We start from the raw sequence: 144,179 nt of genomic DNA on the forward strand, positions 1-144,179 counted from the left end.
AGGAGCTGGATGGCCTGTGCCCCCTGCAAAGGAGAGGGGTCACCTGCTGCTGGTGCAGGAGCTGGATGGCCTGTGCCCCCTGCGAAGGAGAGGGGTCACCTGCTGCTGGTGCAGGAGCTGGATGGCCTGTGCCCCCTGCAAAGGAGAGGGGTCACCTGCTGCTGGTGCAGGAGCTGGATGGCCTTTGCCCCCTGCAAAGGAGAGGGGTCACCTGCTGCTGGTGCAGGAGCTGAATGGCCTGTGCCCCCTGCAAAGGAGAGGGGTCACCTGCTGCTGGTGCAGGAGCTGAATGGACTGTGCCCCCTGCAAAGGAGAGGGGTCACCTGCTGCTGGTACAGGAGCTGGATGGCCTGTGCCCCCTGCATAGGAGAGGGGTCACCTGCTGCTGGTGCAGGAGCTGGAAGGCCTGTGCCCCCTGCATAGGAGAGGGGTCACCTGCTGCTGGTGCAGGAGCTGGATGGCCTGTGCCCCCTGCAAAGGAGAGGGGTCACCTGCTGCTGGTGCAGGAGCTGGATGGCCTGTGCCCCCTGCGAAGGAGAGGGGTCACCTGCTGATGGTGCAGGAGCTGGATGGCCTGTGCCCCCTGCAAAGGAGAGGGGTCACCTGCTGCTGGTGCAGGAGCTGGATGGCCTGTGCCCCCTGCAAAGGAGAGGGGTCACCTGCTGCTGGTGCAGGAGCTGGATGGCCTGTGCCCCCTGCAAAGGAGAGGGGTCACCTGCTGCTGGTGCAGGAGCTGGATGGCCTGTGCCCCCTGCAAAGGAGAGGGGTCACCTGCTGCTGGTGCAGGAGCTGGATGGCCTGTGCCCCCTGCGAAGGAGAGGGGTCACCTGCTGCTGGTGCAGGAGCTGGATGGCCTGTGCCCCCTGCAAAGGAGAGGGGTCACCTGCTGCTGGTGCAGGAGCTGGATGGCCTGTGCCCCCTGCAAAGGAGAGGGGTCACCTGCTGCTGGTGCAGGAGCTGAATGGCCTGTGCCCCCTGCAAAGGAGAGGGGTCACCTGCTGCTGGTGCAGGAGCTGAATGGACTGTGCCCCCTGCAAAGGAGAGGGGTCACCTGCTGCTGGTACAGGAGCTGGATGGCCTGTGCCCCCTGCATAGGAGAGGGGTCACCTGCTGCTGGTGCAGGAGCTGGAAGGCCTGTGCCCCCTGCATAGGAGAGGGGTCACCTGCTGCTGGTGCAGGAGCTGGATGGCCTGTGCCCCCTGCAAAGGAGAGGGGTCACCTGCTGCTGGTGCAGGAGCTGGATGGCCTGTGCCCCCTGCGAAGGAGAGGGGTCACCTGCTGCTGGTGCAGGAGCTGGATGGCCTGTGCTCCCTGCAAAGGAGAGGGGTCACCTGCTGCTGGTGCAGGAGCTGGATGGCCTGTGCCCCCTGCAAAGGAGAGGGGTCACCTGCTGCTGGTGCAGGAGCTGGATGGCCTGTGCCCCCTGCAAAGGAGAGGGGTCACCTGCTGCTGGTGCAGGAGCTGGATGGCCTGTGCCCCCTGCAAAGGAGAGGGGTCACCTGCTGCTGGTGCAGGAGCTGGATGGCCTGTGCCCCCTGCGAAGGAGAGGGGTCACCTGCTGCTGGTGCAGGAGCTGGATGGCCTGTGTCCCCTGCAAAGGAGAGGGGTCACCTGCTGCTGGTGCAGGAGCTGGATGGCCTGTGCCCCCTGCAAAGGAGAGGGGTCACCTGCTGCTGGTGCAGGAGCTGAATGGCCTGTGCCCCCTGCAAAGGAGAGGGGTCACCTGCTGCTGGTGCAGGAGCTGAATGGACTGTGCCCCCTGCAAAGGAGAGGGGTCACCTGCTGCTGGTACAGGAGCTGGATGGCCTGTGCCCCCTGCATAGGAGAGGGGTCACCTGCTGCTGGTGCAGGAGCTGGATGGCCTGTGCCCCCTGCGAAGGAGAGGGGTCACCTGCTGCTGGTGCAGGAGCTGGATGGCCTGTGCCCCCTGCAAAGGAGAGGGGTCACCTGCTGCTGGTGCAGGAGCTGGATGGCCTGTGCCCCCTGCGAAGGAGAGGGGTCACCTGCTGCTGGTGCAGGAGCTGGATGGCCTGTGCCCCCTGCATAGGAGAGGGGTCACCTGTTTCTGGTGCAGGAGCTGGATGGCCTGTGCCCCCTGCGAAGGAGAGGGGTCACCTGCTGCTGGTACAGGAGCTGGATGGCCTGTGCCCCCTGCAAAGGAGAGGGGTCACCTGCTGCTGGTGCGGGAGCTGGATGGCCCGTGCCCCCTGCAAAGGAGAGGGGTCACCTGCTGCTGGTGCAGGGGCTGGATGGCCCGTGCCCAGTGCAAAGGAGAGGGGTCACCTGCTGCTGGTGCAGGAGTTGGATGGCATGTGCCCCCTGCAAAGGAGAGGGGTCACCTGCTGCTGGTGCAGGAGCTGGATGGCCTGTGCCCCGTGCAAAGGAGAGGGGTCACCTGATGCTGGTGCAGGAGCTGGATGGCCTGTGCCCCGTGCAAAGGAGAGGGGTCACCTGCTGCTGGTGCAGGAGCTGGATGGCCTGTGCCCCCTGCAAAGGAGAGGGGTCACCTGCTGCTGGTGCAGGAGCTGGATGGCCTGTGCCCCGGTACTCCTCCTGCTCTGCTCTTGAGGTAAGTCTCACCCCCTCCCTGATGGTTTCCAGACTTAGGAATGCGTGTGTGTAAACGGCCTCTTGCTCTGTGTTTACAGAAATGTCTACAGGTGAAGGCAGATTGCACTTTCACTGGGTAGCTAGCTGCTTTCCTGATGAGCTTTCAATCACGTGATTCTGGGGGAAGAAGGGATTCTCCCCCTATTGAATTTTCTGCCACACACACCACAACTGTGAGGTGCAAACCTAGCTGACCCGAGTTCTTGGGCCAAAATCAACATAGGGCTGGTAATTCATCTGTAAACAGTGTCAAGTACCAATATCAGATAATGACACAACATTGTGGCTGCTTTTGTCCGCTGACAGACCTGTGACATAACAGGATTTCCTGGCAGGACTTATTGCAGCAGAATTTTGCACAGGACCTACTGGAGCAAATTGATAAGCAGCATAATACAAGTAGAACAAAGACTGATTGCTGCTCGCATATTCAATGAAATGGGAGAATAGTGCTAAATCTAGACAAACCTATCGGAAAGTGAACTTGTGGCATGTAAGCAGCAAAACGTTTCTATGTGAGGACCGGAGGCTCCGATTATGCTTATCTTTTCTTTACTAGGAAAAACTCAGCAGCTAATCAGATTACAGTAAGAGAAAATGAACACTACAATACCCATGAATACACTGGGTATCGCCTGACAACCATAGAGAGTCCCCCTATAAAAGGACTATTAGAGAATACCACATCCTCTTTCTTTGCTGCAGGAGCAAGAGTTGGTCGAGGCACTTGATGTAGGTGTCCAACAGTCTGTTAATAAAGCGCTGGTCCGCGCTATTCAGCCTTTGAAGCACCATTTATGTTCTTATGCTCTGCAACAGGGCTGGCTGCCCGGTTCTTCTGGTCGTTCTTCCACGACCGCTGCGAATCCTCATAAATCTGATTTTGCAAAGTTGGCCAAGGCTCTCTCCAATGACCATTCTTATGTTCATTCTTCCAAAGATACGGCGGGTTCTCATTCTTGCCAGGCGGATAATGGGGATACTTCTTCTGGCACGTCTTCGGACCATGACGATTCTCCTCCTCCTGCTAAGAAGGCTCGTAAGGAGCATTTTGTTGTTCCACCACGCATCCTCAACTTCTGACTTTTGATCCTAAAGACATTGTGCATCCTAATTCTTCTGCTTGGCTCCCGTCCGCAGAGGTGGCGGAGTATATTCAAGCTCATATTCTCCAACCTTTTGACAAGGATGTAAGGACGCGTCTGCGTTCTGAATGTCTGCGTCCTGATCTCGACGATAAATTGGCAAACACGCCAGAGGTAGATCCATCCATGATGACCTATCTGAAAAAGTATGCTAAGGATCCCAAGAAGGGAATTGATAGAGCTTGGCGTTATTGCCAGGACAAGTTATTAGACTTGCTGGGCCCCCTTACAAAAATTTTGGAATTGGGGTCTCGGGCTAAGGAATCTTCTTTTGCCATCTACCCTGATGAATTGATTGAGTGGGCTCAGAGAGCCGTCTGTATTTTGGGTAACGCCAACTGTGCTATGTCTTCTGAACGTAGACGTTCTATTCTTTTAAAGTTGGACCCAAAATTGGCGGACTTGTCGTCTTCTGAATCTGGCCCGTTGGCTCAGGGTTTATTGTTTGGTCAACATTTTCTTAAAGAACTGACCAAATTTGTTGCCACTTTCAGTAGTCTGGATAAGGCTCAGTCTTCCCTTCGGTGAGCTTTCCGTCCCGTTTTTGGATGGGCCGGACGATATAGAGGACGATCGTTCGGCCGCGGAAATAATCAGGGTGCCCAGCGTGGTTCTCAGTCCCATCGTGGAGGTTATCAAGACTCCGGATATAATAACACCTCCAACTTCTATCCCACTCGCAGAGCCCGCAACAAGTTCAGGAAGGGACGTTATGATGGCAATCAAGGAGGACCTCACGATTCCTCAGCTTTAGGTGAGCTTAATAGCAGCTTTGGAGGTTGTGTTGGGGGGCAGGATTCAAGGTTTTCTTCCCAGTTGGCAACAGATCTCGAACGATGCATGGGTGTTGGACACCGTGATGGGTTACAAGATACAGTTCTTCAGTTCTCCCAGTCAGACTCATCCTCCATCGCCCCTAGTTTTTTCCCTTCAAGATCTAGCTGTCATTTCCGTGGAAATAGATTCTCTTCTGAACAAAGGGGCCATTGTTCGGACCACCCGTCATCCTCAAGGTTTCTCAAGCAACGTCTTTCTGGTTCAGAAGAAGGGGGGTGGATCCAGACTGGTTCTCAACCTCAAAGACTTCAATGGCTGGGTCGTTTATCGACACTTCAAGATGGAGGGCATCCATCTTCTTCGGGATCTTCTTCAGGAAGGGGACTGGATGGTCCGTCTAGATCTGAAGGATGCATATCTGTCAATCCCCATTTACGGTCCTCATTGTCGGTTTCTGCAGTTCCAATGGCAGGGAGTCTGGTTTGAGTATACGGTTCTCCCTTTTCGGCCTCTCGTCAGCACCTTGATGCTTCACGAAACTTCTGAGGCCTGTTGTGGAGTCTCTGAGAGCCCGTGGTGTTCGTCTGATAATTTATTTGGATGACATTCTCATCATGGCTCGTTGCCCTCGTCTACTAATGACTCATTTGGAGTGGTTGATACATCTTTTACAGTCGCTATGATTTCTAGTGAATCCACAGAAGTCAGTTTTCATCCCGTCTCAGTCAATAGAGTTCCTGGGTTTTCTGGTCAATTCCCTCAGTTGCCAGCTCCTCTTACCCAATCAAAAGATCAGATCTATCAGGAGGGAATTGAGATTGATTTTACACAAACAGATGGTGCATTGAGATCGGTAGCCCGGATAGTTGGCATACTAGCTTCCTCAATTCAAGCAATGTTCCCGGGTCCTCTCCATTACCGAGCACTACAGCGACTCAAAATCCGCCATCTCCAGAAAGGCCTCAAGTATTCAGATTAAATTCCTCTTTTGGAGGAGGTGAGGTGGGAGATGTTGTGGTGGTTAGAACACATGGAGTCTTGGAATGGTCGAGCCCTATTCGGAGCCACTCCGGAAGTGGTGATAGAGTCCGACGTCAGTCGGTGGGGATGGGGAGCCCGTTGCGGTCTGGTGACCATGGGGGGCCGGTGGTCCCTAGGACTAATTATCTCTCCATATAAATTGTCTGGAACTTCTGGCAGGATCATTTGCGATTCGTTGTCTTTCACCGCGCATTACGAATTGTTGCATTCTTCTCCGCATGGACAATGTGTCAGCAGTTCGGTATGTCAACAAATTAGGGGGCACGAGGTCCAAGATCCTAGCAGAGATCGCCAAGAATTTCTGGCACTTTTGTCTTCAGAGACAAATCACAGTGATTGCGGAATATCTTCCGGGGTGCAACAATCTGATTGCAGATTGGAACTCTCGTCATCTCAGAGATTTCAGCGATTGGAGACTTCATCCTCGTGTATTCAGGTCTCTCACTCGGGTTTGGGGTCAGTGTCAGATCGATCTCTTTGCCTCTCGACTCAACAGGCAACTTCCAATGTTTTTCAGTTGGTGCCCGGATCCGGAAGCTCTGGCCACAGATGCATTTCTGCAGGACTGGCCGTCTCATCTGTGTTATCACTTTCCCCCGTTTGTGATGATCCCCTGGGTCTTGGCTCGCACGAAACATTATCAGTCGGAATTGATTCTGATCACTCCTCTTTGGAGGGCTCAGGCTTGGTTCCCGGTTCTTCTGGGGATGATTTGTGCGGTGCCGCTCCTTCTTCCCTAGCGTTGGAATCTGTTGCTAGACCCTCTCAACAACCCGCATCCACTGATAGAATCGGGTCAACTCCTTCTTGTGGCCTGGCCGGTTTCGGGGATCGCTGGAAAATCCCAGGCCTTTCGCGAGACGCTACCAAATTTATCAGCGAGGCTTGGTCTCCCCACACACACACAAACGTTATTCCACAGCCTGGAAACGATGGTGTAGTTGGTACGATCAACGGGAGGTGGATCCCGCTTCAGGAGATATCTCTTTGATTGTGAATTTTCTTGCATCAATTGCTTCTTCCGGTCTTGCTTATAGAACGGTTAATAATTTTCAATCCGCCATTTCGGCTGGCCATGTTACAATCAATGACAAACCTGCGGGTGAGCATCCCTTAGTTTGCAAACTACTCAGGGGTATTAGGTTGGTAAAACCGCCTTGCCCTAAATATGTTGATTTATGGGATGTTTCTACCGTTTTACTATTCTTGGAAGCCTGGCCCTCCAATAATAATCTATCCCGCAAACAGCTTTCGGCAAAATTGACTATGTTGTTATGTTTGGTTTCTTGTAAACGCGTTTCGGATATCCTGGCTCTGGATCTTGCAGGTCGTAGATTTTCACCAGAAGGTGTTACTTTTGCCATTTCCAGACGCACTAAGTGTAATACTGCCTCTATTACGTACCCAAGTTTTCCTAATAATCCTAAACTTTGTGTAGTTCAATGTATTTAGGATTATGAGGTAAGTACTGCTGAATTTTGACAAGATATGCATGGTCAATTGTTGATTGCTTTGCAAAAACCTTTTTGCTCGGTGACCCCGGCTACATTGGCAAGATGGGTGAGATGGCTCAAGGGTGAGGCAGGAATTGATGTTACAAAATTTGGTGCACACTCCGCTCGTGGAGCTATGGCTTCCAAGGCTTTTTCTATGGGAGTTAGGTTAATGGAGATTATGAAAGCAGCTGATTGGTCAACTGATTCTGTGTTTAAGACTTTTTATTATAAACCAATTGTGGATATTGCATCTGTGGTGGTGGCACAGCTTTGAACAAGCATAATCGGAGCCTCCGGTCCTGACATGGAATTCAAAATTTGCGAACATACGTGACAAGAATTTTCAATTCTATTAAGGACACGGAGGCGAGGATTATCCCACCCAGTACTGTTTCATATGGTTGTTTATATTGTCTGCTTTTATTGCATATGTATATTTGTATTATGGATACATTCCTTCTTTTTCCCTCCCCTTTACTGTAATTTTCTACCATGCGGGAATGGTGTATTATGACTCTATATTTCCTTTCAGGTTCGGATCCTAAGTAAGGCGTGTTAATCTGTCTCCAAGGCCTGTCTTTTGGATACCTGCAGGTTCAGTTTTTTTCTGACGATGCACGCATCAAGCCTTCTTTTTCCAGCCCGTTGGTCTGCTGTTTCAAGGATCGGGCTGCTTTAATTTCCAAGTTCTTCACAAATGTTGGACTGTTCTTCACTTTACCTGTTCTGCTTACCAAAGAAATAGGATGTGGTATTCTCTAATGGTCCTTTTATAGAGGGTCTCTCTATGGTTGTCAGGTGATACCCAGTGTATTCATGGGTATTGTAGTGTTTATTTTCTCTTACTGTAATATGATTGGCTGCTGAGTTTTTCCTAGTAAAGAAAAGAGAAGCATAATCCTCGCCTCTGTGTCCTTAATAGAATTGAAAATTCTTGTTCTGTATGTTCGCAAAGTTTGAATTCTCCAGCAAATGCACAACACATAGAACTACCTTGACTATACGTCTAAAATTCTGAAACCTCTGGGAATGAGGCCTTGTGTCTTCACTTTACACTCAGAGCATGGTGTACTTTAGAAGCAAAGGTACGTTTACTGTAAGTTCTGTACCTACCTCACAAGATTAATCAGATTGCGGGGAACAACCAGCTTAGAAAAGTAATATTATTATGTTGAGAAGTAAAGTCATCTGATCACTATGCATGGCTGACATTAAAGACACACAACATTTAATATAAAAAGTAATAGTATAGTTAAACTATAAAGTTTCAAAATGTCAATTGTTTTTAGCTATTCCTACATTCCCAAAATGCTCCTCGGCTACATGAAGAGAGCTGTGCTTGCCCTCCTTCGAGTATTCATCGACCCCCTTTCGCCAGCCCTTTTCCTTTGTGAGCCTCGATTGGCTTGAATCGGAACAAGGTAAAAAGGGCGAAACAGAAGCCACCTTCTTGGAAGAAAGTACAACTTCGAAGCGTGGCTGGGTTAACTTTGCGCACAATCAATAATTGTATTGAAAAGGCAGAAAAGTTGCTCAAGGGAACAAAATGGGAAACGGCCACCCTCGTCCCAATATTCCTCCGGAACCAAGGCACACAGAGAATGAACAGAAAACAATATATTATTCCCGAGCAATAACAAATGAACGTAGAATGAATAATCTTAATATTCCAAACCACAATCAGTTCATATATTCAGAGAACATGTTTCTTCTTTTATTTTCTTATCCATTCCTTAGGATCTCTCTATATGATCATAACACAATAGTTCATGAAAGCAGGAAAACATAGATGTTGCAGCCAACACGTGTTTCGTCTTGGGTAAATGGCCCAACGACTTCCTCAGGGCAAAAACAATCTTTATAGAAAAAAGAGTAACAGACCACACTTTAGGTAAAACCTAAATGTGGTCCCAGAAAGTATGGATTTAAATAAGGAGTGTATCCATCATGAACCAATATGCAAGCATCTTAAGCAATATTTAGTCCCATCAACGCCTCTCGCAAGAGAAAGAATATATATCAGAAACGGAGAGCACTCCGAACGTAGCCAACACCAGATATCAGTACTCTTTTTTTCTATAAAGATTGTTTTTGCCCTGAGGAAGTCGTTGGGCCATTTATCAAAGACGAAACACGTGTTGGCTGCAACATCTATGTTTTCCTGCTTTCATGAACTATTGTGTTATGATCATATGGAGAGATCCTAAGGAATGGATAAGAAAATAAAGGAAGAAACATGTTCTCTGAATATATGGACTGATTGTGGTTTGGAATATTGAGACTATTCATTCTACGTTCATTTGTTATTGCTCGGGAATAATATATTCTTTTATTTTCTTGGAAGAAAGAAACGCAACCCCAATCAATGGATCTGGTCCGTCGGCTTAAACTGCCGACTTTGGTGCAGGAAACCAGAGTTCGAGTCTCGGGGTCGCCTCCACATCCATAAATTCTGGGCAAATCACTTGATCTCCCCGTGCCTGAATGTATAATGTAAATACGGTGCTCATGTAAAGCGCTCCAATACCTTCGGGTCGAGTTCGCGCTATATAAATATGCAACAAAAAAAAAATGGAGACTTAACGGAAAACACGCAAAAGCTTGACTTGTGCCATTTTAATGGAAAAACAATGTGAATGTATGAAAAAAGAAAATACATTTGGTGCATTTTGTAAGTTTACATTAAACAAAAGAATTAAAAATTAAAAAACATACATGGACAATAGCAACTCAGTTTGCAATACATGCGCATAGATGTGCTTGCTGTCAGTGTTGTCAGCAGATCTGAGCCCCCGAGCACCAGGCAAGATGCTCGTCTTTGAAACTGATCTTTGCACTGACGGACGCCTTCGCCCTTGTGCGTGACTGAGATGCGGTCAGTCCCTTTTCAGTGTTGCTGACAGCGAGACGCTGCTCTAACCCTTGTTCGCTTCTCAGGCATAGCCCCACTCGTGGCATCTCTCTCTTCACCCTGACGGGGAGTGCATAGGGTGACCAACTGGCATGGGTGCGAATTCAGGACAGTGAGTGTAAAAATTCAGGACAGAGGGTCAAAATTCAGGACAAAAAATGAGGACAGAAGGTCAAAATTCAGGAGAAAACTTCGGGACAAAATGTAAGTTTTACAGACATATCAGAGGAAGTGGCGCAATAGTATAAAAGTAAGTAAATAGACAACCACCTACATACAAGTCAAATAGGTTTTGGATTAGGTTGAGACAATCGTTTTTCGGTATGCGTGCAGCTTTGAGCAACTGCGCAGGTCTTTTTGTGGTATTTCATTTGATAATAATCTATTTATATGGTTACTGCACTGGGTTGTCCAGACTGATGTTTTGTTTACAACTCATGGTCCTGGCAGGCATGTTTGGGGAGAGAAGGGGTCAGGAAGATCTGCTCGGATAGACTTTGTTACTAGCATCTCATATCTGAGTGCCATTGTGAGATGTAAAGCGGCACTCATAGGTGAACTAAATGGAGGATTGCTGTAATGAACCAACTATAGGGAACGCATTATGGGTGTTTCAGCAAGTGGAACTTAAAACATGGAATCTTGCTTTGCCAATGGTGGCTTCGCAGAGAGTTGCACTAGCTGACGGAAGTCACAAAGGTGCTTTTCCCTGCAGCTTTCTTAAAGAATCTACTGTCAATACACTATTACATAGTTTATTTTTGACGCCATGCCTATTGCTACGGTTACTATATACATGTCAAGCACAGCTATTGGCACTATGAGGCTCTCCCTAAAACCTTACACCTAAAACAAAACATGCAAAAATTTACAATTACTAGTGTAACATTCAAGTAGCAGTTGGGTGTCACTCAAAATGCCATATGCATGATGTATAGATCCCACACGTAAGCACACAACAAATACAGATTAGTAACATATAGGCAAGGGAGTAGCCAGAAAATGTAAACACCTCCCACTTTGAACTGCAGCTCTTATGGCACCAAGAAAGCAAAGCAAGTCATCACAACCCCCCCCCGGAAGAGCTCTGTTGTCCAAGGATCCAGCCATTCATCCTTCCATCAAACCTGTGATGTCCACCATTTCAAATTTACATTCTGTCATCCATTAATTCTTTCATCAATCATTCAGTCTTTCACCATTCATTCTGGCCTTCCATCTGTGTGCCCATCTATATCCAAACCTTTTCAATCATATCAAAACATATCCATTGTCTATCCTTCCATCCATCAATTCACTCATCCATCCATTCACTCATCCATCCTACCATTTCACCCAATCATCCTTTCACTCATCTATCCACTCTTCCACCCATCCATCCATTCACTCATCCATCCAACCATTTACCCTTTCACCCATCCAGCCTGTAAAACAATAGGAATGTACATTTGTCAGGTTTCAAGCTCTGTGAAATGTGCATAATGGGTGCGCGTGTGAACTAGGACGACACCAGTACATCATTCACTGAAAAAAACATAAACGACATAAAGTGCACTTGTAATGTGCACATTCATTCCGAAAGGTTAGTTGGCGCAGTATACCCGATATGTTAGACTCCTTACACAAATTCATTATCATAATTTTATCGACCTAGTGAAGATAGAGGGCTGAAACAGCAGCATGAGATTAGGGCACCTAACACTTTTACACGCGTTCCCTGAAAAACGATTGCATCCTGTTATGTTGAATAAACCGAAGTGCACAAACATGCGTAACACTTCTGACACAAATGAAACACATCCGGGGTGTTTGTGGATTCTTGTGCAGGAGCTAGGAATCCCAAAAGTTACAGTGGAGTGGGGCGTCCCTGCATGCTTCTTTACCTTTCCAGGAATGAAGAGGGCGGTTCTAGCCTTTTATGCACAGCCAGTTGCGGAGTGTTTGCCTCTGTGATTTGAGCGAGCAGGCTGGAGAGAAGGGACAGCCTCAGCCCTTCAATGCTAGCGGGAACTCGACTCACTGATAAACAGCCCTTCAGGAGCCTTCCCTGCTCAGCTTTTTTTTATTTTAGACAAAACTGTGTGATAAACAAGCCTTAAAACGATTGAACTTTTATTCGAAACACGTTACAGCCTCTGTTAATTTTCAAATGTTGCACATGTGTTAGCTTTCAACATGTGCCAAAAGAAGAGAGATGGCCTCCGACCCTGTGGCCAGCAACATACTTCTGGCGAGATGTTTTGGGAATCGCTCCTCGCTAGCTGTTATTGTTGTCGCCGCTACTGCGCAGGAGGAGGGCACCACATGCTGTAACACCCCAAACTGCCCATTGTCATTCAGCATGTGGCCATCAGCCGCGTCCAGAATGACAATGGGCGGGTGGGCTGCTGCTGCTGTGCTTCGAGAATGAGCGCCAGCCGCCACCCCTGGAACTGAGGCCCCTCGCAGGGGAACAGCTCTGCTCCTTGCTAGGGCCAGAATTACGGACAAAAGGCGTCCGTAAAAAGGATCCTCACGGACAACGGACGTGAGGTCCAAATTACGGACGGTCCGTGAAATTTACGGACGATTGGTCACCCTGACGGGGAGTGCGCCGTTACCGATGCTTACTATTATGTAGTGCCTCGACTTGTACAGTCATTTTCACGTTTCCAGCATGCTTATTTTCGCTGCTAAAAAAAACAGTGTTTACTTTAATCGTAAAATTGTGTTTACTTTTATTTCAAGCTAATAGTTTCGCCTGCGCTCCAGTGAGTTGGGAGGCAAGAGGCATCTAAATTATTCAGACCACCCGTAGCTCCATCTCAAGCCCAGAGCTTTCATGTGCCCCGGACCCATTCAAAGCCCCTCTGATCTGTTCTACTCCTGTTACACGTCACCTCTGGGTATAAAGGTGGCACCGGTAGTTCTCCGTGCACGTCAAGTGTACAGTTCATAGGTCACGATTCTGCTTCAACTATCCCCTGACACTCTCAGGCTGCATGCTGTTTACAGATGCAGTCTCATAGAAGGAAACACACTCAGGTATGCACACTGTTCTCTCATGAAAAGCGAGGAAACAGATATTTACATCCCACCATAAGAGTTAGAGGTGCAGCATTTCCTAATGGACGTATGGGCCCCTGTCGTAGAGGAAAAATAAAAGAATAGTCCGTTCCGAAATGAGACCTATTGGGGTGCAAGCCCACTCAGGAAGTTTCTCTTCTTCCCCTTCTCTCGTTATCTGTATTTCCTCTGGTTTCCCCGCAGTTTTTGTCCTTCTCTACTCTTGGATCCACCCTTCCCTGGAATGCCTCTCTGGGCCCCTCTTCTACCTCAATCTGTTATACTGCCCATCCTGCTTGTGTTCTCTTGCTCGTTCTCTCCGCTGCGGTCTCTATACCCCAACTTCTCTTTTGTGAGGTGTTTACTCTTCTGTCTTAGTCTTCCAGATATTCATCTCTCTTACCTTCTCCCCAGACTCTCATACTTTCTTCCCTGCAGACTCTCAGTTCCACGTTCTCTTCTGTCTCAGCCTGCTGTCTCACTTTGCCCCCTACATTTTGTTCTGTCTTCATAACCTCTCAATATCTTCCCTGAAGTGTCTCTCTCCAGTCTAAGTTCTCCATGCACCACCCCGTGCATCGCTCACTCTTGCACAGTGCCACACTGGTCCAGTCTCATACCCCCTCTCTTCCCTGAAGTGTCTTTCTCTCTCACCTCAACTTGCCAGATATCTCTCGCTCACTCTCCTCTCTGCTGCGCTACTCAGCCTTTCTGTACCCATCCCTCTCAGAGTTCTCTGATGCATCTGTTGTCCCTCTCTCAGCCTCACTTCACTACCTGTGGTGTCTCTCTTTCTCCCCTGCATTCTATCACTATCTCTGCATACACCCTCTTCCCCTGTCCTTGCTTGCCTGTCCCGCCCGATCCCCCTTTAAATAAATACATTTAAAAAAGAGCTCTGTGACAGCATTTAAAAAAAACAAAAAACTTTTAGGTATAGTTAATTGCCATTGGGATTCGTGCTTGATTTCACAATAATAAACTACAGACCTGTCAGGCTAAATAACTTTATTTACCTCAAAATCAACAATTTCATGTCCGTTTTTAGGTCGAGCCTAGCGCAGGGCGTATGCGCTGCCCTATGGGGGGCTTCTTGTGAGCACTCCAAACTTCCCCTAGACTTCTCTGTGTGGGTCAATTAACTCCCACACATTCCATTGGCCTTTGCGTATGGCTTTCAATAATGAACACACGCCAATGGCCAAAGACGGGTGCATGTCCCGCATTTTCTCTAAACGTTCCCTACCATGGTGTTTGGGTCTCGGGAGCGAGTATCGGCGTGCAGTGTGCCAGCTGCATTCCTGGATCATGTTACTAATTAACACAGCGTGGACGCTTTCACTTTCGTGGCCGCGCTTGTTTTTAGGTCTCACAGACCTAGCGCTGGAGCACGCATGCGCGCTCCTCGCTCTGCGAGGGCTTTTTGTAATCAATACGATTTCCGAAGGGGACTTGAAGCCTTCTTTCCATTGGCTTGCATCATAGCTTATGCTAAACGCTGCCTTTCTATTGCGAAGGAGGCTTTTTAATCCCTCCTTCTTACCGCTCTGTCCACTTTTAGCCCCACCCACCTGGACTGGATGCTTTACTGGCAGCGTTACACTCAAAGCACTTTTTTTTTTTTTTACCCCCCCCTCACGGACATGCGTCAGACCCTGCCAAGAAATGTAAGTGCCAGTCGGGTTGGGGGCGTGGCCCCCTCCGCTCCCTTCTATCCCTAGCTGTTTTGGAACAGCAAAATGTATACAAATAGCCGGGTTTTTAATCTGTAAAAGGTACCAACTCTAATGGCAGACCAGAGACTCTTCCATCGATAACACTTTGTAATCAAAACCGAAGGTCGGCAAGAGAACTTACCGGCCGCATCTCTTGTGCCACAGCCTTGGAAAAATCTCCTTGGCCAATAATATGGAAGATATAATGCTCTGACCTCTGCTCAGCGTTGACATCTTGTGCAGATCTTGCAACACCGCAGCCATATTTGCCTTGGAAATAAACTAGAAGACGTGTTTGAGCCGTAAACTCAGCTGAGCGCTGTAAGAGCAGCCATGTTGGACAGGTCATTGCACATTCACAGAACTCTAGGATACTGGAAACCATTCCCGTAGTGTTAGTCCCTTTTTTACGTCTATTGCCCGGGGTTTGCCATTGGTGGAGATGCTGATTTGTGTCATGTCTGAGTTGTTTGTGAGGTTACGGCGGTGAAGCAATAGCCTTCACTGAAAATGCCTCACGACTGGCGCTAAGCGCGTGCGTAGTGGTCTGTGTGGCGGAAGTAAAAAGCGTTGCCTAGCAACAACCGTGTTCCTTGCTCACAGTTAGACATCTGACAAGCGCGTGCGCAGTGCGGATTTTGCTCTGAAGTGTGGCGGAAACGCTGTGTTGTATCTTACACTGCCCGTTGCCTTGCTCGTCAGTGGCTCTCAAGATGTCTCTGCTTTTTTCATGTGCTCTTCTTGCTTGTCACCCCAGCACTTTGGGCTCGGTACACCCCCGACTGGGATTCCATGGACGCGTACCCGTTGCCTGCCTGGTACGATGAGGCCAAATTCTGGATATTTCTGCACTGGGGAGTCTTCTCAGTACCATCCTTCGGCTCCAAATGGTTTTGGTGGGACTGGGAAGGCGAGCACAAAGCGGATTACGTAAACTTCATGAAAAAATGCTGCCCCCCAGGTGCTACATACGCTGACTTCGCACCCGGCTTCACCGCAGAGTTCTTCGACCCGGATGCGTGGGCTGAGCTCTTCGAGGCTGCGGGGGCCAAGTGAGTGTGGGAAAGTAACGAGGGTGGCGAGACGGGAGGTATATAATTTATGAAAGGGAGCCGTCTGTTTGAGTTGAATTTACTTCAGTTTATTATTCCAGTGTTGGAAAGTGGAGGGTTCCAGCAACTATTGCTTGCTCGGCCGGATGGCCTTCCCATGCTGAATTTGTCCTGTATCATTTTCAGACAACGGAACATAATTCAGCAGCGCCCGCATGCTGTTGGCTTGGATGGCCGTGTCTTTTGAATTTGACCATTATTGTGTGTTTTCGGTGGAGTTGTCTGGCGTTGCTGTGCATGCAGCAGCTCATAGAACTGATCACTTGATGGCGAGATGGGGGCAGCTTGAGAGCAACTCACCCGTGTCTCTTCGTAGCAAAATAACTTGTGTGTGTGTTTTTTTTTTAATTTAAAATTTAGGCGCATTTATGGAAGAGCTGTCTACTTATACCTGGGTTATTGTAGTTATTGTACACTGCTAGTCCTTTCCATAAAAACCTATAGAGACCCGAAAGCCTTTTGCTTATTGCCCCGGACTTGCGTCTTCCACTGGGAAATACAACCCCCTAACCTGGATGGCAGCGACCCCATAATTGTCTTCATTGTTTGGGTGAGATGAGACCTGGTAACATGGAAAACGACATTTGACACCAACCTCGCTACCCCTGGGGGTTTGTTTCACCTCCTGCATTTAAATGAGCAATGCTCTAGGTTGCTATGGACTCAGTGATTGGCAGATAGGGGGGGAATTTTGTGTCGCATTGTTGATGGCAGAGCAGCTTGATGGACTTCTGACACTGATATCATTCCAAGGAATGTCAGCGACACTGACAAGCATCTTAAAACGGAGCGACGCAGTTGAAAATATTGTGACAGAATTTTGTGGTGTGCCACGTTAGAATAGTGAAGTATGCCACTCAGTGACAATTAACATATTCAATATTTTACGTAGGTCAGTGCAAGCGCTCTTCTAGACCTCCTGTGAAGTGCTCTTCATGGTTACTCGTTCTCCCCCGGCTCCATCGTGTTGCGCATTATTTGAGGCTCAACATGTGAGGTGTTTTATTGCGGGTGGAAAGGGCTCGTGCGTGTTTTTGTGTAGAGTGTAAACATTGAGTGGCTGTGTGTTTTAAGCCTCCGTTTGTCAAACAATGGGTGTGGTGTGGTTGTGGGAGGTCCATGCGTGTTATGTATAGACTGTGGATGCCGAGTGGCTCTGTGTATCTGTATTAAGGCCGCTCTGGGGCAGTGAGACAGTAACACACTTTTGTTGGAAGAACCAATAAAAAAACTCTGCAAAAAAACCTATTATTTCAAACACTGCACAGCTCTACAACTAAAGTACAAGCTACTTACCTTTGGTAACGATGTATCTGGTAGAGGCGATTCTAGCCAGATTCCTTAACGTAGAATTATCCCCAGGCATGAGACTGGATCCGGAAAATCTTTTGCCACAGCATCTCTGCGCGCCGGTACCATGCGACCCCGCCCTGACGTCGTCCACGGACGTGACGTCAGCGAGGTCACATAAGTCCCAACCCGGCACGCTGACGTCAGTTTTCTTCGGAGAACGTTTCCGCGCCACAACGCGAAGCCATCACAAACAAAACTGTGAGAGTAATGGAACAGTGTGCGAAAAAAATAAGTGAAACAGAAGGGGAAGGAACAAATGGTGAGGAACAGCACCACTAGGGACAGTGCCAAGCACTGCGTTACTGAAAGTCATGGAAAGGAAGGAGCAGAGCACCGCTCTGAGAAGCAACCCTGCAAAGCAAAGGCGATATCACCCCTGGAGACAGAAAAACATGTGAAAAATGTCGGGGCAGACGACAGAAAGCCAGCAACCACAATCGATAACTGTGAAGGGTAACAAGTCCAGAACAGATGAGGAACGACAAAACACCCCAAGACAACACCAGCAAGGAGTGTTGTATCCCCTGTAAAAAGCTATGGGTTGAGGCACAGCCAAGAGACCCCAACCCAGAGGAGTCAGAAACCCCAAGCAACGAAAGAAGGGAGAAGATTATGAGTGGGCCCCACACTGGAAGAACCAGAGTGCAGGGATGCAAAAGTACACATGATCCAACCGTCCAATTACCAGAAAAGTAGGAGTGGAACAAATAAACAGACAAAGCATCCCGCCAGGGAGAAGAGAAATAGGGCACCCGCAGAAGACAAATGCCACCCGGAGGGAGGCGAGTGCAGAAGACCAAGCTGAAGGGTCCACGCAGAACGGGGAGGAAGGGCGGGCCGTGAAGGAATCTGCGGCTAGAATCGTCTCTGCCAGATACATCATTACCGAAGGTAAGTAACTTGTACATCTGATAGAGACTACCAACCTCAGATTCCTTAACGTAGAATAGATACCCTAGACATACTCAGAGGGGAGGAGGGCTGCGGAGAACCTCACCAGCTTGGATGAACACAGGGCCCCAACAGGGGATGTGTCATGGGGACAGGAAGGACGGCCCAGCCCCCTCCAAGCAGAAGTAAGCAAGAACAAGGAGAACGGAAGGCGAGGATACCACAAGCCTACCCGAGGAGCAAAGGGCGTCCGCCAGAAAACCCGGAGGGACAGACAGCACCCAGCAAGTACCAAAGGAAGAAAAGAACCACCCGCAACTCCAAAGAGAAGAGGAGGAACGGAGGCAGAGCCCGCCCCAGGAGAACACACACACAGCAAAGGGGACAGCTGAACGGGTGTCCGTCCCGAGGCAGGGAACAAGGCAGGAACGGCTCCACAGCTGATAAGCGCAGACGTGAGAAGGAAGACACAGACGCGCAAAGCCCCAACAAAGCAAGGGACAGGAGCACACGCTGACACGTCGAGGCCCTCGGAGGTGAACCAGAACGACCAGATGGGCGCAGCAGACAGCTGGCAAATACTACAAAGTAGCGTGCCCAGAACAAGCCGAGCGCAAGACAAAGACAGAGGCAAGGGAACCCCAGAACAAGCCCTAGAGAAGGGTCATCCATGCAGCACCACCCAGCCCACGAAGAGAAGTGGGACCGGCCAGAAGATAAAGAGACATGTAGTACAGACCGAAAGCCGGCAACCAGAACACAAGAGAGCACCAGAAATAACCTAGCCCCCCTGGAACACAAGCCAGAGGCCCAGGCCGAAACGGCAGATAACAAGGTGGAAACACCAAGACACGATGCCGGAAACAGCATGACAAAGGTCGGCTGGCGATCCAGAGGGAAGGCAAAACGCACCGGAGCAGATATCCCACAGGAACAAAGGGGGAAATGGACGACAGGCAAACCCTGTAAAAGAAGGATAGAAACCCCATTGGATACTGAGTGGGACAGAACCTGGAGCAGCGCAAGCTGTGCAATGGCGGAAGAAAAAGAGAGAGACCACACCAAGCGGTATACATTGACGCCAGGAAACGTGAGGAACCCGAAAAGGATCCACACCCGCCCAGCTTAAGACAGAGCTATACAATAGCCAACAAGTACCCCACCTAGGGTATGACTCGTCCCAAAACAAAACAGGGAAACACCTCTTAGGGAAACCCGCAGCAGAGGTCAAGAACATAAAAGACCTGTGGAAAATACCACAGGCGGCTTACCATTCAGCCAAAAAAAATACACAAAGGGCCCAACCTGAGGACCAATACAGCTGCACTAACATCCAAAAAGCACTCGCCACAAGCTGAAGGGCTGAACAAGCAGCCAAAAGACAAGAGGGGCCAACTTAAGGACCATGAAGGCACACAGCACACGGACGGGTCAACCGAAACACAAGGCCCCAAGGAGAAAGTCGGGATAAACGCCTCCCATTAGACACCTAAGGACCGACAAGCCTAAGTTTATGGAGGGGGAGCGGGACGGAGCCCCGCAAGGAGCCGTTGAATAGTGGAGTCCACGTGGGTGTGAAATAACAGAGTCCCATCAAGAGGCAGGTCAACACGACGCTCCCGAACATTCTCCGGAAAGACGCCATCCCCCAACCAAGCATGGTGGCGGAGGGCCACAGAACTCGCCATAGCGCGGGTGAGAGAATACGAGACGTCCAAGGCCGAACGGAGAAAAAATGTAGTTAACTCCCGACCATCCCGCACATGGTGCCACAGATCAGCATGGGCACCCTCATGGGAGGTGCGAGACAGAAGGAACTCCGTGGAATCCCACAGGTCGGAAGTAGCCCTGGCCAACACACAAAGTGTGTTGAGCGTGCGCAGAGCAGCACTAGTGGAGGTGAAAATGTTACGCCCCCAGGAGTCCAACCACCGGGCATCCTGTGACGGTGGGAGCAGCACAGAAGGCAAGGAAGGAAAAGCAGCCCGCAGGACAGGGCCCTGGGCAGTAGGGTGGGAAAAAAGGAAGACTGGATCGTCTGGGGCAGGACGGTGGCGGTGAAGGAGCGGCTGAGGCACCGGATCCCCCGTGGCAGGACGCCCCCAAGCCCCCAGAAGAGAGTTGTGGAGCGAAGCTTCAAATGGGAGAAGCGGCTCCCCTCCACCAGAGCCCTGGTGCGGAACCTCTAACAAGTGGTCCTTTGGGTGTGGAGCGACCAGGTTGCCCAATTGCAAAATGCCGGAAGCCGTGGAGATGGCCCAGACAAAGAAGACACTCGCCTCCGTGGGGTGTCGTGGGGGGGAAAGCAACTCTTCCATGGGCAAAGGCTGCAGACTAAGCTGCCAGTGCCCTGCTGGAGAAAAGGCCAGCCCCTGTAGGATGGGAGACCCATGGACGAGTGAGGGGCCTGAGAGGTCTCTGGAGAAGCCGGCGGGGCAATCAACTGCAGGGAGCAGAAGAGTGGGTCCGGGGGCTGTGGACGCGGAGACGGCATAGAACCCGCCCTGGAAGCCACCGGAGAAAAAGCAACGATGCGGCGTCCTGTCTCTGAGGAGGAGACAAGGAGACCACAATCCTCCGGAGAGGAATGGACATCTGGAGAAGAGTTGACGACCCGGCGTCGGGACGGCACCGGGGAGTCCACCACAGGCACCGGCAAGTCCTTGATCCACCATGTGCCTCATCGGAGAAGGGGGCGGGGTTAGAGCCGAAGCAGCCAATGAACAGTGCCGAAAAGTCACCGGCTCGACCTCCGAGGCAGCCGCCTGCGCAGAGGACCATGAGGGGCCCGGGGAGGCGTGCCGGGTCCTGGCCTCCACCCGCGGCGCCGTCAGAACCGGGGAGGAAAGTCATTGGCGCTGGACCGGCGTCGGCTTGACCTCCGGTAAGACAGCCGCCTGCCCAGAGGACCGAGGGGGACTCGGGGATGAGCTGAGAGTCCTGGCGACCTCCTGCGACAGCACAGGGAACCCCGCAGGGTTTTGCGGCGAGGCAGGGACTCCGTGTGTCGAAGAGAGGAACCCCTTCGGGCCGCACCTCGACACCACACCTCCAAAACCTGAAGCCAAACTCGTTGGCGCCGGGGTGCGAAGCCACCGGGAAGTCCGTAGAAGGCCCCGCGCATGGCGAGGGATCCACGGATGTCTCAGGAAGAGGAGGGGGGCCCGAAGAAGCCTGCAGAGCCATAGCGTAGGCCTTCATCTGGGCCCGTGTCAACCCAATGCCAGGAAACGGCGGATAGGGTGGCGACGGGCAAGGGTGCACGTCCCGAGAGGAACCCGCGCCCTCTGCCGAAGGAGGACAGAGTCTCGGTGGCAACCTGCAGGACTTACCAGTGGGCGACCGACGCCCATGGGGCAGAATCGCCAGCTTCTGGACCCTTCCGAAGTAGGAGATGGACGCTGCGACGAGACCGATCTGGACAAGCGGGCCAAAAGCAATTTCATCCGGCGCTCCCGCCGGGACTTTGGCTTGAGATGCTGACAAGCTTCGCAGTCCGTAGAATCATGGTGCTCGTCCAAACACCACATACAATTAGGGTGAGGGTCCATCGCCGACATCTGACGCACGCAAGAAGTACATGTCTTGAAACCCGAAGGTATTGCACACTGTTCCCAACTCAAGGCGTTAAAAGAGGCCTGAAAACAGGTCAAGGGAACACACTCCGGATCCGCATTGCATGCGGAAAAGATGGAAACGGACGTCAGCGTGCCGGGGTGGGACTTATGTGACCTCGCTGATGTCACGTCCGCGAAAACGTCAGGGCGGGGTCGCGTGGTACCGCGCACAGAGATGCTGTGGCAAAAGATTTTGTGGATCCAGTCTCACGACTGGGGATAATTGTACGTTAAGGAATCTGTGGCTAGTAGTCTCTATCAGATTCTAAAACCGGGAATTTCACTACACACCACATACACTCCATAACACATGGATAAAAGACATTGTCATTTACAATGCCAATAGCTCTAACTTAAGCAAATGCGAGACCTATGCATTTCCAATGCTTGTTTTTCTATGGTGTCCACTGGTTCTGCTCTGGCAGCAGGAGGCATATTTCTTTCTTCTGTCTCCCTTCTTGGTGGAGGGGGTACGGCTCGGCCCGAAATGTCAGAGGGAGGATTGCAGATGGGAATTGAAGAGGGGCTGCTTAGGGTAAAATGCGTCGGAGCTCACTAAACCACGGATCTTCAAGAGGCCGATGAACATAGCTGGTCTATTATGAAGATGTGAACGCTGGGGGCGATTGTACTTCACGGCTAGTCCAACCGTTGTCACAGCGTTAATGCGTCTACGGTTTATCCCCATCAATCATGTTAGATGTAATCCATAAAGTGCCTAAAGACGTAGGCGGAAGAGGTAATTCTGGACTTGGTGCCTTGAATCCAGTCACTGGGAAATTGAAGCACCAAGCCATTGCAGGATGCCTGCCAACATCTGCAAGAGGGGCATGCAGCCAGCAACGGTGCCAGCGCACGAGGCCAGGCATGGTGTGTGCCTGCTATCAAACAAAAGGAAAACTGCACACCCGGTTCACAAACACGCTCTCGCGCTTACAGGGGGTTACAAGAACTTCAGAACAACACTTTCACCTTTTTAACATTTTTTACTGTAGTTATTTTTGTTCCAATAGTATTCTGTTGCTAAGGCGCCCGATGCTTTCCGAGGCTCTCCCGAAATCCATCAATACTTGTATAGTGAAGCGCTGCTGCTTCACTTCCTTATTTGGTCGCGGGCGTTATTCTCTGTCTTGTTCCAGAGTTCTACTGAAGCTGCCCTCGTGGCCCCGCCCCCTCCACTCTGCCGTCTGCCTCAGCATCCCTCCCCATCCTCCCTCCTCACATCCAGGCGGCAGCATGGGGTCAACCTGACTCGGCCTCCTCTGCAGCCCTTAGCCAATCGCGCCGAGCTCTATGCCCATGTAAGGAGCACCCGTCCTTCTGGATAGGAAACCAGGGCACTGTATAGAAAGCTTCCCTGCTTGTACTGCGGCTGTGTGCACATTAGCTTATCTCCTCCCCACCGTGTCACAGTATGAGGACCAACCAAGGCCAGGCCGAAGGCTCCCCAGGAGTCACTGATCACATTAGGTAAGTAAGTAATGTTTATTGTTAGTTAGTTAAAACCATAACAGTTTAAAACAAGTAGCAAAAGCACAACATTACAGTAAGCAGTTAAAAACAGAAATTTAATTATAAAATCATTTTGTTTCTTAAAAGTTCAATGCAGAAAATTAAACCTCATTTGCCCAGCTTCAGACCCTTTTAGCAATGCTTTTTAAAGGCTTTAAGAAATTTGATTAGTCTGCTATGCAGTGAGGGGTCTGAGGGGCTTAGGCACGCCATTATTGCAGCTCTGCAGGATCTAATACCTCTTTCGTTGAAACTTGTCTTTAGAAAGATTACTCGTTCGATCCGCAGTTTTTTACATGTGCAAATTATATGAATAAAGTCTTCTTTATGATGGTTGCACAGCCGGCACGTTTTAGGGCCTGTATGCTGCCAAGCCGGCTGCTCAGCCAGGGATGGTAATGATCCAAAACGCAGTGCCATAAGTTGTTTTTTTATATTAATCGAGTAAGTTTCACATAGATAAGCCGCCGGAACGAGGGACTTATAGTGGTTTATCACCATTCAGGCGTGCGACCTTGATCTTAGAATATTTTTGTCCAGTAGCAGAGAGTGAGTTTTTGACGCTTTATTTACAACTTGTTTAAACGTTTGGTACGGCAAGTTTTTATTCCATATTTCTGTCGTGCATGTAGCCGAAAGGGATTTACAAAGGTATTGATTAAACGGAGAGGATTTGTCTTGATTTAGTTCAGACCAGATGGCCTCGTTAATTTTTGAGGTAGCAGCATTTAGCTTAAAGCGGTACCAGTTTTTCACCGTCGCATACATTCTGCCAACTTCTTCATTTGTAAGGCCGAATTCCAGCCGAACCTGGGCTGGGGAAGCTGACCTTGGAATCTGGAATACTTTTTTGTATATGGAAGCTATTAGCTGGTTTAGGAGCACTCCATCCTCGCCGTGGAAGGCCGCACTGGCATATGTTAGAGTTGGCAGGATTTTTGCCTTCATTACGGCGAGCAACGGTTTGTAAGAGGGGCCCTTCAGCTTTTTAGCTAATAGGCTAAGAGCAAATGTTAGTGCACTTGATCTCTGGGACATATATTTTTTTGTGTTCCGTAAGATTTCTTGAGTTGTCGATATAGAGGCCTAAATATTTGTATTTTTTTACCTCCTCGAGTTGAATTCCATTAAGCCAGATTGTCTGTTTTCTTAACTGTTTTTTTCCAATCACCATAGTTTTTGTTTTAGATGAATTTATTTCAAGTTTGTTTTCTGAAATGTAAACAGACATTTCATTCAGGCATCTTTCAGGCCGATCTTTGTTTGGCTCATTAATACCACATCATCCGCGTATGAGAGATGCGAAATTCTCAGTTCGCCAAGTTTTGGTGGATGGGAATTGATACAGTCCAGCCTTGGAGAGAGGTCAGATAAAAACAAATTAAAAAGATGGGGGGCCAAAACACACCCTTGTTTCAAGCCTCTAGTGGTTGTCAGCTTCCTTGAGAGTCTGGACCCGTCACCTATCTTAATCCTTATCCAGGTGTTAGAATAGAATAACAGGATGCCTTTTAAAACCCTTTCAGGGATACCCCAGGCTCGCAGCTTTTTCCACAGAAGATCGCGGTCAACGCTGTCAAAGGCGGGTTTTAGGTCTATAAAGCAGAGGTAAAGTTGCAATTTCCTCTGCTTACACTTGTTTGTAATTAGCGAGAGACCTAAAATACTGATCACATTACCTTACGTTATGGTATTCTGTTTTATAGGTCACGAGATGGGCTGATATATTACATTAGGGTCATTTAAGGTAAAGTATGGTGTGTTACGATATTAAATGGCATATGTTGGTACTGTATGTGTTTTGTGTTATAATATGGAGTTGGATCATACTTATAAGGTCCCAAAGGCGCGACCTATTGGCTATGCCAATGCTTGTTTTCTTTTTCAAACACACATTAGCTCAATGTATGGCATTCATGACCGTCCAGTTGCTCGAACTATCTTCGTTCAGCTTCAGACTGGTTTGTGACAGCACTTTATAGCTAGCTATTCAATCCCTGGCGGCACAGCACCCAGGAAAATGTGTTGCATGGCTAAACACTTATAAGGTCCCAAAAGTGAGACTGATTGGCAATGCCAATGCTTGTTTTCCCTCCCACTGATTGATATCGGCTCCTCACCGGGTTATCGTGTGATGGGAGCCAATATTGTGTGTCACTGTGCGAGTTGGCAGGTTTGTGAAAGCAACTGCCTCACATCACCCATTCCACTGGACTAAACAAAGTTTAGCAGGGTAGAAGGCACAACCCCGCCAACGGGTGGTGTGGTACAGCAAAGGAACTACCTGCTTCGGAAGTGAGACACATGCAATCCAATGCTTGTAGGCGACTTGATCAAATTGTGCGATCCTAGGCATGTATGTTTATATCTTTCAAAGGCTTAGAAACAGGCAGGCAACGTTACTAGACCATCTGATAACTAAGGGCCTGATAACGAGTTTGGCAGTCCATCAGACCGCCGAACCCGTGGTGGAGGTGTGGTGGCAGTCGGGGACTGCCGCACCAGTGGTCTGACCGCCACATTACAAGTACAGCTGTCGGACCATATTGAGATCGAAGAAACTGCCAAGGATCCGCGATCCCTGGTGGTGGCATTGCGGTGTGAGGCTGGAATATGCTTGGTGGGGCCGCTGTGGCCCCGTCAAGCATATTATGCGTTTCCTTACTGCCACCGGTCACATGGCAGTGTTCACACCATGAAACTGCTGTTAGTGAGAAAACCAAGGGGTCCCTACAGGGCCAGCTGTTGCCTCTGGCCCTAGGGATGCATGCAGGGGGGCACTGCATGCATGCCCAGTCCATGCCATGCAATGCAGGAACATGCTTCGGCTTTCCCATTGCAGTGCCTTTTTCAAAGGTACTGTCATGGGAACGCGAAATAACTGCCTGCCAGACAATAAGACTACTCGTAATCAGGCAGGCTGGCGCGTTTGATGGTGCAGGAGCGGGTGGTGGCGTGCCACCCCACTCACAAACTCAAAATCAGGCCTCAAGTGTTTCCATTTACTTCCTTCCAGGCAGCTCCTGTTGATCCCACCCACTCGGAGGGTCACTGCATGCATCATTAAATTAAAAAACCGACAACCTATAAGGGAGGACTGGTGCCCCAACCAGGAACTTTCAATGTAGCACTCATCTGAGGGAGTGGTGGTAATTGCCAATGGGTTACTCGTCTTAACTTATCCCTTCAAGAACAGGGCTAGCAGTGTTAAAAGGCAGGCCCAATGAGGAACCTGACAGGAAGAGGACAAGGGTGGCCATCTCTCCTTATACTTCTTTACAAGACCTACTTTGTATCTGAAGATCACCTCATCGAAGGCATTCGGTCGCTAAAGGGTGCATGTATTTGTGTGAAAGGCGGCTGGTCCTTTCAGAAGGAAAGGATATAAGCGGGTGTCGCGCTTAGACACATCAAGCCCTAAAACTGGAATATTTAGGATTGGACGATAAATAGTCACATGATGAGTATCAAACCCTCACTTCTGAGGATTGGGCCACCAAGCACTCTTTACAGTTAAGCTAGTAGAGCGTCTCGTGAGAGGGATGGTATATTTCATTGTCCAGTACTGAGGTCAGTGTTTCAAGTGACACATGAGCCAATCATGGAGTAAAATTAAGTCCTAACGCGACCTCCAGGAGAGGTCTGAGGTGGACGATGGATGCCATTATTGCTGTTGCCCAAGTGACTGATTTCTAAAGTGATAAAACTCACCAACAACAAGGAAAGCCAATGCATGAAAATCTCACAAGGAGGTCTGCTGGCAAGGGAGGTTCAAGTTGCTGCAACACTAAAGTGGGACGGTGGCTACATAACCTCCCCACTAATATTCATGAATTAAAAAAAAAGTAATTATCCAATCAGGAGAGGGGGGAGTTAGAAGAGATAGTCATCCATTCATCTTCCAAGGCATATGTCGTAAATCAAAGGGGAATGGATCACTTGTAACCAAAAAGTGGCGGTTCGTTAATCTGAATATGAAAATATTAACACCTGGATAGGTGTTAATGAGAACCCTCAATAGCGTATTTTTGAGTGGTATGGGCGGTTCTAGGCGGTTTATCTTGATTCTCCGCCTTATAAATACGCATCAGCATTATCATTGGGTCTCTTTTGTCATGCTGCCTCCACCTGGAGGGAACCACTGTTTCTTGGTAGTGATCAGTAATAATTGTGAAAAAAGTGATAATAGTGAGGTTAAAAATGTCGTACCCACACTACCTTGAAGAAATGACGATTTATTCTGGTGGGCGTGTGGGGAGACTATTTAAACAAGCATTTACAATGCAATGGTCTCGGCATTGTTAAAGTTAGAGCTATTGGCATTGCTCATGACATTATTTTTGTTTATGTTTTTAAAACATTTAAAGAAACTGCATTGTTATTTACAATGATGTCAATAGCTTAATCACTCTCAAATGCGAGACCTATTGCATTTGCACCCACACACAGAGCCACACCCACAGAGCCACCCACCCACACAGAGCCACCCACACACACAGAGCCACCCACACACACAGAGCCACTCACCCACACAGAGCCACCCACACAGAGCAACCCACACACAAATAGAGGCACCCACAGAGCCACCTATACACACAGTTACCCACACACAGCCAGAGCCACCACGCATAGAACCACCTACAAAAAAATCCACCCCCACAGAGCCACCCACACACAGAGCCACCCACACACACACACACACACACACACACACACACACACACACAGCCACCCACACACACAGAGCCACCCACCCACACACAAACACACACACACACACACACACACACACACACACACACACACACACACACACACAGACCTAAAAAGGAGGGGTGACTTCAAGGGCCAAGACAGATGTGAGGAGCGGAGCAAAGTCAGGGTGGAGCGGGGCATGTAGGGCCAAAGAATAGCGAAGGGCTGGAAGCCAAGGCGAGAACTTGGGACAAGAGACGAGGGTGGGGGGTTGAAGGACAGAAAGGTAGGGAGATATTAGGGGAAAGGGAGAAGAGCGGAACTCAGCCTATGATTGGCGCATGGCCAAAAGGCAGCAGTCCAGGGCTCAAAGAGAGGACAGCGTGCGGCTGTAATACGAAGAGAAGAGGCGCGGGCGAAAAAGGGGAGAGGGCAGAAGCAATAATGTGTATTGTATTGTAATTGCAATTAAATAGCGCTGACGACTTGACGAGGTGTTGAAGCGCTTTTACGGTGAGTAGCACGCTACTCCACCACCCATTTGGATTAGTGTAGGAAATTACAAGAAAAAAAGAGCGAGGGTAAGAAATCCAGATATTTAGGGCAAGAGTGGCCGATAAGAGTAAAAGATGGTGTCTTTCAGGGAAAATTAGTGGAACATATCGAGTGAAAGAAGAGAAACTAGAGAAGGTACAAAGGAGGACCCACAAGGACTGGGGGGGTGGGGGGTAAAGGAGTTGGATGGGTCATGGAGCTGTAATTCGGAAGGTGTGGGGCAGTTAGAAATGGTGTTTAAAAGCTAGGCGCTTTGAATGCTGTTTGCGTTCATTGTTTCCACTGCCTCTGTACAGCACACACACACTCATTCGCTTTCTGCCTTCAGAAGAAGGGCCTCCGAGCTCAGAACATCCTATTCTAACCAGTTGTTTATCTGTCTGAGAACAGAGCGACTCCCTGCAGCATGTGCCAGGCGCAGACAAAAGAGCCGACTCAACACAGACAACACACGTGCACTACCCCCACGGGGCCCTGCGCTTTACACGTGTGTGGGGGGGACTGAGCTACCAGTGCCACTTTCCACACAGCGACTGACTTAACCAAGGAAGAAATCACCCTTTCACCGCAGAGACTATTGGCACTGAACTACCCTATGAAGAACGTATTTAGGTTTCACGAATACATTAAACCTAGTGCATTGCCTGCCAGGCTGACTTACCATACCCATGACAGATGAACGCACCAACAGTCATTTTAGATATCCAATTACCCCAGCATCATACTTCCCGTGACACTCTCCTCGGGGAAATGCATCCGTGTGCTCTTGGACTGGTTGCTTCTGCTCGGTACGGCTCGGCCTGACACCCACGCAGAGTAGCTTTCTTTTTTAACCCTAACTGCAGCAAGAATGACATATGGACCCCGAGTGCCAGGGGGAGGAGAGCGAACAGCGCCAGCCGGAGGCAGGAGCACCGAGGGAGCCGAGAGCAGGGGATGGGTCACTGCTTTAAAGACCGCGATCCCTTTGTTACTTGCAGTTCATAAATTGTGCTCCTTCTAATATGGCCTAGTGAGGCATGAAAGCCAGCCACCCTTCAGTACAAGCTGGAGAGTGATGCCGGAATACTGCACAGGGGTGCACAGCCCACACCCCACCGCACTCTACCAAGCCTTTCTCTGCTGCCCATCCCGCCAGCACTCTGTAGCGACTGCAAGTTGGCGCTTTATAGAAATCACCGAAATAAATATGTAGACTTGACAGGAGTCCGGTGAGCACACTACGACTCCGGTGGGTGCGCAACGCCCGTTGGGTATGAGAGGGGTGCCCTTAATGTCAACCACACCATTATGTAAATGATAACAATTAATGGGTACAAGCAGTGTTTTAGAGCTATCACACATACGCGGGGCGTGCGTGGGTGGGGGTGGGGGGGGGGGGGGGGAGTATTCGGTCTGGGTAAGGGATCTGAATCGGCAACGGAGCACATAACTACGGGAGGGCTACGGGTGTACGGGGGCACGGGTTGCAAGGGAGATCCGCCGAGTCTGGAAGGGGGGTTTCAATAGACCACAGGGGCTGCAAAAGGGTGAGGAGGAGGACGGAGCCTGGGTGGGTCTGTGGAGCGCTGGGACAGTACAAGAGCAACGAGGCCGCATGGGGTGCAATTGGAGGAGCCCAGAGTCTGTAGGGTGCGGGGCAGCGAGGTCAGCATGCCCGGCTCCAGGAATTGTTTTTTGGGAGGGCAAAGGATCAGGGCACAAGTCCTAAACAAGGGGGAAAGGCGTCCAAGGCACGGTGCGGATCCCTGCTCATCGAAGGGCAGCGCCGCCAACTATACTCACAACAGCACGAAGATCCTCACGGCCAGAGGACAGCAAAACAATGGCGGATGGAAGCTCCGAAACTTTTTCAGATTCGGGGGCGTGTTCCTGCTGTTCTAAAAGGGCGTGGCTAAAAAGTGGAAAGAACAGCAAGGAACACGCCCCCGAATCTGAAAAAGACGGAGCCTATTTGGAGGGACAGCTCTCTCCTCCAATGGCGGGCCTCCGTTTAGGAAGCCAGCCAATGGAGGAGAGGCAAAAAGAGAGGCGGGCTAAGGAGCCACTCTAGGAAACATTAAATCTCGACTTCCGGTTCTGCCTTCGGCAGACCGGTAGTCCTCGACCTAAAAAGAGAGGTGGTGCTGCAGGTTAGATTATGTAACCTAAGCACTGTGGGTGTCCATATCAAAAGGTCTGGTAGTGTGGGTACGACATTTTACGCTATTGAGGGTTCTCATTAACACCTATCCAGGTGTTAATATTTTCATATTCAGATTAACGAACCGCCACTTTTTGGTTACAAGTGATCCATTCCCCTTTGATTTACGTTAAAAAAAAAGTAACCATCTATAGTTTACTGAATTTGTGCCTAAAACAAATGGTTTATGTTGCATTCTAATACACATTAAATACGTTTATCTTTTCAGATGCGATATTTCCTTCTTCACTGGTCCTAGATGTCTCACCCATGTTGCCAGCCTTCGGCACATGCTTTGGTCTTGCCCCAGCATATCAAGTTATTGGCACACAATACATACTCCATTAACCACGGTCACAGAACTTACCACAGTAAATCCTTAGAAGGCTACCATCTTAGGTATTTTCCACAGGAAAAAAATAATCGCAGGGTTCGGGTGTTCTTTGCCAACCTCCCCCTCCTGTTACTATCCCTGCACTGGAGAGCCCACTCACCCCACCCTCCCACCCCCAGCCCTCTCCCGATGGCACAAGGCACTACTTGGAGGGGGAGAGGTAGAAAGCTCTGCACTGCGAGGAGGTCCGTTGTGGGAGCCGGCCTCGTGGCGTGGTCCTGTTTCCCCGCGCTAAGCCGCACGAGGTCCCATGCACATCGGGGCTCCTCCATCTTGGATTACACGTCACTCCACGTGACCACCTGTATGACCCTGCTCTACCCGGCCTCGGTCCCAGCGAGGCCCGACATCGAGACGCCAACCCCTGGGATACCACGTGAGCCCTTCCCACTCTCGGCGGAGGGCAGTATCGATGGGACCCCCTACCGTCTCTCCACACCTGGGTGTGATCACCCGACAGCTCTCTGGGGCCTGGCGCCTCTCCTGCTGGGCGTCTGGCCGCCCCCTACCCATCCTCTCCGCCCCCTCCGGGCGCACGGGTCCGGACATCAAAGGGCTCCCGTCCTATATCTGGGGCGACCCGACAACAGGGCAGTAGTTGTATCCTGGAGTCGAGAGCCCTGCTGATCGGATCGCGGCTGACCCCACGAAGAAGACTCACCCGGAACGACCCCTCGAGCCCTGCTGACGACGTCACGGCTCCACCGTGCTTAAAGACCTTCACGAACCCTTGGGGCCCTGCTGACGCTGTCGCGGCCCGACCTTGTTGAACCTTACCACCGGAGCCCAGCTGACCTCGTCGCGGCTCGACCGAAGCGGACCTACCACCAGAACCCTGCTGACCGTGTCGCGGCTCGACCTAAGCGGAACTACCATCCGAGCCCTGCAGACGACGTCGCGGCTCTCCATGTCCGAGCCGCTCTGAGACCAGCATCCAAGGTCTGGCGCAGAGCCCTCCCGTGCCTGGCTGGCACCAAGACTGTCCCGCTACCCTATCCTCTTGAACGAACACTGAGACTCTGACAGGATCCCTCGATCCCTCTGTAAATATTGCCCGTATTACTGCTGATAAAGAATCTAATCTCGCAACTACTATTGAGTCCTGTGTGGTGGTGTTACTGGGCCTAGTATGATCATAGGAGAAAGACCTCCCCGAAGAGGCTTCTCAGCGGCGCTCGGCTATAACTTTGCGGTAGGAAGGTGCCGGAATAGTCTCCCCGACTACCCGGCGGGCCTCCCTCCAACACCCGTCTTATACACCGGTGCCCTAGCAGAACGAGGAACTGGCTGGAGACGACTGCTCTCCTTCACCGGGCCAAACTTAAAGGCCACAGGTCTCCGGCTAGCCTCTCCTCTCCATCATAATATGCTGAGCATTATACCATTACTGCTCATGCTTACCCTGGTTTGTTTTTCCAAGTTCTACAACCCATCCCCGTTTTTTATTGGTCCCCCGCTCATCCTTCTAGGACATATAGGGAGACCATTTTTACACAGCAGCAAGATGCTGAAGGACTGACATTTTATATAATTATGAGCCCAGCAATTTGCTACTAGCCTATTTGTGCAGGTACTAAACATTGATGTATTTAATGAACTGAAATGGATCTGTAAATTGCTACCTGTTTTTATCTTATCCTGCTGCAATTCTTAATGTCTCAAAAAGCCGGCGACCCATTGGCCAATCTCATCCTGCTACAACTGCTAATATCTAAAGTTTATAAAAACCCAATAAAAATTGTTTAATCATCAACAAGATATTCTAGTGCTAAGGGACAACCAAAGAGAGGTGGAGAATGTACGAATGTGGGATAAGCAAAGTTTTAGTTTTTATTCAGAATGACAGAAGATTGGGGTGAGACAAGAGCCCAGGCTGAGTAGAGCAGCTCTTTCTGCCATGGACAGCCATCGCACAGAGAGCCCAGGAGAGAACTGGCTCTGGTGATTCTCAGACAGAACAGAGAAGCCTCCAAAATGTGTGCTGCTAATTTTACAAAATAAGTATTCAAAACAGTGATGGATGGAATGCTTGAAACTCTCTCAGCCACTGCTAATCACTCGGGCCGCATCCCACTCCATCAATACTTCTACACACCATGCCACCTCAGTGTGGACCCAGTCATAAGAAAATCAGTCTTGACCCTGCTCCAATGGGAACAGTCCAGCCCGAACTGCCAGGCCAGGCTTTCCCCCTGAACCGGAACACAGACAAGACAGGGTCGGTTTCGCCTTAGTTAGGGCTCATCAGCCGGGTAGCTTGGTTCCAATGGCACAGTGTGCACGGGACCCATGTCTGGCGTGGCGAAGAAGGGGATTACTTTAGCTAAGGAAGGACATTTGGCAGTTCCCTTCTTCATCAAGTATTTTAGAGGGAAAAAGCAACCAAGAGATCGGTGTATGAGGTGGCCAATATGCTACGGGTCTGCTGAATGTTTTTTCAACAGAGGAACAATAATGGCTTTTTATCACTATGTAGGAAGTGATGCTCATGCAAGGGAGAGCAGGCAGGAGTATAATGTCTGGAAGCCTGGTCAGGACACAAGCGGGATAGGGGATCACGGGAAGCCATATTTAATTGAAAGGGCATAAGGAATAATAGACCATGGAGAGTTGGCTATGTTTGCTTAAAGCCCTAAGGGTGGGTTCAGGATCACCATCTTGCATGAAGGATGTTACAGCGCCTCGAAACCCTCATGGGCGATTTGCTGTGCTTTACAAATGTTTGATTGACTAAGGTCAATGGGAAGCCAAATGTTTTACATTTGTTCCCCAGAAAAAATTCAGAGAAAGAATAGTGTAGTTCAGCAGAAGGCCTATTCATGCGTCAGGGTGCTCTCTAGGATGTTGTATCTGGGAAGGCAGTGGTACAAGCCTGGGATTCCCTCTATCTATATACTTTACTACTGATCACCATTTTATTCTGCAGCTTTAAAGCTGAAGTTGATTTAGTAATCCATGATCTTTAAGACCCATGAATAGGTCCTGACTCCTGGTTGGCTATCGCAGGACTTGACATTCAAAGCATTTACCGCTCATTACAGAACCGCTGATTGAGTGGCAGGAGAGGGGGGCTTCAAGCATTGGAAGGTGTTCCATCAGGCATGAACCAGCTTAGACTGATGCAGACATACAGGATGTCACAGAGGCAGTTGGAGGTTGTGTTTGTGGATTGGAACCACCCCAGCCCTTCTACCATCTGCTACTGCAAGACTTTCGACAAACCTGAAGGAAGAGCCAACAACACAAACATGTCCGTCAAAGGGGATGAGAGAGGACCACCAATCAACCAGACACGCAGAACGGTAAAGTGGATCTTGCTGAATTGTTGCAGGTGGCATCTGGGAGTGAGACAATGAATTCTGTGGGATGGCTGTCCATGGCAAAAAGAGCTGCTCTACTCAGCTGATGCACAGTACCCAGCATCCAGCTAAGACTATTTATATTCTCTCAGGCCAAACAGAATGTAAGAGCATTTTCAACTATTTTACATTTTTTAAACAATTAAAGGCAATTCAAAATATCAATCTTTCTAAAAAATAATGCAATCAGAGCAAGTTAACCTTTGGAAATTAGTTCACACGCATTGTCTGTTTCCGAACAAAGCCTGGTGCAGAGCTAGGATGTCTTAGCACGTTTCTCAGTCATAACAACATATGTGGCACAATCAGACCAACAAAGTTTATTTAAATACTTAACACAAGCATTTGCATTTAATAAACAAGTCATTCAGTGGCTCCTGAGGTTTCTTAACCATTATCAATGTGCTTGGATGGAAGAAACCATACAGGTCACCTTTTGGCACCAGTGTCAGGGTAAGGGGTTACATGTGTCCTGTCCAAGCACCGCACCCACTTGGGCAGCTCCTTCAATTAAATGAAAAGCTGACCAGCTCTGCTGAAACTTCAATAAAACGTCTAGAAATCTGACCTATGCATGTCAGCTAGTCCTGGAGACCTGGATTGTCCCTTTCATGAAGATCTGATGCAAGCGACGCCTTCCTAGCATCCCAGATTCCATGTACAGGTAAAGCATCCCAGTGTCACGTTCCCAGTGCTGTGGCACCTCGAGTGTCAAAATTCTAATTCTGGCAGAGCTACAGGAGCTCTTTACTTCCCTAGTGCTGGTGGGATTACCCTGGGGTCCCAGAGAAACAGTGCTAGTGGTTACCTCCCACCTCCGGCGGTCACATTCCCAGTGCTGATGAGACAAACAGTTTCAGTAAAGGTTACACATGTAAAGTGCACCTCTGGACTAAAGGAAGTGCTTGGCTCTGTACCAGCTTACTGATGACTGGGACAAAGAAATATCTGTCTGTAACCAGTCCAAACCACACGTTCACTGCGACCACATCCCAGGAGGGTGGTGTACCATCAGTGACTGCCTTGTGCACGATGAGGCTGGTTTTGAAGAGGATGTGGAAAGAAGAAGCCAGGTTAGATCTTTAAGCAAAGTTTTTTTGTCACTTTAGTTTCCACATTAACACTTTATGTGCCGGTGCAGAGTTTTCAGGAGCAGCGTAGGGAGGTGTCACTCATCTGGCAGCAGTGAGATCAGTGAACTGAGCTATCTGGGTGAGAAAGCGCATCTATAGGAAGAGCTCAAAGGTGGAGCGTTATTACGGGGGACCTGGACCACAAGTAAGTACCTTCAAATCTTAGTGTAGGGTGGAAAAAGTGAGCTACAAGGGGACTGTTGATGCACCCAGAAACCATTGGTGGTGCAGTGTACACTACGTGGCTTCACTTAATCGCAGTAGCTTTTAAAGAGACATACATGTTCACACTGCCACCTCCCAAATGTGTACAAGTGCACAGGTACACTTTTGGAGGTGCTGGAAAAATACAACACTCTTCCTTTGTCTGCGAGTCTCAAACCTTCTGTGGTGCCCACAGACAACACCAAGAGTAATTAATATGCCATACAGTCAACTAGCAGCTGGAGTGCTCCTTAACACAGATAGGTAATGCAGAAACGCCAAATAAACAAACAGTAAAATAAATAACTAACTGAGCGAGCTGCACAGCGATTTCATTGCAGACAGTAACATTCTATGGCAGTGCATAGAACCCAATGCAGAGGTCATGGCCCAAGGCAGACAGGAACCACTACAAAGCAAATGTCCAGGAGCCAGAAGTCTCCTCAATTCTGATCAAAATCCATTTATAGCTAAGTTTGCAATAGTAACAGCTTGGCAGGGGGTAGCAGAACATGGCAAATGGGGTCCTTGGCCAGCTGCCAAACTATGCGATCATTACAGAGTAAGAATCATAAGGGACTGGAGAGGGACTGAAGCCTGGGTAGGAGCTGGGCTTAAATGTCCAGTACTCTCCACAAATAGGGAGGAAAAATCTAGAGGTCACATGGAGGGTAAGGAAGTCCGCTAGGGTTTATGGCCCAAAGCTAGTGAGGCAAAAGCAAATTCCACTTAAGTAATCTAAACAATTCAGAAGGCCGTCATCATTGCTTCCAAGTCAGCATGGGAGGAGATCAGCTAAGGAACCAGGCCAGCTGCAAAGGGGTTTACAAGTAACTGTCCCCGAAGGAAGAGCAGCAACAAGACTGAGAAGCAACGCCAGATGGTCCTAAAATGTGCAAACTCCATTATTTCTTGGAGACCGAAGAGGTGAGCTAGGCAGCCGCCATCTTATGACGCCATTCCAATCAAAAATCCTCCGACGAAGCCACCACTCAGGACAATGTTTTTGTTCACAAACCTCTTTACCTGAAACAGAAAAAAGACATTTTTAGTAGAAGCACAGAATCATCACCTCACTGCTACATTGGCACACACTGGAGGGAGTCTTGGCATTACCCTGTTAGCACACCTCACATACATGAGCCGATGAAGCCTTCAGCACCACCGCGATTCCTCACCATTACCATGTGATGTGTCAATTTAAGTCTAACTTCGACTGAACTTCTCCAGCACACATCAGCCACCATTCAGAAACCAAAGCTCTCACACCAGACCCCACCCTACCGGGGACATTTGTAACTTTGTTTCAAGGTTCCCTGCCGCAGAAAGTGTAGTTATGTCTAGTGTGAAAATACCTGGTGTTAGTATCACCAGGCTCTATGGCATTCACCTCTGAAGGCTGAGATGGCCTAGTGGTATTTAAATCTGTGATCTACAGGTTACACAGTGATGACAGAAGAGAGGGCATTAACTGCATATTAACTTCCTAGCTGGGCAAGGAGCAGGTTACTTACCTGTAACAATAGGTTTGCAATACAAGACAGATTCACATGCTTTTCCGCAATCTTGTGTTTGGGCTTGGGAAATCATTGTGAATAGTGTTTTTCTTGTCTTGAGTAATCTCTGTGTCCTGCACTAGCTGCCTGCACCACAAGGGAAAAATCATGAAACACCCACTTTCATGTCTGACGTTAGCACCCTCACATTGTGAACCTTTGAACCCACATAGGGCAGAAATGTGACCACCACCACCACCACCTAGAAAAAGTGGGAACAATTGTGTTAGTCTGTTGTAAACTCTGTTGTAACCCAATAATGACCAAATGGAACTGCAGAGACATGAGTAAAACATCACAAGAGCAACAAACCTATCAGCTAAACATGAAGAGTAAGATGTAAGTGCTTTGTTTCTACTTGCACTGCACACCCTCCTCCTAACATGGCATGCACACATCCTATACTTCTCTACTTCCTTATTGAGGTCACTGAACTCACAGTGCACATCATTCTCCTAACATGGCATGGGCACATCCAATATTCCCCTACTTCCTTATCGCCGTCACAGAGCTCACAGTGAATGGACTGTAGTAGTAAGCTCACATCATCAAGAACATGTCCATGGATGGTTCTACTTATTCCCAAAGTACCATAAAAGGCTGGCTGGTTGGACTCCGTCTTCTTCTCGGGTAGAACACAGTAGCTGATCCTAGGAGTTGGTCCTAGCCTTACTCCCATCTTGGCAGACGGATGAGCAACCTCAAAGTCCTGCTGCCAGCAAGACTCACAACTCAGCCGACGCTGCAGAGCTTCTCCGTAAGTGCAGACAAAGGCAATGTACAGGCAAGTCAGGATGGATCAGTAACGCGGATCAGTAACGCGGATCAGTAACGCGGACCAATGAAGACAAGCCATGGCCGAACAGCTCGAGGCGTGAAGGTAGATCATAACTCTAGACAAGGCTTGTAGAAACCCTACAAAATGGCTTTCACAAAGGAGAAGAAGGGCCTGCACCAAACGGCTAGGGTATGTACATTAGCAGACAGTGGCCTGACTCTGCAAAAAGGCTCAGTTTCTAGACGGCTTCCAGAGCTGGAAAACCTTGGATGGTCACTAGGAGTAGATTGTACAAAAGGTAGGTCACACGCACACCTGGAGGAAGAAATGCCAAAGCAGCAAATAGATTCTGTCAAGTCCATTGTCAAAAGCATGGTCTGAACTGCAGGAAGCAGATGTGTTTTCCGTTTTTTCGTAGGCCAGAGAGCTGCAAGAGGCTAGAAGGATTTTATGTCTAAGGACCCCCACTAGGTTTAACAGTAACTGTGTTCTTGAAAGAGATCCTATCCACTCAGCAGAGCTATTTTCAACATCCACAGGCCCACACTCCTGTCCACAATAATGACGTGAAAAGTCGAGAAATAATAAACAGGCAATTTGCAGTTTAGTTGTGCACTAGCTTGTGGTCTAACGCAGATGACCACCGTGAGTTTTCACCAGGAGGAAGCCATTTAATGGACATTCACTATCATACCAGTAGACATGAATGAAGTGTTGTCGTTCATTATCAGAGTCAGCTTTATACCGGAATCTAATCGAGACGGTCTGCCAATGGTCTTGATTCTGAACACAGCAGTCTCGATCACAGGCAATATATAAAGCTATTATGTGACTAACGTGGACTTCTATTTACAGTTCGGTTATTTTTACATGGGTTGCAGTCTTGTTTAATTTCCCTCTATGCAAATATATTGAGCTGATGTACCTGGAGAAAGGCTACACACAGATGTGCCAGGACAGTGTGTCTTTGCATCAACAAGAAAAAATACACTTTGCAACAAGCACAATACTAAGATGCACATATTTACCGTCGAGTACAGGCGAATGACCCTATCCTTTACAGCAGTGCTTCCCGTACTTTAAGAAGCATGACCCTATCCTTGACAGCAGTGCTTCCCGTACTTTAAGCATGACCCTATCCTTTACAGCAGTGCTTCCCGTACTTTAAGAAGCATGACCCTATCCTTGACAGCAGTGCTTCCCGTACTTTAAGAAGCATGACCCTATCCTTGACAGCAGTGCTTCCCGTACTTTAAGAAGCATGACCCTATCCTTGACAGCAGTGCTTCCCATACTTTAAGCATGACCCTGTCCTTACAGCAGTGCTTCCCATACTTTAAGAAGCATGACCCTATCCTTTACAGCAGTGCTTCCCATACTGTCAGCATGACCCTGTCCTTACAGCAGTGCTTCCCATACTTTAAGAAGCATGACCCTATCCTTGACAGCAGTGCTTCCCATACTTTAAGCATGACCCTATCCATACAGCAGTGCTTCCCGTATTTTAAGAAGCATGACCCTATCCTTACAGCACGTGCTTCCCGTACTAGAAGCATGACCCTATCCTTGACAGCAGTGCTTCCCGTACTTTAAGAAGCATGACCCTATCCTTTACAGCAGTGCTTTCCATATTTTAAGCATGAACCTATCCTTACAGCAGTGCTTCCCATATTTTAAGCACGAACCTATCCTTACAGCAGTGCTTCCCATACTTTAAGCATGACCCTATCCTTGACAGCAGTGCTTCCCATACTGTCAGCATGACCCTGTCCTTACAGCAGTGCTTCCCATACTTTAAGAAGCATGACCCTATCCTTGACAGCAGTGCTTCCCGTACTTTAAGAAGCATGACCCTATCCTTTACAGCAGTGCTTTCCATATTTTAAGCATGAACCTATCCTTACAGCAGTGCTTCCCATATTTTAAGCATGAACCTATCCTTACAGCAGTGCTTCCCATACTTTAAGCATGACCCTATCCATACAGCAGTGCTTCCCGTATTTTAAGAAGCATGACCCTATCCTTACAGCACGTGCTTCCCGTACTAGAAGCATGACCCTATCCTTGACAGCAGTGCTTCCCGTACTTTAAGAAGCATGACCCTATCCTTTACAGCAGTGCTTTCCATATTTTAAGCATGAACCTATCCTTACAGCAGTGCTTCCCATATTTTAAGCATGAACCTATCCTTACAGCAGTGCTTCCCATACTTTAAGAAGCATGACCCTATCCTTGACAGCAGTGTTTCCCGTACTTTAAGAAGCATGACCCTATCCTTGACAGCAGCGCTTCCCGTACTTTAAGAAGCATGACCCTATCCTTTACAGCAGTGCTTCCCGTACTTTAAGAAGCATGACCCTATCCTTGACAGCAGCGCTTCCCGTACTTTAAGAAGCATGACCCTATCCTTACAGCAGTGCTTCCCGTACTTTAAGAAGCATGACCCTATCCTTGACAGCAGTGCTTCCCATACTTTAAGAAGCATGACCCTATCCTTACAGCAGTGCTTCCCGTACTTTAAGAAGCATGACCCTATCATTTACAGCAGTGCTTCCCGTACTTTAAGAAGCATGACCCTATCCTTACAGCAGCGCTTCCCATACTTTAAGAAGCATGACCCTATCCTTACAGCAGTGCTTCCCGTACTTTAAGAAGCATGACCCTATCCTTTACAGCAGTGCTTCCCATACTTTAAGAAGCATGACCCTATCCTTGACAGCAGTGCTTCCCGTACTTTAAGAAGAATGACCCTATCCTTGACAGCAGTGCTTCCCGTACTTTAAGAAGCATGACCCTATCCTTACAGCAGCGCTTCCCATACTTTAAGCATGACCCTATCCTTACAGCAGTGCTTCCCGTACTTTAAGAAGCATGACCCTATCCTTTACAGCATAGCTTCCCATACTGTAAGCATGACCCTATCCTTGACAGCAGTGCTTCCCGTACTTTAAGAATGACCCTATCCTTGACAGCAGTGCTTCCCGTACTGTAAGCATGACCCTATCCTTGACAGCAGTGCTTCCCGTACTTTAAGAAGCATGACCCTATCCTTTACAGCAGTGCTTCCCATACTTTAAGAAGCATGACCCTATCCTTTACAGCAGTGCTTCCCATACTTTAAGAAGCATGACCCTATCCTTGACAGCAGTGCTTCCCATACTTTAAGAAGCATGACCCTATCCTTTACAGCAGTGCTTCCCATACTTTAAGAAGCATGACCCTATCCTTGACAGCAGTGCTTCCCATACTTTAAGAAGCATGACCCTATCCTTTACAGCAGTGCTTCCCGTACTTTAAGCATGACCCTATTCTTACAGCAGCGCTTCCCGTACTTTAAGAAGCATGACCCTATCCTTGACAGCAGTGCTTCCCATACTTTAAGAAGCATGACCCTATCCTTTACAGCAGTGCTTCCCATACTTTAAGCACGACCCTATCCTTGACAGCAGTGCTTCCCATACTTTAAGAAGCATGACCCTATCCTTTACAGCAGTGCTTCCCATACTTTAAGAAGCATGACCCTATCCTTGACAGCAGTGCTTCCCATACTTTAAGAAGCATGACGGGTAAGTTACTTACCTGTAATCCTAGTTCTCTTCCAGGGGTATCCTCATCAAAGTCATAAGCACTGAATATTCCCGCCCATGTGCGGGGACCCCGGAAATAATAAAATTATATATGTAAAAACACATATATATACAGCTCTGTATATGTATAAACATATATCATTTTTTCCAAGCAAATGCAGCTCCCATAAAAGGCTAGGCAATGTAAATATACACATCCAATAACACATATATACATATATATATATATAAAGGTATAACAATACACCTAAATCTCTTTTTTTTTTTAATGAGGTAAACACTCATGAGAAAGCAAAAAATAAATAGAACAAAGTGTGGAAACACACAGATGTACAACACATTGCCAGCCTGCAGGCTGCATTGCAATATAATACCATAGAGACTAAAAAGCCCTGAACAGGTAAAAACTGGCACCGTGCCTTTAAGGCAGCCCTGACTTCCATATCCCATCATGCCTCAGGGGTGACAGTTAGGTCAGTTGTTCTTTGCGGGACCGTAGTCCTTAACACAAAGATATATCCTTTCCATAATGAATAATACACTTCTTCTCATTTGCCTGGGGAGGTGGGTGGGTTGCTTATGACTTTGATGAGGATACCCCTGGAAGAGAACTAGGATTACAGGTAAGTAACTTACCCTTCTCTTCCAGGGGATCCTCATCAATAGTCATAAGCACTGAATAGAGTAGCAAGCTCCCCTTCCACCAGCAGGCAAATGAAACTAAGGTTGTATCACCCATGGAGAAAGAGAATCATGAAAATGATTATGCATGGAACAGATTCCTCAAGGAGGCTTGTCCTACTTGAGTGTCTGCTCTGGTGTCCGAATCCAGACAATAATGCCTGGTAAAAGTGTGGACAGACCTCCAAGTGGCTGCCTTGCAGATCTCGGAGAGTGGGACATTATTGAGAAAAGCCGCGGTAGCCGCTTTTCCTCTTGTCGAATGCGCTTTAGGGCGCGCCCCCAATGGTTTCTGAGCCAGTTGGTAGGCCAATGTAATACTTGAAACAATCCACCTAGCAATGGAACGTTTGGATGCAGCAAAGCCCATACGGACAACCCCATAGTTCACAAACAATAGATCAGATTTCCTGACATTCTTAGTCCTATCTAGGTAGAATTTTAGGACCCTTTTGACATCTAGAGAATGCAACGCCCTTTCTGCCGGAGAGGAGGGGTTGGGAAAAAAGGTTGGTAAGGAGATGGCTTGGTTTACATGAAATTCCGATACCACCTTGGGTAGAAACGAAGGATGAGTTCTCATCACCACCCTATTTAGATGAAAAATTGTGTAGGGTTCTTTAGAACAGAGGGCCTGTATCTCACTGACCCTCCGTGCTGAAGTGATGGCTATTAAAAATGCTGTCTTCCATGTGAGGTGCTGTAGGGTAGCCTTATGAATAGGTTCAAAAGGCGAACCCATGAGCTTCGACAGAACCAAGTTTAGCTCCCAGGAAGGAGAGGGAGGTCTAACAGGGGGATAGACTTTCTTGAGTCCTTGCAAGAAATCCTTCACTACCTGCACTTTAAAAAATGACTGCTGTGAAGGCGAACGCCTGTATGCTGTTATGGCTGCTAGGTGAACCTTTATGGATGAAAATTTCAACCCTGCCCTTGCTAAATGTAGAAGATAGGGCAAAATTACATCCTCCTGGCATTTAGTGGGATCATAATGATGCTGAGCACACCATATATAAAATCTTTTCCACTTACAGAAGTAGGAGTGTCTTGTCGAAGGCCTCCTGGCTTCCTTCAGTATGGACATACACTCTTGAGGGAGGTTCAGATGGCCATACTGGAGGACTTCAGGAGCCATGCTGTTAAGCTCAGCGAGGGAAGGCTGGGATGGTAAATCTTCCCCTGCATCTTGGATAACAAGTCCGGCCTGCACGGCAGCCGCTTGTGGGGGCGGATCGACATGTGTAGGAGATCCGTGTACCACCACTGCCTCGGCCAGTCCGGTGCTATGAGGATCATCTTGGCAGATGAATTCTGTAGCCTGGTCACCACCTTGGGAATTAGTGGGAGAGGCGGAAAAGCGTACACAAATGTCATTGACCAATTGATCAAAAGGGCATACCCTAGGGATCCTGGTCGATGGTATCTTGAGGCGAAGCCTCGGCATTTTGTGTTTTGCTCGTCCGCGAAGAGGTCCACTTGCGGGCGCCCCCATTCCTCGAAGATGTCTTCTAACACCTCGTCGTTGATTACCCAGTCCTCTGGTTCTTGAAAATGCCGACTGAGCAAGTCTGCTTGCACGTTGAGTTCTCCTGGTAGGTGCACCGCTTTCAATGAGATGTTCCTTGCTAGGATCCAGTGCCACAGGGACTGAGCTTCCAGCGAGAGCGTTCTTGATCGAGTACCCCCCTGCTTGTTCAGGTAGTACATTGTGGTGGTATTGTCCGTCTGTACTAGAATGGTACTCGTCGTGATCGCAGGCAGGAACGCTTTGAGGGCTAGGTGGACTGCCCTGAGCTCCAGCATGTTGATGTGGTACAACTGCTCGCTGCTGGACCACCGTCCCTGAGTTTGCAGAGTCCCAAAATGCGCACCCCATCCCTGAAGGGATGCGTCGGTGATTAAGGTCTGAATTGGGGGCTCTTGATGGAAGGGGATCCCCACTTGTAGATTCCTTGGCTTCAGCCACCACTTGACTGACTGTTTGGCTGCAGAGGAGAGGCAAACCTTTTCTTCCCACAGGGAGTTCCTTTGATCCCATTTGTCCTCGAGATCTTGCTGGAGAGGACGCATCCTTAGCCTGGCATTGGGCACTAGGAAGATGCAGGATGCCATGGCCCCTAGCAGAGATGAGATTCGCCTTGCCGACGACAGATTGCTGGTTATGATCTGTCTGCCTTTTAGCATAATGGATGACTGTCTTTCCTCCGAAGGAAACACTTTTCCTACTACGGAGTCTATAGTTGCACCCAGTTAGTGGATCCTCTGCGTTGGTGAAAAATTGGACTTTTTGACATTCACTCTGAGACCCAACTTGCGACATAAGTTCAGGCATAGCGACAGCTGTGACCGCACATTCTGTGGTGATGAGCCCTTTATTAGCCAGTCGTCTAGGTAGGGATAGACGAAGACTCCTGCGCGTCTCAGAGCAGCCGCTACTACTGCCACGCATTTTGTGAATACTCGAGGAGCTGACTTCAGGCCAAAAGGGAGGACTTTGAACTGATAGTGAGAGTTGCCTACCACAAACCTGAGAAATTTTCGATGATTCCTTAGGATGAGAATATGGAAATATGCATCCTGAAGGTCCAGTGAACACATCCAATCGCCCATCCGGAGAAGAGGATATATTTGGTGGAGCGCCAGCATGCGAAATTTTTCCTTTCTTATGTGCTTGTTCAGTATCCGTAGGTCTAAAATGGGTCTGAACTCTACCTTCACACTCCTCTTTTGGATGAGAAAGTATCTGGAGTAAACTCCCTTTCCTCTCTGGTATATGGGCACTTTCTCTATTGCAGATTTGAGTAGTAGCGTCGCTACCTCTTCTCTGAGCTGCTTTAGATGCTGGGATGAATTGACAGGAGGAATCGATGGGGGGTGACTTTTGAAACGAAGCGAGTACCCATGACGCAGTATATTCAGTACCCACTTGTCCTTTGTGATGGATTGCCACTCTGGAAGATGATGTGCAACACTTCCTCCCACCGGAGCGGTGGACAGCATCGGAGGAAGCGGCTTCTCATTGCTTCCCCGGAGCTTTGTTTCCAGCATTAGACTGCCTGTTGTTACCTCGTCCCCTGGATGGCTTGCGGGACTGGTATTGCTGTTTCTTTTGACCTTGCTGGTCCTGGTTCTTTTGCCAATGAGGGGTTTGAACCCTCTGTTGGTAACTGCGCCTGTCATTTCCCTTGCGGCGTCGAAACTCTTTTCTCTTTTCAAGCCCGACAGCTTTCATGGTCTCCAGCTCTGCTTTCATACGGGCCATTTCTTCGTCTGCATGGGACCCAAAAAGAGAACTACCGGAGAAAGGCAGATTTAAAATTCTTGCCTGCGCTTCCGGTTTCAAGGCCGTCAATCTAAGCCAGGATGATCTTCTGGCTGTGACTCCATGTGCATATTCATGCGCTGCCAGTGTTGCCCCGTCTGCCGCTGCACTTATGATCTGGTTAGAAACCAGACTCCCCTCATGCAAAATCTCTTCAAAGTCCCGTCTGTCCTCTGATGGAACTTTGTCAATGAACCTCTGCAGAGAGTCCCATAATGACCTATCATAGCGCCCCAGAAGCGCCGAGGCACTCGCCACCTTAAGGCTTAAGGATGCTGAGCCGCAAACTTTCCTCCCCCAGGAGTCTTGTGTTTTACTGTCCTTATCTGGTGGTACCGTTGAAGATCCCGCTACTGCATGTGTCTTCCTGGCAGCGGCGGTGATGACAGAGTCCGGTGGAGGATCCGATTTAAGGAATAGAGGATCCTCCGGAGCTGGACGGTACTTTTTTAGAATTCTCGCCGGCGCCGTTTTGGTGGTTGCTGGTGTGAGAAAGATATCCATTACCGGTTGTAGCAAACCGGGGACTAACGGCAATAAAGGGCGTGACACTGTGCGTTCATGAAGAGTTTCAAAAATTATGGATGAAGTGGTCTCCTGAACCGGCATAGGGATATTTAATTTTGTAGCTCCTCTACACAACACTTCTTGAAACGTAGAAATATCATCTACCGGAGATACCCGAGAGGGTGGCGTCTCCGAGAGTGTCGGTGAATAATCCCTTTTGGATGATCTGGAAGAAGGGGAGGTAGAAGGGGTCCTATGGCGCCTTCTCTCTGATCTGGTCGACTCTCTTCTGCGGGAGGGAGACCTGGATCGCCTTCTTGGTGCTCGAGAGTGACTTCGGGATTCTCTTTCTCGAGATCTTGGTCTGATCGGTGTCGCTGGGAATACCACGCCCCTTATTCTTGTTAGCGATGCCTTTATTGCGTCTGGCATAGCAGGGTCCTGAGGCATCTCCCTTACGGGACTTTGAGGTACAGCATTGTCCTCCTCCTGCGAACTTTCTCTTGCAGGTACTGGAGATTGATGCACAAGCTCTGGTGATTCTGATCTTGAACCTGAGCCCTCTGATCCTGAAGGCGAGATAGATATGAGACGCGGTGATTCAGGAGTCGTATATATCAGTCTATGAGGAGATTTCCGCCTTGAGACTGGTCGAATCGTGAGGCGAATATGTGACACCTCCTGCGTACCCTCAACAGAGGGCTGCCTCGACGGTGATAGGCCTATCACCGGAGATCTTTGACTCGAATCTTCGAGGCTCCGAGCTTCTTGTCTCGACGTCGAGATTATCTTCGACGGAGGCTTCATGTACCTCACCAAAGCTTTGGAGACCTGTGAGGACGGAGGCACCTGCCTCGACGTCGACTCCGACGGAGGCACCTGCCTCGACGTCGACTCCGACGGAGGCCTCTGCCTCGACGTCGACTCCGACGGAGGCCTCTGCCTCGACGTCGACTCCGACGGAGGCTCCTGCCTCGACGTCGGCCCTGACGGAGGCGTCTGCCTCGACGTCACTCCTGACGGAGACTTCTGTCTCGACGTCGAATGCTCCGACGACGTCGAAAGCCTCTTCGCCGTCGAACGATGTTTCCTCGACGGCGATCTTGATCTTGACGGCGATCTTGGTCTCGACGTCGACTGTGGAGATCGTCTACGTAATTCTTGCGACGTCGAATGATGTCTCGCCGACCTCGACGTCGAACGAGGTCTTTCTTTCGACGACGAACGATATCTCTGTGCAGACGTCGATCGATCTTCTCTTGACGTTGACAGATGCTTTTTCGACGTTGAACTATGGCGCCGAGTCCTCGACGGCGTCTAAAAGCTCGGCGTCTACGTCGAACGCATCCGCTTCGACGCTGAATCTAAAGTCGACGACGATTTTCTCTTTGCAGCATGACTTCCCCTTGACTCCTCACCTCTCAGCGACGATCCCGCCGCTGGAGTCTTCGACGCCGAGCCCGACGTCGATGGGGAGCAAACAGGGACCAACTGCTTCGACGTCGACCGTTCTGCTAGGCCATACAGCCTAATCCTCTCCCTCTCCTTTAAAGTCCTTTTGGAAAGGTCTTCACAATGATGGCATGTTGCTGGAGAGTGAGAGTCCGGCAGACAGATAATACACACCTCATGTGTGTCTGAAGCCGCCTTCTTTTTTCCACAAGATGGACATGGAACAAATAAAGAAGGCATTTTTCTGACAAAATAGCAAAAAAGTCAGTCAGAAAAACACAGGATACAGACTTCCTCAAAGAAGTTCTAAGAAGAAGTCCAAAAAATCTTAAAGTAGTAATAATTCTTGACTAAAGAGTCAAAAAAGAAGAGAGCTGAATTCCAGGGTCCTGACTGAAGGAGCCGGAAAGAACAACTGACCTAACTGTCACCCCTGAGGCATGATGGGATATGGAAGTCAGGGCTGCCTTAAAGGCACGGTGCCAGTTTTTACCTGTTCAGGGCTTTTTAGTCTCTATGGTATTATATTGCAATGCAGCCTGCAGGCTGGCAATGTGTTGTACATCTGTGTGTTTCCACACTTTGTTCTATTTATTTTTTGCTTTCTCATGAGTGTTTACCTCATTAAAAAAAAAAAAAAAGAGATTTAGGTGTATTGTTATACCTTTATATATATATATATATATGTATATATGTGTTATTGGATGTGTATATTTACATTGCCTAGCCTTTTATGGGAGCTGCATTTGCTTGGAAAAAATGATATATGTTTATACATATACAGAGCTGTATATATATGTGTTTTTACATATATAATTTTATTATTTCCGGGGTCCCCGCACATGGGCGGGAATATTCAGTGCTTATGACTATTGATGAGGATCCCCTGGAAGAGAACCTATCCTTTACAGCAGTGCTTCCCATACTTTAAGAAGCATGACCCTATCCTTGACAGCAGTGCTTCCCATACTTTAAGAAGCATGACCCTATCCTTTACAGCAGTGCTTCCCGTACTTTAAGAAGCATGACCCTATCCTTGACAGAAGTGCTTCCCATACTTTAATTAGCATGACCCTGTCCTTACAGCAGTGCTTCCCATACTTTAAGCATGGCCCTATCCTTTACAGCAGTGCTTCCCATACTGTAAGCATGACCCTGTCCTTACAGCAGTGCTTCCCATACTTTAAGAAGCATGACCCTATCCTTGACAGCAGTGCTTCCCATACTTTAAGAAGCATGACCCTATCCTTAGAGCAGCCCTTCCCATACTTTAAGCATGACCCTATCCTTACAGCAGTGCTTCCCATACTTTAAGAAGCATGACCCTATCCTTACAGCAGTGCTTCTCATACTTTAAGAAGCATGACCCTATCCTTTACAGCAGTGCTTCCCGTACTTTAAGAAGCATGACCCTATCCTTAGAGCAGCCCTTCCCATACTTTAAGCATGACCCTTTCCTTACAGCAGTGCTTCCCATACTTTAAGAAGCATGACCCTATCCTTGACAGCAGTGCTTCCCATACTTTAAGCAGCATGACCCTATCCTTGACAGCAGTGCTTCCCGTACTTTAAGAAGCATGACCCTATCCTTTACAGCAGTGCTTCCCGTACTTTAAGAAGCATGACCCCATCCTTGACAGCAGTGCTTCCCATACTTTAAGAAGCATGACCCTATCCTTACAGCAGCGCTTCCCGTACTTTAAGAAGCATGATCCTATCCTTGACAGCAGTGCTTCCCATACTTTAAGAAGCATGACCCTATCCTTTACAGCAGTGCTTCCCATACTTTAAGAAGCATGACCCTATCCTTGACAGCAGCGCTTCCCATACTTTAACCCCTTCGATGCTCATGACGGAACGGTTCCGTCATGAGCATCGGTTGGGCTGTGCTCATGACGGAACCGTTCCGTCATGAGGACAGCCCCTGGGGGAAGCGCTGGCGCTCCCCCCCTTGTGCCTCGATCTTGCCCCCCTTTACGGGGGTGGCAGCGGAAGAGCTTCCGCTGCCACCCCCGAGCCCCCCCACGCTTTCTGATGACGTCAGCGCGCACAGCGCGCGCCGGCGTCATCAGGAAGCGTTGGACGCGCTGGAATCCATTTCTTCCAGCGCGTCCAAGGCAGCAAGAGGTAGGTTCCCTTGTCCGGTGGGGGCCGCGGGGGTGATTTCTTTTGTATTGAGGCATCGGGGGAGAGGAAAGAGTATTTCCTCTCCCCCGATGTCTCAATACTGGGCATTCCTGCTCCACGATCGCGCACAGCGTCGCGATCGTGGAGTAGGGATGCCCCACTAGACACCAGGGATTTGTTTATTTGAGTTTGGGAAGCGACCCCTTAGGCAAGGGTCGCTTCCTGGGGGGCAAAATTTTTCGAAGTCTTTTCTGCCCCCCCTGGGGGCAGATCGGTTCGCTTTCTGCGCGTTTCTGCCCCCAGGGGGGGGGGCAGAAAAGCCCACTAGACACCAGGGATTTGTTTATTTGAATTTGGGAAGCGACCCCTTAGGCAAGGGTCGCTTCCTGGGGGGCAAAATTTTTCGAAGTCTATTCTGCCCCCCCTGGGGGCAGATCGGTCCGCTTTCTGCGCGTTTCTGCCCCCAGGGGGGGCAGAAACGCCCACTAGACACCAGGGATGTTGTTTATGCTATGTAGGAAGCGACCCCTTAGGCAAGGGTCGCTTCCTTGGGGGGCCCAATAATTTCGAAGACTTTTCTGCCCCCCCTGGGGGCAGATCGGTCTTCTTTCTGCCCGTTTCTGCCCCCAGGGGGGGCAGAAAAGCCCACTAGACACCAGGGATGTCTATTTCGTTATGTAGGAAGCGACCCCTTGGGCAAGGGTCGCTTCCTTGGGGGGCAAAATAATTCGAAGACTTTTCTGCCCCCCCTGGGGGCATTTCGGTCTTCTTTCTGCCCGTTTATGCCCCCAGGGGGGGCAGAAAAGCCCACTAGACACCAGGGATGTCTTTTATGTTATGTAGGAAGTGACCCCTTGGGAAAGGGTCACTTCCTAGGGTGGCAAAATAATTAGAAGACTTTTCTGCCCCCCCTGGGGGCAGATCGGTCGTCTTTCTGCCCGTTTGGGCAGAAAAGCCCACTAGACACCAGGGATATAAATATTATTGTAGGAAGCGACCCCTTGGGCAAGGGTCGCTTCCTTGGGCCCCTAAATTTTTTGAAGACTTTTCTGCCCCCTCTGGGGGCAGATCGGTTTTATTTTTTTGCCGTTTCTGCTCCCATTGGGGGCAGAAAAGCCCACTAGACACCAGGGAATTAGTTCAATTAGAAATAGAAGTGACCCCTCGCTTCCAGGGTGCAATTTGTTATATGTATTTGGCTCACCCGCCCCGGGACTGAGTAGCCTTTTTTTTCCTGCTGTTTTCTGCCCCACCTGGCACACAACCCGATTGACCATTTGGGTAGTGACATGGCATGTTATAATGTTTATTGTTATATTTTTTGTGATTTCCAATTGTAATGTTTTTTTTTGTTTACTTTTTTGTTCTAGGTGAAGGCTTTTCTTCTTTTCACGTTGACGTTTTGGTACTGGTGGTTCTGCTGTTTGTGTAGTTTGGTAAGAGACTGTTTTTTTGTACAATGCAAATGTGTTTGATTTCTCTGCCTGTTTTTTTTTTGCAAATGGTGTAATAATAGCAGTATGTTGGGTTTTTGAGTGTCAAAAACTTTTTGCATTGGTGCTCAATGTGTATTTTGTTGTCTTGTAAGTAATTTGTTTTTTTTTCTTCTTTCTAGTTTGATATCGTTGGTCTTTGCTGTGTCACTGCAGAGTTTGTTTCTGGTGAGTGCAGCTGTCTCTTGTAATTGGATTGTATAGTTTTTGAGTACATTGATCTTTGTGATAAAAGGTACACATTTCTTTACTTACCTGGTTTGCACATTGTTGGTTGTTGTTGACTTGTTTGTGCAGTCTTCTATCTTAGTAAGTATAATGGCTAGCCGCAGGATGACTGCTCAGCAGGTTGTTGGTTTGCTGTTTGAGTCTTCCTCTGATATTGGGTCAGAGACTGACTCTGCTTCTGAGGGAGAGGAGGCAGGGGACGATTCTGGCAGTGAGTTTTCTCTCCGTATGGGGTCATCGGATGATGAAGATACTCTTAGTGCGGATGAAGTGCCTGTGTTAGAGGAGGAGACTGATGTGCCGATAGTGCGGCAAGAGGCATCTGGGCTGCAGCCTGCAGCTGCAAGGCTTCCCGTTGGTGTAGTGCGGCAAGAGACATCTGGGCTGCAGGCTGGGGCTGCAAGCCTTCCCGTTGGTGTAGTGCGGCAAGAGGCATCTGGGCTGCAGGCTGGGGCTGCAAGTCTTCCCGTTGAAAGTGATGACCTCTGGGTTGCCCCTGGCATGGTGCAGCCGGAATTTCCAGAGTTTACTGGTGTTCCAGGGTCTAGAGTGAATACTGAGAACTTTTTGCCTGTAAATTTTTTTCAGTTGTTTATGGACGATGTGTTTTTGGTAGAGATTGTTGAGCAGACTAATTTGTATGCCGAACAGTTTTTGAGGGACAACAGTGCCAGTCTTAAGCCACACTCTAGAGCTACCCGGTGGACTCCCACAAATGTTGAAGAGATGAAGAAGTTCTTGGGTTTAACTTTTTTGATGGGCTTGCTAAGGAAGCCATCATTGGCTTCATATTGGTCTAGCAGTCCCTTGATGGCAACGTCTATTTTTCCGGCAGTCATGACTCGTGACAGGTATTTGCTTCTGCTTCGGATGATGCACTTTGTTGATAATGGTTTAGCGTTGCCACGAGATCACCCTGATTGTGACCGTCTTTTTAAGATTAGGCCTGTCCTTGACCACTTTGTTGATCGATTTTCTGAGATTTATGCCCCTGGTAGAGAAATTGCAGTGGATGAGTCTTTGGTGTTGTTCAAGGGCCGCTTGGTTTTTAGGCAATACATTCCTAGTAAGAGGGCACGCTATGGAATAAAGCTGTATATGCTGTGTGACAGTAGGACTGGATGTGTCTCTAATTTCAGGGTGTACACCGGTAAGGAATCTAGGTTTAACCTCCCTGGTTGTCCGTCCACTTTTGGAGTGACTGAGAAAATTGTTTGGGAACTTGGTAGAGGATTTTTTAACAAAGGTCACCATTTATATGTAGATAACTTCTACACTGGTGTGCGGTTGTTCAGGGAATTGGCCAAAGTGGACACTTTTGCTTGTGGCACAATCCGCTGTAACCGTAAAGGTTTTCCGAAAGAACTTGTTTGTCAAAAGCTTGTGCGGGGACAGTGCAGTGCGTTGCGTTGCCAGGAGCTTCTTGCTGTGAAGTTTACAGACAGGAGAGATGTCTACATGCTGACTTCGATCCATGATGAAAGCACTGCACCTGTGACTGTTTGGGGTCAGGTCGCTGAAGCGCGCAAACCTGTGTGCATTTTAGACTATAATAGGCACATGGGTGGTGTTGACAGAGTAGATCAGAGGTTGGAACCTTACACTGCTCTTCGTAAGGCTTACATTTGGTACAAGAAGTTGGCTATCCATCTTTTCCACATGGCAATGTTTAATGCCTTTGTTGTGTTCCAGGATTCTTGCCCTGAGTCAAAGATGACTTTTGCTAAGTTTCAGGAGTCTGTAATAGGCAGCCTTGTTGTAGTGGAACAGGCAAGTGTTCCTAGAGTTGGACTGGTGGAGGATGTTGCTAGATTGAAAGAACGCCACTTTCCAGATCACATTCCTCCCACACCCGCAAAAGATTTTCCCAGTAGGAGATGTAGAGTCTGTTGGCGAAGAGGTTTGCGGAAGGAGAGTCGTATGTACTGCCCCGATTGTCCCTCTCATCCTGCACTGTGTCTCTCTGCTTGTTTCAGAGCGTACCACACGCGTAAAAATTTCTGGGAACATTCATGAGTGGTAAAGTGAACTGCCTGGTCTGTATTCTTTGGAAAATATGATTCTGTTTCAAGGTTGGTGTTAGTGCAATGTATTTAGTTGCTGATTATCTGTTAGAAGATTTGTATCTATTTGCAATTTGTTTGTGTTTTTATTTTTTTCTAAAAAAATCCAAAATGTGATGGTGGTGTGTGTAGGCTTGCGCTTGGCTGTTGGTCTGTGTGGACTGGCACTTGGTTGGTGGTGTGCGTGGAATGGTGCTTGGCTGACGGTGTGCGTGGACTGGCGGTGTGCGTGGACTGGTGCGTGGCTGGTGGTGTGCGTGGAATGGTGCTTGGCTGGCGGTGTGCGTGGAATGGTGCTTGGCTGGCGGTGTGCGTGGAATGGTGCTTGGCTGGCGGTGTGCGTGGACTGGTACTTGGCTGGCGGTGTGTGTGGACTGGTGGTGTGTGCGCACTGGTGTTTGGCTGGTGGTGTCCGTGGACTGGAGCTTGGCTGGTGGTGTCCGTGGACTGGAGCTTTTCTGGTGGTGTGCGTGGACTGGAGCTTGGCTGGCGGTGTGCGTGGACTGGTACTTGGCTGGCGGTGTGCGTGGACTGGTACTTGGCTGGCGGTGTGCGTGGACTGGTGGTGTGTGCGGACTGGTGCTTGGCTGGTGGTGTCCGTGGACTGGAGCTTGGCTGGCGGTGTAGGTGGATTGGCGATTGGCTGCCGGTGTGCCTGGACTGGCGATTGGATGGCGGTGTGCCTGGACTGGCGCTTGGCTAGCGGTGTGCATGGACTGGCGTTTGGCTAACGGTGTGTGTCGACTGGTGCTTGGCTGGCTGTGTGTGAGTAGTGACTTTCTGCTGGTCACTACACACACTGCTAGCTGAGTGCCACTCCACGCAATCCTTCAGCCTGTGTAGTTGCTGTGTCTGGATTGTGGGCGTGTGAAAGTGATGGGCCCTTGAATGGCGCTGTGTGCTGGTGTGAGTTTTGTTATGTGATGGGCCCGCGGCTGGCGGTGTGAATGGTTTTGTATGTCTCACACGTATGAAAGGTGTATGAATGGCCTGTAAAGAGGTTGGTGCCTTGTCGTGGCTTTACAGCTCACGAGCTGCGAGTCAATGGTTCAGTTTCTCGCCCTTTCAATTATTACCAGTGCATTTCATGTTTTGTGAAATCACTTGCTAATACAATTTTATCTACTGAATCATCACTCACCCTCGTGCCAAATCCAACCAGTATGTGTGTGTGCTTGCGGGTTAGATGGCTGTGCAGTAATATTTGTCTTTCTGAAGCAGGGTGTACCATGTCCCTTTTTGGTGATTTTTGTACTGTGTTGCTTTTGTACCTGGTGGTGCGAATGGTCTTGTTTGTATCACGTATGAAAGGTGTGTGAATGGCCTGTAAAGTGGTTGGTGCCTTGACGTGGCTTTACAGCTCACGAGCTGCGAGTCATTGGTTTGGTTTTTTGTGAATTTAATTATTGACAGTGCATTTCATTTTTGTGAAATCTCTTGTTAATAAAATTTAATACACTGAACCATGACTCGCCCTCGTGCCAAATCCAACCATTATGTGTGTGTGTTTGAGGAATAGATGGTTGTGCAGGAATCTTTGTCTTTAGTTTCTCTGCCAAGGTACACTTTCCATGTAAGAATAACCCACCAACTGTAGATATTGTCGAAAACCCTTGGGAGTTCATGGTGATGTCTCTCTAGTGAATTGAAAAATATTTTTTATCCCCATTGTCCTGTAAACCTCAAACTGTCTGCCACATTTTCTTTGCAGTATTATTCCTAAATTCTCACGCTGTAGTAACAATAGTTAATTTGGTTTTGCAAGGGGGGTTACTTTGGTTTTTTGCCCAGGGCTCGGCGGCCATCTAGGGAAACCTACCAAACCCACGCATTTCTGAAAACTAGACACCCTGCGACTTCCAGGGAGGTACGGCTTGCGTGGATCCCCCAACGTTTCCTTACCCAGAATCCCCTGCAAACCTCAATTTTTGCTCAAAAAATCACTTTTTTCACACATTTTGGGGTGGGAAAGTAGTGGCATCACCGGGCTCACACAAATTTACCACCACCCAGCGTTCCCCCAGGTCTCCCGGTAAAAATGGTGCCTCACTTGTGTGGGAGGCCCAAGTACCCGCGGCATGCAAGGGCCCAAAACGTAGTGAGGCGACATGAAAATGGCCTATAGCCAAACCACCTGGTTTTGCAAGGGGGGTCACTTTGGTTTTTGGCCCGGTGCGCGGCGGCCATCTAGGGAAACCTAGCAAACCCACGCATTTCTGAAAACTAGACACCGGGCGGCTTCCAGGGAGGTATGGCTTGCGTGGATCCCCCAACGTTTCCTTACCCAGAATCCCCTGCAAACCTCAATTTTTGCTCAAAAAATCACTTTTTTCACACATTTTGGGGTGGGAAAGTAGTGGCATCACCGGGCTCACACAAATTTACCACCACCCAGCGTTCCCCCAGGTCTCCCGGTAAAAATGGTGCCTCACTTGTGTGGGAGGCCCAAGTACCCGCGGCAGGCAAGGCCAACAAACGTAGTGATGCGACATCAAAATGGCCTATCGCCAAACCACCTGGTTTTGCAAGGGGGGTCACTTTGGTTTTTGGCCCGGTGCGCGGCGGCCATCTAGGGAAACCTAGCAAACCCACGCATTCTGAAAACTAGACACCCGGCGGCTTCCAGGGAGGTATGGCTTGCGTGGATCCCCCAACGTTTCCTTACCCAGAATCCCCTGCAAACCTCAATTTTTGCTCAAAAAATCACTTTTTTCACACATTTCGGGGTGGGAAAGTAGTGGCATGACCGGGCTCACACAAATTTACCACCACCCAGCGTTCCCCCAGGTCTCCCGGTAAAAATGGTGCCTCACTTGTGTGGGAGGCCCAAGTACCCGCGGCAGGCAAGGCCAACAAACGTAGTGATGCAACATCAAAATGGCCTATCGCCAAACCACCTGGTTTTGCAAGGGGGGTCACTTTGGTTTTTGGCCCGGTGCGCGGCGGCCATCTAGGGAAACCTAGCAAACCCACGCATTTCTGAAAACTAGACACCCGGCGGCTTCCAGGGAGGTATGGCTTGCGTGGATCCCCCAACGTTTCCTTACCCAGAATCCCCTGCAAACCTCAATTTTTGCTCAAAAAATCACTTTTTTCACACATTTTGGGGTGGGAAAGTAGTGGCATCACCGGGCTCACACAAATTTACCACCACCCAGCGTTCCCCCAGGTCTCCCGGTAAAAATGGTGCCTCACTTGTGTGGGAGGCCCAAGTACCCGCGGCATGCAAGGGCCCAAAACGTAGTGAGGCGACATGAAAATGGCCTATAGCCAAACCACCTGGTTTTGCAAGGGGGGTCACTTTGGTTTTTGGCCCGGTGCGCGGCGGCCATCTAGGGAAACCTAGCAAACCCACGCATTTCTGAAAACTAGACACCCGGCGGCTTCCACGGAGGTATGGCTTGCGTGGATCCCCCAACGTTTCCTTACCCAGAATCCCCTGCAAACCTCAATTTTTGCTCAAAAAATCACGTTTTTCACACATTTTGGGGTGGGAAAGTAGTGGCATCACCGGGCTCACACAAATTTACCACCACCCAGCGTTCCCCCAGGTCTCCCGGTAAAAATGGTGCCTCACTTGTGTGGGAGGCCCAAGTACCCGCGGCATGCAAGGGCCCAAAACGTAGTGAGGCGACATGAAAATGGCCTATAGCCAAACCACCTGGTTTTGCAAGGGGGGTCACTTTGGTTTTTGGCCCGGTGCGCGGCGGCCATCTAGGGAAACCTAGCAAACCCATGCATTTCTGAAAACTAGACACCCGGCGGCTTCCAGGGAGGTATGGCTTGCGTGCATCCCCCAACGTTTCCTTACCCAGAATCCCCTGCAAACCTCAATTTTTGCTCAAAAAATCACTTTTTTCACACATTTTGGGGTGGGAAAGTAGTGGCATCACCGGGCTCACACAAATTTACCACCACCCAGCGTTCCCCCAGGTCTCCCGGTAAAAATGGTGCCTCACTTGTGTGGGAGGCCCAAGTACCCGCGGCAGGCAAGGACAACAAACGTAGTGAGGTGACATGAAAATGGCCTCTAGCCAAACCACCTGGTTTTGCAAGGGGGGTCACTTTGGTTTTTGGCCCGGTGCGCGGCGGCCATCTAGGGAAACCTAGCAAACCCACGCATTTCTGAAAACTAGACACCCGGCGGCTTCCAGGGAGGTATGGCTTGCGTGCATCCCCCAACGTTTCCTTACCCAGAATCCCCTGCAAACCTCAATTTTTGCTCAAAAAATCACTTTTTTCACACATTTTGGGGTGGGAAAGTAGTGGCATCACCGGGCTCACACAAATTTACCACCACCCAGCGTTCCCCCAGGTCTCCCGGTAAAAATGGTGCCTCACTTGTGTGGGAGGCCCAAGTACCCGCGGCAGGCAAGGACAACAAACGTAGTGAGGCGACATCAAAATGGCCTATAGCCAAACCACCTGGTTTTGCAAGGGGGGTCACTTTGGTTTTTGGCCCGGTGCGCGGCGGCCATCTAGGGAAACCTAGCAAACCCACGCATTTCTGAAAACTAGACACCCGGCGGCTTCCAGGGAGGTATGGCTTGCGTGGATCCCCCAACGTTTCCTTACCCAGAATCCCCTGCAAACCTCAATTTTTGCTCAAAAAATCACTTTCACACATTTTGGGGTGGGAAAGTAGTGGCATCACCGGGCTCACACAAATTTACCACCACCCAGCGTTCCCTCAGGTCTCCCGGTAAAAATGGTGCCTCACTTGTGTGGGAGGCCCAAGTACCCGCGGCAGGCAAGGACAACAAACGTAGTGAGGCGACATTTGGGATAGGCAATGTTGATATCGCGAAATGTTCCTTAAGTTTGCCTTGTGCATGGCTCAAATGGAGAGCCCAACTGAGGCTAAGCTCTCATGGAGGGGAGGGTTTGTGACAGACGGAAAGGCTCTTTAGACTTTCAAGGAAATCCTCAACACTAGGATGCTGAATAAAAGATGCCATAAAGGGACTTCTTAACAGCAACAATGACATTCAAATGCTCTTTGAGAGAAGAGAATTGAAGGGCACCTTTTACCAAACAAAGAAGATACAGTAAAACCAATTCCTCTTGTCATGTTCTGGGATCCATCTGCTTCTGAAGACACCATGCGCACAGACGCATTCCAGCGAGTTGCTATTATATGAACAGCCCAATATGGCTGTATAGCAAGCCAGCCATAAAGGAGTTGCCGATGATGTGCCGACTGTTCTTCCTACCACATCCATCCATTTGCTTTCCTTTTCAGGAGGAGAGTACAAGGGGAGTCAGATACGTCAATGCGCTTCCTAGAAGCAGATACAACAGGAGAAACAGCCCGATCAGCTTCTTTTAAGAGGAGTGGATCTAATCAGGAGGTCTGCACTTCTATTATTTATCAAAGGGTTTCATGGACGTCAGAGGCTGTGCTCTATCGGCTCCAAAGTCCTGGCACCAGGACTTCCATGGGTGTACCCCATGATTCTAGAAACAAAAACATAAAAATAATGGCGTTTTAGGACACTTGTGGAGAAAAGATTAGATTTCCTTGCAGTTCTATCAATTACCTCATGGAAGGAAAGGTCATCCACAAGGGAAATTTTGTGAGTCCCCTTCTCTGGGGATCTGGCAGAAAGCAGACTTGAGTCTGAAAAAGAGGAGGATAGCCTAAAAGGAGTATGAGATCTGATCTTTGTGAGGAGAGATTGCCTCTCCCTTGAAAGGGGATCCTTTTTCTTGCCAGCTCATCATTCGAAGAACGGCAGAGTTGAAGGGATGTTGAAGGAGAATGTCTCGACTTTGAGCACCTCAAAGTAAAATCTGGAGTATGGACGTAAGCAACCCAAAAATCGGCCTTAGTGCGGCGGTGGATCAGACCTGGTAACACCAGCGGCAGAAGAAGAGGGAGACCGCTCCCTTGTTCCTTTGGAACTAGTAGACTGCAAGGCTGAAAGGATGACTTCTTTCCAGGACTAACGCTCTCACTATCACGAGACACCTGTATGGCATATCCAAGCATATATTGCAGTTTGTGATGGAGTAGAAATCCGGAAGGCAAATGATGCCCACATCTGTTCATCCTTTCATGATTTCTTTCCTCCACACAAATGGCATTTGTCAAAGAGAGCAGGCATGGTGGCTCTAGAGACAGAGGTCAGAAGATACACTGCAGGAAAATAAGGACCTTACAAAATAGATAGTTAATAATATTGAATGACCCCCAGGCTCCTGAGAGCCGGAAGCCGGCGTAGCATCACACACGCCTGGAGGCGCTTTAAATTCCATCACGGCCCCGGTGGAGCGGGTGCCGTAACCAGTCTGGGGCAAACTGTTAGAGGGACCTTACATCTACCTGTGTCTGCTTGTGGCCGTTTTGTCTCCCTCCCGCCGCCGCAGACTACTATACCGCAGCCGCTGTGCGGAGGGGGACTTCAACCCTCAGGCTCCTGAGCGCCGGAAGCCGGCGTAGCATCACACACGCCTGGAGGCGCTTTAAATTCCATCACGGCCCCGGTGGAGCGGGTGCCGTAACCAGTCTGGGGCAAACTGTTAGAGGGACCTTACATCTACCTGTGCCTGCTTGTGGCCATTTTGTCTCCCTCCCGCCGCCGCAGACTACTATACCGCGGCCGCTGTGCGGAGGGGGACTTCAACCCCCAGGCTCCTGAGCGCCGGAAGCCGGCGTAGCATCACACGCGCCTGGAGGCGCTTTAAATTCCATCACGGCCCCGGTGGAGCGGGTGCCGTAACCAGTCTGGGGCAAACTGTTAGAGGGACCTTACATCTACCTGTGCCTGCTTGTGGCCATTTTGTCTCCCTCCCGCCGCCGCAGACTACTATACCGCGGCCGCTGTGCGGAGGGGGACTTCAACCCCCAGGCTCCTGAGCGCCGGAAGCCGGCGTAGCATCACACGCGCCTGGAGGCGCTTTCAATTCCATCACGGCCCCCACGTCGCGGGACAGCTCGCGGGCAGCGCCGGGCTAAGCCCGGGCAAAGGGCGGGCCGTCTGTGGCCGTCCGGGGCTGAAGGAGGCTGGGCTGGGCCTCCCCTCTAAGGACAGCATTTAGAAGGTACTGTTTGCTATATATACCCGTTAAAGGAAAATGGTGAAAAGGAAAATAAATGGTGCGAAAGGCAATGGAGGGGGCGGAGCTACTCTCGATTCGTACCTGGTGAAAGTATCTAGCATGCTTAACGATGAAATAGAAAGAACTGAAAGGAGACTCTCGTTGGATCCAGGGCTCACCACCATCGCGATGGTCCATGAAGAACCAGAAGGGATAGTGTCCCAGACGGAGTCTACATCATCTGGTCTTCCAAGGGATTTGATAGAAAATGACATCATTCCTATGAGTAATCATGATCAGTCCCTCAGATCCTCTTTAACAGGTTATATTTATGATATTGTACCTAGTATTATCCCCCCTCCCGCCCAAAAGAAAAGACGATGTACTAGGGCTGGTGGGCTGGTGTCATCAAGCAAGGTTGATCAATCTAAGGGGACAGGAGTACAAAAGTCCAGGCCTAAAATAGCCGAACTTAATCCCCTTAAACCTCTTTTAGAGGAACAAATGGAATCTCTCTGGGCTGTATTTAAAGGAAAACTAGATCATACCTTGGTTCCTATTTTAGCTAGGCTATCCTCCTTAGAGGAAAAAGTGATTGGCATAGAAAGAAGGTGTGGGGTGAATTGTTCATCTAACCCTCCCTCTGATAGTTGTGACTTACTCCCTTTGGAGCCAGTGTCCCAGCCAGCTACCTCAAGAGCTCCAGTTACACTTCTGTCTCAATCGCTGAGTCAGGCTGATACTTTAACTGGGAATGTAGACCCTAGTCTGAAGGAGCAAACTTTAGTCTCCAATGGTGCTACGAACATCAGGGTCCCGGTAAAACCGGGTAAGGGGGCTACTCTTTTAAGCACTACTATCAGTCCTGATGCCCTGTGTGGCCACCATATGATCCCTATAGATAGAGAAGCATTTCAGCTTATACCTGAGGCCTCGCCTCTAGTACTTGTCCTAGCAAATGTACCCTGTTTAAGTCCTGGTAAAGAAGAACCTGCAGGTAATTTAATTGGGAAAGCCCTTTATTGGTTATCCAATAATATGAGGATCTCCGATAGGGGCAAACAACAACTAGCCAAGGATATCATAATGGCCAGAAGGGTACCTTGGCTGGGAACGAGTAAGAAAAGATTTGGGGGTGACTGCATAGTTGTAAACTTTTCAAATCCCCAAGCATTGCTGATTGTACTAGCAAACTTATTCCCCCCTCAATTTAAGGAATCTGTTATAATCCCACTAACCTTAGAATTTTTCTATGATCGACTGTGGTGTAAAGGGTCTAACTCTAGGTCCAGCTCAATGCCCATTCACACACGCCCATCATTGAGAAGGGGCTTACCATCCTTTTCTGATGGAATTAACCTGAGGAATCGATATGGGGTACTGACAGACATGGAGGATTGCGATTGACTGCTGAGTCCAGGTCATACTGTCTTCAGTAATCCACTTAGGGAAACACAATTGAATAGCCATCAGGTACAGGTTAATAAGGGTGATTATCTAGGACCAACCTTACCCATATGTACTCAGGTGGAATTAATGAGGATCATAGAGACTTCCCATAATAACCAAGTTACAGCAGTGGGGAGCCTGAATTCAAGGGGTGTAGAAAGTCTCGTTGGAACTCACGGTACTATGTCAAATCCTCATTCTTTAGTTAAATCTGAAGCAGAGCATTGCATAGAGGGTCGAGATGTGATCTTAGGAGGTTCAAAAAATCTCACAAAATCGATCATTCCCCAATCTAAAAAGGATGGCTTATCCCTTATATCATGGAACCTTGCGGGAATTGGTAACAAGGCTCCATCCTTGGAATGGTGCAAATTCATCAACCAGTATGATATTAATCTCTTTCAGGAATCATGGTCGGTAGGTGCGGTTTTTCGAGTAGGATATCTTAATTTTTTTATCCCCGCTGTCAAAAGCCTAAAAGGTTGGCCCGCAGGAGGTCTGGTGATTTGGATTCGCCAGACCCTGAGTTGTAAGGTACAGCAGGTCAGAGCCTTGTCAAAAGATATTCTGGCAGTTAGACTTGAATGGCCTGATGGTAACAAACTGGCCATTATTAATGTCTATGCCAGAGGACAACCAGGAGGGCGCATTTCAGAGGTTATCACAGCTCTTGACACCCAACTAGAGGATCTCCCAGTGCAGTTTGTTTCAATAGTGGGGGGTGATTTCAACACCACTTATGAACCACTCGGCCAAGAAGATCAGGACATTTCTGCCGATCAGGATAATAGATGGGGTATTCCCAAGCTTGGTCTCCCTGCTATCAAAAGATGGTCAGCTGCAGCAATCCAGTTAAAATCTATGTGCCTTGAAAGAGGATTAAGAGCAGCAAATGGGAGAACCCCTTCAGATCAACAGGGTGCGAGCACCTTTGATAACGGGAGGAATAGTAGCCGGATTGACTACCTATTGGTGGATATTAGATTTTGGCATAGGTGGTTGATATGGTTATCAAACCTCGGATAGAAAGCGACCACAACCCTCTTTGTTCGTTATTTAACGTCCAAACAGGGGATAAAGAAGAGTCCATAGGTGGAGTAACTACCACCTTGGATATTGTAGTTACTAACAATATGCGCCATGTTAAATGGGATAAAATAGCAGAGAATCCTGCCCAGCTGGCCGCACTTAAAAATGAAGTCACAAAGGAACTGGTAAAACTAAATACTCAAATCGATAGCCAGGATTTCCCTTGAATTATGTTAGAGGCCCATGATAACCTTTTTTCTAGACTTAAGGCATTCTTTCAGAAGGCTCCTCCTAGGGGAAATAGAAACTTAAAAATGGCCACAGTTAAGTGGTACAATAAATCCTGTAAAGCTGCTAGGTTAATATTGAGGAAAGAAATAAAGGCAAAGAACCCCATGAGTACGTGAGGCAAAGGGTTTTTACAGATTAGTTCAAAAGGCGGCAAAAAGGCAGTGGGATGAGGACAGATGGCAGGATTTGAAATCGGCTTGTGCTTCCAAAGATTCCAAGCAATTTTAGAATATTATAAAATGGGATAGGGGTGGGCAAGGGGATCCCCCACAAAATAATGTACCCAGCTACAATGGCTAGAATTTTTTAAACCCCAATACGCTTGTAACCAGGTGTTACCGGTTAGTAGCCCTCCACCCACCATCCTTTTTCAAAATAACCTGTTTACAGCGGAAGACGTAAGCTTAGCATTAGACTGTGTTACCAGAGGTAGAGCTCCAGGTATGGATGGTATTCCAGCTGACATCTTCCTGAGCGATAGACCCTCCTGGTGCCAGTATTTTGCATTGCTAGCAAATTCAGTGGCCAGAGGAGCTCCTATCCCATCTTCATGGAAGGGAGCCGAGATCATCCCTGTTTTTAAAAAGGGGGACAAATCACTTCCAAATAACTACAGGCCTATTAGCCTCATAGACTCAGCACAAAAATTGGTTGGTCGTCTAGTCCAAACCAAAGTACAAACAGGGATTGAGGATCAAAACATCTTATCACCTTACCAGGCTGGATTTCGCCCATGCACTAGTTCGATCGACCAAGTTCTTTTTTTTATCTTACTTTATTGGAGAAATGTGCTGTTAACTGAGGGGTCACTTTATGCAGTGTTTGTAGATCTAAAATCGGCCTTTGATTTAGTCCCCCGCAGCAAACTCTGGTCTGTTCTTGCCGAACAGGGGATGCCGCCCAATCTTTTGACTCTTCTTGTCCGCCTGCATGAGAACAACTACGCAGGAATCAGATGGGGGACTCAGGGTGAGGTCACAGACGCATTCCCTGTCGAGCGTGGTGTTCGGCAGGGATGTGTCCTGGCTCCCACCCTGTTCTCCTTATATATAAATGGAATAGTTGAACATCTTAGTAGCTCCCCCACCGATGCCCCTATACTGGCCGGAGCACGCGTGCCTGTTCTCATGTTCCCGGACGACACCCTAATTGTCCCACGAACCCCGAGCGGCCTGCAGAAGGCCGTCAATGCATTCGGAGAGTTCGGTCAACATCGTGGACTTGAGATCAACACCTCAAAGACAAAGTTCATGCCTCTGAACCAGGCCAATTCCTTTAAGAGTAAAATCTTTCTTGATGGAACACCCCTTGAACAGGTTGATTCCTTTGCCTATCTTGGAATCTTGTTACAAACTAATATGGGATGGAATCGTCACATGGATATGGCTTTATTAAAATTCCACCAGCTTGCAGGTGCTTTATCCTCTAAACATAGGTCCTCTTTAACAAGGCCAATCACTCCTGCCCTCGTGGTGTATAATATGAAAGTAGTTAATACAGCTCTCTACGGATCCGAACTTTGGGGTTTTACCAACTTGAACCGCCTAGTTAAAGCGGAGAATACTTTTTTACATAACTTGGTTGGTGTGCCCCAAAGTACCCCAACTGTCCCGCTTCTGTTGGATCTAGGTAGCAAAAACATCGCTGATCTAGCCAGGCTGTGTCCATTGTTGTATTGGAGACGTATTTGGACGACCCCTGAATTAACGCATTATGTACAGGGTTTGAAGGATGTGATTCAGGCTGACCAATTTCATAAAATCCAGTGGCTAAAGGAAATTAGGTCCCTTTTATTAAAGTTAGACCTGAGTATCTTATGGGATAAACCGGACCCTTCAATCTTCCCAACAAAAAAAAACATATGAAAGCAAAATATTGGGAAATGGTCCAGTTAGAATCCCATAGAGTTAATATGTCCACGAATTTAACTGGTCGGTATTTAGATCACAAATTACGCCCAAAATGTGTATCATATTGGGACATCATTGAGAGGCCACAAGACCGGAAGTTATATTTTCAATTTAGAGTAGGTACTCTTTCGGTCAAGTCATTCACAAATAAATGGTCCTCTACTTTGGATGATTGATGTCATAATTGCCTAGACATGCCTGAATCTGTAGCACATGTATGTTTTGTATCTTTATGTTGCTCCGCGTTGCAAATGGCTTAGACCGATCTGTCTTAGGTTAGCTACTCGAAGACCTATAGAAGCACTAAGGATATTGGGGTCTGACTGTTCACCTTGCATAGCTGTGGCCGTAGCTAAATTTTTAAGTTGGACTTGGATAATACGGACTCGAACTTCCATCCAACTTGCTGCTAGTTAGTGTTCTTCATGAGTTAAGTCTTCCCTTTTGTGTTGTGAATTTTTTAGCTATTAATAATGTTTTAACCTTATTATCGACAGTAATCAATTGGATTTAATGGTTTTAAAAAAAATGTGTGTGGATTGTCCAGTGATATTTATTCTGTTTGTGTTTAATGTGCCGATGTGCTTTTAAGACTTACTGTCGTATAAAGCTTTTTTTGAAGTTGAAGTATTCAGAGAGAATCCCTTGACAGAACGCAGGCACCACACTTTGGACCAGATCGGTCTTTGCTCTCAGAATCCCATGACAGAACGCAGGCACCACACTTCGGCCCAGATCGGTCTTTGCTCTCAGAATCCCATGACAGAACGCAGGCACCACACTTTGGACCAGATCGGTCTTTGCTCTCAGAATCCCATGACAGAACGCAGGCACCACACTTCGGTCCAGATCGGTCTTTGCTCTCAGAATCCCATGACAGAACGCAGGTACCACACTTCAGTCCAGATCGGTCTTTGTTCTCAGAATCCCATGACAGAACACAGGCACCACACTTCGGTCCAGATCGGTCTTTGCTCTCAGAATCCCATGACAGAACGCAGGCACCACACTTTGGACCAGATCGGTTTTTGCTCTCAGAATCCCATGACAGAACGCAGGCACCACACTTCAGTCCAGATCGGTCTTTGCTCTCACAATCCCATGACAGAACATAGGTACAACACTTAGGTCCAGATCAGTCTTTGCTCTCACAATCCCATGACAGAACGTAGGTACAACACTTAGGTCCAGATCAGTCTTTGCTCTCACAATCCCATGACAGAACGCAGGCACCACACTTCGGTCCAGATCGGTCTTTGCTCTCAGAATCCTATGACAGAACGCAGGCACCACACTTTGGACCAGATCGGTCTTTGCTCTCAGAATCCCACGACAGAACGCAGGCACCACACTTCGGTCCAGATCGGTCTTTGCTCTCAGAATCCCATGACAGAACGCAGGCACCACACTTCGGTCCAGAACGGGCTTTGCTCTCAGAATCCCATGACAGAACGCAGGCACCACACTTCGGTCCAGATCGGTCTTTGTTCTCACAATCCCATTTCTCCATTTTGCACCTGAAGGACTTCTTGAAATGAGAAACTACTTTGTTGCAGTTTGCACTGTTTCTGCTTCAAGTGGGCCAGACTGCAATCATGGAGTTGGGTCTTCGACCGTATATGCCGATCTAACTCTTCCAATCTAAGCTTGGGAAGAGAGCTGGTAGGTTTTAGTTAGCAGAAGAAGGGCGCTGTCTGAGAGCATCAGCAGAACAAACAGATCAGACTGCCCAAGAAGCTGACAGCAGGAGACAACATACTATTAACAATGGAAATCCTGCAACTTCACTGTGCTGAATGTACTTGTGGAAGACAGAAGTGTGATCAAGATGCAAACAAGTTCCTGTTCATGACTGGTCGCTAACTTCAGCTGATAACCGAGATAGTCAATGAGTGTAGGTACCTCAAGCACAAAACAATCCATGTAGTAGGTCACACAGGTCTCACTTTTCCCTGTAGCATATAAAAACCCAAAAAAGAATAAAAGACACAAGGCACCTACCTCCCTTTGGAGCAAGCCACCCTAGTCGAGCTCTACCTTAAGTGTGAATGGGTTCTCATGGTTCCGGGATAGTTTAAAAGCGTTGCTTTGACATGAGACCACTAGAACTCCTTACTCACCTGCAGCATCACTCTGATTATTCGAACAGCACTACCCCGGCAGCTGATCAGCTGTCTGGCACACCAGCTACACACACTCGCCTAACAGAGGAGAAGAGGCGCACCACCTCCCATGCAGATGTGCATCAGAAAAGGAATCAGGGCTCAAAAAGGCTGAAGCCATAAACAGGTTGTACCACAGCACGGGGAGGCAAGGGCCATATTGGAGGGTGATGGTAGCTTGCTGGTTTGAGTTCTGGAAACAACCTATTATCACAGTGAACCAGCTGACCACGACCATATGAACGATCAAAGGATTATCACGTTCAGGCTACCATCAAACAAGTATTGCGCCATCACAGAGCATGCCGAGAAGTGAATGTACGTCTGTGAACAAGCTCCTCAACAGGGCTCCTCTACCAAACCCCTGCTTAGACTTCAAACCTCCCTTAAGCAAACCCTCCACTTCCCTCAGTTGTATGAGCACTCTTCCATGCCAACCCAAACACTTCCAGCTGCTGGCAGATTCCTTTCTAACGGACAGTGTCATTTCCATACCCAAGGGCATCACTGGCCCCGGTCTCACCTCCTGGATCCTGGTCTTCACTTCTGGAGACGGGGTTGCCCTGCCTTTTTGCAGCTTCAGTTGTTGCTTGGCTTTGTTCACATCTTTTTCCACTCGTTTCCAGTCCACTTTAATGTAACCAGTGTGGTTCGCAATCTACAAATGAGCAAAATCGGTATTTAGGACAAAACACAAAGGGCATAAGCAAAGTTGTGAAAAAACAAATGCCACAACATGTTCTAATGTTAAACCAACACAGAAAAACACTTGATTGAAAGAATGACAGACCTGCAGAAGGAAAAAGCCACCTCCGACAGCGGTTGCAGCTAACTTCCCCACCTTCTGGAATAAGAAGCCAGCACACCTGCAAGCAGAGCAGGTGGTTAGGAAGCAAAGCAACAAAAGTGCTGACTTTAAAACTTGCAGAACTGGGTTCGAATCCTAGGTCTGGCTTTTTACTGAAAAATACAGATCTGGATTAAATTCAATCTGCAAATGCTTAATATTTCAAGGATACGTAAAAAGTAATGCAACTGAGAAATGCAATGATGTGAAGCAATTCAAATGAGTGAATAGCCAATTGATATGCACAGCCTTTTACCATCCACCACCCAAATACCATACACAGCACTGCATTGCAGAACAATTCGTTGCCCAAAATAATATATAAACACACACACCACCACAAACTTCCCTTCAATAAGAAAAGACTGGGACATTGTAGATGCGAGAAATGATCTGTTTATTGTGTCAAAAACACTGGACTGATGCATGACGCGTTTCGGCTGCAAACAGCCTTTACTAAACTGCATTGCGCCATTCCGTTAGTGATTAGATAAACCTGGTGAGCAAACAAACATAGTACACATACAACAACTTCGTTCTCTCAATGATCGCAAATAAAAGGAAAGTCAAACAAATATTAGTTCCAGAAGGCGAATCAACATTTTTGCATACGGCAGCAGAGCCCTTAAATCTGACGTAGATTGGAATACTATACATATATACACACATATACAAACATATATACACACACATATATATATATACACCTACACACATTATATATAGATTGATCTGGCGATGGTTGGTCTCCTGTGAAAGAAGATGACCCTTATGGTTGACAGTGATTGGTCCTTTGATGGGGCTGTGGCTGACCGAGTAGCGGAGATATATAGGTATATATGTCCGTTACTCGGTCAGCCACAGCCCAATCAACCACCACAAGAAAGCCTCTCCAGTGAGCCAAACACACACTGGTCACTGGCACCAACCATGCGTGTTCAGAAGCTAAATACAGTCACCATCAGACCCACGCCCCTTGCCACTAGGGCATCCAGTTGTGACTGGCAGACTTTGAGACGTTTACACTGTTAACTAGAGCGCTTGTTTAAAGGCTCTACTTCCAAAAACGGGAAACATGAGCGGGAATGATGGCTGAGTGTCAGAAGGGTAACCAGAATTTGGGACTTGACATCTGTAGGAAGCTGGACTCGAAATCATGTCCTACTCCACTAATTTATTTGCATGTCTGTTTTGTTACCATCAGGGTCTAACCATGCATCTGCTGTGTCACTGTTTGACAACAGGCACCATGTTTTATTAGACCTATGTCCTGGTCTATGGACCCCAAAACTCGCCACTTGCCAGTCTCCTAGGACTGGCTGAAGAGATTGCAAAGGAGCAATCAATAAAGACAATTTCATTCTTTTAGAAGATCTAATGTGTGGTTTGACGCAGCCACCAGTCAAGCATTACTTATTGTAAGTGACCTGGTCTCCACAACATAAAGCTGCTCAGTGCCAAACCTACTCCTGAAGCCGACCTCCTTCTTGTGCACATCTTCTCAGCCAGCAATAGAATTTTGTTCGAAAAGCAAAATCCTTTTGCAGGGACTAACCATTTCCCATTCAACATTAGGATTGAAATAAGCCCAAAAAACAGAATCCTTATCACGCAGCTGGAAATATTTCAGATACGACGCTTACCCAGCCACTGCCACTCTCAAAGGGAACTAAACCCCGGCAGCCTCTTGAACTCGCTCTGGGGTGTGTTACCACTGGCTCTTGAGGACTCGTAGTTCGTTAAAAAATAGAAACAGGTCACTACCAATAAAAGGAGAAACAACCTTTGGTTCGCTGCTAAACTAAAAGATCTCAAGCTCACGCGGGAGCCAAAAGAACATAGCAGAAAGAGGTGACCCAAGTGAAAAAATCCAGGCATCTTTGTCCGTTACATAAAGAGTACGAATGAAAGCGGCAAAAGCTTGCTGTTACTTGGGTCATGTTAATGAGGTCCCAGTCTTTAAAAGGAGGTCCTCCACATAACAGCGGAGCTGTAGTCAACAACAGCCTCCCAATCCAATATTCTGCCTTCTCAAAAGCTGTGTTACGACACCGCAGGATGTTGTTTACAAGATGGCCTTTATTTGTGACATCATCCCCTTTGAAAAAACTTTCAACCTCCTGCTAAGTTGCCCACCCCAATTGGGTTCAGAAGCTTTCTCCTCATCACAGGAGAGCAGCTGTTGCTAGCCCTCAAGGAGAGCCTTCTTACAGACTCCCCTAAAGAGCTCATTCCTGCTAACTTCCTGAAACTACTGTTTCCCGTTTTTAAAAATGAGCTTTTGTCACTCTTTAATAGCTCTTCAGCTGAGGTCATTCTCCCTGAACGTTGGAAACTTGTGGTAGTTAAACCACTGTAAAAGAAAGCCTTGTTGAGTCCAACAGCCCTGTATAACTTTCGTCCCATCTCATTTTTAGGTCTCGCCTAGCGATGCAGCGCAAAGCGCTGCTCGCTCGGCGAGATCTATTTTTGCCGACTTGGCTCGGAATGGGGACAGGACCTGTGCACGCGTACGGTAAGGCCTGGACAGGAGATGTGCACGCATATGGTGTGACCAGGAGTTGTAATAACGCCGCAAGCCGCACGCGTGAACATCAACTGTCTGTGGCAAAGCTTAACAGACAGGAGATGCGGCGTGATCACAACTCCTGCTCGCACCATACACGTGCACATCTCCTGTCCAAGCGCGGTGTGCTTACCACATACAGCATGCCTCACCCCACTCACTAGCTCTTGTGTGGACTCAGCGCTGCTCCCGGCTGGTCTAGCGTCTTCAGCCGGTCACTGCAGCAACACGCGGGGCTCCGTCTTGCTCACAGGAGCCCCGCCCGAAATCCTGCTGTGGCCGCACCACGCGGCATTCACGAAGGCGGGATGCGATCCAGCCGAACTTCCTTTGCTGCTTGCCAGTGCGGGTGGGCTCCCGCCTCGCTTCCCCTACACGCGGGCTGCAATACTCAGGGCTCCCTCAGCTCACAGGAGCCCCGGACACTTCCGTTCGCGCGCTCCATGCCCCGGGCAAGGACGGCGTGTCTTCTCTGGCGTTCTCAGCTTGCGCTGGGACACCAGATGTGCACGCTCATGGCAACGCGCTCCCAACGAGCCCTGACTTTCGCGCGCGCTCCAACTCAGCTTTTATTTTGGCTGCATCTTCACACAAGGCACTGAAAGTTAAAGTAAAATGTGATCAGTTAATCTTTGCTAAAGGTCTCGCCTTCAACTTCGTGGGACTACGGAGAACACCCACTATTAGCCATGGGGAGAAATGTAAGTACCTTCAGCAAACAATTGTTTTACTTGATGCCAAATGGATATCCTGGCACTACACTTGTGCACCCCTGAACTGTGCAATAATAACAGCTGTTGTTTTCTGTGCTTTGAAAGGTCGAAATATCCAGCAAATGAATATCTGTCTAGAATGATGTAAAATGCCATGCAGTCGTGTTGTGTGTGCACAGGGTTGAAGAGCTTACAATCTGCAGAGCTTGTTTTTACTCTGAAGGAGCCTTGCACCTCCCGCGATCATTTCTGGCCTGTAGCATAATTCATCCATCGTATGTAACTTCATTTAGTGTAACCCAATGTTGGAGCTAGCTCCTTCCTGAAAAATGCATACTTAAACCACGTAGAGAGAGCAAATTACGTACAACAAATTTAAGTAAATAATACAGGTTACCTATTTAGATGCACTTTACCCATAATAAGGTTCTTGATTTCTGACATGGAATAAATTGCATGTGCAAAACATCCAGGTGCAAATTTTTAACCAAATTTTAAATGTTGCCACTGCTAATGAGGACTATAAATTGTAAGATACACAGTGCTTCAAGTATTAGTATTAGAATTGATGTTACCTCTGCTTACTGTTATGATTAGAACATATAAATATTACGTCAACTTTAAAACAAAAATGTGTGACACTGTGTTATCGATAGACCTAGATAACCATGCTGGGATTTTCAATGCTAAAAAATGTATACTGTTTTACCTGTGATAAGGTAATGAGCCGTCTTATGGCTGTGCAGTGGCTACTGGGTATGCAAATGAAAACAAGCATTTGCAATGTAATAGGTCTCGCATTTGCGGAGTTTGAGATATTGGCTTTGCAAATGACGATGCATTTTATTTCTGTGTTTCGAGAGCGCACTTTGTACTTATAGTCCTTGCTTACGAAATGCAAGGCTGGCAATAACTGCGCATCTTTTACTGCCAGCCTTGCGTCTCGTAAGCAAGGACTAGAAGTACAAAGTGTGTGTTTACGCACCGCTTGCAGCTTTTCAAAACACATAAATAAAAGGCATTGTCATTTACAATGCCAAGAGCTCAAACTCTAGCAAATGCGAGACCTATTGCATTACAAATGCTTGTTATCTTTCCTTGGGGAAGCTATGGTTAACTAGCCCTAAGTCAGCTGCAACCGTTTGCAGAAGAGGCCTACGTAATGCTTAAAAATTAGCTTGGCCAAAACGCTGATGGGGCCATGATCTCAGCCCTAAATGATATTGCGAGTGCAGATGATGGCAGAGATATTGGTAGTTTTCAACACCATCGACCAGAATGGATTGCTTACATATTGGTCTGAACTTGGAATCTCAGGTACAGTCCACAGTTGGACCAAATGGATCCCCTCAGGAAGATCCTACACAGTGGAATTTCTCCATTCCTTCTCGTATGAGAAACGTCCGTGCTGTGGTGTGACATATTGTCCCCTTGGTGTTTAATAACCTGTATAAGCAGCCCCTCGCCACACAGCACCAAAAAGAAGGGGCGCAGCTTTCTGTATAAGTTGATGACACCTGCTCTCTCACTGAGGGCTTCTTGGGCCAGCTCTGTAACCCTGTGGCCCTCTGCTCCACTGCATACCAACTGTTCACTGGTAATGTCCAACCTCCTCAAACTAAACTCAGCCAAAAGTAGATTTTGATTACCTCTTCCAGCCACTTGTGTTGGAACACATCTCCCGGCTGATAGTAACAGAACTACTCTGCCTGGTCAAATGTCATCTGTAACCGGGGGGTACTGACTGACTCCCACTCTTTGAATGCCCATGTGGCAAGGGTAGGAAATTTCTGTTTTGCTCAGGCGCACATTCTTATGAAAATCTACCATTTATTTGTCCGGCTCTTCATGTAACAGTAATCAATGCTCAGAATAAATCTAGATTTGATTACACCAATTGCATTTATCTGGCAATGCTGGCCAAACGTCTTCCTCGACTCAGAACATGCCTCTCATTTTCTACATATACATTCCAGAATCTTGTTCGTTTCAATATTCTTTATTTATAATACAAACATATATTTAAAAAAACACCCTCCACTGGTTTTCCCAGCTTTCCTCTAAACCCTCAGCCTCCCCGTTCATCAGAAACGGAATCCTCCTCCCCACGTTAGTGGTCTTAGGCCATTCTACCTTCTTGCCAACATCCTCTCTTTTTGTCGGTCAGAGTTCTCTGTCAATTACGGTCTGCCAAAGTTGACTTCTTGCGCATTTGCCTTAAGGGAGGGCTTGCCATTGCATCACCCACCATTCTTTTTGAAGTCACATGCCTCTTGTGAGTATTAACTGTGTGTCAGGGTGTTGGTAGAACCAGCTTTGCTGCCAGAAGTAGGTGGGATGTGATCTTACGTGTAGTGGGTACAGTGATTCTGCTTAGAGTGTCTGGAAATATCCCCTAGTCAAGTTGATTGTGTATAATTTGTCACGAGTGTAGACCTCTCCATACAGGATTTTACATGTGTCACAAAGATGGTTGCTCTTAACTCATCTCGGGGATCATCTTTAAGTCTTTACAATTGTACACAAGGTCGTTTATGCCAAGTACCCAGCTTTTCTTTGCTGCCAAATTCACTTCAACTGCTCCGTTTACTTGTCATGTTTCCTTCAATCATCTTCTCCTTGTGGCCCTAAAGACGGTGACTTGTGAGACTGGACCCTCACCATTGTGATGAGCAAACCGTTGAACACTAGGGCATCCAGCCTGCAAGCAGAATCACTCTATGCTTCTTCAGCACACGCATAACAACTTGGCTTTTTACTGCCACGGGTGGCAGTCAGTGTGACGCCTCCAAAGAGAACTATCCCAATTAGAAGAGATAATCTTCATCTACCATCATTAAGCTCGAAGTAAGAATTATTCTTTTTGTTCTGATAGTACCCAGGGGCTTTTGTCCGATGAGGTTATGAATTACATAGCTATACTATTTTTGTTTTGCAGAAAATACAAAACCAGCCTTGATTTTATATCTTTCTGTGTGATTGTTCTAGATCCATAGAACCATCTTCCTGTCGATTGCAGACCAATCTAAAGGTGAGACCCCCACGTCCAAACTTGGCTGAACAAGTATACTGTAAAACTTGCGTTATTAACCATCATCTGAGTTATTAAATTATTTTTAAATATAGTTTATAACTCAAATGTTAATTATTTTTATAACAGTATTGAATTAAAATCCAGATTAGAAGCAGGACGCATCGACTCCTACTACCCGGGAAGCAAAGGCTTAGGGTTATAAGGAAAATCCACCGCCACCTTAGAAAGGTGAGGCCTGCCTTTTTTTAAAATAATGATCTCACCAGAGTATAGTAACTGGTCACATACTGCTAGTGATAGTAGGTTGAATGTGGATCCTAGAGTTGTAAGGATATGTGGAGGAGTGAGTACAAATGGGTACCACGAATTGCGTAACAATTTATTGTTGTAGTATTATGAATTAACATCACGTTGAGGATGTAAAACTGTTTAGAAACCTATACAACATAATTTCCCAACTGGGTCTCTATCGTAAACATGATGAATCTTTGATTGTATGATGTATAAATTCTATCATCGCGTGCCCTGCAGGGAAAATGTTGTACTAAGGTTGTCTAGAACATTATGTTATTCTATTTTAATTTACGCTATTTCCTTGTTTGCTGATTGTTATTTGTGTTTTATCTAACAGGTTTTTTAATTGATCACACGCATATCATTTGTTCGAGAGTCCAAAAAGTATTTTATTGTCTTGAAAAAGATGGTGTAATAAGAGTCCATCGAAAAGCGTCGACGTCTTATTGAAAAGTATAAAATCCGTAAAGTGGCTCGGCCAAAGAGTATTCTATGAACTGAACAGTACCAGGCACTAGCTCGGAAAAAAAAATTCCTTACGGATGTGTACGTTGTTTATGACAGAGTGTTGTTGTCTTGTGATTTCTACTCTCCCTTTTATTTACAGTGTTGGTTTTTAAACGTGTAACTATGAGTTGTTCAAATGTTGTCATAATTGTGTGGAAAGGCATCAATGATATTATGTAAAACTGTCTTCATTTTAAACTATGCATTTTAGGTTATTTTTTTAACTAATAAGTCAATTTGTACTTTTCTACAATCGGAGTTGTCATTATTATCTGAAAGGGATATATGGTCTCACTTCTGGCTGTGAGTGACTGGGAATGAATGGAATAGTTCGAATATATGAGACATAGGATTATATTTTCTCCAAAGGAAAACGTTCTGCGATACTTGTGTATAATACCCTATTCCTTTGGATAGTAAGGGGTTCCTCTTATTTTTGAATATCCTTTTTAGCAAGGCCATAACATTTTTATCCAGAGGGTGACCCACAGCGCCAGCAGCCTCTCCCGGAATGCCTTTCCCACATATTGAACAAAGAGATGCCTGTTAGACCTGAACTCCGTCGAATTAGAAGCAGACTGCCCGAGGAGGGTCCAGCCGATGCACCCTCGCCTCTTTGCTGTGATGGAGTGAAGGGTAAAAACTGGGGAATGTAAATAGACTGCTTCATATGAAATGGGGTAACCACCTTGGACAGGAAAGTTGCTTTAAGGTTCCCAGAGAGGCACATTAAAAGGAGAAGGTGCGAACATGTATGTTATCCCATGCAAACTGATCCAGAAGACAACTTGGAGCCGAGACATCAGCATTGTCACCTTTACCTGTGCCCACTGCACGAGCTTGCTGAAATAAAGAAAGAAAACCTCAAAGTATTTGAAAGGCGTGCTTTCATGGGATCCACACACTGGTTTAAACGTCAGTTAATAAGGTGGTTCCACCTTCCGACATACAGTGACTTCTTCGAGCTGACAGAATAACGACAACAACCTCCTGTGGCAAGCGAAAGAAGGCGAGCTGTCCGCAGCTCAAACTCCAGCATGAAAGTGGAGCCTTGGGAGGATGGGTGGGGTGTAGATCTTTCCCCTGGGAGAGGATATCCACTCAGAGTGGTAACCGAAGTGTGGAAATATGGATTTTTCTGATCAGTTATGTCCCCTATCTTGGACCCCAACGGTTTCATGTATAAATCACAAGTACATGTATGTTCCCTCCAGTTCCAGTTATGAAGACGCAAACACATGTGCGTCCACCGTCAACATGTCCTCTGTCAGATCCGCCATGAATAGGCCGGATATTCCATTCCTAAGTATGAAAGGCCACCGGCTTTATATGGTTCACTTATGCCATTTTACAGTCCAGGCAAGTAGGCCCTGATTCTGTCATCAAACTCTTCTTGCCTTCTGCCTCTGAAAGCTCCAGTCTGAGCCTGCATCTGTGACCATGAACTTTGTCTCACTCTCTGCGCGGCTCACGAAGCCTGACATCAGCCTATTCTCTGCCAAAAACTGTATTTCACCTTCGAAATTATCTGCTCCGTTCCCTGCCCAATGCATTCCTGTCTAGTAGTTTAAGTAAACATTCTTCCAGCTACCGAGCAAAGGGCCCGGCTTCTCTGTCTTTATGCAAGTAATTCATAGCCCTGTTACCATGGAATATTCCTACCCCCTCGCATTTAGTGTAGACACTTAGACGCTTGTACACGCACTAGTCAGTATAGTCAGTATAGAATAAGGTTCTATCCTAAGAGACCTTTCTTTTTGGATAACACAGTTCTTTAAACATAGGATGTTAGATATGATTTGGGATTAGGTTGACATAACCCCAGACTTTTGTCTCCACATGTAGAGCTAAATGTCAAGTCCCTTTCTCCCTCTAGCCCCACGTCAGTCACACGTCATGCGACTGCGCACGCATCTCTGCCAAATATTTCTGCTGACATTGCAGGATTCTCCAGGTATCCACCCACACATGACAAATTACCCATTATCATCAAGTGGACGCCAACATGGACGCCCACCTTCACGCCTACTTACACGCCCACATGCTCTTATCTCATTCTCTCTTGCTCTTTTGCTTACGTACAATTGAGAAATGTATATATACTGTACTCTGTGAATAATGTTTTGAGAATATTGAGAATACTTTTGAGCCCCTTTCCAGATCCAATTTTGGTGATGGAAATATTCTCCCTTTGACTCGAGTTATTGGAATAAATCCCTTTATGAACCTGATACCACAGACTCAGCCTCTTGCTTTATGCATGATCTTATTGATATTATGAAATTATGAGAGCGTGATATTTTATTTACCACATAATGGCGCCCGAATAGTTTAATCTCTTTCCCCACACGCCGGAGATGAAGGTCCAGTTTTGCCCCCTTCCATAGCCGTGATGGACTTCAAGCGCGCACGTCGCGGGTCTTCCCGCCAACTCCCTCAGGCCAATGAAGGGGACAGACTGCGACCAGGCATCCATACGAGGCGGTGAGGAACGCAGATTGTCCTACCCAGAGCCCACCTGCGAGAGAGCTGTGTCCGAGGTATACAGAGGCCCACCAGGTTTTCGAAGTCCCGACGTCCAGAGGGTCCGATGTCCGCAGTTTTCCGAAGTTGTCGAGTCGAGTCCAGTTCAGCTCCGTTGCGAGGCCTTCCGTTCCGAGCTACCCGGTGAGTACCATTGCCGGGGAGGCGTTCTGACGTGCACATAGGTTGTGCCGGTCAAGACGGGTTTGGGTACACAAATCCGGTCTGCACTGTTTCAGCAGTGTATCTGTACTGTTTAGCAGTATATCTAGTATATCAAGTATATAAATTCAGAATAATTCAGTTAATGCCGAGTATTATGTTTAAGTGATTAAGTTTTCCTTAGATCGTCATCATCATCGTTGCTCAGTTAAATGTTAAATGTTAAATGTTTTAAATACGTCCTGCATATTGTGGTGTGAATGAATGTTCATTATCGTGTTTATTGTATTAAGTTTGTTCAAGATCAAGTATCAGATCAGTTCTCAATATGCCGCTCTTTTCGAAATTAAGACAGATCACAACTAGAAAAGGGGTACTCGAAGAAGCTGTTCCCATTCCACCTAGGGACACTCCAGGGTACTTTATGTATCATAAGCATGGCCTAGATGCCGTATTATTTCTTGATTTATGGGTGAACTACACCAAGGATTTACCAGAAAGTCAGAGGTGGCCCGCAGTTGGGACATGGGATGCAGATTGCATCATGAGAGTAGAAGAAGAATTATGGAAAAAGATAGCCGGACAGTAACAGAAAGACGTCATTGATTTATGGCGAAAAGAATCGTATAGACGTAGGGAAAAAGCACGTAGACAGGAAGAGAAGAGTAAGGAGAATTCAAATAAAGTTCGAGAAAATATGTTAGTTGAGGAAGGTATCCGAGTAAAAGCAGAACAAGTAGATGGACAACGAAACACTCTTATGAAAGAGTAATTTTTGAAAAGTTTAGCTTGGAAAAAAAAAAAAAATAAATAAAAAAAAAAAAAAAAAGAATTGTGGGTATTTCGAATTTGCAAATTGTTCAAGAATACAGGTTTGTGTTCTTGGTGGTCCAGTGAGCCAATGTGCTGGGTCAAGTCGGTGAGATTATGACCCCCTGAGTGCAAATTGTATGTAAAAATAATTTTTCAATTGAGCGAATTATTGCAGTTTTTATGGAATTGAGTAGTCTTTTTGTCTTTGACAGCTTCAGAGTGAGGAGAAGGTGGGGGCTGTGTAGAGCAGTATGTGATACAGAAATCGGAGACAGATTCTGACCTTGTAGCCAGTGTAGGTGGGGGCCGGTGAGAGGAGCAGAACAGAGGCACTGCTTAGAAAGCTTCTCTGACATCGCATCTGTGTAATGCCTGCAGCCGGAACAACAAAAAAAAGTTGGCTGGCAGCCCAGGCTCAGGCCGCGCTGAGGGGCTATTTTTAGCTTCTCTGATAAGACAGGGCAGCTGAGAAATGTAAGTCGAGAAAGATTCCCTTGGTCTATTCTGTGTTAAACCAGTGCCCCGAGGAAATGTCTATGGAGAAGATTTGTTTTATTTTTTAGCAATTGTTATATTGCTTCTGGCCAGAAAGTAAAATGTTGCTCTTGCTTGGAATTTTAAGGGCTATGTGCCTATATAAAAACGATTTTCAAATTCAGACATTTTTGAATTGTGGCCACAAGCTGCCACCAGTTGCATTGGATAAATGTTCCAGTGGTTAAAAGTCTGTGAGGAGAGATGAGAGGTGCGTCTTCGTCTGGGACATTAGGGTACATTGTGTTGACGAAGATGCATAGCTCATTTTTATAAAAGAAAACAAACAGGTTCGTGTGTTCTTCGTTTTTGATTATTATTGCTGATTCTGTTTTTATAAAAGAAAACAAACAGGTTCGTGTGTTCTTCGTTTTTGATTATTATTGCTGATTCTGTGTGTCAGACTTGACACGGTGATTTCAGATGGGGGTGTATAGGGCAGGTAAATGAATTATTGATTATAAGCCTGACAAATTAAGCAGGCCAGAATGTTCGCCTCTGAGCTGTAGGTACTGTAATTGCGCATCGCTGCTCATTTATATATGTTAGTGCAATTGTCTATGCTTTCTGTGCTTGGTATACTGATGGCTTGGCATATGTATTTTATATATGTTTTGTTTTTGTGTTGTATTGACCAGTCTGTTTAGCGTTTAGTACCAAGTTCTCCTGTGCAAGTACAGAGATAGTCGTGACGACGGCGATCTTTGCACAGCGCTTGGCTGGAACTTGTTCACAATTACTAAATTTCACAGACGTGATATTACCTTTATCATGCTGTCAAAATAGCAGACAACACGTTATCCGTGTATGTCTAATTGGTGTTGGAGATGAATGAAATAAAAGGAAAAATTATGCAAGACTAAAATATTTTTCACATGACTGCCTTTCTCTTATAGACAGGCAGCCTCGGTCATATGTTTCCAGATTGGACATTAAGGAACAATTATGATCTGTGCACTCGCATCTTAACTCTTGAAGGCCTGTTTTAAATAAGGACTGCCACCACAGAGTGACAAATAAGGCTCGGTATTTAGGGTAATGAGAAAATATTTGACAGGATTTCCTTTTTAAAGTTTGCTTTAGTAAGCTCATTCTTGTAAGTGGTGGCCCCAAAAGTTGACTTGTTTTTAAATTAGGCTATTTATTGTATAGGTGGAAATTATTGCAAAATGACTGATTTCTTTAGCAGATAAATTATTAATTATCAACATTAACAACTGTTCTTAAACTTGGTTTTCCGAATATTTAGGTAATTTAGCATTCCCATTAGGGCCTACTAGCATTAATATTGACTTCAGGTTGGTGTGGGTTCATGTAATAGGGACATTTGCATATGAGATGTCATTTGGCTAGCTTATGAGCTAACACAATGAGGTTTGTACATTAATTTGAAGGATTTCTCGCCGTTTCAAATACGCTGTGTATCTCCTATAATTTTGCTTACGCCCAGTAGCTACACACAGGGATTAATAGTGTTGACAAGACACAGGGTTTGATAGTGTTTGACAGCAGTGAAATCTGTTTCAGATTTCCTCCTGTCAAAAAGGGGGGGAAGGAGGAGAATATTGGCTTTCTGCTGGCCCCTGAGGAGGTTCGCTTCCCGCTAGCCCCTTAAGAAATTAAGCCCCTTAGAAATTAGCCCCCTTAGAAATTAAGCCAAGGAAATAGATATGGTGTTTTCCCCTTTTTCTCATGTTTTATTGTGATCTTTCAGGGGAATTAGTCCAAGCTCCTAATACAGCTTCTACTAAAGTCCTCCCTTGGACACAAGAACACACTGTGGCATTTGAAGAATTAAAGAGAGCTTTATGTCAAGCACCAGTTTTAGCAAACCCTGATTACAACAAATCGTTTATGTTTTTGTGACAGAGCGGGATGGAACAGCACTATCTGTCCTAACACAAGATCATGTAGGAAAACACGAGCCCTGTGCTTATTTTTCTAGTACATTAGACCCAGTAGCACAGGCTTTGCCTGCGTGCCTAAAATCAGTTGCAGCAACGGCCTTAGCCATAAGACAAAGTGACTTGATAGTGCTTGGCCACCCTCTGACAGTACAAGTACCACACGCAGTAGAGGTTCTCTTGAACCGGACACAAACACAACACCTGACTGTAGCTAGACTGACAGGCTATGAGCAAACGTTATTTCAACCACACATAGAGATCAGACGATGCAACATACTGAATCCTGCTACCCTTTTGCCCTCCAGTACAGAAAGCGTTTCACCACACGACTGTGTTGAAGTAATACATACCGTGACTAAACCAAGACAAGACTTGACAGACGTTGCACTCCCAGACCCCGACCTAACACTATATGTTGACGGCTCATGCATGAGGACAGGGGCAGGAGAATTAGTGGCAGCATATGCAGTGACTACTGATACTGTAATAATAGAGACTAAAAGAATAGACATATTGTCAGCACAAGCAGCAGAGCTCATCGCCCTGACACAAGCGTGCATAAGAGCTAAGCACCTGAGAGTAAACATTTACACCGATTCTCTGGCGAGAAAGAGGTTTCTTGACCTCTCATGGGGCCAAGATACAGCATGGCCCCCTTATTCAAGCCCTACTGGAAGCAATACATTTACCAACAGCCATAGCTATCCTAAAATGTAAAGCACATACTAGAGCCACAGATACCATTTCCCAAGGCAATGATCTGGCAGACCGAACTGCTAAACAGACAGCTCAGACCCCACTAGACATGACAAAGTTACAGGTTCAATAAGTGTCCAAAGCCATGACAGTTAGGGATCCTTCCAAGGATGTACAAGACATACAGACACATGCTACTGTAGACGAATTAAAGAAATGATCGGAACAAGGAGGGGTACTGACTGATCAAGGTTGGATGACAAAGGGCAAATCCCCATGGTTTCTTTCTGACTCAATGGTACAAATAATCATAAATACCGCACATAGTCCTGCACACTTAGGAGAGAAAGCAATGATAGATAGCTTACAGAATATATGGTTCAACAAGCACCTGCGTGCAGCAGCGAAACAAAAGGTCAGAACATGTATGATCTGTTGCCAATTCAATCCAGGTAAAGGCATTCCGATGGAACAAGGTGGATTCCATCCACCTGACCACCCTTTTGAAGTGCTCCAAATGGATTATATCCAAATAAACAGATGTAGAGGTTACAAATATGCTCTGGTACTAATGAAGCAGGTGTCCCTTCTGTTAGGGTATACCTGGAAATTCCATTGTGTGCGACATCCTGAAGCAGCAGGCCTTGTAGAAAGACATAATCAGACATTAAAAATGTGCGCAGACAAAGGTATAGACTGGATGATAGCCCTGCCGGTTGCCCTCTTTTACATGCGAATGGTAGCTCATTCTAGAACAGGCTTATCTCCCTATGAAGTGGTCTTTGATAGACCACCAAATATGTGGGCACTCCAATGCCTAAAAGATTACTGATGCTGACAGATTACCTGGCTTCCTTGATGTCTGCACTACTCTCTTGTTGTTCGCAGGTTGCTGCCGCCTTCCCTGACAACACCCAGGTCAAAGAATACTCCATCGCTCCTGGATGGAAGGCGCCAAAGTCAGTGCTCTGGACCACGGGGACGGCCGTTAAAGTCAAAGTGCACCTTCACCACTCTTTTACAAAGGAAAAAGACTTTAAACTTGGATTTTGGATTTTGAACACCATTTTCTAGAGGAGGCTCCCCAGAAGTTTCCACAAAGCTAAAATTTGATCTAAGAAGTCAGAACCCGTTTGATCAATTAAGTCCACTAGGTGGTGAAGCGGTTGAACATGTATTCTGGCTTGCATAAGATCTTGGACAATAATATTGATAAGAAAAAGCAAGATGTGCATCACGATAATATGTATCAGCTTAATACTACATGCTATTTTTCCTCCTATTGCCTCACTCTTATACTCCTCCACTAATGATACCATAAAGCACACATTTAGTGATCTGCCATCCCATGAGCTATCATATCGACTTGCCTTACGCAACAATACCTTTATTCAGATGCTGCACCATTCACATGAGACTAGCAATGCTACAGACTGCTGGGTCTGTGGCCGACTCCCCCCCCTATCAGAACTATAAGGGAGTTTTGCCCCTCTTTCTCTATCCGTTCACACACAATGGCTCCTGTGGAGCATGGTTTAGTTTGATTAATTCCCTAGATTCGAATTCCGCAGTTTATCAAGACAACTGGGTATGGGGAAACCTGAACTTAGTTTTGCTTAAAGTCTGCTACCCTAACAAGGAGGGACTTTCCAAAAAGAACAGGAACTGATCTAAGAAATGAAGTATATGGATTAGGTAATTTTGCACTTAACCTCATGATCCTGAACGTTGAATCTGAAGCTACACCAATCTTGCCCGCCATGTCTGTATTCCCAGTAAAAGGGGAATTATGTATAAGAAAGAATGGCTCCATACACATGGGCCATAGTAAATGCACCACTGTAATAAAATTCAGTGATCAAGGCAAGTCTACATTTAGAGCTTCTCGTCATTCCTACTTTATATGTGGCCAGACCGCATATATACGCCTACCTCTAGATTGGGATGGTACCTGTTACATAGCATTCCTCCTACCACCTGTTTTCCTAGCTCCTCCTGATTATCATAGAAATACTCATTTAGTACACAATAGACAGCAGAGAGATCTCCCAATTGTCGATTACACTGAAACAGCATGGGAAAAATACACAGATTTCAATAAAGGTTTCTTTCCCTATATAGGTACAGTTACCAATAGTAAGCTGATACGTAGATTAACCAGAACCCTTGAAGCAGTAGTGAACGAAACTATTTCCGCCCTAGGCAATTTAACAGAAGAGCAGTCTGCTATGCGGATTGTTGTGCTTCAAAATAGTCTTGTCCTTGACGTTATCCTGGCCGATAGGGGCGGAGCTTGTAGGGTCATCAAATCAAGCTGTTGCATTTTTCATACCAGAAAATTCGCCATCTGTATATAAAGCCATAACTCGCCTTCATAAGATTGTAAGCCAGATACACCAGAATCCAGGCACCTGGACTTGGTCCGGTTGGTTTTGGAGTGTATTATCTACCTTTGGATGGAAGGTCCTATCTTTCCTAGGTATTGGCCTTCTCATACTATTCAGTTGCTGTCTATGTCTACAATGTGGACCAGCGATCTGTGGTCTGTGTGCCACATCGTGCATTCCACATCAAGATTTTCATTCAAGATCCCGGAAGAAGAAAGAAGAACAAATGATGCTATATGAACAGATCAATGGATTAATGAAGATTGATATCTCTTAACGGGCAAGTAGGGGACAAGGAGGGAATGTGGAAATATGGATTTTTCTGATCAGTTATGTCCCCTATCTTGGACCCCAACGGTTTCATGTATAAATCACAAGTACATGTATGTTCCCTCCAGTTCCAGTTATGAAGACGCAAACACATGTGCGTCCACCGTCAACATGTCCTCTGTCAGATCCGCCATGAATAGGCCGGATATTCCATTCCTAAGTATGAAAGGCCACCGGCTTTATATGGTTCACTTATGCCATTTTACAGTCCAGGCAAGTAGGCCCTGATTCTGTCATCAAACTCTTCTTGCCTTCTGCCTCTGAAAGCTCCAGTCTGAGCCTGCATCTGTGACCATGAACTTTGTCTCACTCTCTGCGCGGCTCACGAAGCCTGACATCAGCCTATTCTCTGCCAAAAACTGTATTTCACCTTCGAAATTATCTGCTCCGTTCCCTGCCCAATGCATTCCTGTCTAGTAGTTTAAGTAAACATTCTTCCAGCTACCGAGCAAAGGGCCCGGCTTCTCTGTCTTTATGCAAGTAATTCATAGCCCTGTTACCATGGAATATTCCTACCCCCTCGCATTTAGTGTAGACACTTAGACGCTTGTACACGCACTAGTCAGTATAGTCAGTATAGAATAAGGTTCTATCCTAAGAGACCTTTCTTTTTGGATAACACAGTTCTTTAAACATAGGATGTTAGATATGATTTGGGATTAGGTTGACATAACCCCAGACTTTTGTCTCCACATGTAGAGCTAAATGTCAAGTCCCTTTCTCCCTCTAGCCCCACGTCAGTCACACGTCATGCGACTGCGCACGCATCTCTGCCAAATATTTCTGCTGACATTGCAGGATTCTCCAGGTATCCACCCACACATGACAAATTACCCATTATCATCAAGTGGACGCCCACATGGACGCCCACCTTCACGCCTACTTACACGCCCACATGCTCTTATCTCATTCTCTCTTGCTCTTTTGCTTACGTACAATTGAGAAAGGTATATATACTGTACTCTGTGAATAATGTTTTGAGAATATTGAGAATACTTTTGAGCCCCTTTCCAGATCCAATTTTGGTGATGGAAATATTCTCCCTTTGACTCGAGTTATTGGAATAAATCCCTTTATGAACCTGATACCACAGACTCAGCCTCTTGCTTTATGCATGATCTTATTGATATTATGAAATTATGAGAGCGTGATATTTTATTTACCACAGAAGCAGGGAACATAAGGAGAGTAGCAAAAGACTGCACACCACACCTTCCTTGGCCAGTTCGAAACAATCAGATAACTCAAGCCCAGTCTTGGAATGCGTTAACTGACTCGAGGGATTAAGAATATGCGAGTTCCTGTCTTCCGCACTCTCGTCCCCGTGACAGCTCCCCCATCGTGTCCTGCACCCAGAGGCCGGCTTCCTCCCGGATTTCTGATTGGGGTTCGGAGGATCAGCAATTCCTCCATTTTGTGCTGGTGGTCTATGGGACTGAGACCTGAGTCCACCACCTTGGCGACGTTGATCGGATGCAGAGATCGCCGCTTGCAGATGGTCACTGTCTTGGTTCGCCAGCCTGTCTTTCGCCTTCACAACGATTCCCGCCCCCAAGGGACACCTACAACCTAGTGGCTAGGATGGTCCGTGTGAGACATCCATTTCGCCCCCTTCTTTTGGCCCTCCCTACAGCCAGGGTGCTTCGACGCAGAGTGCGAGGCCGGCCCCAGATGCTGTGGATTCCGCGACCCCGAACGGAGAGGGGGTTTGTTGACATTTACTTTGGAGGGACCCCTGATGTTTACCCTCCTTCATTGCCGGTATGCCTGACTTGGACTTATTTCCAGCTTCTAGCTCAATTCCCCTCCCCCACCACCCTCTATGTTCCTTGCGATTTGTTTGTGTGTGTTTTATTCTCTTGTAACTGATGTAACCAGTGCAACTGTTTATGTACTCCACATCTAAGTAAAGCGCTCGGATACCTCCGGCTCTAGTTAGCGCTATATAAAGCTCTACAAATATATAAAATAAATAAATAAATGCAGAAATATGTAGGAAACCAGAAAATTCCACATCAACCTAAAGGCAAATCCCAAGGCTCCCTGTGGCAGAAACTGGACGACACAGAACTGTAGGCAGAGCACTCACGTGAATGGAGAATAGATCTACCTGAAAGATGATGACAGTGAGCTCCTCCAGATCTATATGCCACTTGGGGACTGCAAGATGATGCAGACTAAGGCTGTCACCACTGGTATTCCAGGTGCCTGGTGACCAGCCAGATTCTGTCCACCTGTGCCCAGGCAGAGTGCCTTAGATCTTTCCAGCAGAGAATATGAGACATCACTTATTCATGCACCACACTGTAGTTGTTGGCTGTTAAGATCTGGACAAATAAGGTCGTGAAAAGAAGGCAGGAAAGCCTGCAGTATCAGGTGAATCGACCTTAGCTCGAGCAAACTGATGTGTAAACCATGCACATCTAGAGATCAGAGGCCTCTGATCTCCAGCGCAATCCCTCAGTGGAGGCGCATATCAGCACTGCGGCTACTACTGACGGTGGGCAAAAGGGCTTCTGTCGAGTACATTTTTCCTCTACTGACTACCAGAGCAGATCCAATGGATGAATTCCAAAGATGTGCAAATATGCATCCTGACATTCAAGAGACACCATCCAGTCTTCTGCTTCCAGGGATCATCACGGCATGCGGGTACTGCACCGGATGGGCATTTTAGCTTTCTGTTCTAGGTCTTTTTTTCAGTGACCCACCAAAGTAGCAAAATGGTCTATCACTGAAATAAACTATTTTTGTTAAAGTGTGGTTAACCCCAACAGAAGAGGCAAATAGTCAATAAAAAGGCACATTTGACAACTCATTAGTAAAAGAGCAAACAGTGATAACTGACCTCAAGATCTATGTTTCACAATGGCTCGAGCACAAACAGTTTCACGTAGTGTCTAGGAGGTTAATTCCGAGCTATCCCTTTGAGTAAAAAGTACAAGGGACACAGTATGGAGGTGGGCCAACATCACCTGACAGTACAAGTGCGGATATCAAGAACCTATTTTTAGTTGCTGCTACACAAACCTCTCAAACTTTTGCATGGCACTGAAAAGTGGCAGAAGCAACTTTCAACCTCTCTGCTAGTGCTCAATGCCCTCTGTATGAGACTTACACCCTTGTATCATCCAAGACATACAAGAGTACCCTGCACGCCACAAAAGCCGTAGCAAAGTATATACAGAGAGGCCATCTATCACCTATGTACTCTATTTTTAAAGTGAAAACGTTGACATTGAAAATGGTCTCCTGGCAGTGCAGAAAACCAAGTACGCACACCAGGAAACCTACACCCAGACAGACATCAAGGGGTGTTGAAGAACCGGATTTTGAGAGTTCTCCTGAAGCAGAGATGGCAGAGCTCTGTCTTCAAATTCATCAGTTGAAAATTCCACAGGCAAGCACCTTGAGAATGGAAGGCAAGCTAAGAAAGTGCTGGCTTTAAAGTGCTTGAAAGATTTTGGGCCATATGCAGGAAGACATTTTTCCATTGACACAGAATGGGCAAAGCCCTTTGATGCATCTGGCCCTTTGCTTCTAACCACGTCTGTTATAAAATAATGGGATAACCCATGAAGGCAATAGGACCTGGGCAGCATATAGTAACAACAGTGTGAGCCTATAGCACACTGCAATACTCAATTTGCCATAGAGGCGAGCGGGAAAATCACATTTAATGCGGTTTCAAATAATTTAAACCAAATTTTATATTTTATATTTCATGGTCATGTATAACAGACATTTTTCAACATTCTGGTTGCTCCGAAGTCGGCGGAAAAAGAGGTATTTATATAATCCATGATGGTCTGTACCACTATCCCCCGCCCTTATCGGCTGATTTAATCACAATTCTATTATTATTCTTTAGTGATTCCAGGGCTTCACTTTCCATTTTGTATATACTGTATCTGACATAGTCCTTCTTGGAGACCACATTCAATGCGTCTCTCAGCACCACCTGCTCAAAAGGGAGTACTTTGTTAGACTTTAGGCAAGATGGGGGGTTGGAGGAGGGATGTTGAAATTCGAAGGTGGTCCAAGTCCTGTTTCGGAAAATTGGCATACTTTCTGAAAAGAATTGATGCAACTCCATTTTCAGATTAAACACACAGACTTTTTGGAATTTATTTCCCCTTGTCACATATGCATTCCAACATTGTGAACAATACAAAGGCATGCTCATCGCAGCCTTGATTTTGGATATTTAAAGGGGACATTGTTTAGCTGAACCCTTGAGACTGGCACAACGTGAGGAGGTAGGCTTCCTCATAAGCTTTTTTTAAATATACATGTTTTGTAGATGCTATTTTTTTTTTCTAATGTCATTATTTTACTACCACAGATTCTATTAGTGAGAATTGTGGACACTCAACCAAGAGAGACGGGTGTATCAAGATTGAACACCTTCCCCCCGCCTATGGTGCTGCTCCACCATTTTAGGTCAGTGGTTAAACCTATATTATTGGCGATGCAAGTGTTTTTAATAGGACCCACTCTATATTTATGGAGTGTCTTTTTTTAGGTTGCCCTATACCAATCACCCCCTATTACCGTCCTGATGAAGACCCGAATACCTTTGCTTAAACTACCTCTTGCAACAGTCGGGTCGAAACGTTAACAGCAATAAAAGCCTGGATTGAGTATAATTATCCATATGAGTTTTGGGCTTTGATTCAGTCATCACCCCTCCGAACAAGGAAGGTAACAGTTGGTTAAGGAACTCTCAGACATACTGTTTTGAGTTTGGCTAATGTGAATGTCTCTCTCATAACCATGGATGTTATTTAAAAAGAATTATGCGGATACTTTTAATGTGTTTTTTCTTTTCTCTTATCATCAGGCACATGAACATCTCTATAAAGACCTCTTTTTCCACCTATTTGGAGCAACCAGAATGTTGAAAAATGTATGTTATACATGCCCTTGAAATATAAACTATAAAATTTGGTTTAAATTACTTGAAACTGCGTTAAGTGTAATCTGCTCAAATTTTCTTTTCCCGCTTGCCTGTACTGCAAATTAAGTATTGCAATTGTCTATAGGACCACACTATTAATTGTACTGTCAACCCACATCAGGGCATCTGGCTGGGTCCAAACTAAGGAGGCATAGTGTGCAAAATAACGATGGACTGGGATGTGGGTCGACTAATTACCAGTGGCGAAACTAATTTAAGCATTCCACCCAAAACTTTTTTGTTTACTGTAGTTTGTTACCTCAAGTGGGATGGGTATGCCCTGGCGTGAGTCCCGTGCACACTTTGTCACTGGAACCAAGCTACACCAGGCTGATGATCCGTAACCAAGGCGAAACAGGTCCCAGGTTGCTTGTCTTCCTGTTTAGGGAGGACATGGCATGGCAGTTTGGGCTGGACTGTTCCCATTTGCACTGGGTCAAGAATGATTTGCATATGGCGGAATTCAAACAGAGGTGGCATGATGTGCAAAATAACAATGGATTGGGATACAGCCAAGTAATTACCAGTGGATGAGATTAAGTCAAGCATTCACCCATCACTTTTTTGTGTACTCTGGGCAATCAGCTCTATATCTCCAAATTTAAAACGTAGGAGTTTTGAGGCAAGGAGAGTCAGCAGCCTTATGGATTCCCATGAACTGCCTCCCTAACAAACCCCCCAGGGCCGGATGAACCCCATCTCCCCAGAGTCTAGTCTCTTACTCAAAGCCACATGCCCCAAGAACTGGCAAACACACAGACCATAGCTCATCCTGCATCCTACAAGCACATACACATCCCTCGTGGTTCAGGCCTCGTCTTGCACAAGCAATCACACCATGGGGCAGTGCACACAAACATGCTCCTCCCTTCACCCACCCACGTGCCCTAAAAAGCCCCAGGTCCCTAATACATAAACACCAATGACAGCCAAGGGGGCATACCAGTACCTTGCCTGCATTACCTCCTCTGACAATTACCACACCCTCCCCATTGTCTTATTCACCATTACATTGCGGGCCTTTACCTTGGGCAAGAAGGAAAATTATTTATATTTTTTTTAATGTAAATAAATAGAAAATAAAATAAAAAAGTAAGTAGCTATTAAAATAAATATACAATGAACCACTGGGATGGGCTGAGACTACGGATAATACCACAGTTAGACTTACAGTTCCATGTCCTTTTATAAAAATTTTAAAAAATGATGTTCATTAAATGAACTCAAATTAATGTAATAATATATTTACCAATGGCTGAGGTAAGGGTTTAATATGAACATTAGTGGTTTTTTGTAATGTTAGTTTAATTTAAATTATATTTTAGTAAGGTAGAGTATTAGAAATCTCTAAATTAAATTTACTTTCATGCCGATTTCATTTTTTTCAATTGTATTGTAGCTTTTCTAGAGCACTCTCCTGCCCCTCCAGGGACCTCAAAGCGGTTTGCGTCTATCAAGTAAATTGCTTCTCCGCTTGTAGTGTATGGGTTGGTCGAAGATGGTGGTGGAGGTGCAGCTAAAAGTGAAGCGTTTTTATGTGTGTGAAGCCCGGAGATTTCCTCCTGGTTTGATGCAGTGCATGTAGCCGCATCTTGCACATGGAGCGGGGTGTCACAGAAGTGTACCCTATAGTTTCACAAGCTGCGTATACAAACCAAGGGACTAGCCTTCCTTGAGGTTGTTGAATCATGATTTTTGGCACTACAAATATAATTAAATATATATAACAGATTAGGGGTAGCAACAGCGCTAGGGTAGATTCTTATTAACTGCAGTATATAATAATTTATTTCTACAAAACACACTGTTGGTGTGAGAATGGGCTGGGAATTAGTGACGAAGTAAAGATCACAAGAAGATGGCATCAAGTGGACGCTAATTTCAATGATAACTATAGGTGGAGGGGGTGATGAGACGAGGAAATGGTAGGAGAGGAAGTGGCATGCGTCGCACAGTCAGTACATGCTCCTTCTTACCATCCTGTGGCACCTCCGATTGCCAGCTGTGTGGCCACAGAGTACTTTTCTGCAATGGGTCCAGAGTTTTGCCCAAAGATCTTGTTCCACCAGCGCTGCCTCTTTGCGTATTCAGCCAGGTCCAAAGCCTCTAATGCCTCTTCTGCAGCCTCTGCAAACAAGGAGGGGGGAATTTAACAATACAAATGCAATCTTTAGAAAAGAGATTAAAAAGGAACCCCAAAATATGGAAGCAAACAACTAGTTCTTGAGGACCCTAACAAGTGGAGGAGCTTACCGTCCCTGCCCTAGCTCTGCACCCCCTTTCCACAATGTTCTCAATGAGTAAACCAAAGAGGGTGAACAGCCTTGTGGTCAAACCTTCATAAGCAGGTGATAAGGCTGCTTACAGTGTCTCCCTAAACACATAAGCGCTGTCTCCGTCCTCCACTCTGACAGAACTAATACATATTAATAACGGTAAAAGAGGAAGGTTTGGGGGTACAGCAAAGACAAGGGACAGGGAGGGGCGGGGTATATTTAAACAATAGCATCTAGTGCAGGTAGGTTCTGTGAAGAACAACTCAGTACAATGCTTATTGACATATTCAGACGACAAGGTGAACCCACACTGGGGACAGCAAATGCCCAGGTGCCAAATCACACCACTAGAAGAGAACAGAGCTGCAAAGGACATATTCGAATCTTGTTGGGTCGGGGAAGCTCTGTCCAACAGGACAAGACCCACCACCAAAGGAGAATTGGACACACTCTGGAGGAAAGCTGTGACTCGCAGGGGAAAGTAGAGTGGCCCACAAGACAAAATCTAATGCCACTGGAGGACAGCTGTGTCCCAAAGGACAAGGCCCATCACCAGAGGAGCACAGGACAAAGTAGAATGCTGCTAGAGGAAAACGGTGCCCACAAGACCCATCACTGAAGGAGCCTAGTGTTGCACAGAAGACATTCCAATTCTATTACAGGACCGGAGGCTTCCGATTATTGCTTCTCTTACTTTACTGTTAAATCACAGCAGCCAATGAAAAAACATTTCAACATAATATAAACTACCTTTCTCGTGATGCTCTTGCACCAATCATGTCCCATCAGACCCTATAGGAGCCATCATCTCCATCCCATGAGCCTCTTTCTTTGCTGCTCACAGCAGGAGATAAGTGCTCTCATTATACCATTCTACCCATTATACATATTTTGCTTTTGGACAGCTATTTCCCAAATGCGTTTGCGCTGGTGATAACGAGCTGCCATTGTGATATTTGCAGAGGTCGCTTGTTAATTAATTCTATACGAATTTTACTGTATACTTATTGGGCCCGTGTTTCTGTGCTCCCTTTGTGGGAGGGTGTTGCCATTTCAGGGTATTTTTGGCATCTGGGTTGACGCGGTCTTCCGCACTCGTGTCGGAAGCCCCCCCTGATCAGGCCCGACCTCCGTGAAGAGCCGAACGCTTCCTGACATGCATAGCCTATTGGGCTACTTTTTGGACTACGCACATCTAGCGTGACCCGCGAGCCTTCCGGTGCTCATTTCAACCGTAGTTTTTCTGCTAGTGATCGGACGGCTGGACAGGCTGCAATAGTATTCGGCCCTGGGAGCGAGTGTACACTCCCTGAAAGTGAATTTCGGCTCATTTATGCCCCGAAACATTGTGGACTGCAAAAATTGTGGATTACAGCACTGCTGAGGAGCCAAGTACAGTTTTATTTGTGGGTGCACGTGGGTCAGCTCCCCCCATGACTCCTCCTATAATTGGCTAAATCTTATGTGGGTATTGCCAGAATTACACTGCTTGATATTAATATTAAAATGGAAGAGTGGATTAGATATGGAGATGAGGAGGATGAATCCTACTATGATGGGCAACAGGAGACTGTTTTAGAGGATAATATTGTTGACGCCCTGGAAGCTTCGTTCCAGCAGTCACTCAACAGGGCCATTGAGAGCACTGTGCCAAACACAGAATCCTCCCGAAACCCAAGATGGTGCCACCTCGGGCATAAGTAAAGCCAAGTCCAGGAAGTGGCCTCATGCAGGCGCCTTGGCTAACTGGCCATCAGCAACCACAGATGAACATGGCTATTCCACCACACCAAGAACAGAAGGTGGAAAGGCGAAGCGCAAGCAAAAGGTGTACATAGATACTGACACCACTGACACCACGAACTCGGATGGCGAAGGCCCTCCCAAGAAGAAGACTAGGAAGACGGTCATTCTTGTGCCGGATACGACTCCCCAGACTCCTAATACCCCGCTCACCTTCAACCCCGCAGACATTGTTCACCCCCGCGCCACATATTGGGCTCCTGCTCCGGAGTTAGAGGAGTACTTGCACGAAAACCTTAGGAAGGGTTTTGACAAGGAGGTGCACAACAGATTGCGATTGGAATGTCCCAGGCCAGATATACCGGACAAGGTGGCGGAAACACCAGATATTGACGCCAGCCTCCTAACCTTTTTCAGAAAATTCGCCAAGGATCCTAAAAAAGGAACTGACCGTGCCTGGTGGGGCTGCCAGGACAAACTACTCGATGTGGCAGGTCCCCTTGCCAAGATTCTAGAAATGGCATTAGATGCGAAAGATTTACCTGGTCCAGTGGATCCGGACATTATGGCAGGCTGGACACAGCAAGCAATATGCCTCCTGGGAAATGCAAATTGCGCCATTACTACGGAGAGACGCAAATCGATACTTATAAGGATGGATTCCAATCTTACTGAATTGGCCTTGGTCGCATCAGGTCCCCTTGCGGAGGGCAACATCTTTGGGGAGAGATTTGTCAAGGATGTCTCAAAGTACGTGGGTATGTTCACGTCTTTGGACAAAGCCCAATCAGGAATAAAGAGTGTTTCATACGGGCCTTTTTAACAGGGCCGGGTGAGGCAGAGGACGCTCGCCAGGCCGTCAGTACTACCAAGGTCCTCCCAGAAGAGACTACAGACGCGGTAGAGGCAACTGGGACTCTACCAGAGGAGGCACCTTTTACCGCACAAGACAGAGGATCAACAATCGCCGATTCAATAGAGGCGGGCACAGGGAGGGCTTCCAAGCCTAAAATGCTACAGGTAAGAGTTACCAAGAAATCTCAGTTACCTTTTAGGGGGGTGGGGGTCGTACTCAGTTCTTTATACACAATTGGGGAATGTGGTCACAGGATGCATGAATTATACAGACCACTCAGGGGTTGGATTATACAGACCATTCAGGGGTTTCATCTGTGATTCTACCAAATTCCACACCAAACCACACACCCGAGACAGCGCGTTTGCCACAACAAGAATGTGCTTTTATAGATGCAGAGATAGAGGAATTGCTGCAGAAGCGCGCGATTGCCTATTGCGACAACAGGCCTCGTGGGTATTGCAGCAATGTTTTCTTGGTGCAGAAGAAGGGTGGTGGTCACCGGTTGGTATTGAACCTGAGAGAGATCAACCACTTCATGGATTACAAGCACTTCAAGAAGGAGGGCATCCATCTCTTAGCAGACCTTCTAAAAAAGGAAGATTGGATGGTCCGCCTGAATCTAAAGGATGCGTACCTGACGATTCCTATATTTCCTCCCCATCGACGTTTCCTACAGTTTCAATGGAGGAACCGGTGGTTGAAATATTTGGCCCTTCCTTTCGAGCTTTCCTCCGCTCCATGGTGCTTCACCAAAGTAATGAAGCCGGTGATAGCTCATCTGCGGGAGCAGGGTATTCGCATGATAGTGTATCTAGAGGACATACTGATCATGCCCCAGTCTCAATCTCTAGCCCTCATTTACAAATGACAATGCCCCTTCTGCAGAACTTGGGATTTGTAATCAACTAACCCAAGTCGGCCTTACATCCCTCTCAGTCGATGGACTTCCTAGGGTTTGTCATAGACTCACTGACAGCTCAACTGAGCCTCCCCAAGTCGAAACTACGAGACCTCAAGAAGGAACTCAAATCAGTGTTAGCCAAGCAGACTGTCTCCCTCAGAGCAATCGCCAGAGTTGTGGGCTTATTGGCATCCTCAATACAAGCTATTTTTCTGGGCCCCTTGCATTACGGAGCCCTTCAGAGACTAAAGATCCAACACCTGAGGAAGGGTTTGTCCTCAATGGACCTGGTCCATCTCGACGCAGGAGGTAAGGAGACAGATGTAATGGTAGTTGGGCCACGAAGAGGCGTGGAACGGCAGAGCTATCTTCGGCTCTCAACCGGAAGTCATTATAGAATCGGACACCGGCCGTTGGGGCTGGGGATTGTGCTGCGGAGATATCTCCACAGGAAGAATATGGTCCCTACAAGAACTATCTCTCCATATCAATTGTCTGGAGTTGTTGGCAGGGTTATTTGCAATTCGGACACTCTCCACCAAACAGATCTCTTGTTGCATCCTTCTCAGGATGGACAATATCTCGGCAGAGAGATATATCAACAAGTTGGGAGGTATGAGGTTGTCCCTGCTAGTGGAGATAGCAAAGGATTTCTGGTACTATTGCCTGAGTCACCAGATATCGGTGATAGCGGAATACATTCCGGGACAGTCTAACACTGTCGCGGATTGGAATTCCAGGTACCTAAAGGATTACAGCGATTGGCAACTCCAACCGCGCTTGCTCCAATGGTTACAGACAGTGGGGGGGTCCTTGCCATATAGACCTCTTTGCATCCAGACTGAACCGGCATTTACAAACGTTCTTCAGCTGGAGGCCAGACCCATTAGGAATTCCAGGTACCTAAAGGATTACAGCGATTGGCAACTCCAACCGCGCTTGCTCCAATGGTTACAGACAGTGGGGGGTCCTTGCCATATAGACCACTTTGCATCCAGACTGAACCGGCAATTACAAACGTTCTTCAGCTGGAGGCCAGACCCATTAGCAAAAGTGACAAGACGCCTTCTCCCAGAATTGGGCAATGAACTTGAATTATGCCTTTCCTCCTTTCATCCTAATACCCAGAGTGACAACCCAAATTGCCCTACAGCAAGCGGAAGTGATTTTGGTGACCCCACTTTGGAGGTCACAGCCCTGGTTCCCCATACTATTGGAGATGAGTTGCGACTTCCCCAGGATGCTCCCTTGGTCTCAGACGATGCTCCAGGGCCTCACAGAGAACTGCACCCGATGGTAAGATTGGGACAGTTTTCCCTGATGGCATCGAGCCTTTTAGGCAACAATGGGAAATGCCAGATAAAACTCATTAAGCAAGCCTGGGCCCTTCCACACGAAAGAGATACTCCTCAGCTTGGAAATGCAGCATACGTTGGTGCTTGGAACGGCACGTGGATCCCGTGGGGGCAGAGTTATCCCATATTGTAAATTTCCTGTCCGATAAATCTTCAGATGGCTTGACATATCGGTCAGTGAATAACTTCAGATCCACCATATCTGCAGGGCATACACAGGTGGATGGAAAACCAGTAGGGATGCACCCGGTGGTGTGTAAATTAGTTAAAGGAATTAGAGTGGCTAATCCTCCTAACCCATTACTCACGTTTATGGGATGTTTAATTGGTTATTGCCCTCTTTGTCAAATGGCCGAATAATGATTTGCTATCCAGAAAACAACTATCGGCTAAACTAGCTATGCTGTTGTGCTTATCCGCCTGCAGACGTTCTTCAGATGTGAGAGCTCTGGACATTACAGGTAGAGTATTCACCCTGGAAGGGGTTTCCTTTAACATTACTGGTAGGACGAAGACATTGTCATGTAGTATTGAATATAATGCTTTGCCCAGTAATGCTAAATTGTGTGTGGTGCAATGCCTTAAAGCCTATGAAGAATGTACACGGTCCTTGCGACCAGAGGGTTCAACACAACTATTGATTGCTTTGCAAAAGTGGTTTAAGCCGGTATCTGCAGCTACGATAGCCAGATGGATAAGGTCTGTTATTGAAGAAGCTGGAATTGACACCCAGATATTTGGGGCACATTCTGTACGTGGTGCCATGGCATCTAAAACTTTTATGTTAGATTCAACTTTTCAAGACATTATGAAGTCGACTGATTGGTCATCAGAGTCTACATCTAAACAATTTTATAAGCCGGTGGGTGATGTAACTACTGTGGTGTTTGATAAGCATTAAACGAGCAGTAATCCGAATCCTCCGGTCCTGTAATAGAGTAAAAAATTTGCTAGTATTCGTACCATGAATTTTCAATTCTATTAAGGACACGGAGGTGAGGATTATCCCATCCGGTTGTATTTCAATAATTCTTGCAATAAAGTACCCACCCGTATGTTATATAGGTTTTTTTCCACAGAGTTTACGGGTTTTTCTGTTTCATTTATTCCAGATTCTGAAAAGAAAGCAGAATAAGCGTTCTTCTGGTTGAAGAGGTTGTATGAAGTCCTAGTTCTTGGTTAAAGTTCTTCCATGTTGGAGGATGACACTAGTGGATTTCGGATTAATGTTTGCACTTAGACTAAAAGACTCGAGCAAAGAAAGAGGCTCATGGGATGGATATGATGGCTCTCATAGGGTCTAATGGGATATGATTGGTGCAAGAGGATCATGGGAAATGTAGTTTATATTACATTGAAACATTTTTTTTATTGGCTGCTGTGATTTAACAGTAAAGTAAGAGGAGCAATAATCCTCGCCTCCATGTCCTTAATTGAATTGAAAATTATTGGCACGAATGCTAGCAATTTTTTTATTCAGATGGGGAAAGCTGTGCCCCATACAAGACTTCCCAATGGATGCTGCTGGAGGAAAGCTGGGCCTAACTGAAAAAGACCTAACACTGGAGGAGTACAGAGTCCAACAAAACAAAATCGAAGGCAGCTAGAGGGGAGTTGTACCCCTACAGAACAAGACCCCCTACCCGTGGAGCACAATATAATGCTGCTAGAGGAAAATTGTGCCCCACAGGAAAGCCCACCACTGGAGAAGAACAGGAGACCATCTAATACAGCTGGATGAAAACAGACCCACTCGGGAAAAGAGCCACCTCTGGAAGAGCACGGGACGCAATTGAATGCTGCCAGAGGACTCCTGTGCCCCAAAGGGCATGCCCAGTCATTGGAGGAGCACAATGTTGCACAAGAAACAATCTAAGGCCACTGGGGGTGGGTGTAACTGCATCCCACAGGACAGGGCTATTTGGGGATTTCAGTGCCCCACAGGATTAAATCAAATACTTTTAGGATACTCATTGTCCAATGGAGAACAGGATCCAACTAAAAATGTCCACTGCCACTGAGGAAGATGAGAGTCCTTCAGGGAAAAGCCCACATTCACTGGTGAAGAAGATTGTGCCAGCAAAAGAAGACTCACGGCTAATGAACGAGAAAGGTGTCCCACGTGTCAGGAAAGGAGGCCCAAAAGAGTTACTTTCCAGTTAGAGTGAAATGCCACACAGATCCTCCTTTCAAGTCAAGTTGTGGAAACTATTAACAGAAGAACCAGCCGAAAAAGCAGGAAACAATTGTGGCACCTAAATTGTAAATATAAACAAGCATTTGTAATGAAATCGGTTTCGCATTTGCGAGAGTTAGAGCTATTGGCATTGTAAATGACAATGTTTTTATCCATGTGTTTTGGTTTGGAGTGGATTTATGTGGGTTGAATTGGAATGGTTAGTTGCGGAATTGGGTGGAGTGGAATTGTGTGGTGTGAAGTGTATCGGTGTAGTGAAATTAGCCGGTAAAGTGAATAGATAGGGGTGAAAGCTGTACCGAACAGATAGAAAGGTAGTTTGTGCATGAAGTGCTGAATGAACTCCAGACGGAGGAGTAGAAAAAGTGTCTGAGAAAGAAAGAACAAGCATTTGCAATGCAATAGGTATCTCATTTGGGAGAGTTTAAGCTATTGGCATTGTAAATGACAATGCCTTTTATTTATGTTTTAAAAACCAACACGTAAATAAAAGGCATTGCCATTTAAAATGCCAATAGCTCCAACTCTCAACTGCAAGACCTATTGCATTGCAAATCTGAATTCCTTTCTTGGAGCCAGGCTGCCCCCACCCCCTCTGGTTAAAGAAACAAGCGGTCGCCATTGTGCGAATGCAAAAAGAAAAGTGCTTACCGAGCCACGGGGATCGCCGCTCGATGCTGTTAGGGAGGTGGGAGGGGTGTTCTCTGTAGGCAGGCATACTGGCGTTGCATTAAGTAAATAAATAAATAAATGAATGAAAGGCCACGGGGATCGCCGCTCGATGTTGTTTAGGAGGTGTGTTCTCAGTAGGCAAGCATATGGGCGCTGTATTAAATAAAAGATACAGCGATCGCTGCTCGATGCTGTTTAGGAGGTGGGAAGGGTGTTCTCTGTAGGCAGGCATACGCTAGAAAAGAAGTCAGAGTGATGAGGCAGTGTCAGCCAGTTTTCACCTCCTCCTCCCAGCCATGCTGCGGTCCTGGTGGGGGGGGGGGGGGGGGGGGGGAGGAGCCACAGCTCCACAATCCCTTTGATTTAATAAAATAAAACCAAAAACGCTTTCACTTCTGAACCCTGCCAGAAGGGATGTCTGCTCCCATGTTGGTGCTGGGAAGAATCATATTTGTGTTTGGCAATGTCGACAGCATCAAGAGAAACAAGTGGATCGCAGCACTCGCTCTTTAGCTTCACACATCTTAAGCTAAAGCGCGGTGCCGCGATTGCTCCAAAAGTCAAGAAACAGATTTTTGGGGTTTTTCAACTATTTTTTTAGTTCTGAAGCAATCGCGGCACCACGCTTTAGCTTAAGATGTTTACAGCTAAAGCGCGTGTGCCGCCATTGCAAGAACAGGAAACTGTAGGCAAGCATATGTGCGCCGTATTAAGTAAATGAAGAAATAAATGAAAGCCGCTCAATGCTGTTTGGGAGGTGGGAGGGGTGTTGGAAAGTTAAAAAACATGGCAGCCATTATTATTGTTGAAGCTGCCGCAATGTTAAACGGCCATTACACGAATGGTAAAAAAAAGTGCTTACCCAGTAATTAAAGGACACCGTCTAACGCCGCAAGCAAAAGATCCAGTCTGGATGGGCCGTCCTAGAAGGAGACAGGGCGGTAACAAGGAGGGACTAAAAAGCCTCCTTTACAATCAAAAGCCAGCGTTTAGAATAAACAATGACGCCAGCCAATCCAAAAGATGGGTGGGGCTTCAACTCCACTTCTGAAACCTTCTCAATTACAAGAAGCCTCGCAGAGCGAGCGTCACATGCGCGCTGCAACGCAGGTCTGCAAGACCTTAAAAGAAGGGGGGAGAAGGCCATTTTGCATTGCGGACCAATGATAGTTTATAGAGAACCGCACTATAAACTAACCTTGGTCGACAATGCAAAAGGAAATACAAAAATTAGCTTTCAACACCATTATAAACTGAAATGCCTGTTCCATCTGGTGTGTATAACACCAGTACCTCAGCCCACTTTTTAGGAAGAAATGTGACAATTGTTTCTATTTGCTCTCTCAACTCCCAATACCACAATCCATGCAGCTAGTTGCTGATAATATTGATGCACTAAAAATGAAAAACAACGTCTGTTCTGGTCTCAGTGGTAAATTAGCACAGTGGGGATTCAAATTTATTTTGCTAAATCTCAAAGTAAAGTCTCATTAAAGCAAACACGGGCAAAGTCAATAGGTCTGACCTTTAATATGTGGGTGCAGAGCCATTGCTTCGTTACTTCATGTTTGCTTCATTACTGGACGTTTGCTTTGGAATATTAGATAGTAGAAAGTATGTTAAAGGGAGTTGGCATTGTGTATTCAGGTGAGTTAATATTATATTATATTCCTGCCTCTCTATACTACTGACAGAAAAAGACACACAGATGATGGATGGAATGCAGACCAAATCAAGCATTCACCCCCAGTCAAGAGATCTGTGTTAAATCCATTTTAATTTTGCTCACCATGCCACCACAGTTTATACCCAACCATATGCAAATCAGCTTTGACCCTCTTCCTCATGGGAACAGTCTATCCCGAACTGCCAAGCCAGGTCCTCCTGGGACCGGTTTCGGTGCATCACCCCTCAAAAGCCTGCTAACTAGAATCCAGTGGCACAGTGAGCCCGGGACCCACGTCTGGGCATACCTGGCACAATTAGGGCGAGAAAGCAAGAGAGACACAGATGATGGAAGGAAGGCTGAGCAAATCAAACATTCACCCAAGTCAAGAGATTTGGTTTAAATCCATTGTTCTTTCGCTCACCAATCAACCCCAATTTAGACTCAGCCATATGCAGCCTAGTTCCTTTTATTTTTGTTGCCCTAAGTGGGAAGGTTATGCCCAAATGTGCGTCCCGTGCTCACTGCGCCACTGGATTCAAAATAGCCTGGCTAATGAGGGTGATACACAGAAACCGGTCCCAGGATGCTTGTTTCCGGTCAACGGAGGACCTGGGTTGGCAGTTTGGGCTGGACTGTTCCATGAGGCACAGGGTCAGGACTGATTTGCATAAGCCTGGGTCTGAAATGGAGTGGCTAAGTGAGCTAAAGTACGATGATGGATTCAACCCAGATCTGTGATTGGGGGTGAGTGTCTGAAATGTTTTAGCGCTCTGTCCATCATCTCTTAGTGTTTGCTTTGTTCGCACTAAGTTGGCAGGGTATGCCCAAACGTGGGTCCCTTGCTCACTTTGCCACTGGATTTAAGCTAGCCTGGCTGATGAGGGCTGTTCACCCGAAACCGGTCCTAGGATGCTTGTTTCAGCTCCAGGGAGGACCTGGCTCAGCAGTTTGGTTGGACTATTCCCATGAGAAACAGGGTTAAGACTGATTTGCATATGGCTGGGTCCAAACTGGGGCAGAGTGGTGAGCAAAAGAACAATGGATTAAACCCATATCTTTTTGACTGGGTGTGAATGTGTGCACTGTTAAGCATTCTGTCCATCATTTGTTCCTTTTGTCGTCCTAAGTTGGAAGGGTATGTCCAAAAGTGGGTTCAGTGCTCACTGCGCCACTGGGTTCAAGCTAGCCTGGCTGATGCCCAGAAACCGGTCCCAGGATGCTTGTTTCCGGCCCAGGGAAGACCTGGCTTGGCAGTTCGGGCTGGACTGTTGCCATGAGGAACAGGGTCAAGACTGATTTGCATATGTTCGCTCGAAACCGGTCCTAGGATGCTTGTTTCTGCTCCAGGGAGGTCCTGGCTCAGCAGTTTGGCTGGACTAATCCCATGAGGAACAGGGTCAAGACTGATTTGCATATGGCTGTGTCCAAACTGGGTTGGCGTGGTGAGCCGAAGAACAATGGATTAAACCCAGATCTTTGTGACTGGGGGTGAATGTTTGCATTGCTCAGCATTCCGTCCATCATTTGTTCCTTTTGCTTCTATATACTCCTGACAGCAAGAGTGCAGAGCCGATAATCCTGCTTGAGTGAAGGATTGACAGACAGAGTGCAGAGCCACCAGTGCACATTCAGCATTGGTAGCGCCCAGGCTAGCAGAGCACTTGGAGACCTTCATCGATGAGAGTGCAATATGGATGCAGACATTATGAGGTGCTAATGGGGAACATTGCGGACAGATTGCAATTCTGTCTTCGGTGCTGGAAACAGTGCATTGTTGGTAGTGAACAAGGCTAGCAGTCATAAGGACTCCGCTGGGATGGACAACAAGAACGCCTTACTCAACATTTGATAAGTTGCCTACAAGCTGGAAGTAAATCAAAGAAAAATATCAGGGCAAATCTCTAACCCAGTGAGGATCGTCTTAATGACAAATATTACGAATATTAACTTGACGCTGCATAGACAGCATGTGAATCTTTTGGCAGCAAACAGCAATGCATTGCAAAACAGTGCAGAAATTAAGCCAAAAGCTAATAATTCTGTGACTAAAACTAGATAATAACTATGGTAGATAAAGCAGAGAAGAGAGTCCACCAAATGGCTGTATATGCAAGACAAAGTCTTTTAGTGACTAACAGACCTTGTGTAAATCCATCCTTCACCCCTGCAGCACACTGCCAAAGTACTCGTTCATTACTAACTACAGCCTTCTCAGCTCGCAAGCCGGGACAAGATTCAAATCCAGCCAACCCCAATTCTCTAATAAACAAATCCAGAGAACCCCTTCATTCACGCTCTAATGTACAGCTAAAATGTGTGTATATAAAGCCCTTTCAATGAAAACAACAGAAGAGTGTGCCTTCTTACAAGAAGAGCAAGAATGAAGAATCTTACTAGATTCTTTAAAAAAGCCCTCACTCACCAACCTGGTTGGTGACATGCTTCATCATCGGGCCCCACCAGGAGAGGCCGAATGCCTCCCCGGTGTGCTTCAACGCCAGAATTACTGCGGAGCTGGATTTGATTGAAGTGACAAGTGAAAGTGTGGTGATTTTAAAATGGCTAGATTGTGTCCAAAAAACAGTTTATTAGATGGCCAATCAGACACACTAAAAGCAGGGTGTGGGATGGTAAGACTGAATAGATTGTTCAGCTATATCCCATTGTGTGGGGTCGACATGTTTCTGCCTAGATGGTGCTAGGACCAAAGATCTGAACGCTAAGGCCCACCCTAACCAGAGGACGTGAAATGTGAAAAAATTGTGAAAAAAATGCAATCTAAAATTGTCAGTAGTTGCTCTATTTAGAGAAACCTGATTACACCTGCAATTGTAAAAAGGACAATGACAAACACACAAAGAAAAGACAAATATTATTCATGTTGGACTTTTGTTATCACAGAATTCTCATGCTCAGGTGCTCTTCGTAGTGCACTTACTGTATAACTCAGAGTGCACGAGTATCTTGTAGTGAATAGTAACATGCACTTAAATTCACCGTTATCAGGATAGCCAGCTTGGATTTAATGGGTACCACAAATAAAGCGCAATATCACCTGCATGCCTACTAAGGCGTTTAGCGGTATCAGTAGTATTGTGAGCAACGCTAATCAATTTTTAGTGAGTGAGCTGGTGTGGCTTTGGCAAGTGTCCTGCACCTAACACACAAAACAAAATGTACAAAATGTCTCACTTGAAGTGTGACAAATTATCACACCATGGTCCTTGGGAGGGGGTGATGGCAAATATGGCACACCCTGTAGGTAGAAATATGACAGTGAAATCAATATTGTAACCCCAAAAACACTGAATACTTATCTCATGAAGGCGCGTGGGAATAGTAGTTAAAGAAATATTGCATGTAATAAAATGGTTCTTTGTCGACTTTCTTTGCATGTGCCTTTAGCACCCTACTTCTTGGATTGCTGCAGAGAGGGAACCACCCATTCAATCACCATCCAGATGAAGTATTATAACAGATTAAAACATGCTTATTACTGGGAAGTTCAAAACGGATACATACACCACGTGTGCGAAATCTATTTAGTTGTATATTCTGTCTCTCATGGTACGGGTAAAGATCATACAGAAGTGTTCGAGAGGGGGCAGAAAGCCACATGGTCCCCCAAGAGGTTGTCTGTTTCGAATCCCATGGTATCTGCTATGGGGGAACAGAAAGGGGTTGACAGCATATCAAAAGTGTCTTGGTCTATGATGACTGCTGCATTGTAAATCGATTACTTGGTATTGCTGATAAACACTATCAGTAATTTCGGGTGGCCTTTTGCATATGATAAGTCATGTCTTTGGCAGGCCTGAAGCTCCAAAACTCTGTACAACCACTGACTGGTGGCTTCTGGCACTCAAACTGCCCAGTCATCGCAAATTACATCCATTGTAGGGCCAGAGAGACCAGTTTCCAGAAATCCACTGGAGGGCCAGCAAGACCAGTCTTCAGACTGGTCTGTCATTGTGACTTACGGCCACTGGAGGCCAGCAGGAAAAGTCTCCCGACTGGCCCATCATTGTGGATTAATTCCACTGGATGGCCAGTGAGACCAGTCTCCAGACTGGTCCATCACTATGAATTATGTCCACAGGGGGGCCAGCAGGACCACCCTCCAGACTGGTCAGTCAATGTGAATTACGTCCACTGGAGGGCCAGCAAGACCAGTTTCCAGACTGGCCTGTCATTACGGGTTACATCCACTGGAGGGCCAGCGAGACCAGTCTCCAAACTGGCCCGTCATTTTGAGATACGTCCATTAGTTGCCCAGCGAGACCAGTCTTCAGACTGGCCCGCCATTGTGAATTATGTCCAGTGGAGGGCCAGCGATACCAGTCTCCACGACCGTCATTGTGAATTACGTCAACTGGAGGGCCAGCGAGACCAGCCTCCAGACTGGCCCGTCACTGTGGATTTAATCCACTGGAGGCCACTGAGTCTCCAGACTGGCCTGAGATTATGGCTTACGTCCACTGGAAGGCCAGCAAGAGCACTCCCGAGACTGGTCAGTCATTTTGAATTACGTCCACTGAAGGGCCAGTGAGACCAGTCTCTTCACTGAGAGTTACATCCACTGGAGGCCAGTGAGACCAGCCTCTATACAGGCTCATCATGTGAGACACATCCACTGGAAGGCCAGCTAGACTAGTCTCTTAACTGTGAGTTACGTCAACTGGAGGGACAGCGAGACCAGTCTCCTCATTGTTAGTTACGTCCACCGCCAGTCCAGTGAAACAAGTCTCCTCACTGTTAGTTACGTCCTTCGGTGGGCCAGCGAGACCAGTCTCCAGACTGGCCCGTTATTGCGGACTATGTCCACTGGAGGCCAGTGAGATAGTCTCCAGACTGGCCCAACATTGTAAGTTACGTCCACTGGAGGACCAGTGCAACCACTGCCTGTTTTCCGCACAGGCTACATGCACAGTTCCGAGGCCTAAAGAGGCAAACCAGGAATGCCCGAAATTATTATGGCTCATGTCACCTTTCTCTTGACAGGTGTTTTTGTTTACAAAATAATCCCTAGGAATTGTTTCAACACATTAGATTTCTTCCCAAAGGACACTTCCAGCTTGACCATTGATCCTTCTTTCCTCTGCCTTACTGCCCATTCCGGGCACAATATTTATATAGGAGGTAGACCATCTGCTCCAAAGTAATGTTAGGTTGTAGTCTTCTTCTAGTACAACTATTTCTCTCTTCCTGATGCCAGCAAACAAAAGTTTTTAACAAATACTTCCATTCTCCTCACAGTATTATGGAAGGTTCTCCAGGTGCTAGCAAAATGCCTTTGGATCAATACATTCTGCATAATTCCAGTTTAATAGACTTCCATATATATGCTACCTGATTCGTCCACTACACGCCTTGCTCATTCACTAGGAGTGATGCTACACCATTCTCCAACAGGCAAATAATGGTCTTTTTTTATGTGCGAAGAAGTTCTCCAAACATTTAGGTAGGGTACATGCTGGTTCCTATACAATAAAAAATCACTCCAAATTCAATGTGTTGCATTAATTAATAACTTTGTGAATGAGGGCCTAACAAGCAGAAGAAACAGTCCAAAGGAACAGCTTTGTTGTACTATGTGCACTGGTGACACCTGCCACATTCAAAGACGTGGCCCAAAGATGTATGGTAAGCCAGAAAGGAGTTTAGTGTAAACCGAACACTCCAAAGAGACATATCGCCTTAGGAAGCACCGCAGGTGAAGGCCTGCCTCATCTTCTTGTTCCACAGCTCATATGAACATGTTAATAAATTATTAGAACACTTGTTAAAGACTCTCTACCAGCGCCCTAAGCTCAAGCCACATGCAAGTGTCTACAATGAGCGAGATTGACTTTAAAGGCCAGACTAGCCCAAAGCAGATGGGATATAATGCTATTAGAATATATCCCCCTGATAGTAGAATGTCCTAAAAACACATTGGCAAAGTCAATAGGTTTTGCCTATGCAGTTGAGAAGCTGTGCAACATGGCTTATAGTAAAAAAAAAAAAAAAAATATTAAAAAACGACGAAGCGGTCAAAGCTGGCTGCGTCCTAGCACCATTTTTTTCTTTAACCCATGTTGCATAGCAGGTCAACTGCTGTGCAAACACAACATTTGCAAAGCAATAGGTCTTGCATTTACGAGAGTTTGAGCTATAGGCATTGTAAATGACAATGGCTTAAATTCTCGCAAATGCGAAACCTATTGCAGTGCAAATATTTGTTGTTCCCAAACGCCCCATGCCGTACTTGCAGGTTAATAGAGGCCACGTCCCTTTCTTTAGAGGAGCCGTATCTAAAGAAAAGGGGCTTGTCCTCTATTATCCTGCAAGCACAGCATGGGGCGCTTGGAAACAACAAAAATGAAAAGTGAATAAAGAGTTTTTTTTAAAAAACCATGCGAACAACAAGCTGATGAGAGGCAACACAAAAGAGCAACAGTGGTTCAAGACACAGAAAGAAGTGTTCATTTGTTAGGTGTTGTTGGTTCTGAGTCAACTTATGGTAAGTAAAGGTAAGTAACGGGAAAGGTTCTAAGCTCAGTTGTAGTTTTTTTATTATTAATATTAACAAGATTACACAAGCACAGTGCAAGCTGCCCTGTGCAGGCAAAACCTAATTAAAAAGGGAAAGACAGAAAAAGTCAAAAGATTGTAGCAGCAGGTTTAACACAGTCAAATGTTTGCCTTCTTCCATTCTCATTTTTTCAAATGAGCTTCCAGCATTTCAAAGATCTAGAATAGCGTTATAGCCAACTGTTGAGGGCTATATTTGTTGTTAAACGCCTGCACCTTGAGTTCTAGAACTGAGCCATAGGTGAGGCCCTAGAAGACTGCAGGGGACCTTTAACAAAACACGTAGCTCAAGGGAGAAGGGCATAAATGATGTTTGCACATTTTAACCATCTGGCGTAGAATATTTTAAATTGTACAGAGTAAACAGAAAGACAAGCATTAGAGGTTTGGAGCAGCAGGGTAATATCAATCAGTACGGGGCCCTCTGCATACAGAGCTCCCAGCAGGCCCATATCACTCAGTACTGGCCCCCTGCCGCTGCATGTTCTTCAACGGAGCTCCTGGCAGACCTATATCACTAAGTACTGGCCCTCTGCCGCTGCATGGTCTTGAACGGAGCTCCCAGCAGGCCTATATCACTCAGTATGGGCCCTCTGCATGGTCTTCAACAGAGCTCCCAGCAGGGCTATCTCTCTCAGTATAGGCCCTTGCCACAGCATGGTCTTCAACTGAGCTCCCAGAAGGTCTATATCACTCAGTACTGGCCCTCGCCACGGCATGGTCTTCAACTGAGCTCCCAGCAGGGCTATCTCTCTCAGTATAGGCCCTCGCCACGGCATGGTCTTCAACGGAGCTCCCAGCAGGGCTATCTCTCTCAGTATAGGCCCTCGCCACAGCATGGTCTTCAACGGAGCTCCCAGCAGGGCTATCTCTCTCAGTATAGGCCCTCGCCATGGCATGGTCTTCAACCGAGCTCCCAGCAGACCTATATCACTTAGTACGTGTCCTCTGCCGCTGCATGGTCTTCAACTGAGCTCCCAGCAGGCCTATATCACTCAGTACTGACCCTCTGCTGCTGCATGGTCTTCAACAGAGCTCCCAGCAGGCCTGTATCACTCAGTACGGGCCCTCTGCCGCTGCATGGTTTTTAACGAAGCTCCCAGGAGGCCTATATCACTCAGTACTGGCTCTCTGCCGCTGCATGTTCTTGAACGGAGCTCCCAGCAGGCCTATATCACTCAGTACGGGCCCTCTGCATGGTCTTCAACGGAGCGCCCAGCAGGGCTCTCTCTCTCAGTATAGGCCCTCTGCCACCTCATTGTCTTCAAGGGAGCTACCAGCAGGGGGAGGGATATGGCCTAACGGCTAAGGGCTCAACCTCGGTGCTGGGGAACAGGGTTCAAGTCTCTGCAAGGAGTCCCGTCATATTGTGATTCTGGGCAAATCACTTAGTCTCCCTGTGGCTAACAAATGAAAAAAATATATACATGAATGTGTCTGTCTGTATGGCAACTGATGCTCATGTAAAGCGCTCTGATACCTTTGGGTCAAGTATGTGCTATTTAAACTCCACAAAATGTATCACTCAGTATCGGCCCTCTGCTGCCTCATTGTCTTCAACGGCGCTGTTTGCAGGGTTAAATCACTCAGTACTGACCCTCTGCCGCTGCATGGTCTCAACGGAGCTCAAAGCAGGGCTATATCACTCAATATCGGCCTTCTGCCTCTGCATGGTCTTCAACGGAGCTCCTAGCAGGGCTATATCTCTCAGCATCAGCCCTCTGCTGCCTCATTGTCTTCTTCAACTGAGCTCCCAGCAGGGCTCTCTCTCTCAGTACCGGCCCTCTGTTACTGCATAGTCTTTAACAGGCGCGCAACACCCATTGGACTCACAGGGCTTCAGCCCAAATCCCCCCCCCCCCCCGTGTGTGGCAGCCCGGGATGAGACACCTTCCCGGGCAAAAAAGCAGCCGCACCTGAGCACTTCACAGGTCTTTAAAAGACCATTTACATGTTAATGAGGCCTTGCTGTTGTTTCACCCCTTCTAAGAGCCCCTGCAGCTCCACTCTGCCTATTGCTTAAAGTTCAGCCCCTCCCGAAATTTTTGCTCAGCCCCCCCCCCGAAATTTTTGCTCAGCCCCCCCCCCCCCCCGAAATTTGGCTCTAGTTGCGCCTCTGGTCTTTAATGGAGCTCTTAACATTCCACAGTTCTAATAGAAAAAGAGTACTGTAGTGGAAAGAGTCGGAGTCTCTGCGCGAGTTTCCGGGCAGCACTCCGAATCAAGTGCAATGAAGCTGTGCCTATGTGTGCAGCTGTTTGGACGACTGTAAAGGAAGATTAGAGCATTGACACATAGCGTACACCGATGCCTTCTTATAGGCCCCATGTGGTCCTAAATAAAAAGCTCCATTACGTATGCTGGTCTTTGTAAAAGCGATCCTAGAACCCCAGACCACTGTGAAGTATCGGGATACTAACCTCACACATTTCTCGAAGGAACACAAGGGAAAACCTAGAAACCCAACCTTGGAAGTATGAATGAAAGAACTATAATTTCAAGGCGTCTCGAGACAAAGGGTGTTACCATCAATAAATATCATGCACATTACGGTCTGTATCGTTATTCATTTTCAACCACTTTGTGGAAAAGTTATAAACACTGTCTCAAAGCAGCAGCACTAATGGATTTATTTTTTTTTAAGTATAATATATAGCTGCCTGAACCTACTGCAAAGCAAGCATTAAGAGCACGCTTTAGAGTTTCTTCATGAACGGCCCTGTTCTGGGAGCCTGGATACACCAACCTCTCTGACTCCCATCTGCACCCAGGCCGGTGAGTTCTGAAACCCTCCCCTCTTAGTTCTTCCCACAAACTAACGAAGATCATGCAAAGCGAAGCCTGCTTACGGCTTCACAATATGCAGACCGTCCCGAGGCCTCATGGGGACGAAGGCACTGCTCATTCTCTGAACAGTCTACACTGCAGGCATTAGCAAACACCACACTCCTCTGGCTTCAGAAGCAGCAGCCAGTCAGCCCTACCTAAATCGGTGCCAACTCGTTCCGCCACCCACGCAATTACATGCGCTGCCTCGAATATTCCAGTCATGCCCAAGCAACTGGGCTTAGCAGCGCTATCTTTAGAGTCGCTGTCACTGCAGGGGGGGGGGGGGGGGGGGTTAAAAAGCAACATTTGGCGCCCCTATACCCCCCACACCCATGTGTGCTCGTGACAGTGACCCCATCCACTGGTGACAGATGACCCCGACACCCTATGTGTGCCTCTTACCACAACCATTCACGAGGTCAGTGACCCCCTGACCCCCATCACTGTGACCCTACGCCTCGTTAATGACATGTGACGCGCTCTGTGCTGCCCACGCCCCTCTGTGACAGTGACCCATGCACTGCTGACAGGTGACACCCCATGTGTGCCTCGCACCCTAACCCCTCACTAGGTCAGCGCCCCCTCCAAGCCCGCGTGTGCCCATCAATATGACCCCACGCCTCGTTAACAAACTGTGGTCCCCCTCTGTGCCAGTCACTGTGTCCCCTCACCCTGACAGGTGACCTCGCACCCCGTAAAGTCACTGTAAACCCTCGCCCCACTCTGTGACCGTGACCCTTCACTCACTCGGTGACCCCTCACCGCCCGCTCCCCGTCCGGGACCTCCCTCACACCCACCTCTCGCCTTCGCCGCCATCTTCAGCCTGCCCCGAGAGTCTGCGCCTGCGCGGAGCAGCCGCTCGCACCATCACGTGAGACGAAAGTGCGGACAGAGAAGGCGGACCGCTGCCTGCCAGCCCTGTGTGCGTCCCCACGGGGAGGCCATGTTGGAGTCAGGCAGCGAGGGCTACATGGCCGGCTGAGCCCAACACTGGGTGCAGGGCCGCTCCCTCGTTATCCTATCGAGGGAGGCTCCGTGAAATAGATACGGTATCAGTGGTGGCTCTCCAACCTGCTGCCGGTCCTGGCTGTGAAGGCGCACTCTCCACGCCCGGCTTTCCTCCGTCCCAGTTTTATATAGCGCGTACCCGACCCCAAGCGGGCATCGCAGCGCTTTACATGAGCAGCAGTTTATTGTATTTTTTAACATGATGTGATCATTTTTAATTCATTATTTTATCTACCATTTTAAAGGTTTTACAGTCTATTTTTGTATTGTACATGAATTGTTTTGTAGTCGAATTGTCTAATATGTGTAGTATGTCTTTTATGATGCAAATCGAATAAAGACTTTTTGACTGACTGAGCAGCAGTTGTATTACACAAGGGGAGCAGATGGGGAGTCAGCCATGAAGGTGTCTATTCTAAAGAGAAGTCACCACCGCCCAGTGTGGCATTTACAGGCCCTGGCCGGCTGAAGAGAGCTCAGACAGGCCTGGCTCTGGGCCCCAAAAGCAACCCCCAGTCTGGGGAGGCGAGCAGAGCCCAGCCTCCAGCCTTGAATCAGCCAGAACTGTAACAAGCATTGGCAAAGCCAATAGGTCTCGGCAATCTGACAGCTATTTGCATTGTGAATGACTTTTAGCTATGGGTTATGGAGCGCAGTGGATGTGTGTGGTGGAATTATGCGCGCGGGTTGGATTGTATTGTTTGTTGTGGAATTGTGTGGTATGGAATTGTGTAGTGTTGAGTGGAGTTATGCCTAGTGGAATTATGTTGCATGGTGTGCAGCAGAAATATGTGGATAGCTATTATGTGGTATGGAGTGCACTGGGATTATGTGGAGTGGGATTGTGTGTCATGTAGTGTAATTAGCAGTGTAATTATGTGGATTGCTATTGTGTGCAGTGGTATGTAGTGGAGTTTAATTATGTGGTGTGCTGTTACATTTTGTTCCATGATATGGAATTATGTGGTGTGGATTGGATGTATGTGGAGTTGAATTGTGTGCAACTGTGTGGCATTTAGTCAAATGAAATAAATCAACATCTACTGTGAGGTCCCGTCCTTCAGCGACAGCAGCTGCATCATGCCTTCAAAATTGAACCACTGTACAGCTCAGTGCACAATCCACTAATGAATGTTCTGGCATGGCAGCAGAATGATTCTTATGCTGACTCGTGGATATGGTGAACTTTTCAACAGCACCTAAACCATGCAAGCTGGGGCACAGTAGCCACGGCGAGAAGGACCAAAGTCCTGAGGGGGGCAGGTGCTGTGTACTAGTCCTTTACCTATCTTTATAGGGGAAGGGTACTGGCAGGGGGCCCCATTCTGCCTGAGAACAATGAATACCTGCGAGATATCGGAGACTCAGTGCCCCTTCACATTCTGTGGGAGGGGAAATCTTTTTGAGTTATGCCACTGTTTTCCTTATTCACTGTCGCCCCCCCACACCCCGTGCAGGAAGTACATGGGAAAGACAACTGCACACATGCCCCCGCACTCGCTTGCCTGATCTGCTAGTGCTTTCCAATAAACAACAGACCTTTCGCTAATTGAGTGCTGCGTGTTGTTTATAGGGAGGCATCTGATTCTCCGCAGCTCTGGAGACGCACAGATATTAATAGGGCGACATAGTCTACTGGAAAGCCCTGCTCCGGGCTCGGCCCTTATTAATTAGAACACTTCAGCCAGCTTCGCCTACCCGAAGCTTTGGCAATTACAAGTAAACACGACTTAGAAGACACCCTCAAAACCATGAACACCATCCACTCCGGCGCACCGTCAGACCCCTGCCCCAACACAAAGCGAGCCCCATCATTGCCCCCCAACTCTGAAAGATCCTCAACAGCTCATTTGAGACCGCCACCTTCCCAGAAAGCTGGAAACAGGCAGAGATCAACACCCTACTCAAGAAACCCAAGGCAGACCCAAAGGACCTCAAGAACTTCCGGCCCATCTCCCTGCTGCCATTCCCGGCGAAAGTCATCGAGAAGACCGTCAACAGACAATTGACTCGATTCCTCGAGGAGAACAACTCCCTGGACTCACCCCAGTCCGGATTCCGCAGCAACCACAGCACCGAAACGGTCCTCATCAACGCCACTGACGACATCAGGATCCTGCTGGACAACGGCGAAACAGCGGCCCTCATCCTCCTAAACCTCTCGGCCGCCTTCGACACCGTCTGCCACCACACCCTGCACACACGCCTCCACGCCGCAGGGATCCGAGACAAGGCCCTGGACTGGATCACCTCCTTTCTCACCAACAGAACCCAGAGAGTCCGCCTCCCTCCATTCCAATCCAAAGCCACCAAGATCATCTGCGGCGTACCCCAAGGATCATCCGTCAGCCTGACCCTCTTCAACATCTACACGACACCACTCGCCAACATCGTCCGACCGCACAATCTCAACATCGTCTCATATGCCGACGACACCCAGCTGATCCTCTCCCTCACGAAAACCAACTTCCACGAAGAAATGAAGGCCGTCGCCGAATGGATGAAGAACAGTCGCCTGAAACTGAACTCGGACAAGACGGAGGTCCTCATCCTCGGATCCACCCCCTCCGCCTGGGACGACTCCTGTTGGCCAGCCACGCTGGGAGCTGCGCCAACACCCACCAATCACGCACGCAACCTGGGGTTCATCCTGAACTCATCACTGTCGATGACCCAGCAAGTCAACGCCGTCTCCTCCTCCTGCTTCAACACCCTACGCATGCTTCGCAAGATCTACAGATGGATCCCCACCGGAACCAGAAGGACGGTCACCCAGGCACTTGTCACCGCAGGCTGGACTACGGCAACGCCCTCTATGCTGGAATCACGGCCAAACTCCAGAAGAGACTCCAACGCATACAGCACGCCTCCGCATGCCTCATCCTCGACATGCCCCGCCACAGCCACATCACCGCCCACCTGAGGGACCTGCACTGGCTCCCCGTCAACAAGAGGATCACCTTCAAGCTCCTCATCCACGCTCACAAAGCACTCCACGACGCCGGTGTTGGGAACGTGGTTGTTGTCATGAGCAGTCACGAGCGGAGTTCTGTGTTCCAGCTCGTGAATGACTCGTGTCGGGGGGAAGACTGTTTAGCTTCAAAATATGGTGGAAGGTTGGGAATGAGCTCTTGGGAGTTGTAACGTTATTCCTGACTTGAACTCATTGCATACAGACGTGTATTAAACTTCACGTCCTACTTCATCTACTTGGTCCGTGTTTTCTTTTCTATGGATGCCTGCACTTCCAACACTGGCGACGAGCGGCATGCGGACTGAATTTACGATACGGAAAAAAAAAAACCATTGTAATGGAAAGATTTATATTTTATTCACGAAAGCAAAAAGATGATTAACCCATTGAAGATTTTGTATCGGCTCTCAGATCTTTAGCTATCACGTGATTTTGAGCATATTTGTTATGAACAAGTCCTACGCGATCAAATTTTGATGAGAACAAACAATAAAAAAGTTCAAGAGCGTCTTTGGACCACTTCAGACATGTCATTAAATAATGCCATTGATATTGCGAAGTCAATTGAACACTCAGAAAAATTCGTAAAAGAAATTAGAGGAAATGATAAAAATGATGTTTTTAATGTTTCTAAAGACTCTGACAAACAAAGGAAACAATTCCCACAAAAGACTGACAAGTCGTTAAAAGTTGATGGTAAAGCCAAAAGTAAAAAATACGAAAAAAATAATTGCCCATTACTTTGTTACAGATGTGGAAGTGATAGCCACTTAGCTGATTTCAAGAATTGTCCTGCAATAGGAAGAGTTTGTACAAAATGTAATAAGAAGGGTAATTTTGGGAAATTTTGTAAGTCAATTCTTAGAAAAGTCAATTATATTTGTGATGATAACGATAATCCATGTGATGACAATGACTATGAAGTCAATACTGTTATTAACATGTGTGACGGGGGTGAAGGTACTAAATTTCCGTCATGTTTCATCACTGTAGGTGATGTCGACTTAGAATTTTTCGTAGATTCTTGTGCTTGGTACACTATTATTTCGTTAAACATTTTTCGTAACAATTGGCCCACGAAGACTTTGTTTCCACCTGATGTCTCTCCTGGTGGGTATACAGGACACAAAATTGACCTTGTTGTTTTTTTCTGCACAAATTTAATATTTTCTGGTCGTCATATCTTTGGGAAGATATATGTAGCGAGATCAGGATTGTCACTCTTAGGATGGCCCCACCAATGCCAATTAGGAATTAAAATTGATCCCAGAGCTAATACTCCTGTCTATGTGGTAGACTCTTGCAATTTTTCCCACAATCAAGATCCTCAATTAGTCAATAGGTTGAAAGAATCTTTTCCTGAGGTTTTTAGCGGAGAGTTAGGAAGATACAAAGGGTTTGAACATGTTATCAAGTTACACGACAGGGCAGTTCCTGTGCGACACAAAGTGAGAAATGTTCCTCTTACTTACAGGGGCAAATTGAAGGATATGCTCAAGGAATTATGTAGTAAGAACATCATTGAGCCTATTGAGTCATCACCTTGGGTTTCTCCCATTGTGATTTCGGTTAAGTCTTCAGGTGAGCTTAGGTTATGTGTGGACCTTCGCAGTATAAATAATGCGATTTGGGTGGATTCTCACCCTTTACCCAATCTTCATGAGATGGTTTCCACGTTAGCAGGTGCTCAAGTGTTTTCCTGCATTGATTTGGCTAGTGCTTATCACCAAGTGGTTCTTTCTGAAGAATCAAAGAATATTACTGCATTCATCATGCCTGAAGGGCTTTACAGGTACTGCCGCATGCCTTTTGGTCTTGCTAGTGCTGCCTCAGTGTTTCAGAGACTCATGAGGGATACCTTGGAGGGACTAAATGGAGCGATAGCATTTCAAGATGACATTCTTGTCTATGGTAAAAATAATGAGGAACATGATTCAAATCTAGTAAGTGTAATCGCTGCTTTAGCCCAAAAAGGTCTTACACTTCGTCTTGATAAATGTAAAATCAAGGAAAAGGAAGTAGAATATTTAGGACATACAATTAGTGGAAATGGGATCAAACTTAAACGAAATCATATTGAAAGTATTATAAATGCTCCCACACCTATCTCCAAAGAACAACTTGTGGCTTTTTTAGGTCTCATTGAGTTTTACGCCAAATTCATACCAAATTTTGCCTCTAAAGTGGATCCTTTTAGATGTTTATTAAAGAAAAATGCAAAATTTATTTGGACCACAGATATGTCTAAGGCATTTCAAGATTTAAAGGATTTCGTAGTAAAGGCTCCATGTCTTAAACCTTTTATGTGTGGTAAACAATGCATTATCATGGTGGATGCTAGCAGTACCGGGTTAGGTGGTGTTCTCTTACAAAGAGACAATGGTAAAGAGTGGATTGTGGCATATGCTTCGAGAGCTTTGAGAGATGCAGAAAAACATTACTCAGTTATAGAGAGGGAGCTGTTAGCTTGTGTTTGGGGAGCTGAACATTTTAGAACCTTTTTGTGGGGTACTAAATTTACCATTAAAACTGATCATAAACCTCTTGTGTACTTAATGGCACCTGGTGGTGGACGTACCATGTCCGCACGTCTTGCAAGACTTGCTTCGAGATTGCAGTCTTTCCAGTTTCAAGTTGAATATGTCCAAGGCAAAGTTAATGTACATGCTGATTGCATGTCTAGGTTAGTTTCACCTATGGCATTTCCAGACAAAATTAAAGATGATGATTGTGAAGTAGCTTTTACCGTGGGTGATATTAATTTAGTATTTGGTAAACAAGCTGGTTTGCAAGAAAATATTTAGTTGCTAGGAATGGAAAAGGATTCAGAGTTAATTAATGTCAAGAAGTATTTGCTTCAAGGTTGGCCTGAACAGAGGAAGTTATCTGGAGACATGATGGGTTTCTCTAAGGTTCAAGAAGAACTCGCTGTGGAAAATGGTTTGGTTTTAAGGGGTGACAAGATTATTCCTCCTTTTTCTCTTAGGAATACCATTCTTGAAATTGCTCATGAAGGACACTCTGGGATTTCATTTACCAGGAGACGTGTCAAGGAATCTTTTTGGTGGCCAAGCATTGACGTATCAGTTGATCATTTTGTACGTTGTATTCATTGTTCCAATAGTGACAAGTCAGCTGTGGCTCTGCGTCCGGAACCCCATCCTGTAGAGTTTCCGGTTGGTCCTTGGTGTAAACTTGGTCTAGATATCATTGGCCCTTTCAATATTTTACCTAAACATGAAGCTTTTGGAATAGTACTTATTGACTACTATTCCAAATGGCCTGAAGTTAAGATGGTAAAGGAAGTCACTTCTCAGAGTGTTATTGAATTCTTAGATGAAGTCTTTTGTAGGGAAGGCATTCCTCAAGAAATTGTAACGGACAATGGACCACAATTTGTTAGCAAGGAAATGGAAGATTTTTTTGTTAAATGTGGAATTACTCACAATAGAATCGCTGTTTTCCATCCTGAAGCGAATGGTCAAGTGGAGAGATTCAATTGTGTGGTTAAAGAGGCTGTCCAATTGTCTGTTAAGGGTGGGTTGAATTGGCGAAATGCTTTGCAATCCATTTTATTAGCATACAGGACTTTCCCAAATTCTGTTACTTTGGTCAGTCCTTTTGAACTTTTAAGAGGGCGTAAACCTAGCACTAATTTGATTCCTTGGTGGATGAAGAAAAACTTAAATGGGTTCAATGATTTTTTTACAGTGGATTATGAAGCGGTGCAACGAAGAGTAAAATCATACAAAAATAAAATGAAAGGTGCAATGGAAAAGAAATTGGGCTCGGTAACTAAACAGGTGATCAAGGTGGGCGATTTGGTTCGTATAAAGAAAAAGAAGGTGTAAGTAAAGGTTTGTCAACTTGGTTATGCCCAAGGAAAGTAATTGAAACATTTAAGAACGCTGTCAGAGTCAACGGTGGTTCTGTCTGGAATTTAAACAGAGTTTCTTTGTTTAAGGGTGTTACCACTTATCAAGAAGATCACACCAGTAATGTATTTTTGGATGTGGGGCATAACAATGACTGTGAGGACCTATCTCCTCCCAGTGGCGTTTCTGATAATGCAAGGATTGGGTGCACTCATCGCCTTCCTGCTAAGTACAAGGATTTTGTCATGAATTAATCTTGTAAGTTATTTTAAGGTATTAGTCAAGATGTTATTTTCATTTACTTTTGTTACATTGTTTTTTAAGGGGGGGAGGTGTGTTGGGAACGTGGTTGTTGTCATGAGCAGTCACAAGCGGAGTTCTGTGTTCCAGCTCGTGACTGACTCGTGTCGGGGGGAAGAATGTTTAGCTTCAAAATATGGTGGAAGGTTGGGAATGAGCTCTTGGGAGTTGTAACGTTATTCCTGACTTGAACTCATTGCATACAGACGTGTATTAAACTTCACGTCCTACTTCATCTACTTGGTCCGTGTTTTCTTTTCTATGGATGCCTGCACTTCCAACAGCCGGCCTAGCATAGCTCAACAAAGGACTAACCTTCTACACTCCCAACCGCCAGCTTCGCTCGCCCTCGCCACCATTCCACGCATCCACCGAATGACCACCGGCGGCAGATCCTTCTCCCACCTCGCCGCCAAAACATGGAACACCCTACCCATCCACCTGCGGCAAACCCGGGACCTGCTGACCTTCAGGAGACTTCTCAAGACCTGGTTGTTCGAGCAGTAGCAGCTCTCCCGCCCTCTCAGCACCTTAAGACCCTCACGGATGAGTAGTTCGCTCTACAAATGATTGATTGATTGATTGATTGATTAACCAGCAGAAAAAAAACAACTCTTTGAGGCAAACTAAAAACTCCCACACACTTTGGAAATGCTCTCCCAGAAAAAAAGTAGTGCAAAAACAATACAAAAATGGCTGTGCCAATTGTGAAAAAGTAGTGAGGCCGATTACTCTGGACGGCTAAACTTCGGAAAAGACCTGCCTTAACAAATGGGGAGAAAGACAAATGGAGTGACAATGGTGCCAGCCAATGGGAAGGCTGTGGGCGGGTTGAAGCCCACAACAGTAGTAACACCAGTTCTCGGTTCAAGACAGTGCTCTGTCTGTTAGGCTGGCAATGGCAGCCGCTTGTTGGCTCTAGTGAAAGGTGCACATCGGCTGGTTTGTAGTGCTAAGAAGTGTATGTTTCTTCGGTTTACACCAGGCTCCCCGCGGAGCTTATGCCTCTTGCTCTGGTGTTGTTTTTGTGCTCAGACTGCTCCCTGCCCCTTCTCACCTCTCTGAGAGCCAGTGCCCCCTTTGACCCTCTACCTGGCGCCCACCCCGCCCCGCCTCTTCTCCCGGTTCACACCTTGGTGCTTTCACACTTAACGTCACCTCCAGCTCGCATTTTCAGAGAGGGCCTCGGGGTTCCCTATAACCGCCCCAAGATGAGGAGGAGGAAGAAGAGAGAGAGGAGACAAAGGAAGACTTGGTGGGGGGCGAGGAGACGGATAAGGTGGGAAGTGAGAGTAAAGAAAGAGGGGGGAGAGAGAGAGAAAAGTAAGAGAGATAACCATGGGGAAAGAGAGACCAAGAAGTAGGGAGAGAGGAAGGAAGAAGAGAGAGCAAGTGGGAGGGAGGGAATGGGGGATAGAAAGGAATAAAGAGAGAGGGGGAGCAATAGCACCGAGGTGATAGGACTCCAAAGGGAAGAAAGACACTGCAATTGAGGGGACAGGGCAGGGAGGACGGATGTAGAGGAGACGGGAGAGATAGACACAGTGCCAGGCGCTGGGGAGTGCAGTAAAAAGCAATGAGAGAGTGCCAGGAATAGAGAGAGAGAGAGAGAGATGTGGGTTAGTGGCCAGCTTCCGAACTATGGATCCTGCGGGCTGCGCCCATGTGGAAAAACAGTTGTCTAATTACGGTTAAAACCTTTATTTCCCTCTACCTTAGGCTGTATTCATATATATTCCTTAGTCAAACTCCCCGCTCCAGCAGCAGGAATCGGTTACCTAGAAATGCAGTGGGCGAGTTGCAAAGGCTGCGAATGGATGTGAAAGTGAGGCGCAGGGTAAAGCCCTTTTAGCGGAACCTGTTCCTCAAGCGCCTTATGCTCCAGGCCCCGGATGTGAAAGTGAGGCGCAGGGTAATGCGCTTTTAGCGGAACCCGTTCCTCAAGCGCCTCATGCTCCACGCCCCGTATGTGAAAGTGAGGCGCAGGGTAGAGCGCTTTTAGCTGAACCCGTTCCTCAAGTGCCTCATGCTCCACGCCCCGGATGTGAAAGTGAGGCGCAGGGCAAAGCGCTTCTATCAGAACCCGTTCCCCAGGCGCCTCATGCTCCAGGCCCCGGATGTGAAAGTGAGGCGCAGGGCAAAGCGCTTCTATCAGAACCCGTTCCCCAGGCGCCTCATGCTCCAGGCCCCGGATGTGAAAGTGAGACGCGGGGCAAAGCGCTTCTATCAGAACCCGTTCCGCAAGGGGCCTCATGCTCCAGGCCCCGGATGTGAAAGTGAGACGCGGGGCAAAGCGCTTCTATCAGAACCCGTTCCCCAGGCGCCTCATGCTCCAGGCCCCGGATGTGAAAGTGAGGCGCGGGGCAAAGCGCTTCTAGCAGAACCTGTTCCCCAGGCGCCTCATGCTCCAGGCCCCGGATGTGAAAGTGGGCGCAGGGCAAAGCGCTTCTAGCAGAACCTGTTCCCCAAGCGCCTCATGCTCCAGGCCCCGGATGTGAAAGTGAGGCGCAGGGCAAAGCGCTTCTAGCAGAACCCTTTCCTCAGGCGCCTCATGCTCCAGGCCCCGGATGTGAAAGTGAGACGCGGGGCAGAGCGCTTCTATCAGAACCCGTTCCCCAGGCGCCTCATGCTCCAGGCCCCGGATGTGAAAGTGAGGCGCAGGGCAAAGCGCTTCTATCAGAACCCGTTCCCCAGGCGCCTCATGCTCCAGGCCCCGGATGTGTAATACCTTCCCCCGTCTGAGTGAGCGGGGTCTTAAATAGGTCGTTAGCTACTCCACTCAAACCCTCCATCGCCAGACAACGTCAGTCAAGTGAGAGACTCATATTCCTCATCATCGAATCTGCAACATCCTTAAAACCATAGACTGAATGTCTATCTCTCACACGTCTTCATTTGCCGCACTTCTAAGCGCTGCATCCGTAACACGATAGTTGCACCACGTGATCACCCTTCCCACACAGGAGTAAATTAACCAAAAACTCTAGGGAAATGTTCACAGCAACCAGAGACTGACTGACTGACTTTCTTTCTTTCTTTCCTTCTTTTCTTTCTTTTCTTTCTTTCTTTCTTTCTTTCTTTCTTTCTTTCCTTCTTTCTTTCTTTCTTTCTTTCTTTCTTTCTTTCTTTCTTTCTTTCTTTCTTTCTTTCTTTCTTCTCTCTCCCTTCTCACAGCTGGTGTGCTTGCACCCTAAGCCCCAGGCAGCTGGACTGTTTTTGAAGAACCAGCGGCAGCACTAGGCCCTCAAAAACCGGTCTCTAATACCTCCAGCCCCTCTGCCCGATGCCACTGCACATGGTGCACTATATCTAGCCACCCCTCTACCACCAAGCCACATTTCTGAGGCACCGAGCGCTATATAAATTATTGTAGCAGTGTATTACTACCTGTTCGACATCTCGCACGCCCGTCGTAGAGCGCCTAGAGACAACTTTGAAGTCAGTGCGATATAAAGAGGAGCCCATAAATAGCCGAGTTTTGTAGATTTTCATGCTCAGCTCGAGGTGAATTAACCTCGATCGACTGAATGGAGTTGTGAACTGCTTCCACGCAACCCGATAAAATTACTTTGTTGGCTTTGAGACGTGTGGGCAAATAACTAAAACAAATACAGTTACACCCAAAATAAAGCATAACAGTAGGCGGATTGGGAGGTCAGAAACGGCAGAATTCCAGTTAATTGCGGTAATCTTCATTTAATAATAAAAAACGCAGCTAAATGAACCTTTGGAGGGGTGAGGTGCCGGGTAGCCAGGGGAGGGCCGGTCCTCTCTCCTTTTCCTCCCGGGCGCTCTTTGCCAGAGGGGGAGGGGGATTCTGGGGTGAGGGTGGAAGGGATGGGTTTTCCTTTAAGAGTTAAGAAACTTGAGTGGCTGTTTGCTTAACAATCAGAGCCGCGTGGAGCTGCCAGTGTGTAGACTAGCACATGGTGGGGGGACAGCCAAGGACTCCAGCGCAGAAGTAGGAGGCGTATGTGCGTCTCCGTGTGTGTGTGTGCGCTCCACAAAAACAAAACTCTATTATGTGTGCCGTATTTGGGCGGGTTGTTGGTAATCTAAGCTACACAGGTTTAACGCCTACAATAATTCACAAGTGCCCTGCAGGTGCTTGAATAGCCCGTGCTTTGTGCGAGTCCAGATATGTCTGTGTTTGCAAGCAGCTATCTGTGACTCGTGTGATTGGAATGGCCTGTGCTCAGCACGTGCAAACATTGTGTCCAGCCTTTCACATTTGTAGGAATATTCAACATAGGTCTTGACAGCAGTGCACCTTGCAAGTCTTTTGAGGCGAGAGTGTTGTTTACGGGGCCGCAACTGTTTGAGTGTGTGTGTGGGGGGAGGTTGGGGGGCAGGGGGTAGCATCGAGCGTGGCAGGCAGCGCTTATCGTGCAGCACACGAGGACTACATGGTTATTACAGGACCCCCGCCTTTCTAATGCGCTTAAGGGAAGGCATTTTAGGTGAACGTGGGACAGCGCTCATGGGAAAAAACTTGAAGACTGAGCTAGAACAAGCATCAATCTCTTGCCTTTATGGGGCCATGTGTTTTTTAACACATGGCCCCATAAAGATAAGAAAGTGCTTTGCGACAGGCGCAAAGCAGGCGAGCCAGTCCAGCTCGCAGGGGAAAGGGTGTCTACGGAAAACCCTCATTTCCAATGGCAGGCCACCGTTTAGCATAAACGGTGACGCCAGCCAATGGAAATGAGGGGTGGGGCTAAAGCCCTCTTCTGAAAGTCCTCATCTACAATAAATCTCACCGAGCGAGCTGCGCATGTGCGCAGCAATGCTTGACGAGACCTAAAAAGCACCCCTTTTTGACAAGCATTTGCAATGCAATAGATCTCGCATTACTGAAAGTTTGAGCTATTGGCGTTGCAAATAATGTTTCTTTGATTTTTACTTTTTGTCAACAGATATCTCAGCAATAGCATAAGTAATAAAAGAAAATCCACAAAACAAAAAGGATGCAATACTATAGGCTGTTACTAGGCGTCCCTATGGAGTAGTAAAAGGACCTCTATTAGCCATATAAGGTACTGCATCCTTAACGTAATTTTAAAGAGAAAGATTGCAACAGAGCATGCCTTTCCATTTGTTTTTATTGGAGATGAGATTTTTGTTAGCTTGCGTTTAAAAAATGCACTATTAAAATAAACAACAATGGTGCATTTTTAAAACAAAAGCTAACAAAAATCTCACTTCCAATATAAACAAATGGAAACATCTGCTCAGCTGCAATCTTTCTCTTTATAAGTGCATTATGTGGCTAATAGAGGTCACTTTACTACTCCACTGTTGTCCTGCAATTTTTTCTTGCTTCGTGAATTTTATTTTATTACTTATGCTACTTCTGGGATATTGTTTGAGAAAAGAAAAATAATGTAACAAACATTATTATTAGCTAAAACTTTCAATAATGCGAGACCTATTGCATTGCAAATGTTTATTTTATCTTTGCAGCCGAGAATACAAAGCAACAGGAGAGTGCCCTGCCGGTGTAATCACGTGGTGCCGTGTCCTGACTCTGTAGCGCTACACAAACCGCCTGTCTTCACTGTCTTCACTGTTAGTAGGAGCGTCACGTGGCTGGTAATGTGATCCATCGAGGTTTCACCGAACAGCAACATGAGTCTACACTCTTTGTCACAGAGTACACAGGAAGCAGGTGTGTCATTTGTCTGAAGAAAACATACTCCTGCAGCGGCGCAGGCTGGAGTCCTTGTGGCGCTAACAAAAGGAGAGCTTAGGCTGTGTTTACTCCAGTAAGAACTGGGACATGCATATTGTTGAAAAGAAAAAAGGCACTCCTAACAGAACGCCCTTTTCTGTACTGCAGTGTGCAAAGAAAGGGCTGTGTCAATACACGACAGACACTGCACAGTATATATGGGCAAAACCTCGTGTACATCAGTGAGGAAAGTACAAGACCATGTGTGGAAACTAGCAGCTGATCCCCTGCGTATGTGTGCGTATGGGTTTGTGGACTCAGGTGTGTGTGTACGCCTCTGTGTGTGCGTGCCCGAGTGTGTGTATGTTTATTCTTAATATAGCGTGTACCAGGGCTAAAAACAAGCATATGTTCGCAGACACTAAGTTATAACAACTGAAAAATGTAGAACTTTTAACATACAACTGCTAATTCCACGTGGGAGAGTCTGAATATGTGTGTGTGTCTACACAAATTTAAGTAACATAAAGCATGTAGTTTTAAAGTGCACCTTCATACAAAATAGCAGTTTTTTTTATATTTAAACAGTTGTGTTCATTTTATCGACCTCAGAAGGATGAACATCTTAGTGGACCCTCTAGAATCTGATCCTTTGGCCATGAGGTAAAACACAGGTTTCTAAAGTGGATGCATAAGTCCCCCAAGCCAACAGTCCCAGCCTGTGTGTAATGAAACCTGTGCAAACTTAGCTCCCAATCCCGTACAGTCCCCACAAGTACCCCTAGCTCTGGCAATGTTGGCGATCAATAACACGGCATTTAAGTAATTACGAGGCACTTACTGTTCTGGCTGAGCTCGGTGTGAAAGGAAGGTGGGAGAGAGGCTGGGTTGGAACAAAGAGAGCGGGAGGTGAAATGGAGGTGTGCAAGCCGCGCTGTGCAAAACAAAAGAAATGTACAGCTGCCATAGTCAAAGATACAACTGGGCATGCCGGTACTGCAATAAAAAATTTAACATGGTGCCCGTATAAGAAATGTGTACACACGCTGTTTCAGCACTTGCGTCATTAGTGTCATAATGGAACGGAGGGAGGAGGTCGGGCAGAGCAGCGAATACTGTGGGAGGGAGGAGGAGTGAGGATTGAAGACCCATTGCTGCCTCCTTCAGGGAAAGGCTGCGGCCATTGTGAAATTGAAAGCTCGGCATGGCGCTCTGCAAATAAAAAAAAAGCGTCCGCCGTTGCTGAAGTGCAGCAAGTACTGTGTGGGGCTGGAAATAAAATAAAGCGGATGCCATTGCTGAAGCGGGGGGGTGCCACGCTGCTATAAAAAACATGAGTATTGAAAATCCAAGTGGGGGGGTGGACGCCACCGGTATCTCATGTCTGTTTACTTCATTGCTAAAGCACTGCTTTAAAGAGGCAGTGCTGGGTGGGGCTGGATAAAAAAGAAGCGTCGGACATTGCCATGTGATCGGACAACATGTCGTGCCTGCTTCAGCAAGACATTAATTAAGTAAATAGCGCTCCCTAACTGCTAATGAAAGCTAGAGAGTAAGGACGCATGTAAGAGGTGCTGTCCTCATGGGAGGTAACAACAGAAGAGAGGGAGGTACTAAGGAGGGACTACTAAGTCTGTTCATGAATTAAAAGCCAACATTTGAAAAGGACAGGAATAAGTGCATAGATGGGCGGAGCTTAAAGTCCATACCTGAATACAGCATGTCTCGAAGAGACAGTGCAAGCGCTGCCTAGGCGAGACCTAATAACTGATATGAAAGAATATTTTCTTTTTGCAATTTAAGACTCGCATAGGTAGCGCTTGTGCTGTCTCTTTGAGACATGCTGTATTCAGGTATGGACTTTAAGCTCTGCCCATTTTCCGCTTATCTTCTCAAATGGCTCCTATGACTGTCTTTTGTAAATGGTGGCTTTTGATTTGTGAATAGGCTTAGTAGTCCCTCCTTAGTACCTCCCTTTCTTCTGTTGTTACCTCCCATGAGGACAGCCCCTCTTACATGTATCCTTACTCTCTAGGTTTCATTAACAGATAGTGAGCACTATTTAGGTAATTAATGTCTTGTCGAAGCAGGCAGGACATGCTGTCTGGCTTTTGCAACCCACCCTGGTTTGTAGTTGCTGTATGAGGCACAACATGTTATCACGCTTCTACAACCCTTGACGGTGCACAGGAGGTAATTTGTTTAAGTGTGCTGCACTGGTAAATTTACAAAGTTATGCTTTTTCAAAAACTATTGATTCATTTTATTAGCATTCGCAGCACGCCACGGTTTAGCTTCACACGTTTAAAGCTAAAGTGTGTCCTGCGGCAATTGCTTCAAAAGTAAATAAATAGGAAAAAAAAGGCGTGGGGCACCCCATTTCTTTTTTATTTATTTACTTTTGTAGCTATCACAGCATCCTGCGCTTTTGCTTTAAACATTTGAAGTTAAAGCACAGGGTACCATGATTGCTACAAAAGTAAATAAATAGAATAGAAATGTGGCGGCCGCAGTCGCGATACTTGTGTGCACACCATGCTTCATCTTTAAAAAGGCGGCAGCGCTTTTGTTTTCTTCTCTGTGGCTTTCCAACAACTTTTCCAACATTCCTAATTTACTTTTTACCAGCGCGCCATGCCGCCTTTTCACTTTTATAACAGCTGCCACGAGTTTTTCTTTTGGGCACACCGCGCTTGATCTTTAAAATGGCGGCTGCGCTTTTACTTTCTTATGCGTGGCTCACCCAAATCAACTTTGCACTCGTTATTTAATTCTTACCAGCATGCCATTCACTTGAATAATAATGATGACCTGTCGTTTTTAGTATATTTCTGTTGGTTCACAAAGTTTGCCTTCCACTTGAAAGTCCCTGAACTACAAACCTTTATTTCCTCGCTCAGTAGTTCTCCCGTCTACTAGCCTCTGAAAGATTTCCTAAGCTGCTACCCCACATGACCGCTTCAGGTCCTCTAAGGTGAACAGCCAACTCAAATTCCACTCACCCCAGAGGACCCTACGATCTGACCAGCTCTCCTACGAGAGGCCGCTCCTTCTCCTTCCTCGTGGCCCAAGCCTGGAACGCCCTGCCGCTCCACCTCAGACAGACAACATCGCTATCCATCTTTGCAAGAAACCTCAAAACCTGGCTCTTCGACAGACCCCCCCCCTTGATGGACTGGAGCCTGCTAATTCCACCCCCCAGTGTCTTGAGACCCTTACGGGTGAGTAGTCGGGCTTAACAAACGCCTGATTGATTGATTGATAAGGTGCGTTTGACTACTTTCACGACTTGAGCTGTGCACCCTTACAATTTATCTAGCTGCTTCTTTATAAGGAGTATTTTAACAATACAAATACATTTTATTTTTATTTTTGGTGTTATATATAGCGCAAACTTGACCCTAATAGGGTATCAGAGCGCTTTACATTCACATAATGTTATCCACTTATCATAACACGAACACCTTTCAGTTTCAGTTAACCTAATTGTTATACAGTAAGTTACTAGCACAAGTTATGTTACGAGGTCATAAATTAGTTGTTCATTGAATTGTTATTGAGACATTTGTGCATGACATGCAAATTTACAAAATCGAGATCGAAATGACTATATAGGTCGATGTGTGGTAGTGTCTGTATTAAACAAGAGGGTCCTCTGATAATGACCGGCCCGCTGGAGTTATGGCAGGAATTTGCTCATAAAAAAAGTTTGGGCTGCGCTTTTAAAAGCCGCGACGGACAAAATTTTCTAATGTTAGGGGGGAGAGCGTTCAAAATTGTTGGTGCTGCGCCAGAGAAAGCTCGATCATAAGTTTTTTTCTTTCTGAAGAGGGCCGGTTTTAGCAGTAGCTCTCCATGACTCCGGGAAACCCAACAACCCCCTGATAGAGTGATTTTCTGAGCTAGGTACCTGGGTGTATTGTAATGTATCGCTTTGTGAGTGATACATGCCATTTTTAGCTGTATTCTTGCTTCGTAGGGCAGCCAGTAGAAAGCTTTCAGATGAGGGGTGATGTGGTCGAATTATCTGGAGCCAGTTATAAGTCTTGTAGCCGCATTGAGACAAGCTTTTAGTGGGGCTGTTGAGATCTTAGGAAGACTGGCTAGTGTTGTGCAACCCTACTCGATCCTTGATATGACTAATGCCTGGACTGCAGTTTTAAGGTCTGCGTTGTTTATGGAAGGTTTCAGTTTTCTGAGGTAGCTTAGATGGAAGCGGGAGTTTTTTGCCATCGTGTTGATATGTGCAAGCATGTTCAGGTTTTTGTGTAGCATAATGCCCAAGGATTTGGTTGAGTCTATAATCTTTGGGATACAGTTTAGCGCCGTGATTAGTTTGGCCCACTCCATGAAATTCGAGGTGCTTTTCTGGGGGGAAATCAAGAGGAATTCAGTTTTCTGTGGGTTAAGCTTGAGGTGAATACTGGTAAGCCAATGGACAGTTTTCTTTAATGCTTGGTTCATGATACCGACTTCTTCTGTCGATGTGATCTTTATGTATAGCTGTGTATTGTCAGCGTACATGTGGAGGGAGATGTTTGCTTGCTGTAAGATATCAGTGAGTGGCTCTACGTACAAGTTGAATAGAGCAGGGGATAGTGTTGAGCCATGTGGTGCCCCAATAAAATTTCTGGATGAAGACGATAAAGTTTGGTTTACTATGAATTTTTGCGATCTGTTTTCTAGGAACGAGCTGAACCACTTTAGGACTGTACCCTCTAAGCCCATCCTATTTCTCAGGCAATCTAGCATTTTAGTATAGTTTACAGTGTCAAATGCTGCTGTAAGGTCAAGCAGGATTAGGAGACAGGTTTCGTTGCGGTCGAGGGCAAGTATAGCACCGTCCACTATGTGCCGAATTGCTGTTTCAGTGCTATGTTTCGGTCTAAAACCTGATTGGAAGTCATTCAGCAGTTTGAAGTCTGTGGTGTGTTGACTCAGTTGTTGTTGTTGTACACCTTTTCCAGGACTTTGGCTAGCATGGGCATGTTTGTTACTGGTCTGATGTGTGAGGAATTGTGTTTCTGTTGCAGTAAACCCTCCCTTTTTTATTTTTTTTGTTGCCAGACTACTGATGTTCTTTGACTTGGTGTGCCCTGAGCTCCTGCCAATCAGGTGCCCAGGGCCTGTGTTCCTTCCCTAAAACTGCCTAACAGCCTAAACCCAATTGGCATCTCTTGCCACATGTTAGCCCCTGGTAAATGGTACCCTAGGTACCCAGGGCCCTGTGACCAGAGAAGACCCCTAAGGGCTGCAACACTTATTGTGCCACCCTTAGAGACCCTGTGCCCTGACACACACACTGCCTTTGCAGGCTGAGTGGCCTGGTGCAGAACAAAACAGAGTATCGACATGGCAGACATCCCTGTGTGCCACCCCCACAACACACACTGCCCTGGCATACATCCGCCACCCCTCTAGCTGGGTGCCCTATGCCAGTGGTGTGGGTACAGGTGTATGATCCCTGTGCCCCTACAGTACCCAGGTCCATTCCTGGGCACTGTAAGTGTAGTGCTGCCATTAAGAGTATATGGTGCTGGGAGGTCGTCAACACAAACTCCACAGCACCATGATGGCAACACTGAAGACTGAGAAGTTTGGTATCAAACTTCTCAGCACATTAAACCCACACTGATGCCAGTGTGGGATTTAATGTTGCCCCCAGAACCTACCCTACAATCCACGTCCTGTCTGAGGGGCTGCCTAGGCTGCCACACAGCAGACATGTTGCTGGACTCCTGGGTAGAGAGCCATCCGCTCTCCTGGGCCTGCAACAATGCACATCCTGGGCGAGGTGCTAGGTCTCCTCCCCCAGGATGGGCAGGGGAAGCTTCAAAGGCATGCCACCTTTGTGAGCTTCTCTAGGCCACATGCTGTACTCAGCAACTGGCCCCCACCGGTTCTGACCCCACTCTGGCGGGAAGACTGGCGGGAAACCCCAAGGGAGGAAAGGGGGTGTGCCAGCCTCTGCCAACCCCACCCCTGAGGTGGGGGAGGCGAGGTGTAGCACATCTCCGGGCTCTTGCCATCTTGAAGATGGAGAGCCCTGCCCAATCAGGACTGGGCTACTGCCCACCTCCCACAGGAGAGTGGCAGGATAGGGGGTGTACCCCCTAGGGAAGGGACCCATTGGTCCCTGTCCTTTACCTACCTGTAACGCCCCTAAATTTAGTATCTAGGGGCACCCTGAACCTTCCTTCCTCAGATCCCAAATCCGAAACAAGCAAGAAGATCAAGAAATAAGAAGACCTGCCGTGCAGCTGCTAACAAGAGGAAGACACCAACTGATTTGGCCCCAGCCCTACAGGCCTGTTGACCCTCGAACCTGCTCCTGCTAAACCCCGGCGTCTCCAGTGGTCAGCAACCTCAAAAACCCTGGAGGACCTGACTGCCTTGTGACTCTAAAAAGACTGGGACTCCCCTGTGCCCAGCTCCTGGGTGCCTACCTAACCTACAGCTTCCCAACTTACCTCTTGAAGTGGTGGTCGCACCTGAAGAATCTTCGTCCCCGAGCTTGCAGCCTTTGTTCGTCTTGTAGCTTCTCCATAGGAATCCATTGAGCGCCCAACGGTTCAAAAGCACCCTGCACCCAGCCGCCCAAGTGCCCCTGGAAGTGCAACCTCTATCCTCATCTAATTCCCCACTTGCCCTGAGCAAGTGATCAGGAGCCCAGCTCCCACAGCCGCATGGCCTGCTTGCCAGCAGCCACCAACCAAAGGCCCCCTGCCCGCCATTGGATAACATTGGGCCTAACTCTCTCTGTACCCGGCTGCCCCTGTGCCACTGAGGGTGTAACTGCTGTACCTACTTGACCCTGGGAGACCCCTGAGTCTATGCCCAGAACCTTAACTCTGCCAGTCGAGTACTTACCCAAAAGCCGATAACTCACTTTTCTTCTATAGGGTAACATTGACTGATTTCACTTGGAAATTCTTTTAAGTGTCGAGTTTTGAAACTTTAAAATATTCACCTAAAATCAGTCGAATAACGAAAACAAAGTTACTCACCTGTTATCAGGAGAGATCCCAGTGCTGGATCTTGGTGCCTAGCACTGACCCTGAAAAGTAATTACAACTGTACTTACCGCTAACTTGATTTTCCTCCATAGGAGAACATTGCCTGGTTTTCACCAGAAATTCTTGTGTCGATTTTTGAAACTTACAAATATTCCTTAAAAATCGCCTGTATAACAAAAACGATTTCTTTCAACTCTTTACAGGAGATGCCCCAGTGCTGTATCCAGGATCCAACACTGAGTAAGAAAAAGTAACAATAACCCTACTTACCTTCTAAGTGAATTTCCTCCCAAAGGATAACATTGGTGATTATATGTGAAAATACAACTGTCAACTTTTAAAATACAAAAATATTCCTTAAAAATCATACCTGTACCCAAAACGTTTTTACTCACCTGTTTCCGGGAAATGTCCCAGGACTGAATCTAGGATCCAGTCCTGTGGTAAGAAAAGTAATCCAAAAAGTAACTAATTGCATTTACTTAGAAATTCCCATTGAGCTCAATGTATAATTGTGTTTGAAATTGTGTTGCCCATTGCAACAATTGTAACTACTGTATTCAAAAGTCTATTGCCTATTGAAAGCATTTAACTAAAGCCTCTCATTCTGAGAAAGTATATTTTGATACCTATTGTTGGTTCTAAAAAAAACAACCATATATTTGTATACAAACCATTGGCCTAGAGTTCAGTTCTTGAGTGTGTGAGACCATTTGCTGACTGAGTGTGTACAACAAATGCTTTACACTGTCCTCTGATACTGCCTTACTGCTCGACCAAGCTACCACATTAGAGAGTAAGGTTATATCTAACTTTAGCCTCTGCCAAACCTCTGGGGATTGTGGACTCTGTGCACACTGTACCTATTTGGGAACAGTATATACAGAGCCACTCTCTTACATGAAGTTGTTGAAGTCTGAGGCGTTCTCTGTTGGTTTTTTTAAACTTGGAGTGACTTGCCCTATTTTTAGGCAGTATAGGTAGTGAGCCTTGCGATAGCGAAGTGTTAATAATCTTTTTCCACAAGGGGGTGAGCAGATGGTTTATTGTAGCCCAGCACTTTGCAGGTAGAGGATCGTTAAAGTGATTGTTTGGTTTCATGGTCGCGATAATCTTTGCAATATCTGTGTCAGAGACAGACTTGAATTCTGACCATAATGCAGATACTTAATTGCAATGTTACCAGATTTGACCATGCATGGCATATGCCCCCCCTTACAAATCCACAGAGTTGCTTTTTCTTTCTTCTAGGGCCTCTCTAGGTTAGACTTTCGCGTATTGGTTTTTGACATTGTGGTGGCATTTCGAAAATATAATAAGGTAATCATCTTTCTGGTTCTGAATTTAAAGAAATCTTGTGCCTGAGTAGGCAAATAGAAATTCTACTGCGCCACTGTAAATCCCCAAAAAATAATTATCATTTACAATGCCAATAGCTCTAACTTTCACACATGTGAGACTTATTGTATGGCAAATGCTTGTTTAGCCATCTGGGCAGTGGAGATGCACACAAGAAGATTCGGAGAAGCATCGTAACTAGTATGGGCATAATAGCTAGGTGCCCACAGCCTGGAAGCCTTCTCCTACTGGCAAACAGATCACGTGAGATGGCATGTAACAGCCGGTAAAATGTACATGCTGTGAAAAATCGCCTCAAAACTGCAACTAAACGTACAGTTGAGTACCCAAAGGCGAGTGCCAAAATACCTCCACACAAACGTAAGTGTAGGGATTCACAAAAGGTATATTTGCAGATGACTACATACAAATAAACGTGTAGCTGGGGAAATAAACACATTCGCCACAAACTATTGCTGTGCGAGGGCATGAAGACTGTCTGGGAGCTCTTACACGTGAATGAAATGAACTGCTAGCTCTTGAACCTGGCTCTTTTTGCAGGGCTAAACCCAATCTTTGTGCCTTCTACCTCCTATTTTTCCTACCTGTTATTGTCGGCTTTAGGACTGTGGGCACTTTACCACTGCTGATCAGCGCTGAAGTGCATAGGTTCTCTGTTTAAATTGTGATTATGTTTGGTTATCTATGATTGGCATATTTAATTTACTGGCTTGTCCCGAGTAAAGTGCACTGTGTGTGCCCGGGGCCTGTAAATCAAATGCTATTAGTGGGCTTGCAGCACTGATTGTGCCACCCACATGAGAAGCCCTGCAACCATGTCTAAGACTTGCCACTGCAGTGTTTGGGAGTGCAGTTTTAAACTGTCATGTCGACCTGGAAAGTGCCCCCACTTGCCAGGCCCGAACCTTCCCTTTTACTAATTGTAAGGCACCCCTAAGTTAGGCCCAAGATAGCTCCATGGGCAGGGTGCTGTGTTTTTAAAAGGTTGGACATATACTGGTGTGTTTTACATGACCTGATTGTGAAATACTGCTAATTTAGTTTTTCACTATTGCAAGGGCTATCTCTCTCATAGGTTATCATTGGAACTGCCTTGTAACCTCTTCCAAGTGTAACTTCTAATTGGGAAGAGATGGAGATTTAAAGTTTGAGTTCCCTGAACTCACAATTTAAAAATACATCTTTTGTTGAAGTTGGTTTTTAAACTGCATGTTTGAAAATGCCACTTTTAGAAAGTGGGCATTTTCTTGCTTTACCATTCCGTGCCTCTGCCTGCCTGTGGAATCCACCTCTTGTTTAGTCTGATAGTTGAGCGTTTTGTGCATCCACAAAGGGAGCTGAGGTGTGCCCTGCATATCCTGATGGTTCATCCCCAGGCAGATGGGTCTTCCTAGGCTACAGAAGTGGGCAGAGTTGTCACTGACAACTGAATAATCAATCAAGATTCTTATAAAGCGAGACTGGCGCTGGGGGGAGGGGGGAGAACTGCGGTTCGGTTGAATACCCTGGTCTTGAGGACCTTTCTGAATTGAGGCAGCGATGGTGATTGCCTGAGGTACAGAGGCAGGGAGTTGCAGGTCTTTGCAGAAAGGAATGTGAAGGATCTTCCTTGGGCTGTGGTCTTGCGGATCCTTGGGGTGGTGGCCAGGGCCCGTTGGGCAGAGCAGAGATGTCTGGTGGGAGTGTAGAAGGAGAGGCGGTGGTTGTGGTATGCAGGTCCAGCGTTGTGAAGGGTTTTGTAGGCATGTGTGAGGAGTTTGAAGGTAATTCTGTTGTTGATAGTGAAGGAAGTCACCCAACTAGGGCCACCTGGGTCACTCTCGACCTCCTCTAGCCTGAGTCGATGACGCAGTAGAGAATACAAGCAAACTAGTTTATTCACCAAGTACATTGCAGTGGAGTCCAATCTGACCAACCTCCTATGATGGCTGACGAGGGACTGTGAGAAAGTGCCCTCTTTCTTGCATTGTATGCCCCCACTTTTTGCTAAATTGCTGATGTACTTTGACTGAGTGTGCCCTGGGCTCCTGCCAATCAGGTACCCAGGGCCTGTGTTCCTTCCCTACAACTGCATTGGAGCCTAAACCCAATTGGCATCTCTGGCCACATGTCAGCCGCTGGTAAATGGTACCATAGGTACCCTGGGTACTGTGACCAGAGAAGGACCCTAAGGACTGCAGCACCTATTGTGCCTCCCTTAGAGGCCCTGTACCCTGACACACACAGTGCCTTTGCAGGCTGAGTGTCTGGGTGCAGAACAAAACAAAGAGACGACATGGCACACATCCCTGAGTGCCATGCCCACAAACCACTGCCCTGGCATACATCAGTCACCCCTTTAGCTGGGTGCCATATGAAAGTGGTGAGGGTACAGGTGCATGAGCCCTTTACCCCTTCAGTGCCCAGGTCCATTCCTGGGCCCTGTAAGTGCAGTGCTGCCATTAAGAGTTTATGGTGCTTGGAGGCTGTCATTACGAACTCCACAGCACCATAATGGCTGCACTGAAGACTGGAAAGTTTGGTTTCAAACTTCTCAGCACATTAAACCCACACTGATGCCAGTGTGGGATTTAATGTAAAATGCACCACAGAGGGCATCTCAGAGATGCCCCCTGAAACTCGACCAACTCCCAGTGACCTGACTGAGTGGCTGCGCAGGCTGCCACCACCAGACATGTTTCTGGACCCATGGGTCGAGAGCTTGCTGCTCTCGGGGGCATGAAACAATGCACATCCTGGGACGAGGTGCCAAGCCTCCTCCCTCAGGATGAGCAGGGTTCACGAAGGAGAAGCTTCAAAGGCATGCCGCCTTTGTGAGCTTCTCCAGACCACTTGCTGTACTCAGCAACTGGTCCCCACTGGTTCTACCCCCCCCCCCTTTGGACCAGGAGACCCGGCGGGAAAAACAAAGTGAGGAAGAGAGGTTTGCCCACCTCTGCCAACTCCACCCCTAAGGTGGGGGAGGCGAGGTGAAGCACAACCTCGAGTCCCCGCCATCTTGAGGATGGGGGGACCCAGGCAACCAGGGACAGGCTCCTGTCCCCCTCCCACTGGAGAGTGGCAGAATAGGGGGTGTACCCACCCCAGGGAAGGGACCCATTGGTTCCTGCCCTTTACCTACCTGTAACACCCCTAAATTTAGTATTTAGGGGCACCCTGAACCCTCCTTCCTCAGATACAGCAACCACAAGAAAAGAAGAAGAAGAAGAAGGATGAGAAGCTGTGCAGAACTAACAAGAGGACGACATCCTCTGAATTAGCCCCAGCCCTACAGGCCTGTCTCCCCTCGAACCTGCTCCTGCAAAACCCCGGTGTGTCCAGCAGCCAGCAACCTCAAAAACCCCAGAGGACCCGCATGCATTCACTTTCCAAGCTCCTTCTCCCGTGAACACCGGACGTGTTTGAACTGCAGCTTCTGGTGCCAGCCAGAAACCGCGAGTCCAGCACTCTCTGCACCTGCCGAGCCTGGCCTGTGTTTGAGTGAAGAAACACCACGAGGAGGTCCCCCCGGCGATCCTGACTCTAGATCCGGTGACCCCTGACCAGCCTCAAGCCTCCAGACGACACCTGCAGCCTCAACCCAGGAGACCCCCCTACCACGACCAGAGCGGGTAAGAAAATCCGACGTCCAAAGGCACCCCTGCACCCATTGCCCCACGGCCTTGTGTGCCCAACCCAGTGGTGCCTAACCATCCCTCTACATCCCAACTCACCCCTCGAAGAGGTGGTCACTCCTGGAAGATCTTCGTCCCCGAGCCTGCAGTATTTCTTTGTCCCAGAGAATCTCCATTGAACTCAACAGGGCACCCGACCTCAGAACTGCACCCTGCCTCCGGCTGCCCTAGCGCCACTGAGGGTGTCCCTTTGTTGCTAACTTGGTCCCCAACTTGCCCTGAACTTAACCCTAGGAGCTTTGCTCCCACAACCCGGGCCTGCTTGCCAGCAGCCACCAACCGAAGCCCCCCTATCCTCCATAGGATAACATTGGGTCTTAACACTCTGCACCCGGCCACCCTAGTGCCACTGGGGGTGCAACAACAGTGCATCACTGACCCTGGGAGACCCCTGAGTCTAACCCCAGAACCCTAACTCAAAAGACCGATTACTTACCTTGAAACCGATAACTCATTTTTCCTCATCGGATAACATTGACACTTTTTCTCCCAAAAAGTTTTTTAGTGTCGACTTTTGAAAACTACAAATATTCCTTAAAAATCAGCCGATTAACCAAAACGCATTTTTGCAACTGTTTTCAGGAAATGTCCCAGGGCTGATTCTAGGATCCAGTCCTGTGTTAGCAAAAGCAATCTGAAAAGTAATGAACTGCATTTTACTTAAAAAGTCCATTCAATTGAATGTACTATACCTGCAATGTGTTGCAAACTCCTTTCTTAAAACTGTAACCAAAACCAGTACAAGTTACACTGCAATTCCGAACTGTGTTCATACAAGTAAATTACTACTGCAAAGTATTTATATGCTTACTTGTACCAGGCTTGCTTGGTTCTAGAAATAAAACAACAGTATATGTTTTATACAAAACAATTAGCCTAGAGTTCAGTTCTTGAGTGTGTGAATTCATTTGCTGACTGAGTGGGTGCATCAAGTGCTTAACACTGTCCTCTGATACTGCCTTACTGCTCGACCAAGCTACCACTTTAGAGAGTAAGGTTCTATCTAACTTTAACCTCAGCCAAACCTCTGGAGACCCTTGGACTCTATACACACTGTACCTCACTTTGGTGCAGTATATATAGAGCCTGTTTCCTACATTGGTGGATCAGCGGTGTGATACACTACTTGCATTTGTTGGACTACTTGGTTACCATCTGATCACATGACAGGACTCTTAAATTACCTTTAGAATTCTGATTTTTACTAATTGGCATTTTTACCAAACTACTAAAAGTCTTGTTAGGACCTTGCTTAAGTCCCTTTAGAATTTTAGAATATAAAAGTCACTATAGTCAAGGGTAGAGGGGTTAGAACTTTTTGTTAGAATGTCTCAAAAACAGAACCCAGCTATTAGTGAAGATAACCAAGATATCATACAGGACATGGTTGAGGAGATCGACCTCACCCCTTACCTTAACGTGTCTTTCAAGGAAGTAAGGTCCCTATGTAAAATTAAAAAGATACAAATGGGCATGCATCCAACCAAACAAGGGCTACAGGAGCTCCTGGCTGAGTATGCACAGGCCCACCCATCTGAGAATGGTGATAACCAGTCAGATGAGGAAGGGGATGAGGAGGACAGGGCTGGTAGCCCACCCTCAATAATCCCTAGGGAGGAAAGGGTCCCCAGACCCTTAACTCTAAGAACCAACCCCTGGGGACCTAGGGGCCACACAGGTGGTACAGGTTCCAGTGAGGGTATTGAGGACAGCCTCAATGAGGAGGACAGCCTTTTAGCAAGGCTGGCCAAAAGATTGTATCTAGAGTCCAGACTCCTGGCTCTAGAAAAAGAAAGAAAAAAGATGTGTTTAGCATCCATCAATGGTGGCAGCAATACAAAAACAAGCATTGGCTTAGCCAATAGGTCTCGCTTTTGGGACGTTATAAGTGTTTAGCCACGCAACACTTGATGTTGTTGCATCAAGGATGTTGTCCTGGATAACTAAATACTTATAAGGTCCCAAATGCGAGACCTATTGGCTATGCCAATGCTTGTTCTGTTTTGAAGTTAATGCAAATTCTCATTGCCTCCAAAATGATTTATCTTCCCACTTCGGTGTGCCCACCGCCACCCCCCTTTCATAATTTATCTTTTAACGATGCCTACAGGGGCATTACTTAAGCAGTAATCTGTGAGATTATCAGATGACTCCAAACGAATGAATGCTAAGAGGTGTAGTTTAGTTGCGTTTCCAAACACTGCAAGGCTCCTTTTAGGTAGGGAAACCCAACATCTCATCCATGTAATCTTAGCTTTAGCTATGTTCTGCTTAAAGGGTAGTTCTCTTCACTGGTGAATTTAAGTGCTTCTGTTTTTTTCTTAAATCTCCTTTTACGTTTGTTCCCAAAAATGGCATGTAGCACTTTAGTTAATCCAGCTGGACTAGTACAGAAAATACTGTTTTGTTGTGAAAGATAAGCCAAGGACTGGAGCATTCTTCATGGCATTGAGGCATCTGGGAACCATAACTATACTCATCCTTGAAAGGACGGAATGAGGCTCTGTTTATATTGCAATGCTGGCATCAGTGCTTTAAATGGGCAGGTACTGTCCGGTACTGAGTACCTGCACTCTTCATTAGACAGGGAGAGTGCCTACACTGCTGCAAGTCGTTGTGATGGAGAGTACCAGCACATCTTCGGAGCACATAGGTATTGTAAGAGTGAGTACCTGCACTTCTATATTTCCGTTCAAAGCACTGGCTGGCATCACTTGCAAATCAGATGTGCCAACGTTTGGAATCACCTGGGCGCAGGGCCGGTTTGGGAACACAAACCGGCCCTGGCAATTTAGTCAGACAGGCTGCGGTGGAGGGGGAGGGGGTTGGCTGGTGCTCGTGGAAAAGACTGCAGCTGCTTTTGTTACAGGGGGCCAATATTGCAGCTATGCTGCAAAAACTGGCCCCAGTAACAAAAACGGTCCCCTAGGGGTCCAAAACCAGCTCCCACCCTGGCGGCCCACTGGGGAAATGCCTGCTGCGGCCAGTCCGGCCCTACCTGGGTGGACAATTCAGATAAAAATCGAGAGAATTAAATTTCCCTGTTAACTTTTATTAGAGTGGAGGGAGTTTTAAATAGGAGAAAGCTAAAATTGCAACTTTTTGCTAAAAACATTTGTCTCCCACCTTCAGTATGACTGTTGACATTGATGCAGCATGGCACCAGGGAGTACAGGAAATGGAAAAAATGCACTTTGAAATTTATAAATTGGGGGTGATGAGTTGGTGGCAGAAAGGGGTAGAGTCCATGACAACATGCATTATTCCTGAAAACTCTCTCTCCCCCCAACTAAACTGACTATAGGGAAAAATGAGAAAGTAAAGGTATTTTGGTTAAATAATTTGGGGATTAACAGATTATATTTTAAACTCGCTTAGGGGGTTAAGGCACCTGTTGCAAAAATATAGTGCCCTGATTTTGAGTTTGTCAGAATCCAGTTTTTGTTTATTGAACTGGAAAAATAATGATACCCGAGGGCACGTTATTTATTGAGTGCAATAAATAGTACCTATTACGGGTTTCTGTGGAACAGCAAACAGATTTTTGTGCTTTCCACACCGAAATCCTCATGGTACAGTAAAAACCGTACACTTTTCCCCTCATAAATTCTGGTTGGTTTGACAAGCCGAGATTTAACAAAAAGTGAGATATTTAATGCACCAGATCTTTACCAGGTGCAGTAAATACCACCCGACTCAGAATTCTATCCCCTACACAAACATGGGTTTATGCAAAGGTCGGAAAACACTGGCCCATTCGTAATGAGGCCCTGTGTGTACAGAGCAAGGTTCAGGGTGTAATACTGCTAAGTTACCTTGGGTAGTTAATGCATTTGCCAGTAGATTTGTGTGCACTCTTTGGTAGCAGGATTAAACGGTCATAGATAGCTCAATGGGTTAATGTTCCTGCTTCAGACTGTACCATGTACATTTAGGTCAATATTTGTATTTTACAGATAGGTCAGAGGCTCCCTCGTTTTGCTGCAGAGATAATCATATTACCTCGAGTACAATGCACTAAAAACAGCTTGTTGAGCTATGTGCCTGCTTCAAGCAACTCAAGGTACGCCAAAATACTTATGATGGAAACCTTCTGGCAGGTATTAATGGTTATTTACCAAATATTGAGTTAAAAGTATCCCTCACAACCCACTGTGCTCTCCCTTTCTACTGCTCCTCAAGGCCCCTCCTGCTCTGCTTCTCGTATGATGTATTTTAACCCTCATGATTGTTGGGAAATCTGAAGCTCACCCAGGCCACCCCGATCTTACTGACCAAGCTACGTAGTGTAGATAGTCGAAGTACTTGGTTTCTGTAGCAGAGTTTCGTCCAGGTAAATCTAAAGTCCTGTAGCCAGGGGTTCCTACTTTATACCCAAGGAAGGGGCGGGACAAACTCTGGGGATCCACCTATGGGAGGGTCAGGACAGAGGGGTGGCTACACCCATGTCCTTTGTCCAGTTTCGTGCGAGAGCAGTAGCGAATGGCTCCTGCAACTGGTTTGAGCTGGACTATGCACAGGGACACCAAATGTGCCCCCAGTGCAGACATCAAAGCACTCTTGGAGTGCACCCACCCAGCCCCAATACACTAAAGCCTGTCTGGGAGGTGGTCACACCTCCCTGTGACAGGGAACCTATTGTCCAGACATCCCCTGCCAGAGTTTCGTCCAGCAGCAGGAGGGCAGACTCGTGTCTGTGGCTGGCAGAATCCATCTTGTGATGCCAGGAGCTGGTACCGGGTTTAGCGGTGTCATATTTTTCCCGCTAGTACGGTGGAATCATACCGCCCACACCAGTTACTGGTGTGGAGGTATGATTCCAAGGTGTTTGACACCAAACAAGACATGTTTCCATGCAGCCGTTTTAAAGTTAGCATTTACCGCAAGGTTATAATGCACTTAAGAGTATATGGTGGGCTGCATCACTAATAACCCCGGAATAGAGGTTCCGAAGGCTGCAAAGGGGCTCTACTCATACAGGTGCACCCTCTCACATAAAACCCAGCACCCTGCCTTTAGGATTGATAAGGCCTGCCTTAGGGGTGACTGGTTTATATTTGCAGTGATATGGAGTAGATATAGGGAACCTATATCTAAGTAAGGGGTGCATCTACCACCTTACAAAGGCTGCTGTAGCAGACCTGTTGTGTCACTTTGAATGGTCTCCCAGGGTGGCATAATGCATGCTGCAGCCCCTGGGAGGCCTCTGGGGTACCTATGCCCTAGGTACATAGTATACCATCTACTAGGGACTTATAAGGGTACCCCAGAATCCAATCTGGAGTTTACCTAAAGTACATGAACAACCAATTTAGGGAGAAAGCAGATAGACTGGGGTCCTGATTAGCAGGATCCCAGTCAAACTAAGTCAAAAACCAGCAAAACACCAGGCAAAAAGTGGGGGTAACCATGCAGTCAGATTCCACCTTCCTACATAACCCTCACCCAAACGAAAGGAGATAAGGCTAACCTTGTCCAGATGAGCCTTTATTGACTAAGTGGCTATATAAGGAAGATCCTGAACTAACATTGTAGGGCGTTTTGGCAAAGTAAAAGGCTGGTGGGGTGTCTGAGTAGAGAAGTGAGGCCTTAATAAAGTTGGTCTCAGCTTCCTCAGATCACTGGCCACCATGGAGGCCTTTCTTTCCATGACTGAGTTGTATCTGGCCCTAAGGGTCAACCTCTGGCTGCCTACAGCTGGGGGTTGGGTCCCTTTGTTTGGAACACTGGAGGGAGAGGGTAGGTTTGGAACCATGTGGTCCCAGGTTTGCCCTTGCCCAATAGAGTCCTTTTGGGGGAGGTCCCTACCCAATGGTAAGAGGGATCCCTCAATGTGTTGAGGAATTTTCACCTGGCTAGGGCTACTAGACTGGGTGCCCCTAATCTGTTGATGGAGGGGTTCTTCTGGGCAGTGGGCCTTTAGGGGTCCACTGACCTCTGCAGCTCTAGGCTGATTAAAGTAGGGTAGAGAGGGGCAGGTTACCTGCTCCAGACTGGGTACCACCTTGGAAAGGTCCACTTCTATATGGGGTGTTGCCAGACCAGGCCTGACCACCTCTGGGGCAGTTCCCTCACTAGGGGTAGGATCAGTTCCCTGAGGAAGCTGACCCTTATCTATAGTCTGGGGGGGAAGAAGACTTTTCCAATTTAGGGAGAAAGCAGATAGACTGGGCTCCTGATTAGCAGAATCCCAGTCAAACTAAGTCAAAAACCAGCAAAACACGAGGCAAAAAGTGGGGGATAACCATGCAGTCAGATTCCACCTTCCTACAGGCGTGTTATACGTTTACTGGACAAGGGATTTAACAAAAATGCTTCCAAGACGTGGAACGTTGGCAGGGCAATCAGGAATGAGGCGAATCTCGCCCGCACAGCCACCCACAACTGATAATAGGTCATCCTGTCTAGGAGTCCCATGTGTTCATCTCCTAAAGTGGTGCCCAGGCTTATAAATCCCCCGTCTTGAAATGCCCGACCCATCGTGTGCACCTGTAGCGTACGCAACCGCTGACAGCCTCCTGCCTCCGTGGCGAAGGCACCCCGTCACCGGCACCGAGGACGCAAACAGGAAGTCCAAACCCTCCAATTTGCGGAGCATCTGCCATGCCCACACCGTACTGCCAATTGTGTCAATCCCAGCCCCCGGGCGGTCCTGCGGTCAAAACATCACCGTATGCAGCGGAGTCAGGTTCGCCAAGTCACTCTCAGGGGCCGCATTTGCCATGAACGGCATCGGAAAAATCCAATGAAATGCAAATTGTGCCAGCGCGCAGGAGTGGTACAGTTCCATATCCGGCGCCACCAGGCCTCCCTGTTCGAACGTGAGCCCACGCCAGGGAAATCAGATTGGAGTGGAGTCGCTTCTTAATTTCAACCGTGAGAGGGAGTGGGAGATTAACAAAGGTGTAAAGGAACTTGGGCAATATAACCATCTTCGCGATGGTAAGAAGACTCCCGTTAGCCAAAGAGGGAGTGCCCTCCAGCGGGGTGCTGACTTTCCAGCCACTACATAAGTCTGCCCTAGTTGTATCTCCACAGCTCCTCGTGGTCCCTGCTAATCCAGATTCCCAGATTTTTCATGGGGTAGTCAGCCCATTTTAATGGGAAAGCTGATTGAAATGCGTCCATTGCAGCAGTAAGCTGAAGAATCATAGATTTCCCCCAGTTTATGGTGACGACCGAGAGACCTTCAAACCCAATGATCTCCCGTATAAGGGGGTCAAGGTTGTCCGCAGGATTCTGGACGTAGAGAGTCACATCATCCGCATAAATTTATTCAAGGACCACCCGGGGCGTGAAATTGAGTCCTCTCCGCACGTGCAACTGTTGCAACCGGGCCGCCAGCGGCTCCTTAGCGACAGCAAAGAGGAGGGGTGACAGCGGATAACCCTGTCTGGTGCCCCGTCCACTCCAACGGTGGGGGAACAGCTCCATTTATCCGCAGCCTGGCTGAGGGGGAGGTGTAGAGTAACGTTATCTTTTTGAGGAACGCTGGACTCATGCCAATACGAGCGAGCAATGAAAACAGATT

General features: G+C 47.1%; 1 protein-coding gene across 4 annotated transcripts; it reads right to left on the reverse strand.

Moving 5' to 3' along the window:
- Positions 1-34,707: 34,707 nt before the first annotated feature.
- Positions 34,708-111,596, reverse strand: FUNDC2 (FUN14 domain containing 2). 4 transcript variants are annotated; one of them, XM_085630366.1, is made up of 5 exons: positions 111,569-111,596; positions 91,673-91,823; positions 68,214-68,289; positions 67,947-68,081; positions 34,708-36,773 (listed from the first exon to the last, which is right to left on the reverse strand). In XM_085630366.1, exons 1-5 carry the CDS (start codon positions 111,585-111,587, stop codon positions 36,696-36,698), a joined length of 459 nt encoding a protein of 152 aa, XP_085486492.1. In that variant the 5' UTR covers positions 111,588-111,596; the 3' UTR covers positions 34,708-36,695. The 4 variants fall into 4 exon arrangements, with proteins under 4 accessions (XP_085486492.1, XP_085486489.1, XP_085486491.1 ...); XM_085630363.1 differs by having other exon boundaries at positions 111,518-111,596; XM_085630365.1 differs by lacking the exon at positions 111,569-111,596 and adding an exon at positions 110,926-111,007.
- Positions 111,597-144,179: the final 32,583 nt, after the last annotated feature.

Source organism: Triturus cristatus, chromosome 10 (genome assembly GCF_964204655.1).
Source record: "Triturus cristatus chromosome 10, aTriCri1.1, whole genome shotgun sequence".
NCBI lineage: Eukaryota > Metazoa > Chordata > Amphibia > Caudata > Salamandridae > Triturus > Triturus cristatus.

Excerpts from the sequence above, each read along its gene's own strand:
- FUNDC2 (XM_085630363.1), bottom strand. The coding sequence starts at position 111,587 with ATGGCGGCGAAGGCGAGAGGTGGGTGTGAGGGAGGTCCCGGACGGGGA. Across the intron at positions 68,290-91,672 it reads ATCGGAGGTGCCACAGGATG|GTGTGCTGGCTTCTTATTCC; the intron begins GTAAGAAGGAGC and ends CTCTGCTTGCAG. Across the intron at positions 68,082-68,213 it reads GTGGCTTTTTCCTTCTGCAG|ATTGCGAACCACACTGGTTA; the intron begins GTCTGTCATTCT and ends GCTCATTTGTAG.